The 144,179-nt window shown below is 41.5% G+C and overlaps 1 protein-coding gene across 2 annotated transcripts; it reads right to left on the minus strand.

The window, feature by feature from the left end:
- Window positions 1-20,976: 20,976 nt before the first annotated feature.
- Window positions 20,977-114,456, minus strand: PTCHD4 (patched domain containing 4; the record flags this gene model as incomplete). Of its 2 annotated transcripts, none has more annotated exons than XM_081997087.1 (3): window positions 20,977-22,610; window positions 84,774-85,254; window positions 114,031-114,456. In XM_081997087.1, 3 exons carry the CDS (start codon window positions 114,454-114,456, stop codon window positions 20,977-20,979), a joined length of 2,541 nt encoding a protein of 846 aa, XP_081853213.1. The 2 variants fall into 2 exon arrangements, with proteins under 2 accessions (XP_081853213.1, XP_081853212.1); XM_081997086.1 differs by having other exon boundaries at window positions 113,857-114,456.
- Window positions 114,457-144,179: the final 29,723 nt, after the last annotated feature.

A 144,179-nucleotide genomic window follows, 5' to 3' on the forward strand; every position in this document is an offset into this window, starting at 1 on the left:
AGAGATATTTGCACTACCAGCACATAAATAATTGTATTCTTCTATGAAGAAAAAAGTTTTCAAAAGCTACCAGAGCAAACCTGCCTTGTCCCAGAGAACCTTGTTTCAGTTAGGCAGAGCATTTATACTTACAACCATGCAAAAGTGTTCATGCAAATATAACACTATGGGCAATGTGCAAATCAGAGAGAGGTGCACATTGAGGAGCACATGAATATCTTTCAAAGAGGCAAAATCTCTCACAGGACAAAATAATTTGGTGTACTCACTCAGCACAACTCCTTACAGCTCCTTCAAGAAGCTGTTCATGCAGATTAAGAGTCTAACAATGTCCTCTTATTCTGTTGCTATCTACTCTCCTACTCTGTTGCTATCTTCCTTCACCTCCTCAATACACCCTTCACTGTGTTATCTGGCATTTCACGCTTTATCTCTGCTCTGGCTACATCAAGGCATTATGTTTCTAGGACTGCCAGACCATCATTTTTCACAGCTATTAAGATCACATAAAAAGAAAGAATTTTCTGATATGCTCTTATCCAAAGCCTTAGATCTGGCTCTTCACACACTCTAGAAATTTTGAATTCTTTTGTTCCTATTGATCTTAGAGAAATTAATGGTATCTGGACATCATAAACCAAGAGCAATACACGACATTGTAAGTTTTCTCTCTGCCATTCCTGAAAACTCTGTGGATATATTTATTGTGTCATCAGGTTTCTCAGATCCTTGTGGTCTGCATAGTCCCCTCATTTTTCAAAGGTTTTTGTTTATGATGCTAATTATGCCAGAGATGCCTGTAAAAATATATTCTTGATAGTGGCTCTTGGTGTAGAACTAGTTTTCCTCTTCTGTCTGCTTTAATTAAAAAGTAAGCTCCTATTTATTGAGTTTCAGGTCACAGTGAAAAATTTACTCTGTTTCTTGGTTTACTCAGCTAAAAGGTGCTCAGTGACTTGACATTCTTTGTTCTGCTCTTATTAATGTGGTTTTCAGCTTCTGACATCAGACATTCAGATCCAGTTGTCCCCAGACTTCAAAACAGAAGTCAGAAGCACAAATCATATGAGAGCACAGTGTTATACCTAATCCCAAACTCTGCAGTGCGTGAAACCAAATCTCTGTGTCCAAATTGTCTCCACTTGGGAATGACCTAAAAGACAGTATGGATGTAATTTGTTTCTCAGATAAACAACTCTGTAATTTTAAAGTGTAATCCAAAGATTATGGCTGCATGATGAGTGCTCTTAAGTCATCAGTGAGATCTCTGAAACAATTCCTGATGACATGAGACGTGTCAGGAGAGTGCAGGCCACCCACAGAACAGGGAGGAGGAGGGCAAGTGCTACCTGAATATTAAAAAGCCCTCGTTTGTAAGGGTTCTCTGCTTTAGCCCACACAGGAGGGGTTTTTCTAAAGAGGATTTAATTCCCTCTCAACTGTGTACGCCCCTTGCCTCCACTCCACTTGCATGCAATTTCCACAGATATGTGCTGTCCATTTCCCAAAGCATTTTCATTTTGAGCACTTAAACAGTGATGCAATCAGGATTAAACTTTTGCTTGGATTTATCTTCTAGAGTACGGACTTACTGTTTTTGAGTAGCTGATCATGCAAGTGGGTCAGTTTGGGTAGAGCTCTATATAATGTGACTGATTTCAATGAGTGTCTGCATCTAGGGAATGGGATTCAGCTTTTCCTTCCCATTAAGTGAAGGTAGAGTGTTGAGACATCAAAGGAATTCAAGCAAGGTTTTAAAAAAAAGCCTCTTTAAGTTGACTTTACCTGCATCAATAGAGGAACCTGTATCTTACATTATTAAAAATGTATGAATTTTTAAAAGATTAATGCATTTTTAACTGGCTTTGCTTCCTATTTCCTTCTGCAACACACTCTTCAAAAGCAGTGAAATTTATTTAGTCTACTTCATTTTTTTTTTAGATAATTTCACTTTTTTGGGGTTCTCCCATTAACACTAGCATGGCCACGATATTCAAGCACATTGAAGGATTTTTAAGTCCTTGAGTAGATAACCCTCACTGAGTACAAAAATGGTGAAAGTACAAGCTCTGAAAATTTGGCCTCTTGAAATTCTGGGGAGCTCCACTAATGAGGCAATCTCAAAGATGCTATACAGCCAGGCTTTTCAAAGCCTTTAGAATTATAAAAGTACACTTCTGCTAGACTTTTATAAGCTCCTGAGCAGTGAGCCTCAATGGGAGATAAGTCTTTAGGAATCTCTTAAAAAACTTGTCTCATTTCCTGACGTTTTTAGACATTGGCCACCTTGGGTCATTAGTGCGTCATGGAGGTCGCTTATATTTTTGGCAGTGTTTCAAGTGGGTTTCTGTTATATTGGAACTTATGTTTTGGTTCAGGCACATATATTTTTAGCAAGTCAACACATGAATCACATTCCAGGAACTAGCTGTCAAGGGACTGCTTGTTAGACTTGATGAGCAGGAGATCCCTTACACTTAGGCGGTCTTAAGAGAGCTATTCTACTGGGAATTCCTCAGAAGAATTAAAAATAGAAACTTGGCTAATTGAGAACATAAGTGAAAATTTATGCTAAGGAGATGAGCTATTTATAATAGGATGGCCAAAATGACATGGAAAAACCGTGCTGCTTAGAGGTTATTGCTGTAAAATGTCCCAATGAAATCTTAAACAAAGAAGAGCCACGTACGTTTGAATGCCAGGGGGGTGAATTAAATGCTTGAAAAATGAGAGAATAATAACATACAGAAGTACACAGAAATCATATGCTACCAAACTGTCAGTTGTTACCAATTATGTTCTCTTTAAACTCAGGTTTTCCATTATAAAGATGTCAGAAAAAAATTATGATGAAGTCATTCATATTCCATCCATGTACAAACTGATTTGGGGAAGAGTTTTAATGTTACAGTGCATCACAGACAGACATGGATACCTCTTCATTTAGAAAGTTGTCTGTCATCTCTGTGGCTGAATAGGGGTGGGAAATATGTGCCAGTGTAACTGTATTTTTATGATCACAGTTATAATCCTGATTTACAGCAATAACCAAATCATTGCTCATAGCAGGAAAAAGGATTTCAATGAAAGACTAATTATTTTGCCTGGCAGATGTAGCACAGTACCTCCCAGATGCAACTCTGAAATGAACTGTAAATATCAAACCCTGAATTTAGTTTCATTCAGAGCTCTCAGAGGTTAAGCCCTGCTCTCTGTTGGCCTGAAAGCCAAGGACAATGTTGCGGTTGAGCCTAGCCATTACTAGCCATGTCATGTACTCTAAGAGATGCTGCTGATGTTGCCTTTCTTACCCCCAGCCATATTTCATGACTGATCACATAGGATATGCCTTGGGGGAAAGGGAAAAAGACAACTGAGACAGTAAAATGAAGTATGCAACTTGCATACAGAGCCAGGGACTTGAAACAACCTATATATCTCCATCCATCACAAGCCTGTGACATTATCCAGAGGGCACTGGATCTATGTGGGAAAGGGTGACTTGGCTGGTTTGGGGTGTTTGAACCTCTGTGTAGGAAAGACAGATAGGAAGACTGTATAAGACACCAGGAAAGCAGATATATAAAAATAACCAAGATTACAGCCAGACTGGGAGCATGGTTCTGAAAAATGCCTATGGGAAACTTCTTGGTTTGGTTATTGGTTCGATTTGGGGGAAAAGAGGGGACTTTCTGTGAGCCAGAGAAGCTGCTTTCTCCTGCCTGGAGGCAGCACCTTTTGCATGTCTTGTAGGTGAAAGAGGAGGACACTGAAGAAATAGCTGAATTCTTTACTGATTTCTTCTGCCAACAGAAATGACTGCAACCTCCAAAATTTGGATAATTGCCAGGAAGGGGAAAAAAAAAGCTCTAAAAATAGATCTACTTCTCTCAATTTCTATTAATCTTTTTGTTGCCTGGTGTTGGACATTGCATATGTAGGAAGGGAGTGAGTCTTCCATTGCCTTCTGTAGTTGTGGATTTACTAATATTCTGAGGGCTGTGGACTCCTTCGGAGATGCTCTCTTTTAAGATGTACTCTGAGAAAATTATTAGGACTGCGAACTTCCAGCCGTTTGTTGAGAGATATTTGCAAGCATCTTTGAATGAAAATGCTGCATAACTCTCAAATCCTCTATTCTGAAAATGCTAGAGCCTGGAGAGGTTTTCTAGAATAGCAGTTCTGTATTGCCACAGGTGCACATTTTATTGTGTAGTCCTAAGAAAGCAGATGCTTAGCAGTATTTTTCAGAGATTTGTTCAAAAAACCTGTTTCTGCTGACCTCTGATGACCATTACTTTCAAACATTAATGTTTATTCCTTAAATATCATGAGTTTGAGCTGACACAAGAAAGCATTGGCTTCTCAAAATCTCATGGCCCTTTGGCACAGAAGGAGCTAAGGAAGTCAAGTAAAATTTGAGCTGGTCCACACACATAGTCAAGGGATTATATTTTTTGTCAACTACTTAGAAGAGACTGTGATCTGTACAGTACAACAGAACAGAGATGAATGAATGAATGAACCATATTTAGCTTATCTGTGGATAGAAGAAATACAAGCCTGATGTATATGATTAGTCATAAGTCATAAGCTTCAAATTTACAGTTGTAGTTACTCAATCATTATGTTTGACATTATATCCGCAGCAAGAAAACCCCTTAAATACAAATTTTCAAGTCTATCTGAAAATATAGTAAAACAGGATCCAGCATCACATGAACTGAAAAGAAAGCACTTTAACAATTCTGATTCACTCTGAGTTTTTTCCTTAAATTTATCACCTGTACCCAGAAACATTTAGTCTTCTAGCAAGAAGCCTAGAAGAAACGGCAGCACGGTTATGATATGACTTTTTCTTGGCATTGCTAGATTTTATTTTTAGCTTTATAGTTTTTTTTCCTCAACCAAGAACAAAGCAAATCCCATTTGCAACTGGTCTTTATTGCTGCTTTGGAAGGAGTTAAATACCCAGCTACTTACAGTTCAATAAACTCCTCAAATCCTGTGTGCACAAAATGAACAAAGCTCATAAGCACATGCTTCTCTCCCACAGACGCCAGTGAGATGTGAGCCTGTGCTTGAAAGATATGAGCAAAAGTGGGAATATTTATGCTTGTAAAGCTCTGTTGGGTTAAAGGTACCAGTGCTCGTTGTAGAGGACCTGTGTAAAGTTTCTAGTTTGGTTTTGAAAGTGGCATAGTTGTGTTGGTGTGATGTTGCTCATATGATAGCCTTATTTCTGAGCAGGAGTGGTGAGCTCCAGCACAGTGCAGTGCTGACACAACTTTGCATCTATGTTTGCAAAGCTGCCTTGTCTTCTCATTATTGCATCGTTACTCAGTGTAGAAAGACTCTCTGCAAGACTATAGGTTTACACAGATTTTTAATTCAGTAAATATATTCCCTTGCACACTAAGTGTGAGTCTAAGTAAACTATGCTTACATTAGTCAGTGATGTTTTTTCTACTTTATGCCCCGATTTGGCTATTTCCATCTTTGTCAAACTTGGATTGAAGGGGAAGTGATTGCAGCTAAATTCAAAAGCAGCAAACCTATCGGCCATGCAGCAAAGAGGATATTTCAGGACCTTGGTGTCAAGTTTTGAGAACTATTAAGAGTTACTCCAGGGAAGTGTCAGTGCTGGAAAGCCCCTGAGAGCAACTGCAAGAGCTTTCACAGAGCACAGGGAAAAGCTGCTGTAAACTGTGATACAGTGCGGATTGCAAGAAGCAGCGACTGTGTTGTGAGACCGAGATCCTCTACTTGCTCCTTCAGAGGAAGAAGCAAGAAGACGACCAAGAAGAAGACTTTCCACACTGCATCAGTGATTAAGCTCTTAAAATGCCATGGATTCGGAGATGGAGGAGTGATGATATGATGAATACATTGCCTTGACTCCTTCCTTCCAGCCCGTCAGTACGCTGGCATCCAGTTCTTCCAAATCACACAAAGCAAGAGCATCTATAGGATGAAAGTAAAGGGCTTGTGCCCTGGATCTTGAACTCAGTATTTTTGTGTTCCTCTGTCAGCAATCAACTGGGTTTCCAATCTCTTCAGTTAAAGAATAGAAGAGATTGCAATGGTTCTGAATAAAAATGTAGTAGATGCCCAGTATCAGCACAAACTTACACAGTGGATGACATCCAGAATAGACATGATGTCCTTGTCTATCATAGCTCAAGAAGCATTATGGGATTCCAATTTAATATGATAAAATGTCATTACAAACATGAAATTCTAAAGCCATCGCTCGATGATTATAATTAGCCCATGGCAAACTTCTCTGAATACTAAAGCAACTGTAAAAGGTGAAAATTCTCTTAACTAGCAAAGATTCAGAAAACATGTGAGACTGACTCATGGCTTGGAAGGCTCCAATTAACCTGGCCCAGACTGAGATGATTAAAAGGGCAACTCCAATTGTGTAACGGGTGTAAAAACTGCTACTGTGATATTGGGTCTCATATTTTTCCATCCCTGGTCCTGTTCTTCAGTGCTGCCTTCAGGTGCATCATCTGTTAAGACAAAATCGTTTCCTGAACTGACTGCTGAGAAACAGACCTAAATCCAACAAGCCCTGATGATGCTCTGCAAACCTTTTTGGATATTAACTCTTTCAGTGAGTAAGATGTATACAGCAATTTTTCTGCCTGGATGTTATACAGTCCTGTTCAAGCTCTTGTTCAATACAATTGCAGGGAAGACTAGAACAAAAGGATTGGTAAAATCAGCACCCCAGAATAACAAAAAGCAAGAAACCACTTCTTTCCTTATGGTGGCATCCTGTCGACACAACACCTCATACTGGTCTTTGATCATTCTGTTGTAGTTGAAAAGCTGCTGAGCCTGGACTGATCTTACAGCTAACAAATTCAGTGGATGCTTCTCATTGACTTCAGCAAGGGAAGACCATGCCATCTCCTTCAGATTCAGACCACAGTAGTACTGATCTGCCCTGTCCTGCCAATCACTGTCCAAAACTAGACTGCTGCAATGTGTGTGGGAGCAACAGTTTAATTTAGTTTTAACAGCAATAGCATAGTTACTACTGATTATTTGGGGCAACAGGTATTTCTGCACAAGCCAATCACTCAGGCACTTACTCAGCTTCTCACAAATGTTTTGTCTGCATCCCATACTCTAAAACTCAGATATATCTGTATGACCTGCAGTCATATCTCTGTGATGCATCTTAGGAAAAAGAACTTAGTAGTTGTATTCCTTTAAAGGAGACATGGAGAAATAGCCATCAGCATAACTGCAGCATTCCCAAGTAAAATGTAAATTACAGCTAGAAATCCAAAAGTGATCATGAATGAGATGGGCAGAGTAAAATATGCTAAAACCTTTTTACAGTCTCTAATGCTTCTACATGCACCCACAATCAGCCAGGATATAGATCAATTTACTGCAGATGATGGGTTCTTATTGCAGCACCACCAATAATGTTTCTGAAACATTTCATTTGCTGTAAGAAACTATGTCAAACCTTTGAGTTGCAGGAGCATATACATGTTTTGCTTGCATGATGCCATGAGCTCACAGAAACTTCAAATGCTAACAGTCACTGCATCATTCTCTGTGTGCTGCCGTGAAGATATCACCTGTCTTTCACACTATACTCTAATTTTTGAGGTGTGTGGGAGAGAACCAACAACTCAGAACAGATCTGAGGTCCATCAATCAACACACCACCAAAATCCATACGGACCCAAGGTTGTGAGTACAAGGGAGTTATTTTTGGGAATAACAACAATGAAAATGGCCAATTTTTTTGGCAGGACTAAAATTAAAATGTCAATCTGCATTAAAAAAAGGACTTAATTGAAAATCTCATTAATTGTTGATAGTTTAACTTTAGTAGGCCCAAACTTACATATTTATGTGTTTTCATATTCAAATCCATGTTACCTTTTATTTCTTACAATAAATTGATCTGCATTTACTTTTAGTTTTTCAAAAATTAGAAATAAAAATAACTAGAATTATATTATTATTATTATTTTTAGACAAGAACTGGCTAAAGTTCTGGAATGAGAACTGCAGTTTTCAGTACGCATTGAGCAAAGACTAGAAATAAGCTGCTACAAAAGGCTAGAATACAGATTGGAACAACAGTCTTTATCACTGGAGGGCAGCATAAGTACCAATATAAGCTAAAATAGCAAATCCCAGTATCCTCAACTAAGTGACTTTATCTACCAGAGCAGTGATTGATTGCTGCTGCTTTATAGTGGCCAGCTACAAACAAGAGATCCTGCAGACGCCAGGTTAAACCTGCCAGTGAAAGACAAAAAGACAGTTTTCTTGTCATCAATTTTTCATGATCATGAAAATTTCCCAGACCAGATCTGGGTTGGAAGGGAGAGAAACTTTCCATGGCCAGAGAGCTTCTGGAAGTGAAATTTGTTTGCACAATTCATATTGAGCTTTTCTTTATTTTTAATAGCAAATATAGTTGCAGAAGCCCGCATCATGTTATGGCTACTAACAAACTTGACTGCAGTCCCAAGCTAGGCATACACTACTCTTGTTTCCTGGAGCTCAGCAGAGTTTAAGAACTTGGTGGATGAAATGAGATTCTAATTGTTTTCAAACTTTTCTACGTCCTTGGCAATGAAGAGAAAAGCAGAATTTCATGCCACAGTTCTGGGCTACCTTTTCTTAATCATAGCAATTTATGAGGTTTCTGGACTAAGCATTCCTTAGAAAACAATAAAAAAAGGAACGTTAATTCTGTGGGGTACCTCTGTTACTTTGGGTCAAATATGCATCCTCATGACAGTGAAACTCGCAAAGAATCAACACAAGTAGAAATGGCAGCATCTAGCTCAGGCCAAGAAAAATGGTGTTGGCTTCTGGTATCATGCAAAACCAGAGCCTCTGAGGCAACAGTAGCTCTCTGCTTCATTCATCTTGGCTGGTGTGAACATCTAGTCCCAAGTAAGACTGTATAAGTATCTATGACATAAGCAAGGAAAATTCTTTTATGTTTCCCCTTCAAATAAATCTGACAGAAGAATAATAATGAACGTCAGCTGACATTCTTGCCTGTATGTGCAGGAATCATTCTGATAAGCTAATTAGCTTGATTTCCAGAAGAGCCTGTGCAATGGATTGACAAGAGGGCATTTGACATGGGACCAGCAGAGATATGTTGCTACACCTGAGTGTCTATTGTGTAGGTTGCAGTATTTGGTAGTTCTGAATTTCTAGGCAGAAACTTGGTAAATTGCTGGAGTATGATTAGTGATTTGTAACATGACAAATCTGATGACAAATAATATTTCAACTGAAGTAATTTAATGAGTTCTTGCAATTCAGCTGAACATCCTCAGTGTTATTCTACTAGTATGTGTTTTTTGCAGTCAATATTACCCATGTTTGGCAGTGGAGATATTTTTCAGCTCAAAGACACAATAGAATTACCACTTCACTACATGAGATGACAACTAGCCACATTTCTTTCACCAAGGAGAGTTTCCCCAGCAACAACTAGCAGAGGTGGTTTTCCAGCAGTGTCCTTTTTTCAGTGCCTTCTGGGGACACTAGCTGGAAAACTTACCTGGGGAAATGGTGATTGATTTAGAAATGGAAAATAAGCGTATCTGTGGAAAATAGCCTGACAAAGATGGACAGGCTTACATCCTGGGTCAGGTGCCTTCTCCAATATGACCAACAAGGTCGTGTCCTCTGACGTTGCACCATCCCTTTCTTTTTATTTGAAAGGAAATCAGGTCCATGGGTAAGGACAGAGTCTTAGGCCAGTAGGTTCCCTCTAGACAGGGTACCGAGGACCAGGGCTTCAGAATACAGCCAGACACTTCAAGGCAAAACCCAAAGGTCACCATTTGCACTTGGTGGGAGAGGGATTTCTGCATGTGAAAAACATGATTTAATGCGTCCTTCTAAGCTTACTGCTGACTCAAGAGTCGGAGAGGTGTTCATGCTGGTACTTTCATTACCAAGAGCAAGAGAAGTGATAGTGCTGAGGCAGGGACAGATCTCATACCCATGGGGCAGCGCTGAGCACCATGTCAGCAGTTTCCCTCAGGCTTCCCAGAGATGATCAGAGAAAACCTGAGAAAACCATGCCCCATGCCTTCGCACCAGAAGGGCTTGAACTCCCAACTCTATCACTGCAGGAAGAGGAGCTGAGAGCTACCAGTGTTGCGGAGGAGAGGGGTGAAGCCTGAATATGAAAGTGAGGGAGAACTTGGTGAGAAAGGAGCTGCTGGCATGAGTGGTTGGTGTAGAAATGAAATGGATTATGTCCTACAGACACCATTATGTAGTCATCTCTGTCTGGGAAGTTTTGGTTGTGTTTAGCATAGCTTCAGGGCAGCTGCAAATCATCTATTTGCTGACAGTCTGTGAGGAACCATATGCCAGCTCTGGGTTGCCAATTCCCTGACTCTGACCCACTCTTCCCAAGCCCTGAAATGCCCTGCACCTCTTGCGAGGAAGGACATGCCAGTTCCTGGTGCTGCCCAAAGTCTTAGCTCCACATTTGCTCTTAAAAAAAAGCCTGTTCATTTCTTCTAAAACTGAATGTAAGGGTACAGGCACCTGACAAAATGGTCCGGTAATATGCGTTAATACTGAATATCTTTCTATTAAAGAAAGGGAAAATTCTAACATTTAACAGTAATATATTTTATTGAAGGTTTCAGTCTTTCAAAGACATAAGTATTTGGTATAGAATTTCAAGCTCAGTAAAAGGCTGTTATACAAATATGTTCATGGTATAATCTTGAAAAATATTAACAGTTTTCAGCAACAAGGGAGCTTTTCGAGGGAAGAAAATCAATATTGACTTATGGTGTTTATTCATAGCATAGTAAAGTTGCCTACACCTGAGAAATTCCAGTAATTAAACACCTAAAGCTAATTTCATACAAAAAAATATTAAGCAAATTCTGCAACTTAAAGGGAGATAGAAAAGCTGATTATTACAGGCTAAAAAAAAGAACAAGTATTACATTAAAATAGGGTGCAAATGGACATAAATAAGTTGGAAAAAATGACCTTCATCTTCCCTACAGTACTTGCTTAACTCAGTCCTTTTTGTAGTGACTCTCAGCTGCTCACAACTGCGTTGTTTGTAATGCTCCAGTCACCAGCTGCCATCCCAGAGCCCTAGTGACCCATCTTAACCCCCCAACAAATGAAGTGAACAGTCAAACTGCTTATTGCCCATCACCTGAAAACTCTTTCTCAACATTTTCATTGCAGTTGGAATGAATTTTCAGAATTTTCAATGCCTCAGAGGGATTAGTCTGACCCCTCTTCAGACATGTGCTCTCAAGTATATGAACTAGTTACCCATGGCTATCCACCAGCTGGCAGCTGCTCTCAGAGGTGTGCAAGGAGCCTCATCGTAAAGCTAGATGAATTGCAGTACCTATTTCTCTCCTTTGACTATAGCCTAGGAGGAGAGGTGTTTGATAGCCGATTTTCACATGTCCCTTTCCATCTGGTCAGATGCTTCCGTAAAATATTGGCTACAGACATCACAGGGAAGGACTTGTCTGAAAAAGTCAAGACACTGAAAAAGACACTGTCATTAGACTCTTAAATGTTTATAGTGCCTGTGTTTCTATTGAGCTTATGTTTTAGGGCAAAGTTTTTTAAAAAGCATTGTTCTTGCAAGACACAGCGATCGCTTACATTGAACCTTTTTAAGGATGCTGAGGAAATGTCTGATTTAAGACCCTCTGTCTTCTTTTCAGATTAGAATATCTTCTTATCCCAATCCTCAGACTGGCAAGAATTTATGGCCATATCTTTATATACATCCTGATGGCTCCACTGAAGCCAATGGGATTATTCATGGTTACGGCTTGGCAGTTGCATTTGTTTTTGCAGGAGTGGGGACTTGATTTCTTTTCCTGGTGTAGATAAACGTTCCTCACCCATGCAGCCCAAAGACATATATAGCATGATTCTTGACTTCTGCCCCATCCATGTCACCATTCACATTTAATTTAATTAAAAACCAACAGATGATGCCATGGCAAGTTTTACACTAGGCACAAAGCCAGCTTTTGTTGTTGTTTTTCTTTTTTTTTATTGGCAAAGCTGAATTTAATTTCATCAAGCAATCCCTCTCTTATCTATATTAGAGGAATATCCAGTACTTCTCCAGAGTATCACTTGAAAGAAAAAATGAATTACATCAAATGAGAAGTTTCATTTTTTCTTTTAGAAATGAGCTTTAACATCATAAAATACTGTATTCTCATTTTGAGTCAAATATCTTGTTATTTTTCCAGGAAAAGTGTTCAGTGAGGCTTTGTTCTTGCCTAAGTGTTGTATGACTGTAACAAATCACTAAAATGTCCCTGAGATGTCTCATGTCAGGGAAACTGAAACCCTGAAAAATATATATGCTTGGCACCGTCTTTCTACATATTGTGAAATTGTTACTATACTTTTAGGATTTAGTATATTATGGGAAAAAGGCCTTTTCTTCTAAGGCTTCTTTTTCTGCAAAGCTCATATTTAACTTCAAGCATCCTTATTTAGCTCAGTACTTAAAAACATGCTGAATTTTAAAGATGTCCCAGTTCATGAGACTTAAGAATTTGATTAAACTAAATCATTTACTTGAGTGCTTTGCCAGAGTAAGATCTTCAGAAGTAAAATACCAGTACGAATATAGGCTGCATTGGTGTCTAAAGGTATAACTTTGCCAGTAAACCAAGCAATGTCGGGCGTTGCTCTGTGGCACCGAAGGAGGCTGGCATGGTCTGTCAATGTCCATACTGTGAAACATTCCTGTATTCTGAAAAATGGCTAACTGTAAACAAGCTCTCTGGTGGGAATGGTCCCTGGGCCATGCCAGCACCCAGCCTGTGCCCAGGGATTGTTGGGGAGAGAGCTGGTTTTCTGGACCAAAGCTGTGCTAGGGACTTCCCCAGATATGTAACAATTTTGAAGATTAAATTCCAGTACCTGCATCGTTACAAAACCTGGAATCACCTCTAAAAGTAACTGCCTTGGTCTTAAGAGGTTGCACCCTAAGTTCTGTGCTTCAACCGGCTTTATCATGCCTGGGACTCAGAGGAGGTTTCATGGTGCCGTTCAGCAGCAGTTCGTTTTTATGCATGTGGCTCTCTGAGGTAGAAAGAAGAGAACAAATTCTTGTTCAGGGCTAGAAACTGTCACTGTTTAGGCTTTCACAGGTAGATGGGCCTGATGGGCCCTCTCTGAAGTTCTCACACAGGTACGAAAACTGCAGCTAGGCTGGCTCCTTGGTTAATCTACTTTTCTACCTCATCCTCTTTCCTCATGGAAAATTGATCGGCTGCAGAACTGAATTTGGCAACTACCTCTTCTTTTTCTGTAGAGGCAAAATCACACATCCCACAAATCCTACACATTTAGTATTTGGGTCTACACATTGGGAGTGAAGACCTATGTCTGAGTAGGTACATATTAACACTTCTGCTACAAAATCTCCCTTGACATGGAGTTGAAACCAATGGGGTTTCCTCCAAGAGAAAGTCTGCTATGGCAGACAGGATGTTTTTGTAGGTCAGGGATTATCTTCGGTGTGATAAGTGTGAAAAAAGTTCAGTCTGTATTGATGAAAGAAAATTACATCAGAGAAGTATCATGACAGAATTGCAAGAGAAATAGGAAAACAAATGTTTTGGACCAAGATTTCTCTATTCATAGAGACTTTTACTCTCATGTCTATTCAAATTTCCATGTAAAAAATTTCTATCCATGACTAAATCTAAAATATTTCATATCCAACTCTCAAGTGGCTTACTGAAAGAAAAGTGATGCTTTTTGTCTTATACAGAAGAGCTCAGTGTAACAGCTGGGAAACTGAGCAGCAGTCTTACAGCAGAGGACTGCCACGCTGCCTTACCTTGGGATATATCCCTTCTTCAGCAAAAGCTGTGCTAATCTGTTCATGATTTTAATACATAAGCAGGGTAGACTCTGATGTGTCCTCAAGCATACAGCTGATACTGCCGAAAAAGTGGTGTTGCAAGCAATGGGGGAGACCATTATCAATCTGTGTTAGAAATACTGCCTGCAGTACCCAGCAGGCTGATGCAGAAGGGTTGAAGTTAAGCAGGACACTGCTGAGGTACCAATAATTTTTCTTTAGTTAAGGCTGTATCAGCATTTCCACTAGAATACTTGTTTCCAGAGGCTTTTACAATTCAGCCTGGAAAATGTGTGCAGAACAGAAACTTGGCACAAAATGTTCCAAGCAGGTGCAATATTTTCTTATTGAAGGCATGAAGAAATTTTTGTTGCTGAGACAGAAAAGCAGAGGAAAACTAGACATTTCTATGATAAAAGCATGCTGAAGAAATGTCTACAGTAAAAAAAACCAGAAAGAGTAGAAGTTTATGAGATAAAAAGTGCAGAAAAATAGAAATTTGGGTTTAATTATTTTCTGAGCTTTCTTACAGATGCTTTTCTGTCTGAAGAAAGTTTTTTGCTATTTGGATGCTGTTATAAATTAGCTAGTTCTGTATCAGAGTCTGCTCTTTGCATCCAAGATACATCCAAGCATCTTCCATTTATTTCATGGGGTTATGCTCTAAGAGTTTTCAAAAATAAATAGGAAAATTTTGAAGACATTGAGAGCACACACAGAAGATTAAAGTACAAAATAAGTTGAGCTGCGAAGGAAAAATAGCCTCAGGGAGCAGGAAAGAGAAATTTTACTTTCTCTAATGAGGAAGCGGGAAGAAAATGAGAGTAGTGTTGTGGGCACATTGGTACATCAGAGAGGAAACAAAGAAAGCAAGGAAGGATTAAGTTCAGAACTGCTTTACATTTACTTGTTTCCAGCAGTAATTTACTTTGATTGCCTGCCTGGTCAAGAAGGCCAGATCCTTGTGTTTGGCCTGAAAACCCACAACCCACCTCAAACTTGTGGTTAAGCAATGACGTTTCGCACCACTATGGGTAGGGTGAGCATCCAAGTTTCACATGGGTTCCTTTGCTTTTAAGCCATGAAGGAGGTAGAAACAGCTGGGGAAAAGAAGGCCTTGAGGATTGAAAGGAAAAGCTTCCAGAAAAATTTCTTCTACCTGACTGGCATGTCAGAAGAAGCAGTTGCACCTCTCCAGTGCTGGGCAGGTGAGGTGATGTGTGGGGTTCTGTAGTGAGAAATGGGTATCTCCCAGAAAAAAGGCCCTAAAGTCTTCTTAGTCAGAGGTGTACATCTTGTGAGCTGCTGTGATCACAAATTAAATTACTCGTGAGGAAATTATGAACGCTGGTGCTCGGCACCAGGTAGGTACCTCTGTGTATCTCCAGGAGATTGCGGTGCTGCTGCTCGTAAGAAGGCAGAGAGCAAAACAACGGGGGCATACAACCCTTGTGCTTGCAGCATGGTGTGCACCTTCCAGCTCTCATCCACAGCTTCATCAGGTAAGGAAGCAGCTCTGAATCTCCTCCCCACGAGTGTGTGAAGCCCAAGATGGGATCGCTTCCTTGCTGTATGTGGAAAATGGGTCATGGAGAGGCTCATGCTGAGGTGGGAGAATCTGCACTCACTTGGTCTGTCACATTGTTTTATGCAAGACTATGGTGAAAAGAAGCATTTTAGGTGATGGATGAGCTTCTTTCCATATTCAGTTTCCTTTCCTGTTCAAATGCTTTCTTGCTTGTGTAAGATGGTGTGGAAGAAGAATCAAAGTTTTGTCTGTCTATAATTAATAAATGAAACAACATGTTTTACTTGGTTTTCACTTCATCTTTATCTTCTGAGATAGCCTTAACATAATTTTTTTACTTAAAGCCTTGTGGGAGGATATGCTGCCTCTTTGTGAAGTGTCCCTTTTCCCCAACACTACAACATGACTCTTGCTCACTAACTGCTTAACTTTGCTTCCTTTCAGTGTTTCCTAGGACATTAGATGAGAACTTGAGGTACTCAAAAACCTAGTGTTGCAATGAAAAAGAACTTATTAAAGTTTATAATTACAGAAAAATTAATCAAAGAGACTTAGCACAGTACTTTATATAAAGACAATAAGCCAAGCTCTTGTCATAATGAAATATGGAATAACTCCATTAAAATAAATCTTAATTATGCTAGAGTCACTATTCAGTGTGACTTAATTAAGAGTAGAACAGTGAAAGCCTTCTGGGAAAAAAACTCCACTCATTACACAACTACTTTCCTTCATATTTTTTCCTTCACCCCTGGTTCTTTTCCTTCCCACTGGAGAAAATTTCAAAACTAGAGTTGTTCAACTGAACACGAATAGATATTAACATGTGGCAAGTTACATCCTAAATACGAATTGTTTGAAGTAAAAGGCTGAGGAAAATAATGCTGAATATAATGTCTTTAAATTATAAATGCAAGGTGCCATGCATCCATACCTATCTTGGCCATAAAAAGTATGTTGTTTTGTTAGGCAATGAATTTATGAAACATCAACTACTGGACTACTGAGGCGAAGACTTAACTCTAATAAAAAAGACAGAGGAATAGATTAATTAAGGTTAAAATAGCCCACATGGGAAAGTGTAAAGAAAAAATTGTAGAAAAAAAATATACCTTCATTTCAGCCTCCTGAATGCAGCATGCAACAATGGCTGTAGAGTATAGACAGATATATTGTTCAACAAGCATATCAACAATGTAAGAGGTTCTTTTATCATGATTTCACTTCTTACCAATAGAAAGCATGCAAAGCTAGATGTATCATGGCAATAATCTGCTGACTTCAACAGAGTTATCTCAACAATGAATTCAAACCGATATACTTTAAGGGAATGAAACCAAACTAAGTAGGAAATGCACACAGGGTTCTTGGCAGCTTATGTAAACCATATATAAAACCAGACATTAAAGGAATATGCTCAGTATCCCAGGGGACTTATAGTAAATAGAAAGAAATGTATAATGAAGATCCAATACACAGCATGTATCAGAGTGTCAAATTGCTTTGCATGGGCTATGTCCTTTCTTCACAGGTAGCTATTTACATAGCTCCAGTTGAGCTGAACTGGTGCTGCAGAAAGGGATAGAATTTATTGAAAAGGACTGAAAGCAAAATAAACAAAAATGAGGAGAAGTAAGAAGGAATTAAAGAATATGTACTCCCCATCCCCAAATGATTCCAGTGTGAACTGAATTATAGAAGAAAATAATGAGTATTTTTAGTTTGTGATGAAAGTTTTCTTTGTTCCACAGAGACTGATGTATCTGCAGGAGTAACAGCTGCAACAGCCTTTCTTGGTGGATCTGGAAAATGGTTGATAAATAAAGTAATAAAATGACATCCATGAAAGATCTGGTTTGCTTTTTGCTCCACTGCTGCATTGGTGTAGAAATAAAAAACTTCTAGTCCCAGAGTGCAATCTATATATCTTGTGTCTGATATATACAAGTGCTCTTGCACATGAATGATATTGAGTGAGAAGCTGGTTTGACATCTCGTCAAACTCTAGCTCATTTGTGTGAGTCCACCTTCATTATTGACATCTTCTGATTTCTTAGCTCACCATTCTCTGCTAAGGGAATTCCAGTGGCAATTTTTAAGCAATCTGTTCTGTGTAAAAGCCTCATAAGCCAAACATAAAATTTGAGCTGAGTTACTCCTGGGATTTATCTCTAAAATAAAAGCTCAGGAGGCAAGTTTCCAGGGTTTTTTTCTTTTCTTTCACTTGATATTTGGTCATTTTAAGTCCGGTTAATCTCATCAGCTCTGGGTGAGTCTGCGTTGTTGATGTCTGTGTCTGAACTAATCATGCTGAGCTTTCTTTATCACCAATGGATAGAAATATGCATTTTTTAAGATGTGATTCATTTACTCCTAATGCACAACTGTAAAGTAGGTCAGAAGTGTCTGTCCCTCTCCTATGGCCATAGAAGAAGCTCAGATATAAACTGTCAACATCCAAAGTTAGATGAGCTGAATCCTGGCTTTGATGGCTTTGGAAAACTCTACTTTCTTCAATACAATGCATGACAGAGATCCCTGGGATACATCTCGGCAATAGATCAGCAACTTCCCCCGTGACACCTCAGAATTGATACCCAAGGGTCACAGTTGTGCTGAAACAATCCAGGTTTTGTATGGGCAGAGGAGGAAATGTAAGAAGAAGTATGGAAAGCTTGACATTCTGTCCTGGTTTCAGACAGGATAGAGCTGGTTTTCTTCACAGAAGCTAGCATGAGGATACTTTTTGGATTTGGGATGAGAAAATGTTGATGACGTGTTGATGTTTTGAGTTGTTGCTGAGCAGTCAAGGACAATCCAGCTTCTCGTGCTGGCCTGCTAGCAAGAAGGCTGGGGGTGCACGGGGAGCTGGGAGGGGACACAGCCAGGACAGCTGACCCAGGCTGGCCAAAGAGATATTCCATACCATATGACGTCATTCCCAGTACATAAACTGGAGTTGGCCGGGGGGCAGGAATCACTGCTTGAGGATGGGCTATTGATCACTAGGTGGTGAGCAATCACTGTATTGAGCATCACTAGTTCTTGTACATTCCTTTGTCGGTATTATTATTGTTGTTATCATTGTTGTTTCCTTCTCTCTTGCTGTCCCATTAAACTCTTTATCTCAAACCACGAGTTTTTTTCCCAATTCTCTCCCCCGTCCCACTGGGGGAGGGGGGAGTGAGTGAGCAGCTGTGTGGTGCTTAGTTGGTGGCTGGGGCTAAACCATGACACATTCATAACTAACTGTTCAAAAAAGGATGGATATTGCACAAAGTCTTTAAGATGCAAGTCAAAGTCAGTAAATACTTCCAAACTAGAGATGCATCTGAGCCATAACTCAACATTAAAACATCCCCTGCTCCTAAACCTTACTAAACTGATTTAGATCTCAGTTTTGCAGCTGGCCCTTGAATATCTTGGGTCAAACCAGTAACCTTGATCTAACTACACCTGAAGTTTAGATCTGGATTCAAATTTTGGAACCTCTGCCTATCTAGCAAGTTTATCTTTCTCTAAAACCTGTTGCATGCAGAAGGTTCCTTGAACAATCAGGAGCTTTGACCACTCCTAAAACACAGAGGTCATTCCTTGGAAAGAGAAGCAGCTAATGAACATTAGAACTGGCATTCAGATGGCTTTTTGTGCTGCAGGTGAATATTCTCTGGCTCTCCCTAACCACAAAACAGTAGGAAGAGGTGAGACATGTCACATAAAAAGAATCAACTTCTTGCAGAGAGCTTTTTAGTAAAACATATGTACACCAGCTCACCAGCAAATATTGCAGGTTTGAGACTGAGTTAACCAGCCACAGATAGACATGTATACACATTTCGGAAGGCAAACAGCTTCCAGACGTCTTTTAAAGGTACCCACAAGTAATACAAAGTAGACATGAACACTCCATATAGTGATATCTTTACATCATGTCCTCATGGATACTATATATTCAGGAAGACATTGGTCGTGTAGGTGATGATATACCATATTCCAGAGAAGAAAGCAAGCCCTTTTAAAATACTGAAAGGGGAATTGGACAGGGCAAGCTCCAGTGCAGAACTGGGACAAGAGCAAAGTGAAACGGCTAGATCTGTTTTCATCCCTTCTCTTGGGCTACTAAGCTGTATAGTTTACAAAGCAGAGTCATTCATAGCTCTTTACAGTGCAATTTCTAGTGTCGCATAGTAACCGTGGATTTACTGCACTCTCCTGTGAAATTTCAACTGCCATAACAAAGTTTTATGTTGCAAACAATCAACACTCAAATATTTAGGAATAATAATAATAATAATAATAAAGACATTTCACCCTCCCCTTCCCACAGGGGACCAATCTGTCTTTTTACAATGAGGGGTTGATTCAACCCCATGCAAACCTTAACAAGGTCTTTTTTATGTGTGTGGCAAGTATTTGACTGACATTTTGCTTGAAGAAGGGGAAAATCCCACTTCCTGCAGCATATTGCAGGGACCAGCAAACATATCCTTTTGTCTGTTGGAGCAAATATATAATGATAATACTGTGTGGGTGCTCCAGAGCTGACTCAGCTGTTACACGATCACATTATGCCTGTGATATGCAATCCATCATTACGTTTAAAGCGCCTCTTCATTAATATTCAGTATTTAATGTCAACAGTGAGAAATTAAAATTCAAAAGTGTTACACTGCAGGAACTGCAAATATTGCTGCAGTGGTAATGGCCTGGGTTAGTTTCATGAGATCCATTCGTTCAAGGGGAATTTCACAATTCAGGAATACCAAAATGTGTGTATGGTATTAACTACCAGCTGTGACCTCTTAGGATAAAGGTCATGTGTCATATTTAAAGAAACGAAAAGTTAAATTTCCAAATGGCTATGATCATTTCTTCCCCTGTTTAAGCAGTGCCTCTATCCCTTATCAGTATAGCTTTGCCATCCATATTCACAATAACGCTCTAATTGTGGTGTTACAGATATACATGGTGTACTAGAATTGGGAAGTACTTTGGCTTAGATTGTTTTAAACATCTGCTTCCCAAGTGCATAAGTTTCATCTTAACCAACTTGCTCAAGGAAATAAGAAAGAAGTACCACAACATTTTTTAATCTCGCTTGGTCTTGTTCCCTTTTCTCATTTGAAATGTTGGGGGTTTTTCTTTTCCATGGACAATTTTATCAAACAAATCGGCCTTTTTACCTACTGTTTTCTTAATGACAATTTTTTTTTTTAATTTTTGCTTCAGTCCAAAATATGACAGATCAAGCAATTCCCATTAGAGCTACTGTTTGAGATCCAGGAACACCTAATGGCCAACAGACTCTTCCCTGGTGGAGAATGAAGATTCAAAGGAAACATTTGAGATTATTTTTACTTTCATTATTTTTGTTAAAAAAAGTTTGCACCTTGATGTGTCATGAATACCCCTTCTTGATCTTCCTTTGCCTTGTCAGACCTGGCCAGCACAAGCAGCTGAGATCTTTGCTCTATTTTCCCTGCATCTCTGTGCAACGCTTTTTTAAAAAGATAATATACTATTACTTTTTCTAAGCCTTTCAGACTGCTGTAACATGATCAGGATTCTCCTGAATCTCTATGCATTCGATCTCTTCTCGTTCCTTCCTTTTGGCCCGTTTCTTTTTCTTGTGATGCTTTTTGGAAGGTGGGAAAAAGGTTAGAAAGACGGGCAAAATAACAAAACAGTGCAGAAGTGTGCAACTGCCAGCAAGCAGCAAGCATTTGAACAGTGTGAAGGTCAAGTTTGAAGGCACAAAGAGAAGGGGGACCAACCCAATAAGAAAAGAAGAAACGTTCTGCAAAATGGCTGTCCCATGCTCTTGGAGGGAGTTCTTTATACACTGAGTTCGAGTGTGCTCAGTAGCTAGTACAAATGTATAAAGCAGGGGTGCACAGTGATCTATGGCAAAATTCAAAGTGTAGATAAGGCACAGTATAGAAATGCAGTCCATGTCTACATTCCATAAGGTCATCAAGCCAAGGACACCCAGCTCTATTGAGGTGACACTGAGAATTAACCAGAAATTTCCCAGAGGGTGGATAACCAGGAAAAAGGTCAGTATTAACACCAGCAGGATGCCAAAACCAGAAATCAAGACAGGCATAGTTACTGATAAACCATAGTGGTCCATGAAAACAAAAGTAGGATTGAACACAATGAACTTGATGCTCTGTATAAGAGAGAGTGGCCTCAGCTTCTCCAACAATTCTACTGCCTCCCTTTGTGTGTTTTCACTAGTCCTGGCCACCAGGTACAAACGAGAAGCAATTATGTTGTTCTCATCTCCAGCTTTGGAGAAAATGATGTCGTTTTTGAAGTGCTGGAATTCTGGCTTTTTTAAAAAGGAGCTCTGGAGGATACTGATAAAGTCACTTTTGTTGGTTGCACTGATGTTACCCACTCGAAGGAACTGGTAATACTGTTCTATCCAGGACACTGTATTGAACCCCTGGCTTAGTGTTTTTATGTCTTCTTGCACAGTGCCATTCCAGTACTCCAGAGGTTCGTAAATGTAGAAACCTATCACTGGGCTGTAGTTGCTGAAATACTTTTGCTGTATGAGGGCATAGGAGACGCTTGGAGACTCACTGGCAAGAAGGTTGATAATGTTGGCTCCATCACTAATCTGTAAGCACCCCATAAAGGAGAAAGAAGCATAGATGAGATACAGTATCACCACAAATGGCTTGACATAGATGTTGGTAATCCACTCATTGTAATGCTCTCGGAGGAAATGCTGGATAAAGTGATGCTGGTATGGGTTGGTCTCATGATGAGAAGTATGCTGATGGCCATCATTCATCATGGTCTGGAACCACACAGGTTTCCGGTCCAGGTATTCTGCTGAAGGAATTTTACAGCAGAAGATGCTGTGATAACGGTTCTGCTCCAGCTGGCCAGCAAAGACCAGGCAGGAGCCAAAGAAGGAGAAGATATAGAAGTAGTTCAACAGGATGGAGACACACATGTTCTGGCAAAAGACTTTTACAGCTTCAATGTTGGTGAAAGGGCTTGCACCCATGCCAAAGGCTATAAAATACAAGGAGCTTGTCATTGTGTAGGAGACCATGACATCTGAGTAGGCATCTGCTACTCTGTCCTTGAATGGCAGATTCTCTCTGGTTCGACGCCATCCTGAAAGAAGTTCAAATACTCCTTTGGTTCCATGACCTGAAATGAGAAAACAAAGTATATACATGTCCATATATAAAGGGGGTCCCATCATTCTCCAGGTTTTCCATCCTCCAGCAGGCAAAAAATGTTGTCAGTTAAACTTCATTATGATCTTGTCACCAGTTAAGTAAATGGAAACTTGTGAAGTGTCTGTCTAAAGCTAGATACCAGAATTAATATGCAGGTGCTTAAATTAACAGCCTGATATTCTGAGACTTCCCATGCTCAGATATTAAATTATGAAATACCCTTTAAAAGACACTAACTGATTTTAATGGACATTGAATTAGTTCCCAAATGGACTGCCTATATAGGACAAAGGAGAAGATTGAGTTTAGTACAAGTTGGTTTTTTTTCTGGAAATTCCTTGCAGCATCCTACTACATCTTTCAAGGTTTAAGGGATTCAGTTTGAAACACTTACAAATGCAAATAGCACCATTTTCTTTCAGAGAGTATAAATTAAAGCTATTATCTGAGAAATGAGCAGGTGTGACCAAGAAAGGGACACCTTGGTTCTTCATGATGGACAAAGGAAAAAATATACTGCCATTAAGTAAAAATAACCAGAATAATTTGCATGATGATTCTCTACCGAGTGAAACTGGAACTTCTCAGTGATAGTACACAAGTTTCCGCACTATATGCAAGTTGACATACAATCCATCTTCATGATGGATTTAACCAGGACAGTACTGGTTAAATCATTGGTCCACTTGAATTGTCCAGAAAACATGGGGGTTTTTCATGATTATGTCTCCTTCTGTCTCACTCTCTCTCCCCCCACTATCCAGAGCTCCTCATGGGGAGAAGGAATTCCTTTAGCTCACATAAGAGGACACTCAGAAAAGAGCCAGATGTAATTAGTGCTCCATGACAGGTTTTTACTTTGTACATCCTGAGAAGTATTTTAGGGGTATGATTTTTTAATAAATTAAAGATTAATACAGACTTATTTTCATTTTACTCATCACAGTCACAGTCCAGGAAGTTTACAGCTGTTAAACGTTGGGACAGAACCATAAAGTTGAAGATAAGCTTACTGGAAAAGGTTTAACTAGTAAAAGTGATTCATTATATATACATATTCATATAATTTATATGTTGAATATATACACACACACAAACACATACACACATATTCTTTTATTTCCCATTAGAGAATTTCAATTTGGAGGAAAATATAAAATCTGACATTAACTAACCCAAAAAAGGTCTGGCTTTCAAATAAAAATTTTGGTCAAAAATTAAAAACTTATAATTGGCTTTGGATGAGAAAGTTGAAAGTTCTCTGCACTTTGGATCAAGCCCTAAAACAATTCTGGACAACGTAAGGAAACACACTACTGAGTAAAGAAAGAAGTAGAAACAGATTGCAGATGCTCCTGTCTCAGTGTGCCTTCACTCTCTGCAGTAGAATTGCATGCAACAGAGCATGCACGATGGTAATTTTCTAGTAACAAACCCAGAAATATGACAACAGGAGCTTTGCAAATAGTGAAGGATGTAATAGTGAACAAAAAGTCTGTTGACTTTGTCTTTTGATTTAAATTGTTTGGATTCATACAGCTGCTTATGTTGCCCAAAGCAGACTCCTGGCAGCCATTCTAGACAGGGAAAATTGCAACATAAACTGTCAAGTTCTCTGAATGTTACCTGTTTTACTGAAAATCAGTGTCCCCAGTGAAAGATAAACATACAGTATTACAGAAGACTTGCAGTTAGCAAAACACCTGTGTGGAAACACTGCTCTTTCTATGAATCAGCATCTTGGTTCAGGAGGGACCTTGAATTCCCTGGTAAATTTAGGGTGAGTCTGTTCAAATTCCCAAGGCACAGTTGTCTTACACACTGTCACTTTTGGACTGTCAAGCAGAAAGTATTGGTTCCTTGGGCTGAGTAAAGCTGCAGAATCCAATGACTTGGCTGACATATTACACTTAAAGCAAGTATCTAAGTACCCAGCAGAGTGTGGACCAGGCTGGCTGGTCACCATTTCCAGTGCCCGTGTTCCGGCATGGTTTAATTTAATGGTATAGGAGCTGTGTTTCATTCTCTTTTGGGGACAGTAGAGCACAACGATCTTCCTCAGATGTCTGTGCTCACCCGCTCCCCATCTAGTAAATGATTTTGGATGGTTCTTTTCCAGATGTTTCTGACAAAGGTCCATTTAATGTATGATTTTACCACTTAAAGTTTTTTATATCCCATAAAGCCGGAACACCTCTCTTTCTGAACCAGCTCCTGACCTCATTCTTGCCCCTTCTCTTCCAGGATTAGGCAACCCTCTTCTTTGTCTCGTTCTTTTAGTTTTCTTCTCCTATGAGGAAGGCTGAGGAGATGAGTAGTAACACAGGATTTCTGCTCCCATTGCGGGTGTCATTCCTCCCATCTCCCCATACCATCAAGACTTTTCCACTCCAGGCAGAGTGATCACTCTGAGCAGAGATGCTGTTTACCTCAGTTTCCTCTCTGCCCCCCATTCTCCCAGTTACTCTGCTATGGTCTAAGACAAAGGGAGTCCTTGACCTACAGACCTTATGTTGGGAACACTCATTTAGGGTCTAGCTGGGACTTTGAGAACATCTTTCCTCTCTAACTTCACTCTTCTGTTTTTAACAACACGACTGTAGCCACATTGGGTTGAACCAAGGATTGCTCTACCTCTATTTAGTTGACCTGACAAAGTGCAGGGACAGATTTTCAAGAAAAGGATGTTGGAAACAGGACACACATAAAGTAATTCTTTTCCATTTCAGCCACTGAGATTTTTGCATTCAGACAAAAGGCCTGCCAAAACCGGACGCCGCATTTGCAACATCATGTTTGGAAACATTAAGGGACTCTTTATTAATTTGTCTAATCCATTTCTAAATGCACTCATACTTTTGGCCACCACAGCCTCCTGCTACCAGGAGCTTTATGACTTCATTACTTGCTGTATGAAGGAAGGACTTGCTTTTGCTTGTCTCAAGCCCTCAGCCAGCATAATTTTATCGCTGAACTAAGCAAAATGTAAACCTGTTGGGCCACGAGCAGTGTCTTTAATAAAACCTGTTCTATGCATGTGTCCTTTGTTCCTGAGATCTCCTATCTGAGTAGTCCTAGCATCCCTCACCCTTCTGACACCTCTCCTCCACCACGTGTCCAGAGCTAGGTATGTGCTCTCTTATCGGCTGGCTAAGACACATATGTTAATTTGCCACCTGTATGTTAGCAAAAAATATAAAATAGCTGAGTTCTGCCTTCCACTCCTTGAGAGGAAGTACTAATCTGGATGTATTCCTCTTTCTGGGCATCAATTTTCACAAAGCTTCTAGGATTGCAGTAGTCTCCGAGATCTCTATCCCTCACCTAGATGTGACTGAAATGGGCCCGTTATTTGCAGGCTGTTGTTATACGTGCAGCTCTATGGAGGGAATAACTCTGGGAGGCTCTTGTTCGGAATCACAGCTAAAAATGATTGGCAAAATCAAATAAAAAATAAAAGATTTTGAAAATGTTAAAACAGATAGTGTGGATCATTGTCATGTTTTTAAATTGGAAATTTATTAAAAGAAGTCCTTTCGCAGAAACTGTCTCAGTTATGATAGGTTGGCACTTTCCAAAGAAGCCTTAGGTGAAGTAATGCTCTACCAGCTCCATTAACAATTTATAGTAATAAAGTAATAATGACTTTCCTCTGCTTATTCCAAAATCCCACTTATCTGCCCACCTGAAAGGATATGTTCACAGCTGCATCTTTATCATGTTTTTATTGTTATTAATTTATAAATTTTAGTGTATCACATTCTCAATGATAAGTACATGGGTGCGTTTAATCTTAGGGTAGGTAATTTATGACCGATAGAAAGGGGTTTTATTGTGAAACATATACATACACAAAGACTACCCAAGAGTATACAGGAATATGTATGTAATAACTTGTGTTAATATTCAAAATTAAAATACTATAATTAAACCCTAGACTTTTTTTTTTTCCTAACAGAACCACTAGTATCTTAAGGAAATGAAATACTGATAATTGTAACATCCTTAAGGATGAAAACTGGCACTAATTTTCTTGTATTTACTATTAGGTAAATGTAAAATTTCCACTTACCCCCCTTTTGCAGATAACTTCAGCTCTATCACACAATACAGAAATTGGGGATACAGTGCACTAATTCCCTTGCTGCCACAAGAAGAAATCTTTCCCTGACTGATTTTCCCACATCACTACTCTGATACCAACTTTTTCAGTCAGTCTCTCTTGTTCTCTCCCGATAAAGCAGGTCTATTCCCCTTTCCCACAAAGGACACAAATCCATTTTTTCTGAATGGACAGAACCCAATGTATTCCTGACATTTCTGATGATTCAGACACCACAGTCACTCCGTAAAATTCTGTTCCTTCAGCTTCATTGCTAATGTCACCGACAACCACTGACAGTGGAGTTAAGTTCACTGAGCAGTTCTAGGAAGGTTCACAGGGTCTTTGGCTCTGGGTCAAAACTGCCAAGTTTCTCTAGTACTAACATGACATGAATGAAGTACAGCAATTTTTTATTTACCAGGCAGGCAATGGCCTATGACTGCTTAAGCAGAAAGGAGACAACAGAAATTTTTATTCCACTACTTTTGAGGTTAGGAGAGCAAATAAGGGAGTCTGCGGAGAAGGCAGAAATACATAATGCTTTTTCTGCCTCAATTTTCGAAACAAAGTGTTAATTATGAGCAGATACTTAAAATAACTTTGAAGAGGATAGGGATAAAAATGTGAAGAGTGAAATAACAGATTAAAGACCAGTTGATTCAGTTAAATTTATTCAAGCTGGAAGAACCTGGAGAAATGAATCAGTTAAAAGATGAGCCAAAGCAATCTCTGAACTATTAGCAGTCATCCTATAGAATGAGTGTAGATGGGATGGTCCAAGAAGAATGGAGAGGTAGTATCTGTCTTCAAAAAGGAGAAAGAAGATGACCTGCAGAACTTAGTGTACATCAGCTTAGTTCCTATCTCAAAAGATAATAGAATAAACAATTGCAAACTAATTTACTATCACCGAGAGGATGGGAAAGTGACCAGAAAAGGCTAATACAGATTTATCAAAAATAAATAATCTCACATCAGCCTGATTTCTTGCTTTGAAAAAGAACTGACTTAATGGAAAGGGGGAGAAGGAGACAGGATATTTCATTAAGGCTTTTAATGTCTTTCCACTGGACTTAATAAGATTTTTAATACTATTATACTTAGTATTCTGACAAGAAAATTAAGGGAATACTGACTAGAGAAAAACATGGGAAATATGTTTTCAGTTGGTTGAAACTGCACGTATAAAATTGTTTTGAATGATCCATCAATTTTCACAGGAATTTCATCAAAGGGTCCATCCTGGTTCTTTTTGATATTTTCAGTTAATATTATGGACACATGGAATTTGTGTGTGAGGCTAAACTGGGGAGAAGTTCAAACCTGCAGAGCAAGACTAAACTTGGAGAAATGGTCAGAAATCATTAACATGAAATTTAATGAAGACAAATGCAAGATGCTTTGTGTTAGGAAATCAGGTGAAAGAAATGCATAATAAGAAATAGAAGGTGAAGGGGAAGTGGGACAGGAGATTATTTAGAGGATATGGTGAACTTTAAAGGGAATAAATAAAAAATACTCTGTTATAAAATGTAAAGAGCTGAATTAACAGTAATATACAATTTTTTAGGCAATAATTTTGCTTACTTTAGTATGATGGAGGCATGAACCAGGCACTGTTTTGAAATGGGGGATGATATTTTCATAGAATGGTTTCTGTTGGAATGGACCTTTAAAGATTATCTAGTTCCAGCCCCCTGTCGTGGGCAGGGACATTTAAAAAAAAAAAAAAGTTGGAAAAATTAGGGTGAATGTCTTGGGGAATAAAAGCAGCAAATAATAGCCTGTTTGTGAAGTATGAAAAGCACAAAGAAAAGCTGAATGAGTTGGCATTTTCCCCCTGTAGACCAGAATGCCATGGGGACTCAGTAACATTCAACATGAAAAAAGTTACTATGAAGAGGACAGCAATCACTTCTTTCTCATTTCTACTGGGAGGAGAGGGAATAATTGGTTTCAGTTGCAGAAAAAAACCATTTAGTTTACATATCAGAAAAAAACCCCTTTCTTCCTGTAAGGTTCATTAAACACTGGAAGATACTATCTGAGGAGGTCATAAAGTCTTCTTCATTACAAGTCTCAAGGTTAGATTAATAAATATTAATGGAGGTGCTAGGTACATCCTGTCTCAGTGCTGTGTGGTGGATTCTATGCAGATTCCTGAGGTCTCTTAACTTTTGTATCATCATACCTAACTTTGACTTAAGATGTTTAAGATTACCTAAGCAGGAAAACCAGCCTGCCTTCTGTGTTGTCTTATCTATGCATGACTATTCAGCATTTGTCTGTTGCTTCTGCCACAACCTGTCAACTTCTTGGGATAAGAATTTGATCTGCATTTATCACTCAACATAATATCCACTGAGCCCCCAGGCTGAAGTCACTAAGCACTGCTGGAAGGAGCGGTTGGGTACTGCCAGCTTTTGTAAATTTTCTAGGAAGACCAGCGTCACTCTGTACTTTTTTAGGTCAAGATATAAAGAAGAGTGTTCAGTGCTGTAGGTGAAAGCAGTCAGTGTGGTGATATCCTTGTTGTCTATGCCACATTTCAAATCAAAACTGCAGTGGATACTGTAATGGGGTTTTTAATCACAGGAAAAAAAATCACAGGGCTTTTAATCATAGGAAAAATAAAAGCCTTAGAAGTGCCATAGAACAGCTTTATTCAACATTTCTGCACTAAGAAACCCCAGTATTATATTCAGTTTTCATTAACAGCCATACCTGTAATCTTGCCATGTATACACAGGATGCAAGGACAACTTTCCTTTAAATCATAGTGGTGGGCAGTAAGTATATTTTTACATTAAAATTCTTTGCTATGAGTCTGTTGGAAATAACCTTTCTATTATTTTCTCTAGAAAAACAACCTATAACTTCTTGAGGAGGGAATCACATTTTTTTTCCCTAGGAACAGATGAACAGGGAGCATGGAGATTTCTTCCTTCCTTAGCACTCAAGAGGCCAATTCATCTCCTGGAAAAACTTAACTGGGCTTGTTTGATCTAATTGATGCCCCATGATAGCAGGGGCCATGACCATTAACAGCATATTGACATGACCTATTCTCTGCCTAATTAAATGTTTTAAGAAAATACAGTTTATTTGGGTGAAATTTAACAGCCTGTGGTATTCAGAAGGTGAGGCTATGATCTAATATTTTCTTCTGGCCTTAAAATTTATGAAACTATGAACTTATCCGAGCCTATAGATTTGAAAATACACCCCATTTTAGATATTTAAGCTCACAACAACTTTTTTACAGAGGAGGAACTTTCCACCTCAACACAGTGCAATGTAGAACATTTGCGTTCTGCTTAATCAGTAATATTAGTATCCCCACTTACATTTAGAAAACTGAAGCACAGAGATTAAGCAAATTGATCACAATCACCAAGGAGTGTCCACATTTCAGAAGGGAAGAAGCAATAGTAAGAATGATTAAACTACTTTATGAAGAGTCAGTAAAACTTTTGGGTCCCTGGTGCAGAAGGCAAAGAAGATTTGGAGCTTGGTGATACCTTAGGTATCATTAGGACATATGAGGAAATGTGTACCTTAAGATAGATCCTCTTCCATAAAGGTAAATCTCAGGACAAGGAATCCGGGCAAGAAGTGAAGCTTGACCACAAGGCTGAACAAACAACTTCCCAGATTGATTAAGGATAAGGAGAAGATAGAGTATATATTTTTTTAACTAATCTAAAATATAGTTGGGAAAAAAATGGTTTTCATTTTATATCTCTCTATGTACCTCTAAAATGATTGCAATTGGACTGTTCGCACAGTTGGATTACTGACCATATCTTCTTTATTTAGTTTTCCCTTAGCTGTTACGCTGTTTTGGTGGTAACTAGGGTAACTAAGTGGGTCTGATGGGAAGGTGAGGTACTAAGTCACTCTCACAGTGGTTAGTGGTTTACTCTTTCTCCAGAATCTCAGTACAAGTGAAGTAGGACCTCATCCTACAAGTAAGATGCCTGAGATGGTTCAGACTTTCTTTATCTCATTTGATACACGGCGTTTTGTGATAACAAAAAGCATCTAAACAGAGAAATTAATAATATCTAGGTACATTTCCCTTGTGATGCCATGGTATACACATTTTTTACTCTAACCGGATTTATGCAGACATGCTGACAGAGGAATTTACATCCTGCTGTGCCTTCCCGTCTTGAAAAGTAGGCAGGGTAGACTTGTTCTGTTAAGCAACAGACCCCATCATAATAAATCGGTTAATTTACAGACCTGGGTTCTACAGCAGAAGTGTTTAGCCAAGTGCAATGAAACCTTAGCCAGCTAACTGTGCGTCTCTACCGACAAGGACCTCTGGGAAATCTTCAGTGCTACACAAGGGATTTTGGTACTGCTAGATTTTAGCACTGTTGATAAACACAGCAAATGCACTTAAAGCTATCACAAATATCATCAATTAAGTCAGTTATGCCTATTAGATATTTTGATTACCTTAAAAATATTTCTGCCAGCCTATGGCCACTTTGCAGGCCTGAACACATTAGTGGCTTCCAGCTCCCAAGTTTTGGTGTATCCACATTACAATGTGAACCTCATTAAAAAAATGACAGTGCATCATGGGGCACTTGTATTAAACACACAGACTGTAAGTGATGCCTTCATGTGTGCTCCAAGTAATTGCATTTATTTCTGCTCACATGAGAAGTTCTAAAAGCCTTTTAAATAATTCTGGGAATTGCTGATGAGACCAAAACATAAGAGAGTCTCCTCGTGGGCATTTCAGTGGATCCTGGCAGGTAATAAACCCGTGAATGTTTGAGGCTGAAAAGTAATGAGGAGAGAGACAAACGTTTGATTCTGTCTGGTGTTTGCTGTATAATGGCATTTCAGAAGAGCTCAGTATCAGCCTAACACTGCTCCCATCAAATATTGAGAACTTCTCAACCACAGCCATAGCTGAGGTAGATGATTTCCTTGCAGTGACCACAGCAGGAGATACTGGCTGCTTTAGCCTAAGGTTACCCGTTTGCATGACTCTCCCAATGAAAATGCCTCTCTCTTTTTGCCTGTTAAAAAAGGAGCTGAGACAGCTAGCTTAGCCTAGGAGCCTGACTTTGAGACTGCTAAAATTATGTGAGATTAATCATATCTTCTGTCTCCATCCTGCTTCCTTAAATCCTTCCATTGCAGAAACATATGCCTATAGAAGACGAAAACAAGTAATGATGTACTAGTCATAGCGGAGTCCCTCTGCTAATTTCCAAGATTCTAAGGAAGATCTATAAATGATGTTAACATCAATCTTTTGGAAACACCATTGAAAAGCGATGGTTCACTTGTTCTTTTCATCCCTTTTCTTTTATGTGCTTCCTTCAGCTAATCAGCTCTATAGTCCTTGACAGCCCTCTCATTCTACCATGTTTCATCTACTTCAAAACAAATGTTGTTCCTGACCACATAAAGAAGCCCAGACACGAGCAAGCAACTACAGGAACTGGGCTAAATTGCATGGCGATCATTTACTTACCTGTCACATCCCTTCGGCACATCCTCAATCTTTCAGCACTTTCTGCTTCTTATCCTGCAGACTCTCCAGGGCAAACACTGTTGTCCCTGTTTGCCCAGAGACCGGCTTAATGAGACCTTGATCTTGATTTAAATTAAGAATAGTTAATGCTAACATGAGTTTGGCATGTCTGATTTTGAATCTTAACCAGTTTTGGGTCTTTGAAAGGGCCTTTCCAGAGTTTCACCATGAACATCCCTGGGTAGAAGCCCGGGATTGAGTGCTGGAGATGAGCCAAAGACCTGCTAGTCCAGATACAAGTATGCTTCTAACTGAACTGTAGTGACACTACTTTGTATTCAAAGTTTGCTACAGTTCAATTTCAGGTCAAGTTTTACAATTTTTCTTGTTAGAAGGAACTGAAATATTAAATAGCACCCTGCGCTGCTACAGAGCTGAACATGGAGGACGTTTCAACAGATGTGATTAGTCACCAGACTGCACACCTCATTATGTGAGATTTACGTTTGAGCTAACATATACTGCGTGCAAATTGTACATAAAGTTGGAATCCTGCTTAGTTTTCTGCTGTGCTTAGCAATGAATTAAAATGCTTTTCGCTGTTTTTCATCTAAGCCTTTTAATGAACGTTGTAAACAAGGACTGCACATATGGAAATTGCTATTCATTGATAGGGGTTTAGGTGACATATAGAAGACAAGGGAATGAATTTAGATCAAGCTATTAATGAATTTATTATATATTCATTTATGCTAAAAGCATAGGATGGATTTGTGACACTGATCAGGACACGTTATGGTTTATCACCTGGATTTGATAAACCAGTAACATCCGAAAGACAATCAGATCAATAAGGTACTAATGAGTTTCAAGAAAAGAAAATGTTTTGATCAGGTGTGGATTCTGGCATCCAGAAGAAATACTCTAAACATGAATCATTATAGAAACAATGATTTTGGTTATTTGCTACTTCCTAGCTTAGGTATTCTCTGGATTCTTCAAAGAAAAACAACAAAACTATTAAATAGTTGGAGAAGCAAATAAAAGGTGTGAAAGAATCCATGTCTGAAAAATGCCTGGTGCATTTGTAAGTCTGAGCAAATGAAGAGAGCGCACGAGTGTTTGAAGAGAGTGGGCCAAGATTCTGGAGTTATTCATGAGGGAAGTGTACTATATTTTCAGTGGTGGTACTCAGTTATGAAAGGGGAAAACTTTTATTTTTCAGTGACAAGATGCATTTGTCTGCACAGTCTGAAGTTTCTGAGCTGCAGGATACCAGAATGTAACAGGCAACAAGCAGGAAAAAGTTCACCCTTCACTACCCAGTGAAATTACTCATCTGAACAATCAGCTGGCCCCTTGCTTGAGCCGCTGGAAGCTCTCCTGGACAAAGCTTTGCGGGGTTTTATCGCCCTTTGAAATGGATATAGTCTGTCTGATCAGACGTATTTCTCATACATCTCCAAAATCTAATGGGGCACCATCTTTTCATGCTGCCTGAAGATCTGGTCTTGTGGTTAGCTTCATTTGTGGGGTCTGCAATACTCTAAAAAGTGCAAGCACTAGATCTTGGCTGTAGCAGCTCATTTTCTAGTGCTATCCCAGCGTCAGGTTCTAGCTGAGAAAAGCAGGGCTACCTTTTATCTCAATAGTTAACGCAGGTCAAATCTCTTCCTTCTTCTATCTTCCAGATAGAAATTCCTAATAATTTCTATCTGGAAGTTACTCCAGCCGGTGACGCTGCGGTGCAGAGCATAGCGCGCCTGCTCTTCACTCGCCCATCCAACTTATCTTGATGTAAAAACACACCTTTTCTGCAATGAAGAGATAGCTCCAGACCGATGGGAATGAACCCATCTGCTGGCAGGGTGAGCACGGGTAGTGCAGATTTTGCTGACATTTGTTTACTTCAGAGAAGGGGTGGGCAGGCAGAGCGGGAGGCGATGTTAGCCTTCCGCTCCGGTTTGCTGGGAGCGCAGGAAATACAGAAATGATGCAGCAATTTGAAAAATAGGAATTAAATCTCCCTTTCCCTTGCCACAAAGCCAGGTTTTGCATTGCGCAAGAACGTGGAGGAAGACTGCTCCGCTGCCCCGGCCGAGCCCGAGACGGCGCTGGGGCGGGAGGCTCTCGGCGCACCGCGGCGCCGGGCCGCTCGCGCCCCACGGCGGCACTGCAGCTCCGGCTCAGGTTGTCCCACGGGTGGCACTGCTCGGGGGGGAGCACCCTCCTGTTCGGCTGCCAGGCACAGGCAGCTGCCAAGCGGCTGTTGCAGCGATGCGGCTGCTGCCCTGCCTTGCGGTACACAAGCTCCACTGCTCCTACAGTAACGCTCGGGGGGAGCAACAGCCCTCTCCCATAATCCCAAGTCGTCCCTATAAATTTACTTTGGGGATCGCAGGTTGCATATATACCGTTTATCAAAGAGCAGCGCAAGGGAAGGCTGTAGATGCAGCAATTCATTCAGCCGAGCTGTCAAATGGTTATAATGGTCCTCAGCACGCCTCTGCAAACGCCTGTCCTTGCACCTAAGAGTTTCCTTTCATTAGACAAAGAATGAAAGCAAAATGAAGCAAAGAGAGAAGAAATGACTTATCCAAATGACTGGAAGAAAACCTTACTCCTTACATTTCATTATGCAGCTCTATTGAAAAATTTCAACTGCAACGTATTGATGCTATACCTGCTGCTCCATGACTCTCAGCCAGACTCGTATCAAAATTGTTCAAAAACCTGTAACCATTCAGGTGGCTAAGAAGACTTGTATACATTTGTGGAGGAAAACTGCATGTAAAAGGTCGTTAAAGTTGGAGACAACACATTTGGATGTGGAAACCAGTGAGCCAAGAAGCAGCTGGAGACTGGGGGAGTGTTTTGGGAAAGTATGACTTTACACCTGACCTGTTGAAATCCTTATTTTTAAAATTCTTGCCATTGATACTGTCAGAGACAGGATGATGAGCTAGGTAAACCTTTTAGCCTGAGTCAGTCTGAATGCTTTTACATCCCTATGTATTCATGGGGCTGACTGCATTAAATTCCATATGCATGTGAAGAATGAATGAAAACTGTGCACCTCTTCTGGCCTTTAATTCTGGCATTTAAGCTTTTGACTTTACTGATTTTAGTCTTACAGTAATACCATTTAGAAACCTGTCTTTGAATTGATACAAATACTTGCCTCATTCACTACATGGTCTCAGGTCCTATTTACCCTCACCATTTGTACACAGCACTGATTACAAATTGATTATTTTGCCATGGGTTTATTTGGCAGTTTATGCCTCAATTCCCACATGCACTACGTACATTAATGAATATCACGACCTCTGTGAAACCGTTATGGGTATTACACCAATTTTATGGCAGGGAAATTAAGGCAAAAAAAATCGAGTTTCAAAATATCACCAGGATCCATCAGTGAGCACTTGGCATTGATCAGGCCTTGCTGATCAAGAATGCAACACAGGACTTTTATTGCGATGTCTATGCTTAAAGCCTGATATCAATCAATATATGCGTATGTTATACTTCGGGGGATTCATACCTTGGGTGTTAGACGAAGACACAGAAGTAGTAAACCATGCAAGCTAATAGGCATCTGCTAAAACGTGTTGCTTTCCCAGTTTTGAAGACAGCATGTCTGCTGCTTTTTCCACAAGCCCTAGACTCCTTCCCGTGTTGCTTTTCAGCCTTTTCAAGAGGCAGGGCTGCCACCAGCAAAGGCTCCTTCCCTGCATGGCTCTTATTCACCCCCGAATCACTGGCCAGAGGACCCCATGAAGAGCTGGAATTAGACCAACAAGCTCTTTCCCAGTTTTGTGGTGCATGACCTCATCTTCAAGCTGCTTCTCATAAAACCTGGTGAAATAGTTGTAAATAAAGCACAAGATGAGCTTTTCATGGCAAAGCTCCCACAGACTTCTGATATACCCAGTGCTGGCATTAACAATATGAGTGGGCTGGCTTGTGCAGGACTTAAAAAAAAGCCTTTCCCAGTTAGTAGCATTTAGCAGATCATTAATGTCTCTGAAACCTGACCTTTAGCAGTCTGTCCCAGGGGGGTGTAATTAAGCTTTCATTTACTTATCATGCTGGTTAAACTCACCATAACCTTAAAACAATGTACAAGAAACATTTATATGTTTTTTTTGGGGTGTGTCCTTTTTGCTAGGAATACCAGGAGACGGCTGTCTGCCCACCCTTTTCCCATTATTATTTTGAATATACATAATTTCATATGTGAATAATTTTGAACACGAAATTAGTCTGAATGTGTGTTTTCCTAATACATCAAGGAGGGCTGGAGAGGGGGTGCTTTCTGTGATGAATTTTCTGTTGTGCATAGGTCCCTACAGAGGTCATTGGAGATTCCTAATCTGCATCCATCCTAATGAATTAAATATTTCTAGGGTTAATTTTCTGTCATGGAGGCCAGCTGGTCCAATCTAAGCATCACTATGGTATTTTACTTCTTTAGCCTCCAAAATAGAATGGCCACATCCAAACCCTAATTTGCACCTGGGAATTATTTGGGAAAGTGCCATGGACAGGGCAAAATCATGCCAGGGAGCATGAAAATGATTTAATGCCATATAGACAGTCACAGCCCTGGCCCTGGTCTGTTTTCTAGTAAAGGCTTTAGCCAAAGGGTGATGCTTTTCTGCCGCTGCACATGCACAAGAATCACATTGGTGCTGAATTTCCTACTTCTGTTGAGGCACCTAATGTTCATGTTTATATCTATAAACATGGGTGGCAGAGCGCTTAATCTCTTCGTGGACATGGGAGAAAGCACAATATGCTAATTCAGTTTATTATGCTTTTATAGACATGGCTATACTGGTTGAAAGTACTTACAACTGTACTGGTGGGAGGGAGAGGGGCTGCCTTACTTTATAGGGTAACTGACACAATAGTATATCACTAGTGCCAGATTTAGGACCAAATTTGAGCCTGTCACTCCCACCTGACTTTACGGTGTGCATTCATTAATTTCTCTGACCATCAAACAGAGCAGAGTTTTTCATGGTAATAGGAGTTGGGGAGATGATCTCTGCCTCTCTTTTCACCTGACATGCTGATTCAGCTGTCTTTCCTCTCTACAAAGTCTAACAAACAGGAGATTAGCCCTTATAAGAAGCCCAGTGCTGTGCAAGAAAAAGGAGGAATGAGGAAATTGCTGGATCAAACTCCTTCAACCCCTCTGGTTTTAGTACTTTTGATACACTTTAAAATGTTGGTTGTCAGTCATGGCAATGGGCATAAGGCAAAGATAACCCGAACCCAGACTACAGACCACGTTTAATTGTTTGATAGTTGTAATGGAGAGATGTAAAACATCTGGAAAGAAGCAACCTGTTAGTCTGTTACCAAAAGCGGGTTTTGCTTGCTAAGATCAGCAGAAAGAAAATTATAATCTACACTAGAAGCAAGGCGCTGACCGTTCTCAATGAATCACTGATCTCACAGCATGCTTCTTATTACTTTTATGTCAGCAAAGCTTTGTGAGTAGCACTTCGCAATGTGCTCTCAGTACATTGAATTTACTCAGAAAGGCAAATAACAATGAATATAAAATGAACAAACTATATATATAAATCATTTCAATTTAAATATGGGGCAGAATGCAAAGTTATGTTCTGTTTTAAAAAAAGATTTTAAGGTTGTTTGCCTCCTACAGGAACCTATATATCAGTTTATTTTAGATGATTGCTTCTGAGAATGTTGCCCATTCATCCAAACTATGACGTTGCAAATTACTGTTTCCCTTCAGTTTTAAAGAACTAAAAGTGATTTTAGATATTGCCATGACTTATTATTATAAGACTGAGCCAGAAATTTGTACAGTTTCAGTCTATATCACTCAAGCTGATAAATTATTGTTATAATGGTGTTTTCATTCATAAGACTCCAACTGCACTGTATAAACTTTAAAAAAATGCTAAATACAAACAAGAACACTTGGGCAAAAGTTAAAAATGTAACAGTGAGGAGTATTAAAATCAATTTTCTTACAGCAACATTAGCTGGGGTCTGTAAGATGTACCACGTATCTGTCAAAGTGTATTTTTAAAGTCATGCAGTAAGTTACCAAAACAAATATTTACCCATTAAAATATTACTATCTAGTCTAAATTTTGGAAGATTCTTTTTTATATAATCTTATTCTTACATATATGGTGTTAATATTAAATGTATTTCTATTTTAAATGGGAAAGTGAAAGCTTCATGTAGCCAGAGTTCTGCTGCTCTAGCACCAGATTACTAGATTTTTTCTAGTGCTGTTTTCTCAGGGTTTGCAATGGCACCTGGGATTCCTCTAACAGCTCCAGTACCTGGTGTCCCAGGACTGTGCAAGAATCCTGACCCTCAGCTGAGCAAAACGAAGTTTTCTACACCTTTATTTTGCAAAGAGAGCCTCCAAATTCTGACACCAGACTACCGGGAGAGCAAAAACCAGCCACAAATACTACTTTTTTTTTTTTTCCTTCTCCACTTCCCCTTTGCCAGTCTCAGAAATTTAAAGCCAATTTCATGGTGAATTCTGCTACAAAACTTTCATTCTATTGAACCTTTTTCTGAGTAGTTCAACTGTAAGCACTTCTCTGGAATGCTTCTGGATAAATTCCAGTAAAACAGAATTATCTTCTTTCTAATTAGCAACTCTTTACTGTCTTAAAACTTATCTAGATGGCTCCTTCTTTTAATGTATCTTTTTTCTTCCCTGAATGTTGATTAAGTGGCAAACCAAACCTCAGCGGCAATGATTTCAGCTGGTAATGCCTCACAGAACCCATATAAAAAGTTTATTAGTTTTATAAGGTACTATTCTTGATGATGGGGATTTACCTCACTTTTCCTCTTTTTTCCCACAGTCTCAATTCTTGCTTTCAAGCTGGAGTTTTTACCTGATATCTGTTAGAAATCTAGTGTTTGTCTGACAGTGTCCCCCTTAACAGTGCTTGAGCCTGTTGACAAATGTCAGTCAAATTTAGCTCCAGGGAGAGGTCACAGGTTTCCATGAGTCTCATAAGAATCAGCAGCTGAGTAGAGGCTATAGGTTTCCTCAGTGCCTCCTTCCCGGGCAAGGCAGGAAAGGAGTTTTTGTCTTACTGACTCTGCCCCATCTGTCTGCCAGCTGGCCAGCATGCCCTGACAGTCCTACCTGCAAGTCTCTAAATCAACCACATTTGTCCTCGGCGTCTCGCCACGCTACAGAAGGAGAGGGCGAGGCCTATGGACTAAAGATGGGATTTGGAGCAAGACGTTTGGAAGATATTCTGTGGATAAATAATTGATAAAAGATCATATTCAACCTGTTGGAGTCAACACATTGCTCATTTTGCTGCTGTGGACACTCCTGTTGCTGCCAGTGTCATAGGAAAACATTGCTGGAGTTGGCCCTGCTCTCGAAGACCTGTGATCAGCTTCAGCCTCTGGCACTGTCACAGGCTGCAACGGTTGTAGGTCATATTCCTGACCGTGGGGTGTCAGGATTGGCTTGCTTTCCTCTCCCAGGTTCCTCATTTCTCCTCCCTCTTTTTGGGGTGAGACAAGTCTCACCTGCCCTTTGAGGAGACATGGAGAGTGAATTGAATCATGACATTTCTCAAAAGATATATTTAGGAGAAACAAGAATGTGTCTGAAGCTGATCGTACAGACACAAACGTAAGGAATAAGGGAAAGAGCTGGGAGTGTTCTAGTATCAGGGCATAAGGGACCTGACAAGACTTTGGAAAACTGTGGGAAAAGGTAGGGAAGAGAAAGTTCTTGGGGAAGGTGGGAGATGGGTAATGTTAGGAGTATTGTGAGAAGGTGTGGACCCAGCAGCCTTTCTCCTGGCTAAACAACCCCAGTTCCTTCAGCCACTTCTCATCAGGCTTGTACTCTAGACCCTTCACCAGTTTCATTGCCGCCCTTTGTACACGCTCCAGCACCTCAATGTCTTTCTTGTAGTGAGGGGCCCAAAACTGAACACAGAATTCGAAGTGCGGCCTCAGCAGTGCCGAGTACAGGGGGACAAACGCTTCCTAGTCCTGCTGGTCACGTTATTTCTGATAGAAACCAGGATACTATTGGTCTTCTTGGCCTCCTGGGCACACTGCTGGCTCATATTCAGGTGGCTGTTGACCAACACCCCCAGGTCCTTTTCTGCCAAGCAGCTTTCCAGACACTCTTCCTCAAGCCTGTAGCGTTGCATGGGGTTGTTGTGACCCAAGTGCAGGACCTGACACTGAGCCTTGTTGAACCTCACACAGCTGGTCTTGGCCCATTGATCCAGCCTGTCCAGATCACACTGTAGAGTTTTCCTGCCCTCAAGAAGATCAACACACCTCCCCAGCTTAGTATTGTCTGCCAAATTACTTCAGGTGCACTCAGTGCAACCTGACCTGGAATGTTTCCAGGGATGAGGCATCTACCACCTCTCTGGGCAACCTGGGCCAGTGTTTCACCATCCTCACTGTGAAAAATTTCTTTTTTATATCTAGTCTAAACCTACCCTCTTTTGGTTTAAAACCATTACCCCTTTTCCTATCCCTACAGGCCTTGCTCAAAAGTCTGTCCCCATCATTCTTCTAAGCCCCCTTGAAGTACTGGAAGGCTGCAATAAGGTCTCCCGAGAGCCTTCTCTTCACGCTGAACAACCCCAACTCTCTCAGTCTTTATTTAGATGAGGGGTGCTCCATATCTCTGATTATTTTTGTGGCCTCCTCTGGACCCGCTCCAACAGGTCCATGCCTTTCCTGTGCTGACGGCTCCAGAGCTGGATGCAGTACTGATGGTAGGGTCTCACCAGGGTGGAGTGGAGGGACAAGATCACCTCTCTTGACCTACTGGTCACGTTTATTTGGATGCAGCCCAGGGGGTGGTTGGCCTTCTGGGCTGTGAGCGCACACTGTCCAGCTTCTCATCCACCAGGACACCCAAGTGCTTCTCCATGGGCCTGCTCTCCATCCCTTCATCCCCCAGCCTGTACTGATAGCAGGGGTTGCCCTGACCCATGTGCAGGACCCTGCACTTGGCCTTGTTGAACCTCATGAGGTTCACAGAGGCCCGTTCTTCGAACTTGTCCAGGTCCCTCTGGATGGCAACCCATCCCTCAGGAATGTCAACCGCACCACTCAGCTGTAGTCATCTGCAAACTTGCTGAGAGTGCACTTGATCCTGCTGTCTATGTCACTGATGAAGATATCAAACAGTATTGGTCCCAATACGGACCCCTGAGGGACAACACTTGTCACCAATCTCCATCTGGATATTGAGTCATTGACCACTACCCTCTGGATGCATCCATCCAACCAATTCCTCTTTGACTAAACAGTTCACCCATCAAATCCCTATCTCTCCAATTTAGCGAGAAAGGATGTTGTGGGGGACTGTGTCAAAGGCCTTACAGAAATCCATATAGACAACATTGGTAGCTCTTCCCTTGTCCACTGATGTGGTCACTCCATCACAGAAGGCCACTAGGTTGTTCAGGCAGGTCTTGTCCTTGATGAAGCCATACTGACTGTCCCGAATCACCTTCTTGTCTTCCATGTGCCTTAGCATAGCTTCTAGGAGGATCTGCTCCATGATCTTCCCAGGCACAGAGGTGAGGCTGACAGGTCAGTAGTTCCCAGGGTCCTCCTTGCTATCCTTTTTAAAAATGGGTGCAATGTTTCCCTTTTTCCAGTCACTGGGGACTTCACCTGACTGCCAGGACTTTTCAAATATCATGGGGAGCGGCTTGGCAACTACATCCACCAATTCCCTCAGGACTCTGGGATGCATCTTATCAGGTCCCATAGACTTGTGCATGTTCAGGTTCCTCAGGTGGTCTCAAACCTGACCTTCTCTTACAGTGGGAGGGACTTTGCTCCTCCAGTCACTGTCTCTCTTCCCTATCCCCTTGAGAGGTGTGGGAAGTGACATCGCCAGTGAAGACTGAGGCAAAGAAGTCATTGAGTATCTCAGCCTTCTCCTCATCTGTTGTTACCAGTTTGCCAGGCTTGCTCATCAAGGGGGGTACATTTTCTTTCACCTTCCTTTTCTGGCTGACATACCTGCAGCAGTCTTTCTTATTTTTTTTAGCATCCCTTGCCATGTTCTGCTCCAGCTGTGCCTTGGTCTTCCTGACCCCATCCCTACAAAACTGGGCAACGTCCCTATACTCATGCCAGGATACCTGTCCCTGCTGCCACTGCCTGTGCATTTCTTTCTTGCCCTTTAGTTTGCCCGGCAGGTTTCAACTCAGCCATGACAACCTCTTGCCTTCCTTTCCTGATTTTTTACACCTAGGGATCGAGAACTCTTGCACTCTATGGAAAGCATCTGCCAGCTCTGTTATGCTCCCTTCTCCCTGAGGGCAGTTTCCCAGGGGGTCTTACTAACTAGCTCCTTGAAGAGATGGAATTTTGCTTTCCTAAAATTCAGGGTCCTGACTTTGCTCTTCACCTGCCCCATATCCCTCAGGTCTGCGAACTCCACCAGTGTGTGATCACTGCAGCCCAGGCTGCCTCCAATCTTGACATCACCAGTTAGCTTAGCTGCATTTGTGACCAACAGGTCCAGTATGGCATCCCTTCTGGTAGGGCTGTCTATTTACCTTGCTTAAGAAGTTATCCTTAATGCATTCCAGGAGTCTCCTGGATTGCTTATGGCTCGCTGTATTACTTTTCCAGCAGATGTCAGGATGGTTGAAGTCACCCAGCAGGATGAGAGCCTGTGAGTGCGATGCCTCCTGTAGCTGGAGTGAGAAGGCTTCATCAATAGACTCCCCTTGATTGGGAGGTCTGTAGTAGACACCAGCCACAAGGTTCCCTTTATTGGCTCAGTCTCTGATTCTTACCCATAAGTTTTTGACATGCTTGTTGCTATTCCTCAGAGACAGCTCTTCATACTCTATCCATTTCTTGATGTAGAGGGCAATGCCTCTGCCCTTCCTTCCTTTCCCAACCTTTCTGAACAGCCTGTAGCCATTGATAGCCACGCTCTAGTCATTGGATTTGTCTCACTCTCACCAAGTTTCAGTAATGGCAACTAGGTCACAGCTTCCTAGCAGCACAGTGGCTTCCAACTCCTTCTGTTTGCTGCCCGTGCTGCATGCCTTGGTGTAGAGGCACTTCAGCTGGGCTGTCAGCCATGTCACCTTCTTGGAGGAACACACCTTAATTCCTTTGAGGTATTTAACTGGTGTTTCCCTGTTGGCTCCTATTACCTCAGGAGCCTCTGGCTTGTCTCCATAAGACTTCAGGTGTGCTGCAGTGTTACCCAGCACATATCAGAGCTGAGAGCCCTCACTGGCACCCCATCCCTCTAACCTTTGTGTGTCATCCCACAGCTGATCACGTGCAAGCCTGATATTATCCACCTCCCCCTTCAAGTCTAGGACAACCTAGCTTGTCTATCTGGAGATCTACAGGTATCTGTCTCCTTCCATTGATTTAGAGGGAGCTTGAGAAGACAGAACTTCAGATTGTGGACAACTCAGTTATGTCAGGTGGGATGAGTCCAAGTGTTTGTAAATAAAGATCAGGATTATCTCCTAGGAACTGGCTCCTTTGATGAGATAGGGATTTGTACTGAAGCCAAGGAGGTGGCTGGCAAAGCTGGATTTCCACACCATGAAGTGATCGGGCAGGTTGCCACATTTTGGCTATTATGTGTCGGGGTTGTTTCCATGAAGTATTCTGAGACCTTATAAAAGTATGTGCCGATGTGAACCGAAAGTTGTTGTGGACTTGAGTTATTACTGTTTGGAAGTCTGCCTTCTCCGTGCCAACAATAGCTAGAAGAGATGCCCTTGCATAATAAAGAGAGCAATATCTGATTAGCAGGGAATAAAAGCATGGCATCAGCAGTTCATATAAATATTATGATTGCAAACTGCCAAGAAGCCTGTCATTAATTAATTTTCTCACAAACGATTCTGCAGAAAACTCTTCTTTGCCTTTGGCACTAGCAAAACGATGATGGCAGATTTTATTACTTCTGGAACAGCAGAACGGGAGGTGGAGTGTCTAAGCAGACTTGCCAGCAGCCCAGATGAAGGCAGGGTGTGCCTGTATAATTCCTCTCTGTCTGATTCCTGGGCTTTCAGGTAAGAATGAAGTAGAACAGAAAACAAAACGCTCATTCTCATATTGTCCCTTTTATCTCTTTTTCTCTTTCTTTTAGCACAGGCAATTGAGAGACGTTTTTCAAATATTTTTCACAGATTTGTTTGTTCAGGTGTAACTTTCTTCTTGTCCAGTATCTACTCACTTGTAGAAGGGTGCTCAGTGTCCCCTGGCACTTGGTGACTCCCACTGCAGTGATTCATAGAATCAAAGAATCATTAAGTTCAGAAAAGATCTTTAAGATCATAAAGTACAACCATCAACCCAACACCACCAAGCCCACTAAACCATGTCCTGAAATGCCATGTCCACATGTTTTTTGAACACTTCCAGGGGTGGTGACTCCACCACCTCCCTGGGCAGCCTGTTCCAGTGCTTGGCCACTCTCTCAGTAAAGAAATTTTTCCTAATATCCAATCTAAACCTCCCCTGGTGCAACTTGAGGCCATTTCCTCTCGTCCTATCACTAGTTACTTGGGAGAAGAGACCAACACTCACCTCACCACAACCCCCTTTCAGGTAGTTGTAGAGAGCGACGAGGTCTCCCCTCAGCCTCCTCTTCTCCAGACTAAACAATCCCAGCTCCCTCAGCCGCTCTTCTTAAGACTTGTTCTCCAAGTTTTTAATGTTATGATTGCCTAAAATCTCTATGTTTTCTCACCTACAGTTATCAGTCTGAAAATTAGATTTTCAGCTAATTTTAAGCTGTTGATTCTTGCAGCTTGTCAGGAAACACGATCCCAAGTCTTGCTGTGAATGCGTACACTTCTTCTGTGATGTCTATTTTTGTCTGCAAATGCAAAATCTTAATACTGGTCAGTTAGCGCTGAGCTTGGCTTAAACAGAAGACAAGATTCTGATGGAAATAATAGGATTTTGTTCAGAGCAAGTAACAATTTTAAGTTCTTAGGTTACAAGAGTGAATCACACAAACTGTAAAATGTGGGCATAGAAGTTACTGAAGGCAACGGTCCTGCTTTGTCCATTGTTTTGTGTTTGCTAGCTGGGGAACTTGTTCACACAGTAATTTATCCCATAAATACTATCCCTTGAAGAAGGACCTTGGATACATGTTCTAACCTGCATAGGCACAGTTTAACCTGAATATCTACTTGAAGATGCAGCTAATCAAAACGAGGTTATAGTTTTTATTGTGATTATACTTAGCAATTTTTATCACTGCTCTTGAATTATCGCATCATGTCTCTATAATCCTTCTCATCCACCTCTTATTTTCTACTAATGAAGATGAATTACTTTATCCTTGTCGGTAAATATTCACCATCCACAAGAGTGTTTTAGGCTTATTTAAGAGTAGATTTGGAACAATGAGGAATCTTGGTGGGAAAATTTTTCATCTCCTTATTCTTTCAGGTAACTGACTGAATTGTTGCCATTATATTTTACTCTGGTAGCTGTCTTGTACCATAAAGGTTGGTTTTGGCTTGCTGTAAATGTATAGAGTACAGATGTAACTAACTAATGTGGGGGTTTTTTTGTAGAAACACATAGTTCTTTCCTCCCCTGTTCTTAGGAGTGGGCTTTAAAGGTGCCTTTTAGATGAAATGTGAGATGTGACAAAGTGAGAGAACCAAGAATGACTGTCTTGTTTGGGGATTATGTCACCCACTTGGGCCTGAATCCAGTGACATTTCAATTCAATCACTGATTCAACAAATATTTTCAGGGCAGAATAATGGTGCCTAGTCAGGCACTGCCTCACCCCCAGCGCTCCTATTGCATGGTGATATGCAAACTGTGCAGGACTGTGAACTAAGTGGGCACAGATGCTCTGAGGCAGACAGGAGAATTAACCCTGGATCTGTATCTAAACAGGTGTAGCTGCTCTTTCCATTGATCAACTGACAGGAAGGGGATGCTTTTCATCATTTCTTAATACAGGTTTTTTTCCTTTGCTTTGCTTTTTTTCCCAAGTGTCTAAAAAAGTCCTCTGATTGTTGCTGAATTGAACATTTTATGTCAAAGTAATATTTTTTTTTTAGTATTTTGGCAAGAGAAAGATGGAGAGTTAGAGCCAAGTTTTTCAGACTAAGACTCCCCACCTTGAACCTGAATTTTTCAAATCCATGAAGTTGTTCTATAGAAAATCCTTAGGTGCTTAGTTGTAATTTGATAGACTTTTCAAAGCAGCTTTGAAAAGAACTTGAAAGAAATATTTAGAGGACTGTAGGAAGAACCCAGACATTTCTCTGTCAGAGAACAGCCTCAGTAATAACAAAACCCAATAACTTTCACATGCATTTTAGATTCCTTAATACATGCAGTCCTAATCTAACATTTTACATGCTCAGCTTGTTCATGTTCAATTTTCCAGTCCATAATTAAGTAAAATGGGAAACAACTAGTCCAATGTTCCCTCAGTTCCCACTCCCAGCTCTTTCCTCTGCAAGGTTGTATATGGAATGCCCCGATATTTCTTGTTTACTCTTCAAAGACACCAAAACAAAGATAGGCACCTGAGCTTCCTCTTTAGACAAAATAATTATTAATTGGGTCTTAAAATTGTGGGATGGATTGTCCTCTGGGAACACCTGCATCACATCACTGACTATTGAGGGAGTCTAGAAATCTAATTTTCAGACTGTTAACTGTAGGTGAGACAATGTAGAGATTTTAGGCCCTCATAACATTACAAAGGCAATTAAAAACGTATGTAGACTTCTAAACTGGCTGATAGACTTCTAAATTATTTCTCCATCTACCTCAAAGGCATTTTTAAAAAATCCTGCTATGTATGCATGTGTAGACATATTAACATTTGTCAGTTTTCCTTTAAATACTTTCAAAATGTGATTTATGCTCAACTTCATCAATGTCACCCTACCAATTTGCCAGAGAACTATTTTAAACTGAAAAAGCTGAGAAAGTACTGACGATCTATATTCAGAGAAAGATGAGTACACCAAGCTTATTTAGTATTTATACATCTTTACTTTACTGAAATCTTTACTGAATTACTTATCATTCAGTGAAAGTTTCATGTAATGAAATATTATGATTAGGACTCCATACCAAAAAGTCCACTATGATATTACTGGGGAAAAAAGAAGTTGTCAAACACTGTAGACATTTGCCTTATAACATCTTTAGCAGAAAAGCATTAAAAGTGAAGCCTTGGGCTTTCAAAAATACTAGTCAATCATTTTCATATAAGATCCTAAGGACTTTGGGTCTTCATAAGTCATTTTACTGAAAGCTTCTTTTTCATCTAAAAGGGCTTTTGAATCTAGTGGTTTTTTTCTGTAAGTGAAGAGCCTGACCCATATCTTTTTTACATCAGTGTAGTCTAATGATTTACTGCATTCTGAGTACCAGTGTAGAATATTGGGGAAATCAGGCTGATGGCATCAATGCATCAGTGCAGAGTGTGATTATCTGAGAAATATTGACCATGATAGACACAAATGTAGAACTGTGATTCATAAGGACGGGGCTCTGAGCAACCTTATCTAGTTGAAGATGTCCCTACTCATTGCAGGGGGGCTGGACTAGATGACCATTAAAGCTCCCTTCCAACCCAAATTATTCTATGATTCTATGAAGAAGGGGGAATCCCTCAAGAACATGAGTAATTTCTCATGGTGGCAATACTTCCACCACAAATTCTGGGACATATGCCACATATCATTCTTGCCAAGGTATGACAATTACTGCAGAGTGTCAGTTAACAATATGACATTTTCCTAGGAAATATACCACACATTACATAGAGGCATTTGCCACATGCAAGACATAAAAAGCACACAAAGAGAGACTAATAATCTGGCATCCATTATTTATGGGAAAATGAAAATAAATACAGGAAACACTGAGATAAATTGTTTTATATGCCTTTACATCAAACTTTATGCTTCTACTCCATCAGGGAAGGATATTAAAGTGGTTGGATGTGACCTGTTCTTGACATGTTAGCTGTTTCTTATCACCTTATTATCCCGCCAGTCTTTACAAAGTGATTGTCCAACAATCTTCTTCTCTATCTTTGTGACTTTCACAGTTAGGTCACCTGGTCTATAAGTTTCTGGATTATTCTGGGTTTTGTTGCTATTTAACGATAAGTATTATGTTTGCCCTACTCCCATCCTCTGGGGCCTGCCCTGGCCTCCATAAGTTCTAAGGGAAAAATTGCTAAAGTTTACAGGATAGTTTCTTGAACCTTTACAAAATAAATTTCATGAGGCTCTGCTGGCTTGGATACTTTTATCTTACCTGACAATATACTTACTGTTACCCAAAATCACTAGGGAATTGATTCAGATGTCTAAACATAGGTGTCCAGGACTTGAGTATTCAAGATAACCAAATGTGTCTGACAGGATTCACACTCTTAGAAACTTGAACTGAGTCCTGAAAGTGGAATTTATTTGTTGATTTAGACACGCAGTGAAAGGGGAAGGTTTCAGATCCAGATTGAGGTATGTAAACTTCAGTATCTGCCGTGTAGGTATGCACCTGGGAGATAAGTATTAATGGTCTCATCATAGTCCATGGAAGCCCTTTCAAAATTCAGTGAAATCTATAAAAGTATTCCTAGCACTTCCTGAAATGGACAAATACATCTGATCAACTGAAAAGCTCTCTTGATTATACTTGCTTACTAGTGATAAAATCCAGTTGTGCAAAGACGTCCACTGACATTTCAGATACCTTTGAGCATCTGACACACAGACAAACGTAGGGCAGAATGACACAGGACCTCTTCATAACCTTTTGATTTGGAAGCTGGAGACCAGATAGAATGTGTCCCAGGGCTTCTTAAATAGCGCAAGATACCTGCATTTAAGCAGCTGAATCCCACCTTTGACCTCCGTTGATACCAGAAATGGAACGAAGAAAGTTTTGTCTTGATTCAGGTGCCCCTGGACAGGTATCTCATGCCATTAAAGTTGTCCTAGGGTAGACAGCCTCGTGGGTTTCTAGCTGTTATTCAAGAAAAGAATGAGTTTCCCATAGTTATCTCAGGTAGTCCCTTAGCATGATTCAAACAACAGTAGACATCATTGCAACTTCTGTTGCACAAGATACATAAACATCTACTATTCCTAAGTAATACTATTTTCTCCTTTTTTTAAAATTTTCAAATATTGTTTTTACTGTAATAATATTCCTCCATAGAGAAATCTTATCTTTTGCAACAATCCTACTGTACCACTTAAAATTATGGTGATGCTAGGGAAAGACTGGTGGTAACCATCCTTTTGTTCCCCAAGAGCCAAATCTGGCTTTTAATTACCTTGTCACTCTCTTTGAAAGTCTATATTTTGAAAATAGTCTAGGTGTTTTGCTAGTGTTAAGGTTAGTGGTATTCTTATTCCACCTATTCCCACCCATACAAGTGTGAATATTTCAGGACGTACCCATTGTTAAACTGAACCACTCGCTACTCTTCTACCAATGTACAATATCGTGGAACTTCAGATTTATCATCTACTTGACTTAAAGGACAAGCTGTAAGCTTATCTCTGTGTTGTGATTGCTTCATGTCATTATATTAAGTGATCAGAAATAAACCATGTAGTCATTTTCTCTTCTTTGGGACTTCTCTGATTTCAGCTATTTGCCGATGATGACTTTAATGCCCGTTTCCCATTGATCATATCTCCTATATTCATACATACTTCTCCTCTATTCATATATACTTATGTTACACAGCAAATATTCCCCTGTATCAGCACCAACTGTCATTCATTATCACTATATTATCACTTTCTTTCATAGCTTCCAAATATCTTTTTATAGTTTATTGAAAATGGAGACAAGACAACTTGGAGTGGATCAAACATGCATTGAGGTATTTTTTTGCCACTGTCTCTATTGAAGTGTGCTACAGGTTACTGAAACCCCAATTCTTAAAGCTGTGCTATAAAGTAATTTTCATTGGGTACCTCTATACCAGTACTTACGCAATGCCCTGGAATGGGCACTGCAAATCTCTTTGCCATATTTCTGATTGTCGGAGAGGTCCCTGGCACGGGTTTGGTCTGGGTCAAGTAGCATTCTCACAAATAGTTCCCAGGTGCAGTTTAGGATGTATTATAGACCAGGAACCATTTCCAATAGGAAATTTGGATACATCCACTCTCTTTTGAAGGCTAGAATAATTGAAACACATGGATGTTGTCAGATAATGCCAGCTGGCCTCCAAGATAAAAAATAAGCAGTGACACAGTCTTGGTAACTGGTATGGATACAGCCATTGCTTACAGTGGTTATCAGATGCATAAATACTGAAGAGAAAGGGAATCCAAGCCACAAATTATTTTTTTTCTTTTCTTCCTTCTACTTAGAATCAAATAAATTTTGTTTTCTTCCTTGGACTTTCATGCCTTTACAAAACATCTGGAGTGGGGTTCTTCTGAACACATGTAACTCTGAGCTAGCTGTTTAAACGCTCTTTTTAGTCCATGAAAGAAGAATGACAATTCATTTGAGTCTAGGAGGGCTTCTAAATCAGAACAGATGAATTATGACCCAACAGTGCATATTTCATCCCACTGATTACAAAGGGAACCTACAATAACTTGCTCAGGGAACCAGCTCAGACAGATACACTGTGCATGGCTAAAGTTATAACAAATGAAGCCTACCCTTTATTTCTTCTGGCCTCTGTGAGTTTCAGGATTTAAATTTTGCCTTCTAATTTGGTTTTCACAAAGCTTTTAATACTCATCAAGAGTTAGTTGTCATCATAATACTGAAACCAGGAGATTTAAACTAAATAAAACAAGCTCAAGATCAATCTGTTGTCTTTCTGGTGTTCTGTGATAATAAATGTTTTGTTCTGTGTAATTCTTTTCTAGTCTTCATTAAAAAAAAAAAAGTCCTTCATCTAGTTATCTTATTTCCTTCCTGTTTGTCTGGTTTACACTTTGCATAGGAGTGATGATTGATAAACATCTTACTCGTTCTCCTTCAGGATTTTCCATTTAACTTTTTACTGTCTTAATGATTTTACGTTTCAGAGTCTGCCTAACAATTCTAAGGCCTTTCCAAATTATCCTTTCCTGTAGATGAAGACCAAAGAGCTACAACATACTAATAAACTTCTGCTTGGAGTAGTAAATTCAATCATGTATTAATAAACACTCACTCTCAATTCACTCCTTGCCTTTAAGCTCGTGAATATTTCTCCCCTATTAGTCAACAGAGACTCCCAAACTCAATTCAATTGCTTGTTCATACTGTCAGAATAAATAATTAACACAGTTCAGTAATTCTATGCTAACTTTTTTCTCCCTGTACCTGATTGGTAGAGGTGTCTTATGAATAAAAAACCCTCTGATCTTTCCTAAATCTTCAAAGGTGCACAGGAACTTAACCCTCACCTTAACAGTGGCATAAGATATCCAAATACTTTTGAGGTTCTGGGTTTTTGTCATATTCAATTATCTTTCCTGGACCGAGTGACATTTTCTCTCTGACTTGAAGGCCTAGAGAAGATGTTTCTCTTACTCATGTGTTTTGCTTGCTTGTTGCCAGATGGGCAAACAGTAAACAGCTTTGCAAGCTTAGACATAGTCCCTTGGCAGAATTTAAAAACAAAGTGAACTCTTCTGCAAAGAGGCTGCAGTTTTCTGCAATGGATAAAGTTGTCAGTTATCCTTTTAAATACAGGGGGGAAGATGCAAATCTCATCTAATTTTGCTTCTCTTGGTTCATTTTCCCATTTTCTCATTTTCTTCTCCTCCCTTGCTGGCCATCATTCTCCTCCAGTGTGAAGAAATAGTCTTTGTGATTGCTCCCATACAGATATTATGGTCTGGCAATGAAATTCTATATAACTCCTGCATGGGGTGCCAGACAATCTCACAGCCCCTCTCCAGTTCTTCAACATCAGGTACTCTTCTAGAGCAGAAGCCCCATATAAATTTCTCTCCCTGTTAAGTGAAACTTTCCAACTTATATATCATGTATTCCAATATTTATCAGATTGGCATTAAGAGTCCTGGAATGTTTTCAGTCCCAGACCTGGAACCAGACTGAAGTGTTTCGACAGGTGACTTGTTAGGATTGTTTGGCCATCAAGAAGCATTCACTGAAATAAAAACCTTCCTCCTGGAAGATCCCACTTGGAGTATTAGGTTCCTTATCAGGCCTACCATGACAGACACTGGAGAGGGATTTATGTAATCTCAATGTGTCAATTTAATACTTAGGAAGAGGAAAATATGTAAGATGAATATATGACAATGTGAAATATGTTCATCTGATTCGTGTGATGAAGTGTAATCTTCTGTACTTTTATGGATTTCTCCTGCACCATAAAAAGGGGTATTTTACAGGAGAAAGTTAAACTACTTTGCTGATATATCAGCTCGAACCAGTTTGACCACTGACCGCATAGTATTGTGTAAAGAGAAACTTGTAAAGTGCATGCATAAAGTGTGGGGTCATCCTGGGGGCACGCCGAGGAAGATTCGAGAAGACTCTAGAAGGAGAAGAGGGCATGCGCCGAAGAAGACATGCCTATTCATGAATATGTATTAACAGACAGGATATAAACCAGGAACAGGAACTGAACCGCGTGCGTCTTGGTGGAGCGGAGACTCCCGGCGCACCCAGCGCTGTTTGCTTGCCTCTATTCGTTTAATAAATTGTAAATTTGAATTGGAATCCTGTTTGGGACTAAATCATTTATCACAACAATGACTAGAGAAAGTACCAAGAGCTGAAGTAGATAAAGTAATAAGAAGTTAATATTGGCAGCAGTAGTTGTCAAGTAGGAAATACAGGTAAGTGTGGTTGGGTTTTTTAATCTTATCATGCTCTGTTTTATGCCATATTAAACAGCTGTGGAGGCAAGAACTATATCTTTTGTTTCCAGAACACTGGAATGATCCAAAGGCTCACTGGTTTATGGGGACTATCTGAACATGTTTGGAAGTTACTCTCAACAGCACTAGCAGGTACCAAGTTTTGTAAGTGATGTTTCTCTAGCCAATCCACTCACAAGCAATGTTTCTCACTGCTACCTGCTTTTCTCTACCATTGCAGCTCAGAGAAAATTAATACATTAGGCCTATCTTTTTTCTCAAAAGCTAAGGAAGAATTTCTTCCTTCACTTTTTTCTCTCTGGATCTTGCCTTTCAGCTTGCGTAATTAACTTTCTTACTGCAATACGTTCCTAGGAAAAATAGAATAAGGATAAGCTGTCAGTGCAAGAATAAGTTCTTAGTGCAATATGACAATCTCCCAAGGTGACATTTTAAAAAAATGTGTTGTACACCTTATAATAAAACCAGCATCTATCTTAACTAAGATGTCTGGAAGTCAAGTTTTTCCATCAATGTTCAACAAACATTTTCTGTGAGGTCAGCAAACATTGGCAGAGTCTTGCACACATCAAGAAGAACAAAAAGAGTAAAAATAAGTGGAAAAGTTTAATTCAGAAAACTTTGCTTGATTTGTAACTGTGGAAAAGAAGAGATCAAAGAATGTTTTTTCCTTCTCCGAAGGAACATAATTTTTCACATCTTCTTCAAGCATTTACTTTGATCTAAACCTGTAGTTCAGCCTGGAGACAAATTTAAAGCATTTCATAGTCATCGTGTGCTTTAACATGAGTTCAAATCACAAAAGGTCACAAATTTACTGGAGAGGTTGGAGTTTGAGAGAAGGAAAGGTGACAAAGGATGTCCTACCAATACCGTTGTACAACCCGCTGTATGTGCTATGTCACATGAGGCAGGCAAAGCTTTGCAGCCTCTCTTGTGCTTTTTCTTTTTCCCACTATATTGGATTGAATTACTAACATTTTTTTTTTTTTTAAAAGAGAGGATAAGGAAACCCCAGAGCATTCTCTTTCACATACAATGCCAGCAAAACATATTGCAAGCTTTAATAAAAATGGGTTTGTAAAACACCCTTTTTGGATTTAAACATAATTTTATTTCACTGTGTGTTTCTCCTGCAAAACAAATCTAGTTGTACTGGGCAAGAAGGTCTAAATTGGAAACTAAAGCAGGATACCACTCATATAAACTCATTTTTCTTTCTGATGAGGTTACATTCTTGCACAGTAAAGCGTCCTAAATTCAGAAATAACTCAAATTACCATGAGATACCATTTTTAACATTGGACCATTAACTTCGAAAAGCCATTTGGCAGTAAATATATTTTACTAAAATATTGTCGAGACACCCCTGTCAGGATTAGAAATGCCTTAGTGTAGGTTCTTTATAGCTTGAAGGCTATAATATATGTCATTTGAAGAGATTGAAATGCAGGGGAAGGAAGAAGTTATCTTCTATGACATTAATCTAAACAAAAATCTAATTGCAAAAATAGCCAAGAATATTCAGCTGCAGTGTTGTGGTAGTGGCACCAGTGATGCTATCAGTTCCGAAATTGAGGGCACAGAGAACATGAAGAGCCTGAAACATGAAGAAGTATCAGCCCACTTTCTTTTCTAATGCAAGATATCTATACAGACGTAGGTGAACACAGTAGGTATGTTAGCTACACACCCCCAGGAAATCTCATTCAGAATAAGACTGCACAGTATTTCAAGAAGCTGTGCTTACAAAGAACAGAATACCACAACCAGTAAGAAAAAATGAGTTATTTTCTATCAGAAAGCTCATCTTTTGGTTAAGTTTTTCAAGGGATGTCTTAATTTTTTTACTGTTTCCAGTTTTATGTAGCTGGAACTTTTAATGAATTGCAGATAATTAGAAAACCCCAGATGTCTAGCAGTCAAAATGTATTGCTTTTTGCCCCAAAACAACTGTTTGCTGAAAAGCAGAGTCGAAGGTTTTCTTCTGTTTTTTGTCAAACAAGCATTACCCCAGGGGGAAAGCATGTGTTTTTGTGTAGAAATTCTTTAGCTGCGAATGCTTTTAAGAAATTATTTTCTGATCAGCTATGCTTTAGAAAGCAAAAGTGAGGAACCATAAATGCAAATCCCCAAAACTTTCTTACATAAATGCCATAATGAAGCATGAATTTATGTCACCCTTTCTCAGCTACCGCCTTGCGGTCTCAGAGAATCTAGAAGTGTCTGGAAATGGAGATACCTCTTCTGTAGTAATGGATGAGTCCATAGTGAAGACAACATTATAGACACCAAGGGTGGTTGGGAATCAACTTCCCTATCTTCAGCCAAGGAGAAAGGAATGAAGTTCAATGATCATGTCTGCTCTCTGGTCATTGGAGAGACAAAGGAGACCCTCTAGGTACCTAAGACAAGTATCTCTACTGAGAAATATTAAGAAGTGATTTGATGATAATAAATATGTCTTATTTATTTTAAAATAATATCCAAACTTAATCATGCTAGACAATACACAGGATATAAAAAGATTTTTTCTCTCAAGTTCCCCACCCTTTTCCTTGTAATGACTGCTCTTCTTAAAGAGATTAGTCTCTCAAAAGAGTCCTTATGAAGACTGATGTGTGGGTGAGATCTGAAATTTTTAGGTATCACAAATCTTTCAGTTCAGAGTCTGAGAAAAAATAAATAGACATATTATGTATTTCAAGTTTTGTAAATGTTTGCTGTGAAACAGAAGTGAATATCTCAATACTTGTCAAGGTATTCCAACAGAGCTTTGCAATTTCATGTACATTTTTTGCATATAGCACATATTGCCCAATTTTCCTCACCAACTTTCATTGGGCTGTCAAGACCTAATGACTGAGAGTTTAAAACATAATGGTGAAGTAATTGAAGCTCTCTGGGGAAAAAAACCCCCCACAATTAAAATTGTTTTTGAGTAGAAAAAGAAGTAAAAACAGAGCACTAAGCACAGAGCCACAAGCTATGTCTTCATAATAAACAGTAAGGTTGTTTTAAACATCACTGCCAGTTTAAATTTCCCATTCTAGTGCTTGTGAAGTGTTACATTACCTAAATATACAGCACATCATAAAATGTGAACGTCACTCTAGGCTCTAGGCTGTGATTCAGATAAGCACCCCATTTGGGAAAATACTTAAACCTGTACTTAAGTGATTGGATTTAAACACATGTTTAAAGCTGAGCATGAACAGAGATGGAGTTATGTCTGTGCTTAAATACTTTTCTGAATTGTCATCTTAATTATATTGTCTTAAACCCAAGTATATCCGCTAAAATTTCTTAAATTACTTTGGATTCACTCTTGTATAAAAGAGCATCATTTTATTCAAAGTAGATTCCGAGTCATCTAAGAAGTTACACCAAGGATGAGGCTGTCCTGATGGAAATTAAGGAAGGCGTGATTTTTTTGTGTCTCAACCCTTAGGAAATATAAATACACTGTCACTTTTAGTAATTCTCTACAGAATTCTTCAAGCATGCCTGTGGTGGAAATCGGTGGTAAAACATTCATGAGAAACATCCTAGAGAGACCAAAATGATTTTTAAAGCACATTTAAAATGGTTGGGGCTTGTTTTGTTTTTAAAGACCCCTGAGAATAAAAACATTCAGTATATAAGTTGGCTACTGGAAAAAATTCTTTTTTTTTTTTAAATATATTGGATTTACTTGCTTATGAAATGTTTGTTATGTTCCTTGTTCCTCCTTTGAGCCCATAGGCATTTTTCAACCTTGTTAAAATGTGCCATCTGCTAGAGACATCCATTACAGAATTACAACACAAATTTATGTGCCTGCTTTATTCTTAGGAGAAACACCAACACCTTGAAATTTAAAGAAAGTAGCATGCTTTTACAGAGTGGCTTGCTTAAAGTTTCTTTCCTCAATTTTCAAAATATACAAGTAAAACAAGTTCTTACTAGCACTAAATAGAGAGAAAATTATTTCCCTTGTGATCCAGCTAAATTTATGTGATTACTTCCATCCCACTTTCCAGTCCAGAAAAAATGAACTTTTTGCCTGACCCCTCAAAGTATCCAGTATGGCATAGATGAGGAAAAAAAAAGCAGATACAGATATTCTCGACTGCATAAAAAATTGTACCTTTACTAATATCATTATTTGATTATATGATAATCAAAGGCTTGAGCTATTTTGCACTAAGGAAGACATTTTGCAGAAGCATGGCTCTTGCAGGACTACAGATGCGTCAAGATATATTTTATTTCATTGCATTTATACATTCTTCCATGAGAGATAAATAACACCAGATCCAGCACAGGGTGTTAGAGGGCATAAGCCTACAGAGCTAACTGGAAATATTCATATTGATGTCAGTCAAATAGCTAATCCATAGGTTTTTTTCCTTTCAACAAAAACTGGCAACGAAGAAATACATTAAAGTGATAAATCATGGAGTATTCCCTGGTGGTGGTGAATGATGCTGGATGCAATCATCACAGAAGTCTACTGTAAAGCTTAGATGAGATTTTGCTCTCATATTTTAGCCTCCTAGGCTCTGGCTTCATTGCTCACAGTTGTACACATGATTCAGTTATTAAGAAATAAAGCAAATAAAATTTTGGAAGACTGAAGAATGAGAGATCGTCTGCTGTTTACCAGGAGCGGTGAGGGCTCTGTCTCTTTGTAACGGAGATCGTATCTTTTCAACTTGTTTTCTCTTGTCCTGAGCTGTCTCAAAAATGCCATCGGTGAAAATCCACAGAATTATTTTCATGGACAGAAGTCATCACAATGAAAATTGTTATGAAAATAACAATCTAATAACAAGAAGTAAGACAACATCCAGATACTTGTGTGAGCAGTGATGGATTAACCAGTGACGGCTAATGCTGAAAAAGACCAGGTCAAGCTGGTATTTTTTGTATTGCATGGTTTCAAAGAAAGGTTCATCCAGTTTGTGTCGGCAATAGACTAAGGGATAGGGAGGATGCAACATATGTATAACTTCTACACGGAATATGGCATTCAGTTTTTGATGCTACTCCTTGGCTTCATACCACCTAATTTTAGGCGATTAAGAGGTACCTACAGTAGTAGTTAGGAGCACCGGGCTTCCTTGTAATCAGCGGGAAGTGATGGGTTACTGAGATCAGAAACACCTGCTACTCTCTGCCTATTGCCTGTTTTCCTTCTGTCTGTTCTTGGGGAACAAGAAGTTTGCGCCCTGCATTTCCAGAAGTTTTCGCTCACTTTGGGGTACCGTCTTGAAAAACCTACACCTATGTTTTTTATAAGGGCCATGAAGCTAGGGCTCACACCAAATTCAGTGGCGTTAAGGTAAGTAACAAAACAAGTAGGATTAGAGTATTTTGTCCTTCATTCTTTTCTTGCTTTATGCAGTTGGTTCCAGAAATGCAAGAATTTCTATTGTCAGTCCTGGGAGGGAGGTCACATCAGAAAATCACAATGGTCGTTTTGTCTTCAAACTGCAATTAAGTGTCAAGTGAACTCCAGTCATGTAGCCTGGAGAACCTTGAGAATGTTTTTGGAAACCGTTAGGGATGATTAGTTGTAAAATATTGTAACCAATTAGAAACTTAGTGATAAGAATTGTATAAAAACTGAACCGTGAGTGAACTATCCCTATTAACATCTAATTAACATATAATTGAACCTACCCCTGGGTGGGGAAAGCCCCCTACTCACAAAGGGGGGTTTCCTCACTGAGCATACACAGTAAAAAAGAAGGAGGCTGTGGCTTTATTTGGAGGCAAGGCTTGCGAGAACCAATGGGAACAAGGGTAACTGAGACAACTTTTTAAAATACTGATAACCGTTGCTCGAAGTGTATAAATATTTTCCATGTCTTAACTGAGGTGTCCTAATTTCATCTAGCATCCAGACTTGCGCAACTCTCTAATAAATCAGTATCTCGTCTCAGTGTGTGAGACTGGCCATCGCACACCGGGAACGAACTCGCATTTGCGACAACAGTGTCTTTTGTTACTCTGTCCTACAAAGAATTTTACCTGAAACATGCCTGTGTCAGCTGCTTTTCCTCATGGAGGAAGGATCTCTTAACATAGACCAATGCAATGTGGCAATAAACCCTTCATAAAAACCCAACCCTCAGAAAACCTGAAATAATCCTCCCCCACCTCTTGTGAGTGGAGCACACACCATGACTGTATCAGGAGACCTTCAACCCTGATCTGTCAAGGCTGTAGAATTCACTTGTTTTAATCATCCCAGAGAGCATGTTCCTGCTTTGTCAGACCCCATATTCAGCTGCAGAAAAAATTGCAAGGATCTCACAAGTGAAAGAAGACACTTTAATTCTATCCTTAGAAATACAAACATATATTTATATACTTACTTCTATTTTAAGATCATTTTCCCATCTCATTGGATAGAGTAATTAAATGCCAGCCTGATTAGGGAATTTAAAATTTTGACTAGTTGCACTAAGTGCACTAAGTGCACTAAGTTTATGGAAATTAGAGAGGAATAACATTATTTTTCTCTCAAGCAGATCTTAAGCTCAGGGATGCCTGGACTATTATTCCCAGACGTGAATTTTACAGTAATTTTAAGATGCCAGAGAAAAATGTTCTTCTGAAAAAATAAGAAACAGAGAAGAGAGGTGAGGATTTAAGGCATGAACTTCTGTTCTTTTTTGTTCTCACATATCTCTTTCCTAAAACTAATTTCTTAAGTTACCAGCTGCTTCTTCATTACATCCTGGAACTGACAGTTTTTCTACTGTCTCTTTTTTCTGTGTAATTTTCCAGCATTTTGGTTAGAAAATGAAGACCACCAATACTTAGTGGTGATGTCACCCTTATTCAAATACGGACACAGTGCTGGTATATATGCTTGTGTCTGCGAGCCTGTGCTGTGTGAAGCAATGAGCTCCATTGGTGCATCACTTGGGGTTGAAAATAATGCTCAGGGAAAAATGCTTGGGTAAAACAGCAAAGCTCAGTTCATTGCAAGCTTCATTGGACTGAGACTCATTTGTGTTAGCTCTGCCACACGCTTGTGTCCAACTCTATGATGGAAATTTTAGCCTAATCAAATTGGAAATTTTTATGTAATTCCTGAAGAGGATCAGAATTTGAAGAAGAGTATGGAAACATTGCCCTGGAATTTTGTGTCCCAGTGTGCCCTGGAATTTTGTGTCCCAGTGTTGTATTATGTTTTCTATTTTATGAAGATAGTCGTTAGGATAATACTGAAATCCATTGGGTTACATTTTCTTTTTTGTCATGATCTAGCTCTACTTCATTATCTTTCTGGCAAGTAAGCAATTCAGATCAAAATCTCAAAAGTGCCCACAGGCAAGCTCAGGGAAGCATTTAGAAAGCAGAGAAAGTTGGTGATTACCCTTAAAATTGAGTTGAGACTTTTATCATCTTGTTTTCTTTTTGTGTTATCAGATAGCCTTTGTCCTCCCTTGCACAATGCTAGGGAAGCTGAGGCTGCCAAGACATTTTTCAATGAAGCCACGTACTTTTTAAAGCCTGTGTTTGGATGTCTTTTTATCTCTTACGAATTATGTACCATCAGGTTTCCGTGGCATGTCATGAGAGGATTACCTCACGAGCATAAGAGCTCCACAGATCTCACATTATTCTCAGAGAATTCACAGATGAACAATGGCCTGGTTCACTCCAGGTTATTTAGCCCACAGTCTGTCAGAGTTAAAACTCAGAAGAGAAGAACAAGTAAAAATATTGAGGGAGGTTCTCTCCATCCAAACAGGAAAGTGTGGTCAGATGTTTATGATATGGATGTTATCACAAACAGCCTAACTTTTGAATAGTTAAGATGCGCAAGAGGAGTTTTTATGTAGGCATCTCTCTACTGGATCCAGAGATAGCCACCATCTTTCTGCCCTGGATAATAATGAGATACTCTTTGAGCACCAATATCATATTAGTTGTTAAAATTTATCTTAGACACACAGGTAAATCATCTGAATAAAATTCCAAATATATTAAAAAATGGTGGGTTAAAATCAAGCACAATTGCACTGATAGATTAAAAGCTCAAGTGGTTTTATTTATCTTATTCCCAATGATGGCTTTAAAAACAGAAAACAGAAACTTCACCAATTTTGTTTTATAGCAGAAAATGTTTCCTCAGTAGTCTTCATGACTCAGCACTCAAACTACCGTATTTCAATATATGACCCAGTGTAATTAGGACAATATTTTTTTTTAGATGGTTGTTACTTTTATGCTGTAGCTGATTCTCCAGAACTAGTAATTTATCTCCAGTGATGAGAGCCTGCCCTCTTTTCAGTATTAAATGCATCATACATCATAGCTGTTACTTGAAGCAGCAGAGATTGGAAGACTATGGACTGTTCTTTGGAGAGCTCTTTCCTGCCAAATCCCCTCATTTCTGCAATGGCAGATGTTTGCATTTTAAGACCTAGTTTGTTTCATGAGGTTTTGTATTTAAAAGCACTTCTTCTCTGCTTGCATAGAGCATGCAAGAGTTTTTCAGAAAACCCTAAGGATGAATTGAATCTCTCCTAACTTTAGCTATGCAAAGTTTTCTGTATAATCTAAATTTGTTGTCCTTGGCTCCCTCTCTTGTCAAGACAGAGAGGAGAACATCAAAGAGGGGATTCAAACCTATTTCCAACTCCCATCTCAGGATGGGAGGAAGCACTCTCTGGAGGTACTCCTCTGTCTGGTCACCACAAGCTCAGCCTGGACAACTGACTGGGTTAGACTGGATGCCTTGGTTTTAAATAGCTAATGTTAGGGAAGATGCATTCTTGTACAATTCATCTTTACATGGTAAATCAGACCCTCTGCTGCACAGGGCTTGGGAAGTACTCAGGGAAAATTGCATAAGTCTTTTTTTTCACTTGAGGCAGTATCTCTTGACAGATACATGGGGTACAGAAATATCAAGCACACACTGACGGGAGGATAGGCAGGTTGAAAAAAGGCATCCTGACACAAGGGGACAAAGAAGTGGCAGACGTAGAGCGGGAAGAAACACCATGGAGCACAGAAGCTGTGATGTAAAAAGGAGGCAAAAGCAGCAATAGACCTACCACTTTCTGCCTTGATACTACTGACACAGCTCAGGTTAGCAGTTTTCAAAGTTATATCCTGCCTCAGAGCAATGGTGCAGTGAAGCACGCAGAGAAGAAGGTAAGAGATAGCAAGCTGCAAGCTACAATACCCTCCTCACTGCCTCCACTGAGGGCCATGGAATGATAATGGGGACCTCAGGCAGGTTACTGATTTACAGCTCCGGTACAGTAACAGGACCTGGACATGAGCCAGCAATGTGTGCTCACAGCCCAGGTCAACTGTATCTTAGGCTGCATCCAAAGCAGCATAACCAGCAGGTCAAGGGAGGTGATTCTTCCCCTCTGCTCCGGTATGGTGAGACCCTCCCTGCAGTGTCTAGCTCTGGAGCCTTCACCACAGGAAAGACATGGCCCTGTGGGAGTGGGTCCAGAGGAGGGCCACGAAAATGATCAGAGGGATGAAACGCCTCTCCTATGGAGAAAGGTTGTTCAGCCTGGAGAAGAGAAGGCTCCGGGGAGACCTTCTTGCAGATTTTCAGGGCTTAAAGGGGGTTTCTAAGAAAGATGGGGACAGATATTTTAGCAGGACCTGTAGCGACAGGACAAGGGATGATGGTTTTAAACTAAGAGGGCAGATTTCAACCAGGTATAAGGAAGGAATGTTTCAGAATGAGGGTGGTGAAACCCTGGCCCAGGTTGCCCAGAGAGGTGACAGATGCCCCATCCCTGGAAATGTTCCACATCAGGTGGGACGGGGCTCTGAGCAACCTGATGTAGTTGAAGATGTCTCTGCTCACCGGAGAGGGGTTGGACTAGATGACCTTTGAAGGTCCCTTCCAACCTATTCTATGATTCTATGATTCTATGACCTTTGCAGTGGAGGAGAAAAGGTCTTGCCTTCCCCAAGTCACAAGCTTGTTTGATCTGTAACTTGATTTACAAGTTATCATTCCAACAGGAGAAAAACATCCAATGATTTGATCTGCAGAGTCAGCTCAGCCAACTTCATTACCTTATTAAAAATGGATTGATGCAAAACCTCTCCCCAGTGCTCATCCCAGCATCTATGTGGATGGAAAATATAATGCAAATTAGGTAATTAACTAGGTTTTGCTTCATTAATAGATAAATCAGAGTAATAAGAGTCTTCCTAAATACTAGCTATGCATTTCTCCAAAAATAGGACATCTAATGCAATTATTTTTATTAGATCTTTTGTATGTGATCACAGAGCACAAAAAGGAATTAGAGTTCCTTGTTTATTGTTATTAAAGAATCCCCCTAGCCTCTTTATTTCATTTGGCTCAAAATAGAGAGCAATGTTGCTATTGTAATTCATTACTTATCAGACTCACATTTTAATTCATAAGTCAAAGAGTTCTACTTTCAGCTTGTTCCTAGTTATGCTGGAGTTAAGAATATGTTGGAAGGACAGAAAGCTAAAGCTGAAATTATATTAAAATACTCAGAAGAACAAAGATACTGAGTATACTGTATACTAATCTGTATTTTTGAATATTCTATTTAAAACAAATAAGTATGAGTGAACTGCAGCTTTTGAGCATAAACCCTTCTGTGGAGCTGATATGCCAGCTGAATGAAGACCTAGTAATATTTTTTAAGATATCTGGCTTAAGTTTCCTACCAGATCTGCCACTACAGTGGCACGTCAAAAGTTATACATTCATGGTTGTACACTTCATTATATAAAACTGCTTGTAGAGGGTAATAGCATTTCAATTATCTGTAATTTTGAAGTTGTTTCTGTATAATTATATTTTAGACTAAAATGTTTTTGTTACTACTTCTGTGCCACAAACTGTGCTTATTAAGTATACAAGAAATAGAGGAAAGAATCAATAACTCCATCACATAGATGAACTGTCAGTTATGTGAAAAATGGGCATGAAAAGTATCTCAAAGTTAACTGCAATGTAGCTATGTCATCGTCTCATCATAACTACAGTATAATTATAGTAGCTGTTCCTGAGAATGTGTCACTTATGCCTTTTCTTCTGTCAGAGGAGAAATTTATTTTTATAGAAAGATATTAAAAATATTTTAACTAAGACAAAGAAGAAATAAAACTTCATCAGAACAGAAAAAAGGTTCAGGATGTGTGGTTGTTTCTTTTGGGGTGATTTTTTTCTTTCTTTTTTTTTTTTTTTCTCTCCTGAGCCTTATCTTGAATCTCTACTCCCATCCAAGGATGCCCTTTCATCCAAATTATTTCTCCCCACATTTTCTCCATAGTAGATAGGTGTTCCATTTCTGTGCAAGAAGGTGTTATTGGTGGAAAAGCATGCTTACTTGTTCTGTTCCAGGCTCAGTTCTCAGATAAAAAAGCTGGTCAGTAATTTTCCAAGTTTTAACCTTCTTACCTACTTAATAAAACATATCTGAAGGAGAAAATCTGGCTTTAATCCATATTTAAGTGGCAACTTTGGGGTTTTTTCTTTCCTAAATACATTGTAATGCTGGAGGATGAAACAGGATAAAGCCTTATTGACAGTCTTGAAATGATGGCTGCTGTTCACCCGTCCCAGATGGGGTGACAGCCACTAAGACAAAAACTGAGAGTCTCTTCATAAAATAACTACACAACACAGTAACAGCTGTGCAAAACTGCCTGCTGGTGTTTTCAGGGGAGGAAGTGTCTTCTCTGGTGTGAAAGAACATGACAGCTGAACTGAGTGTTAAGGAAGAATACACCAAATCAATAGAACTTTGATAACCATAGTTGGTTACATAGTACACCCATACTTTGGTAACCATGAAAGTATGTACCTGAGCCTCATGCTGCTTGTGACTTTGGATGCGCTTCTGAGATGCAAAGAAAAGTTCGCATACAAAGGCTCAGGACTTATATCTCACCTTTAGCATATTTCCTTCCTATAAATGCTTTTCCTATAAAGTTATATCTTTATAGATGATCTGGATGAGGGAATTGAGTGCTCCCTCAGTAAGTTTGCAGATGACACCAAGCTGAGTGGGAGTGTTGATCTGCTGGAGGGTAGGAGGGCTCTGCAGAGGGATCTGGACAGGCTGGATCGATGGGCAGAGGCCAACTGTATGAGGTTTAATAAGGCCAAGTGCCGGGTCCTGCACTTTGGCCACAACAACCCCATGCAATGCTACAGGCTTGGGGAGGAGTGGCTGGAGAGCAGCCCGGCGGAAAGGGACCTGGGGGTGCTGGTTGACAGCCGGCTGAACATGAGCCAGCAGTGTGCCCAGGTGGCCAAGAAGGCCAACAGCGTCCTGGCCTGTATCAGGAATAGTGTGGCCAGCAGGAGTAGGGAAGTGATTGTGCCCCTGGACTCGGCACTGGTGAGGCCGCACCTTGAATCCTGTGTTCAGTTTTGGGCCCCTCACTACAAGAAGGATGTTGAGGTGCTGGAGCGTGTCCAGAGAAGGGCAACGAAGCTGGTGAGGGGTCTGGAGCACAAGTCTTATGAGGAGCGGCTGAGGGAACTGGGGTTGTTTAGTCTGGAGAAGAGGAGGCTGAGGGGAGACCTTATCGCTCTCTACAACTACCTAAAAGGGGGTTGTGGCGATGAGGGTGTTGGTCTCTTCTCCCAAGTAACTAGTGATAGAACAAGAGGAAATGGCCTCAAGTTGCACCAGGGGAGGTTTAGATTGGATATTAGGAAAAATTTCTTCACTGAGAGGGTGGTCAGGCATTGGAACAGGCTGCCCAGGGAGGTGGTGGAGTCGCCATCCCTGGAAGTGTTCAAAAAACATGTGGATGTGGCGCTTCAGGACATGGTTTAGGGGACATGGTGGTTCTGGATTAATGGTTGGACTTGATGATCTTAAAGGTCCTTTCCAACCTAGTGATTCTGTGATTCTGTGATTCTGTGATATTTAGATGTTAAATGCCATATGCAAAATTTCTGGTAAGATTCTTATATGATTTTCCTACTCACATACGTGACAGTATATATTCTTTCAGTGCAAGTCTCTTCAGTACATTGCTGAACTTAACCCAGCCAAGGTTAATTATGCTGTGACTTCAGCTAGGTACTTGAACAGAAGGATGCTGATATCAGCTAGGGATTATTAAAATTATTTGCCATTGCTGTTGTTGTTTCTCCAGTGAAGCTGGCACCTGTAGTAATTCTGCTGGCACCATGGCTGATAGTCTTGTTCATTTATTTTTTCATTGAGCAAAAGAGTTTTCCTCTTTCCTACTTTATCAGCCAATGTCTAGCATGTCTTGGGTATTTCCAGCAAGACTCTGACCTTCCCAATATCATTATGTCTCTCCTAAGAGGATATGGTTATTCTTACTTTCTTGTAGCTCTTGGGTGGGCATGTCTGGGTGCAGACCAGTAGATGAGCAAGATGCTTCCCTTCTTTATCCACTTTAACCTTAAATACTAATCTACACTTGAATGGATGTACCAGAACATAGCATTAGAGAAGCTGTCTCAGTCCTCTTGATAGAGTTTTGGTGGTGGCTCATGGCCAAAACATGAAGCAAACAGCTATATTCCAATGGTGCAGTGCACCTCCACCTCCACAGCAATACCCTCCTCAGCCAAGTGACTTGTGGCCTAATTCCAATCGAGTTCAGTTGTATCTATCACAAATAAATGCTTTCTACTGAGAGAAAATATTTCAAATGCAAGTATCAAATTAGAAAGTAGTTTGAGTGGCTTGTTCTTCTCTCTCTTCGTATGGTGATGGCCATTTCTGGACACCTTCTGAAGCAGACATCTGGTCTCCTTCATGGTTATTCCCACCCCTGTTTTATAGCAGTTGGGTGGCATGGTCCAAAATCTGACCATGCAAGGAAGACATGAGGGCCACGTTAAATTTCTAAAGCCAGGTCTCCTCTGTGACATTGGTCAAATCTTTCTGTTTTCCCTCCTGTCAGTCTCCGGAGTGAGTTTGTGTTGCAGGGTCCTCGGGTCTTGGAAAGGGTCTCACACAACAGGGTCATGATTTGATCACAGAAATAATAAAAGCAGAAGCCAACAGCACATCTGTTGAAAACTATTCCAGACAAATTAATTTCTGAGGCAATTCCATTGACTTTGATAGACTCATCCTGTGAATTCAGCCATGACAATGAGAAGCCAGGGAGAAAAGGGCATGATTTCTGCCATTTCCACACTAATTTATTGAGAAGAATTTTGGGAAGGGGGAAGATTGTTGGAGGGTGAAGTAGAGAAGTCCCTTCTCTGACACACCAGATACATATTTTGTCTCTCTACAAAGCCAACAATATTTTTTTTTTCTAACAGAAAAATAGAAACACATCTTAGTCAAACATTTCAGAAGTATCTGGTACAAGGAGGTCTCCTACTTTGCTATGCTCCTGTTTCTCTGCTCATACCAGGACCAAACCAGCAAGTCCTTCCTGACACATGCATCACAGGGTTTTTCAGACCTTACTCCAGTCAGTGGAGGTCCTTACTGTGGGCACTTGACTGCCTGTGATCAGATAAGACGAGTGTCTGAGAGACAGGTAAAACCTAAGAATTGAAGGAGCATGAACAGATCCCACTTAGGCAATTAGCAACACGGTTAATGCAGCCCATGGCAGTTTTTCACCCATCAAAATCCAAAAAGTAAAGTGCACATGGACAGTGTAGCCTAGCTCATTTTACCAACGCATTATCTGAAGAGCAATGAGATAATTTCAAAAGATGTAGGAAAAGGTGCCAGGATGCTGAGAGCTAAGTACCTTCTAGTCAGTCAAGTCCTTCAGTGCTCCTCACCACGGTCCCCCTCCCAGCCCTGGCAAGAAGCGGTGTTTTCCCAGATCCTGGGAGCTGGTGTGGGGAAACTCTACAAACCAGCACCTGAGTGAGCAGGCAGCACATATTGCAGGGTTGCTAGGACGGAGCTGGAAGCAAATTCCCCTCCTAGCCTTACTTGCCGGTTGAATCCTCTGCTGCTCCATACAGATAAGCTGGGCCTTAGCTGTCACTTGGAAGATTATTGTGTTTGACCACGAAAAGTACAGAGCTAGCAAATACCAAGAGGCAACAAGGAGACTATGGATTATGGTTCGACAATGTCACCTCATCTGGGGATTATCAGCACATGCAGCATGCAGCTGGCACAGAGGGATTTACGAGGATGCTGCCTCTAAAAAGACATAGTGCGGAAACATTGTTATCCCGAATTCTTTAGGAACCAAAGAAGAGATTTGCAAAGTGGTTAGAGGAGGCTCAGGGTCACATGCCATACACTTGATGCAAATAGGAATCAAATGCTCTAACTGGAAACAGAGAAAAAAGAAAGACCACAGTTTGATGTTTAGGTGCCAAGAGAATATAATGTTGTGGGAAAAAAGGATGAAGGAAGAATGTTTGATGAACTACATGGACCACAGGAAGCCTGGAGTATAGAAGGCAAAAACAGAGTGGAAGAAAAGTGTATGATTAGATGAATCTGTGGAAGCAGGGGAATGGAATGGTATGGCAATATCTCTAGGAGATGGTCAGCAGCAAGTAAAACTGCCATAATAGAGATAAAAAGGAAAAAGCAATGTAACTGCTTATTTCCATTTCCCTTAAAAATTGCTCCTTTCTGCTAGTAATTCTAAACATAGATTGCATAAAGCAGCTGTTTCTGATTTCCAGAAAATACTAGGTTACCAAATGACTTGGATATTGCCTTAATCTGTTATACTGGAAATTCGGTATCCAGCAGTGACCTGAGGAATGTAAGCTATCAAAAGAAAGCCATAAAGGGATAGCTGTGATGAGATAAAACTTTAAGTAGACTGTTTCTGCCCTGTGTTACAATCTGAGACATTGATGCTGTTGTGAAATCCAGATTGTGATTATCACAGAACCAGCAAGTGTGTTAAGAAGCAAGTGCTACAACAGATCAAGAAGAGCTTGAATTTCAGCCCTTACTGAGACTTCTTCCTTCACTGCATTTCATAAAGCCAAAATGCTCAGCCTTCTCATCTACCCTACCAGTATGAAGGGAATGATGGTTGCAACCAGCTTTGCTGAATTGCTGGCAGTTTGTATTGGAAAGACATAAAAAAGGATGTCAAAGGACTGAAGATGTGAAGAACTAATCACGATGCTGATCTTAAGAGATATAGTACCGCAATTGCTAACCACTGAAACTAACTGTCATGTCTAGGCAAAAGGAAAGGTGAGTATTAAAGAGGAATACCATTAACAAGGTACCAGATTAGGGAACTAGGTGAAATTAATCTCTGTGCTGAGAGGCAACAAATGGTGTAATAGATATATGAGGATTTTACTGACTCTCTGTTGGGAGTCCACACTAGCCACAAGGTAGAAACACTGAATGGTTTTATGGAAGAACAATGTTGTTAAGACTAATATATAGCTGGAAGTAATATGAAAACCGAAACTAAGAGATGCGGTATGTCTTGGATAGAGAAAATCCTTGTGATGCAAGTTCTCACACAGTCCTACTGTTATACAAGTTCAAGCAAAATGTGATCAAAACCAGTGAGCCATATGAACAATAACAGCTTTCCGGTATTTTTCACATGCATTGCATTTATGTGAGTAAAAAGACGTGTAGGCCTGGAAGAGTTTGCCAGATGAGTCACAGCTGCTTTGAAGAGCCTAAAAACGAGAAATGTTCTAGAAGAAATGAAGCAAAACAGTTTAGAAACCTCTGTGCATATCAGATGGGTCAGTGGATCTTGGGCACTTATGAAAATGTACTGAGAAGAAAGTTTTTGGAAGTCATTTTGTATTTTTGATACGTTGCTTGTAACATGATAGTCTTGCAAAATACCATTAAACAACAGAGTGTTTTTTATTATTGAAGTCTTGCAAAATGAAAGGTATGTAATATAGAGATAGGAACATAAGATTATTCTGTAGGAATATCTGTAGGAGTCTGGTGAGTAAAGACAATTATCTGAAGTTCCCTAAAGGTGGGCATAAAATAGGAATAGCAGGATAAAGCTAAGAAGACAAAAATTTAGGATGAGCAAAACCAAAGCTGATTTGTCACACAGATGGAAGACAAAATTTCTGTTCTTCCATAACAGAAACTTCATAAGTTTTAAGACTAAAGAAAAGTATTATGATTACATGCCAAAACATTGTAACCTATCATGTCCGCATCAAAATCACAGTCTTTGAGGTATAGCCTGTACACTAAAATGAAATCTTGGTCTGAAAGTTTCTAGTCACACAGAGTCCATCAAGCCCGGAAAAGTCACAGTGGTGAGTTATTTTCCATGTAAAAGAATTGCACTTTATTCTGGTATGAAGAGTTTTAACTGCAGCTTCCAGCCACTGGATCTTGTTATGTATCTTCCTAGTTATGATATCTTCCTAGGTAGAAGAAGACATTTCTCACAATGAGGGTGGTGAAACCTTGCCCCAGGTTGCCCAGAGAGGTGGTAGATGCCTGTCCTGATTTCAGTTGGGCTAGAGTTAATTTTCTTCACAGAAGCTAGTGTGAGGTTGTGTTTTGGATTTGGGATGAGAAAATGTTGGTAACATGCTGATGTTTTGAGTTGTTGCTGAGCAGTCAAGGACAGTCCAGCTTCTCGTGCTGGGCTGCCAGCGAGCAGGTGGGGGTGCACGGGGAGCTGGAGGGGACACGGCCAGGACAGCTGACCCAGGCTGGCCAAAGGGGTATTCCAGACCATACAGTGTCATGCCCAGTATATAAAGCTGGGGGAGGAAGAAGGAAAGGAAGAGGGGATGTTCGCAGTGATGGTGTTTGTCTTGCCAAGTAACCGTCACGCGTGATGCAGCCCTGCTTCCCTGGAGATGGCTGAACCCCTGCCTGCCCATGGGGAGTGGGGAATGGATTCCTTGTTTTGCTTTGCTTGTGTGCGCGGCTTTTGCTTTACCTGTTAAACTGTCTTTATCTCAAACCATGAATTTCCTCACTTTTACTCTTCCAATTCTCTCCCCATCCCACCGTGGGGGAGCGAGTGAGTGGCTGCGTGGGGCTGAGTTGCCGGCTGGGGTTAAGCCACAGCAATGCCCCATCCCTGGAGACGTTCCAGGTCAGGTTGGACGGGGCTCTGAGCAACCTGATCTACTTGAAGATGTCCCTGCTCATTGCAGGGGGGTTGGACTAGATGACATTTCAAGGTCCCTTCCAACCCAAATTATTCTGTGATTCTATGTCATCTCCACCTGCCCTATACTGCCTGCTTTTGAAAACATGAACATAGTACTCCTCCCAATGAAGGGCTCCAGTTTTGCAGTCTGTTTTTGAAACATATTCTAAGAAAGGCTCAACAGTGCCATAGAGCTACTGCATACATGATAGACATCTACATTCTACCAGGTGAATCCCACTCAAAATGCCAATTAGTGTCTCCCTAAAGTCGTTCACCTAACTGATGTCACCTTTCTGTTCTTTCTTTAACACATTTTCAATTTCATCCTCTCATGTTAACAACAGCAGCACACTAGGAGTTCATATTCGATGCATTATCTCCTGTGATCTCATTGTTTTTGCTTTCAGGGATGCAATTCTTCATCTTGCAAATGTGAGTATGTTCTTTGTTTCTAGGCGCATAATCTAGCACTTAACTGTGATGAAGCACATGTTGACAAAACGAGCCTGCCTCATGATGTGCTTGGGCTCCATTTTCATTATTTTTATCTGCCAAAACTTGCATTATCTGAGAATTTTACTACTATTGATTTCTTTTTCACTCCAGAACATGGGGAAAGGTGTTGAATAGCATAGAAGAAATTCTTTTTGGCCTGATTATTTATGTCTTCCCCGAAGGAAGAGCGTGCATTTAAAAATTAATATTTCATTATTACATTTAATATAAGCTACAGTGATTTAATGTAGTCCAAATACAGGCATGTATCAAAATGTTGTGCAGGAATAAATCAAATTACTGTTATCTGAATGTACTACACCAGCATGGTTTCTTTTCTTGTGCAAACTTGGAGATTAATTTTTAAAAAACCACATTTAACTAATAAGACCTATTTTCCATGATATCATGGAAACAATTGTTGCACCATTTGAAAAGCCATTTTATGGGATAATATTTATTGGGTTTTTTTTCCAGATAAATATTTGGTCTAGGTGTTAAAACATCTGTTGCCATCATATTTAACATTAAAGTTTGAGAAGATAAATTTGTTGGAAGTTTTTTACTTAAATCTTTTATCTACTAAAATGTGTTCTTTTCTTTCCTGTATGTTTACAATTTAAAAAACAAAAGGAACTCCTGAAATTTTTCCTTTCTTCATTCCCTCACATCTTGATTTTTTTCCTTCTTCATTTTATTTCTCTTTTCCCAAAGGAAAAGTAAAGGAGAAATGAGGTTCTAGAGTGGAAAATAAAGAACTTGAAAATTATGAAAACTAGAAACAGTTATCACTTCTTTTTCCAGGTAATAAATTTTCCTACACTTGGATCAATGAAATAATTTTTGACAATTTCTTTTCAAAGGATTTTATGAAAAATAACTGCCTAACTTTGCTAACTTTCAGTGAAACTTGAATTAAAAGCTTGAAGGACCTTGAATGTGTTCAGAGGGAGGCAACAAAGCTGGTGAAAGGGTTGGAAGGCATGTTCTGTGAGGAGTGGCTAATGACTTTGGGTTTATCTAATTTGGAGGAAAGGAGGCTAAGGGGTGACCTCATTGCTCTCTAAGGCTTCCTGTGGAGGGGAAGTGGAGAGGGAGGTGCTGATCCCTTCTCCCTGCAATCCAGTGATAGGACACGTGGGAATGGTTCAAAGCTGTGCCAGGGGAGGTTCAGGATTGACATTAGGAAGCATTTCTTTACCGAGAGGGTGGTCAAATACTGGAACAGGCTTCCTAGAGAGGTGGTCGATGTCCCATGCCTCAGGTGTCTGAAGAGGCATTTGGACAATGCTCTTAATAACATGCTTTAACTTTTTGGTCAGCCCTGATGTGGTCAGGCAGTTGGACTAGATGATCAGTGCATCAGTGACCCAGTTACACAGACTGTTAAGGGAAAAGTCATGGAAGAACCTTATCTGCAGATAAAAAAAAATCTCTATTTTTCCATTATTTTTCCTTACTAATGTCAGGTCAAACAATCCCCTCTAAGAGTTAAAAACCTCGTAATGTGTTCCAGTAAAAGACGTTAAATGGGACATTTGTGACACTGACTAATGAAACTAAAAATATTCCTATCTTTTAAAAATACACATTGAATAAACTCCAAGGAAAATTTATCAATAACCAAAACAAAAAAATCCAAAAGGAATGTATTGTTTGATGTGTGTTTTGCAATACAGTGTCAGGTCCTAGGGAAGTGGCATGCAAACGTGACAGGGTTGGGTAAAAGAGGTCACAAAAGACAAGCAAAGGTCTCATGCAGCACTGACAATATTCATGCAATTTAAAAGCTGACAAAATATGTTTTCCAGCTTGTGAACAAAACTCCTGAGTAGATGAGGTTTAATGATTCCATTGCTGTGAAAGCTGAATCATGACTCTTTACCGCATACACCGTTTTTACTTTTTCTTTTATACTATATGTAAGGAAAATGAATTGACTTTTTTGCCTTGTTTTGCCCAATGTTCTATGGTTTTGTATCCATTTAGGTTTGTTTGTCTGTCCTTGACCACCAGTTACTTTCATACCTTCTGACCAACTAAAAAAATTGCAGCAGAGCAAAAGAGATTTCAATCATACTAGATTTCTACACTTTTTTTTTTAAATAGTCCGTAAAGAGATTCTATTACTTTCCTCTCAGGGAAAGAATAAGTATATTAGAGGTCAAAATCCATGTAAGAGAGATCTTTTGAGACTTGCTTCATTAGCTGCATTGTTCAGAGCTTGGCTTCAAATAACCTAAGAAAGAGGTAGAACATCTGTATCTATGATTAGTAAAGCCTTCTCTCTCTCAATATCCTACCAAGGTTATTCATTTAAAAGCAGGCTAACGGCATGATGAAGTTCTTACTGTTTCTTGGCTCTGATGAGAGAGACATTGAAAGCCCATGTAAGGGATTACAAAAGGCACTGAGCTGTACTTTTGCAGAGAGCCAAGGACTAGGTTAGTCCAGCAGCTCTCCTAAAAGTGGTGCCTTGAAGTCGACTGGCAGTGTGGTGGGAGGGATATTTGCACTGTTTTTTTCCATAATATATTCAGCTCTTGTATAGCCCCGACATTGCACTTGTTGGTAATGCTTTTGGTAGTGTAGCTATCGTCCCTCCTGCGGGGTCTTCTCTTTCAGCTGCTCCCATGAGAAGATTGTGCATTAGAAGGCTTTTGGTTTTGCTCTTTGCACAGTCTCTTTTGCTGTGGTATCTACTCTAAGCACAAACAGGCATTTTGTTCCCAGGGCTCCCAGTCTAGTTTCAGAAGGTTTAAATTGCCTTAACTGAAAACTTCGTGCTAAACTCTTTTGAGTTACCGTGGAAGGACAAAAGGTTTCGCTGCTCTGCACTCAGTATGCAGAACACCTCTCCAACTTCAGCTTCTGCAACACTGCGTCCTCCCTAGAGGGTTATAATTTCTCAACAATAATAGTAAAAATATCAACTAGAAACTTAAAGAAACGCAGGAAATTTCACCTGCTGGGGTCTCACTGCATGTGCAGTAATCTGCTGTTTGGTCCTCTTTGTAAAGCAATACCTGTGCTCCCTCTAGTAGATTATACCTGTGGTTTCTGAATTTATGTAAAGTTTGCAAAATGATATAGTGCTAATTGGTTTCATGGCTATACTAGCAAAATACTTTTCTTTCTATGCAGGATAGCAACAGCAATGGAGTTCATAACACCAGGAAATGCTACAGTATTTAAAATTTCGGTGGCAAATTTGCATTTGAATATGGGTTGGGATGTATAGGTTGGGCAGGTCTAAGTGTCATATCAGGCTGTAAAGAAGTGCTTTTCTTCCTTGGACTTTAACAATATAAAGTATGAGCAAAAAATTCCCTACTGCTGAAATACCACAGATTACTGCAGGAAAATGCAATAACATGCCAAGACACAGCTACATTGTGGCCTTTTGATATTTAAAGGGGGCTTATAAGAAAAATGGGGACAAAATTTTAGCAGGGCCTGTTGCGATTGGACAAGGGGTGATGGTTTTAAACTAAAAGAGCGCAGATTTAGACTAGATCTAAGGAAGAAATATTTCACCATGAGGGTGGTGAAACACTGGCTCAGGTCGCCCAGAGAGGTGGTAGATGCCCCATCCCTGGGAACATCCCAGGTCAGGCTGGACGGGGCTCTGAGCAACCTGCTCTAGTTGAAGATGTCCCTGCTCATGGCAGGGGGGTTGTACTAGATGGCCTTTGGAGGTCCCTTCCACTCGAACTATTCTATTCTATTCTACATGTTCTCAGGGAACACAGAATGATTTTAGAGACTGCTGAGCCACGTAATGTGACCATTGCATTCACCAGTGAAATATAGCCATGCCTGGGTAAAACCCAGCATCTGCTTGACAGAGCACCACCTGCACAGAGCTTGGAGCCAAGCAGTGCTCACCAGTACAGTATCTAACCTGCAGAGCAGGGGGAATTTGAAGAAGATAGAAATGCAATTATCCACACTGAAATTCAGCCAAGACACTGAGGACAGTATACCCACTCTTGCAGAACAAACATTAAGAGCATCCTTAGCGATCCAAAGCTGCAAAGGGCTGAGGTTTTCACCTCATTCAGTTTGTGGTACCACTTGCAGCCCTGTGCCTATGTCTATTGCTGCTGCAGCTCTCACTACCACTTTGAACATCCAAAATAGCATTCTCATCTTGCAGTCAGGCAAGTGTGGTTAAAAAAAAGACTAGATAGAAGGAAGAAATTTAGACTAGATAGAAGGAAGAAATTTTTCACTGTGAGGGTGATGAAACCCTGGCCCAGGTTGCCCAGAGAGGTGGTAGATGCCCCATCCCTGGCAACATTCCAGGTCAGGTTGGACGGGGCTCTGAGCAACCTGATCTGGTTCAAGATGTCCCTGCTCGTTGCTGGGGCTTGGACTAGATGGCCTTGAAGGGTCCCTTCCAACCCAAAGATTGTATGATTCTACAGTCATAAGGAAGTAACTGAACTGAAAATAATTTTTTGCAAGATCTCATTCTTTGCCTAGACTCTTCATATTTGTTGATCACTGGATTTTCTTCCTATAATAACTGCTTTGTTGTGTAATTAATTTTACTGGAGAATTCATTCATGCAGTTATTGCTTTGCATTATTCAATAATTAATTCCCTTTAAGCAGTTTCATTTTTTTGTACGTTCCCCATATTATTCCTGAATTGTTTTCATTTTGTTAAGGTAATTTCAACAATCTTTTTCCCAGCCCTTCTCTCTGTCCTGCTCATTGCAGGGGGTTGGATTTAGCTGACCTTTAAAAGTCCCTTCCAGCCCAAACTCTTATGATTCTATGAAACATGACCTGCTTCACCACATCCCGCAGGACTAACACATGGAAAGTCACAATTGTAATACCTGAGTATACCTTTGCCGGAAGGCTAGTAGCATGGAGTTATGCCAATGACATGGAAGATACTTGCTGAATAACATAGGCTGCTGCTGTCACTTGTTACCACTCATGGAGCAGGGAGCCTGGAGCCAGTGTGGCTTCAGCGTGCTCTATCTTACTGCAGGCAGTTATCTCACCAGAGAGAAGTCACTTCCTGGGAAAGTAATGGAGTGAAAAAAAGGATCGGAAATGGGAGGATAAAACTGAATTATTAAAACCTCAACTGGCTAGTGGTTGCACAAAGGATGATATATAAATGAACAATATTAAGTAAGGTCTTTTTAGATGGTTTTGTATTTGCAATAGACTATTTAAGCTTTTAATTCTATGCAAAGTTTTTGACATTGCAGATGAATATAGCAGATAAATATTGATTTAGAACATTTGGCAAACGGTCTATTGAGTTCTGTTTCCTTTTCCTAACTCTTCAGGGGAAAATTACCAAACTGAAAGAGGGCAGCTATGGGAAAAGTTCTTCACAAGGAAATTTCTTTGTGCCCATTTTTGAACTGGGCTTTTGAACATGGTCATTAATTTTTATACTTCTTCCTTACTGTTTTAGTGTTGCAATGTTATTCAGGATAATGAAAAAGTTTTAGCTAGCTGCGTAAAAATCCAGACCTTTCTGAATCAGCCTGAATTCTGAGCCACAACCATATCTCACAACAGTGAGTTCCAGGGGTTATTTGCACATAAAATAGATTCCAGGAGAAGGTAAATGCATTTGCTGCCTTTCATTTTTGCTTAAAAAACAGAGGCACAAGTTCGATATCCCTGCAGAGGAGCAAGGTACGTAAGGAGAGCAGACAGTGTGCTTGACAGAGCGTAGGATCATTTACTCTATGCTTCCTCAGGCAGCAGAAGCCACCTCTCATGCGCAGCAGAAAAGAATGGACAATGCAAGATTGCATTTTCCCACCATACACCAAAGAACACATGACACATCCTCAGTCTATCCCACATCTGATCTTTCCTGCGGATCCACAGTACTCCAGCAGTGACCAGGAGCCACCATCAATCTTCTCATATGGATGGAGGTCATAGGAAAATGTGAACTACAGTGAAATATCTGCAAAAAAAAAGATCTGGTAGGAAATTATATCCAAGCTGAAGTATGCACAGCCCTACATATAAAATAACCTAAAAGTATTTGCAAATATATAGCTACTGTGAAAAATTATACTCCACGGTCAGGCCAGACAGACTCTGAAGTTATAGGCATAAACTGTAGCAGTGAAAATATTAAGAAATACCTTACAAATGTATGGCTGTTTAAGCACTGGAACAAGCTGTCGAGGCAGGTTATGGAATTGCTAGCAATGGTGCTACTCAAGGCAGGATTTTACATTGCCCTATTAGGGATGATATACATGGAGCTAAATCATTTCTGCCATGATGCAGTTCCTTTCCAGCCCAAATGAGCCAAATGTAAATGTGATGTGCATTGATACATACTAAGTACAAGGAACAAAACTCCTGCTAAATGAGATCAACAAGCAGAAAAGGTGCATCCAATAAAGAATCTTAAATAACCCAGTCGTAGGAATGAGCATTGCCAGGAAAGGGTAGAAAAATGAAAGCAAGAGGTGTTCAGACAAATGCGTGAGGCATCTGAAAAGGAAACATCCTTTACTATCTGAACAGAATTTGTGTATTGATTAAGAGTACTAAATGTACATTTTTAAGCGCAAAAGCAAACCATTCCTTTTAGCCTCTGACTTTTTAGCTCAAAACATACTCTCTTATCAAACCACTTTTATCAAAGGACTGCAGAAATGTTTACAACAAATTGGAAGCAGCTCAAATAACAGCTACCAGTCTGTTAGCTGCAGATGGAGACCTGAAGAAGCTGTTTTAATAACAATAATAAAAAAAAGATAACTGCATTTGGAGATTTCACTTTGGACAAATGGGTTAATTGAGTTCCTACTAGAGTCAGGAGGAAAATTTTAGCTGGCTGTTCTCAAGCAACAAACCCAGCCAATGTCTTTTGTATTTGCTCTGTCATTATGGAGGATCTGGTAGTGGTCCGTGCGTGGGCGACAGTCCACAGATGAATGCTTCACCCTGAGCTGAGCCTCAGAATCACTGCCCAGCAGACCTCCTGGGGTGGAGCAATTGCCTTAAGGGATGGTGACATTTGAGTTGATAAGAGATCTTGCCCTAAGTCTCTACAGGAAAAGAAGAGCTAGAATTCAATTTATAAGGGTTTCAAGTCAGTTTATGCTTATATGTTGTATGTGCATACCTGTATATGTACCTCAGAGCTTATGTGTATAACCTTAGGTGTTAAAGTCTAAACAGTCAGCCTAGCTGTTTCAGAAACAGATAGGACCTTCCAGAGATTAACAGAGCTCATACCAAATATTTACTAAGTGATGGTCCAAATGACTTTGGAGTTGCCTATTTCTATTGACAGCGAAGGAAGTTAAGATTGTGTCACTGCAGTTAAGGGAGGAATATTTGGGGCACCTGAAACTAGGTGCTACGAACTCTGTTGTTAGGACTGAAGCTGGCTGTGCTTCTTCTTGCATCCCTTCCTGCTAGGTGTGAGAAGGCTCAAAGGAGATATGCTCATCTCTTCTGTGTTTGAGAAGGACTGCCCCAGTCGTGTTGCCTCTCCTTAACCACGACAGTTCCAAGACATAGCTGCAGGGCCAGACTGCATGCTGCAAGTGTAGTAGACTACCTCAGGCAGGCTTTCATCTTCTGCTCAAAATCCAGTGGTCTGGAGAGGTTATCCTTTCCTATAGAAATGAAAAAAACCCAACCTTCTGCAACTGGGATTAGACTTGCTAGGGAGTATACCAGGTTATGGGGAAATCAACCTTACAAATATGGATAATGTCTAAACCCATTCATACAGACTATCTATTTTATGTGCCCACCCAAATAGGTGATTTTAAACATTTTTATATCTATCTTTTTTTTTTCCTGCTACCCCATGTTTTTTTTGTTATTCCCATTTCCTATGGTAGAAGTCAAAAATGGAAATTTTCTATTTAAGGACAAGGTAATTCCAAATCCTTAATGATCAGCTGAGTGAGTGGGGACATGAACTGCCACAACATCTAAAATTACAGATTCACTGTATTTCTAAGGCATGGAGTGGCGGGGGTTTGTGTCAGTAGGTGTCTTTGTTCTAAACCATTGTTCTCTTGCTCCTCATGCAGATAGCAGATCATCATGTAACATGAAATTCATATGGGATTTGCTTTACTGCTGTATCAAAAGGACAAACCAAAATCTCAAATTTACTTAAAGTTGTTCACCAGCCATTATTTTAACAGCTGCCACCTGAAAGAGGTTAGATGACTTCTCTCTGAAATGCTAATAACTGCCTGGTATCTTGTCTCCCTTTGCCTTGCTTCCTCCTCCCATTTGAGTAACTCAGGGGAAAAAATAGCTGGGAATTTTAATAGAAAATTCTGCACTGTAAGTACAGTCTCTGCCATCCATCTTGCATTCTTATATCAGGCATGGGGTTATTGCTGGAAACAGGTAGCCTATCGCTTCCTGAAGTTTTGGTATCTCTTCACTACACTACTACTAACAGTATTGTTATTGGTAGTAGTAATAATAATATTGCAATATGTTGTAGGGCTTCCATTGAGCTTAGTGTTCTCTACAAACTCAACAAGAAATAGCCATTCCCATGAAGAACTTACGCTCTTCATAGTCTGGGCTTGCAAAAGCAGGAAATATTTCTTACATCCACTGTGAATCCAGTCTTCTAAGACATACATACACTTTATAATACAAAAAGCATAATTGCACTCTAATTGCACTGTAGTTACATATTTAACCTAGGATTTCCACTAATGTATATAATGAGGTACTCCATGGACTGGCCAAAAATAATTACAGTGTAAAATGACATAATTAATATACCTGCATTTAAAAATATACAGTCAGATCTTCAGCTGAGTTAAATCATTTTCTCTCTGATGATATCAGTCTGGTTCCTGTGTATTAAAAAGCAAATCAGGGGAGCAATAATGTCTCAATTATGTAGTTAACCTTCTGGTTATATTAATTAGTGATGATTAGGCATGGAGAACCATAATTATGTCACGTACATAACATCCCTTCTAAATTGCATCATGAATCCAAACACAAAAGGCAGATGTGAACATCTAACTGGGTCCATTTCTGATGTCTAGAACAAAGCTGAAACTCAATTATTTGACCCTCTATCTCCTGTCTGAAACACATCAAGTGGTGACAGCTCTGCTGGTTCCAAACTTACAGAAGAAACTGTAGTTTGTATTTGACCCAGAAGAGAAATGCAAGTTAGAACTGTCCCATATTCTGATTTCACATGGTTACTAAAATTCAATTTAAAAAAAAAAAAAAGAAGAGGCAAACAAAACATCCAGATCCAGTTCTGTTCCTAGAACAGGAAGCCCTGAAACTAAAGAAACACCTTTTCTCTAACTCACCACATTCAGCCATTTGTCTGGGGTGTGAACAACTGAAAATCAGCACCTCTTGCTCCTGTTTGCAGGAGATCCTGGCAATCAGAGCGTTATTTGCACAAGTTCTTTCTGAAGAGTGGCTCCTCATTGACTCCAAAAACACATTGGTAAACACTGTACTGGGGAAACGAGTTTTCCTGAGGCAGCTGCCTGCGAAGATTGTGGTATTGGGAAGAGGGAGTCAGAGCAAGCAGGATTTTCCACCACTGTCCTCATGCCTAGCTAAAGGCTGAAATTTCTCACCTTCAAACATAAAGAAGAGAAAAGCCAGTCTGAGCCAGCTGAGCTTTTCCGCCAATATATAAGAGATATGCTTTACCCCTGCAGACCATTCCCTCACAGCAGGACTATAGTAAACAATTAATGTGTAGGTCATTCAGTCCAAATATAGAGAAATATTAAACATTTCACTTTTATATAGGCTTCTATCACCTACTGAAACCCACAGGAGCTCTGCGCGGGAATGGGAATTACGAACTTAAACATTTGTACAAGTCCAGGGTTATTCCTGTCATTCAGCTGGCAGCATCCTGCCATCTCTGCAGGAAAAAGGACAAGTGCAGAAGAACATCACAGAATTTCCATTAAAATTAATCTTTTGAAAAGGGAATGTCAGAAGAAGCTGTATATTTTTGACCAAACAAATATACATTTAAATGGACATTTTGCAAATATCAGGTTGAAACGTTCCAAAGTTAGGAGCTGCCATAATTAAGGTTGCCTGTGTATTCTGCATAGCATTTCACTTGCAGGCACTTTTGTGGCTGTTATTGCCTGCTTTTATTTTTTAAATTTAAATAACTTGACTTTGAAAGGCTGACTTGTAAATCTGGCTTTTGTAATTCTGGGAAACTCCACTTTGCACACTTTCTCATTTATAATTACAGAATTATTATGTGATGTATTGTTTGCTTTTTACTCTGCTAACAGCAAGGGACACTGTTAGAACATGGGCCACGGTTAGGTATTGCCCCACAGAATTGGCAGCTTTGGTATCTTCAGTGGATCTACTCTAAGCTGCCAGGTCACTCGATAGAAAAACCTACCCTGTGAAGACCCCAGGTCTGTGAGGTTCTGGGCATATCACAGACAGAGCAAGGTGTCATTAGCTGTCACTGTCATTTAAGGGACTAAAGGCACAAGGCACTCTGCAGGATGTAACCCAGTGTGACTTTGGTAAGACATGCTTCCTGTCTTTTAGTTCACCAAACCATAAAACTGTTGCCTAGTATTTACCAGCAGCGGTTCCCAGGCATTGCAAGCTGTTCTCTAATGGTATTTACAATTCAGTCAGAGATTTCTGAATGAAATTTCTGTAGAATGGTTACTTAAATATTTTCTTTTTCAACCTCAAGTTCATTCAATATAATGTTACAGAAGTGATTCTTGCAGAAATTTCACTTCAAGAAGGGTGGGTTTTTTTCTTTTCTTTTGCTCTTGACAGCGGCTGTGACAAGAATGACAATGCAAAACACAACAGAAAGTTATAAACAATATTTTTCCTCAGACAGCAAACAAACTCCCAGATTACCACAATCCTATATGGGAAACTAAGCCACTCTGCTTTCAGAAATTCCCACCCTTGCCTCATCCTGGGACTCAGGGTGTATAAATTGACTGCAATGCTACTGCCATTTCAGCTGATGCTCCTGGCCTGAATGGATGCTGATGCTTTTGAGGTCAGCCCGAAGATGAGCTTCACCTACAGGCCCTGTTTGGGGCTCCTTGGGAGTGACAAAGTTGGGACCCGTCAAGCAAAGGTGGGTCACCCTTCTCTACATCTGTCTAGAAATGGACATCAGCAAAGGAATAAACAACTGAGGGCAGGCGCTTTTCATCACTTCAGTGTTTTCTTGCCTTTACTTCAACTTGCTGCACGAGCAAGGCAGTGCCATTTGGCCCCACTCTTTGATATGCACCTCCTGACACCCAACAAAATAGTTGCTGTAATCTGACAAGAAGCATGAGCCCCCCCTTTCCCGTTGCCATCCTTTTCTCCATCCTGCCATGCAGATCTCTTTTTCCTAAGCCCACACCCCTCGCTCAGGTTGGGATCCATCCCTGTCACAACCTGGCACATTCTCTGCTCCTCCTGTTGGCTTGCTCCCCTTCTCGGCACTTTCTTGCCAGCAAACCCCCTTATGTTGCAGAGCTGTGCACAGCAGCTGAAGAGCTGGCACAGGTCAGACCATGCCAGGGGCCATTGTCCCAATTTAACAGTGCAGATGATTGAATTAGAGGCTTTGGCATGGCTTGTTTACCCATATTAATGAGGCTGAACCAGTCATGCAATTCCTCAGGGTCTTTTGCCTCCCTCTTCCCTTTCCCTTCTGGAATCCTGACCATCAACTCTTATCCCACTCCTTCCCACGTCGGCCAGCTGCTACGAAGATGCTGGGTGCAGGACTGGTGAGACCATGGCTTGGTCCCCTTGGTTAGTGACACGGATGCATTATCAGTGGACAGACAAAATAGGAGGAGGGGGTTGGGGGATGCGTACACCTACGGAACTTTTCTTGAGGTGAAGAGCAATAAATGTAGGTTTTTGGGGGGGTTCAGATTTTTAGGAAAAATGTGAGTCCCTTCTTCAAACCTTGACTCTAGCTTGTGGCTTTGCATATCTAGTTATCTTTCAGTGTAGCAGAGGACTGGGATTGAATACTACAAGCATGAATGGAATTTAAGAAATTAACTGTAAAGATGCGGAGCTCTGTCCACAGGTAAGATTCCCTGACATCAAAAAGCCAGCATGAAGCTTTTTGGATCTGGGCTGCCACTGCTGAGATTTTGCATAGAGAATCATTGCTGGGCTTCAGACTCATGGTACGGTGAAACTCTGACAAACTTGGATGTGATTGCACCAAACAATGCTGCCTCAGCAAGCCGTTTTGGGCATGTTTCCCCCTTCCTTTCCAAAGTACCTTCCCAGTGAACTCATTAACAACACAGATGCATTGTTCCAAGTGCTTGGAACAGAACTGAGAACAGAAGGAACAAAAACAATTTTTCTGCTAAAAGAGCTGGGGTTTATGTTTGTTCTTCGTCTGCACCTTCCCCTGCCCAGGTGTGACACAAAGGGAATCTCCGCAGCTGATCTGGGACTTCACAAACCGGGGGATTATGCACCACAGATACTGACAGGCCCCTTTGCTTACAGCCTGGCAAACACCACAGCAGTAGTCTCCTCTCTGAGATAAAGTCCATCAATCTTATTCTTACACCAACCTATACCCCTCTGCCCCTCAGACAGAGCTGGAAGAGAAGTCCTCCTTGGGAAGAATGCTAAAATCTTTTCTTCCTCGGTGCCCTCCTTACTCTTTCGGCTGGCCCTCCCATCAAAGTCAGGTCAACACATATCCATTTTCTGTGCTGAGCTGACTAGCTTTCAATAACAATTTCTCCTTCATTTTGTAACAGAGATCAATAAAACTGCCCCTCTCTCATATTGGCCAAGATTCCAGCAACGTCATTTGCTCTTTATTGTTGCTACTGCTTTGTTTTGTTTCCTTTTTTCTTTTTTTTTTTTTTTTTTTTTTTGGCAAGGCACAGATCAATTTAACAAGATGAAAATGACTTAGACTTTCACTCAAGGTAAAATCTGCACTTTATAACCCAGGATGCAATTTACAATCCTGTCATTAAGCTCTGTTAATCCTATTATTATGAAGATAAATAATTACCCATAGCGAAGAAAGGGATTCCCAACAGAGTAGAATTATATTTTCCATCAGTAATGAAAAATATCCCTGCCGCAGTGACACTGGAAATACAGATAGTGAGTACTCCCAAGAGTCCCAGGAAAGGTTTGCTACGCAGGCAGTCCTTCATGGAGCTCGAGAGGGTAGCAGTCAGGAGGATCAGCATCAGGCTCACCAAAATCTTGCCCCTGGCCAAGAGACTGGTCTGGTGGAAGTCCTTCCAGAGGCTAAAGGACGCTAGTGAGTAGAGCTGCAGATCTTGGTGATCCAGCTGCATCTTGTGCATCAGTTTACAGAATTCACTCTCCCACTTCTCCCCAATGAGGTCCTGGGTGACAGAGCCATACGTTTGGAGGTAGTAAGTGATTTGGATGGCTCTGGCTGATTTGACTCTCTGGTCCTTGCTGTTTGGCACTTCCATGACCCCTCCGAGCTGGTGGCCAATAAAACTGCTCCTTCCATCCTGGGAGGGAAAGTAAAAAAGATGAGCATGTGGTTATCCTGTGTAAGATGTGATACAGTGATACTTTTGACTCTGCCTTCCTTTCACAGACATGCCAAGAGCTCGACTCAGAGGCCACTGCAGTCAGCAGCAGTCATGTCATTCACTTCCGTGGGCTTCCTTATTCCCTGCCACAGCTCTGTTCCTTACTCGTTATAGACTCATTTGCAATTCTGTGCTGCAGTTCAGGGACTGCCCAGATACTCGTCGTGGTCCCAGATGTTCAGGGACTGAAAAATGTAGCATGCAAGCTCCTCACCCCGCAGGAGAGGATTGCTTTCCCAAGTTTTAACTGTGACAGGTAACAACAAATCTCCAGTTACTGAAGTATGAAAAGTTTGAGATGAAGATCAATTTCTGGAAGATTTGTGATTTTCTGACACTTTGTAAATGCTTTTAAAAAGTTGGAAATTTACAGAAAATGAGGCTTGGTTCCTCAGCACACAGATCTAAATGTAGTTGGATCCAGTTTAATAGCTACTCTGGCTATAGAATGATATAAATAAATCAGACTTTTTGAATTGTTTATTTGATGTTTCATGGATTTCTATCAGTGGCACAGAGATAAGAATCTACCTTACACCTTGATTTAGCTAGGATTTGTTTTTTTATATTTCAAGAATATAAACCTTACTCTGGTCTCACTTATTTCAGAATATGCTGGGAGAGAAAACTCCATGACAATCAGTAAAGGACACATCCGGTGCACTCAGGATCAGCTACCAGACTACTGGTAGCTGGTAGACCAGACTACTTTTCTGAACAGTTATCTGGTCCCATTTAGATTTTTATTCTTTGTTGTAAGAATGTTTTTGTACGAAAGGGCCTTGCTTTTCAGCTACTGGTTATTCTAGTTCTCTAGAATAAGTGTGATGTGTCCCTTTCAAGACAGCGGAAGCTTGCATAGATTTAGATCAAAAGCAGCTGCAAACTGAGGAAGAAGACTCATTAGATTGGATAAAAATGTCCTAGCACAAATAATCTTTTTGATCAAAAACTCTAAGCCCAGGGATTAAATGTCTGTTGCACATCAAAAAACAACACTTTGCTTTTTTGTGTGTAAATGGGATTAAAAGTTTTCAGATTTCTTTCCTCCTGTATTTAATAAAAGCATACGATTATCAAGCCAGTTAATATATAAAACACCTTGCAGCAACGAGTTCATATGAGATAATACTCTTTGCCTAGACGTGCTGTGGAAATGAGCTGACTGACAGCTTGAATTTGGGAGATGCTCTGTCCTACACACACCCATGGAAGCAGTCGTCTGCAAAAGGCCAGAAGCATTTGAGGGAGACACTTTTAACATCTATTACATCCAACGTTAACCATTTCTAGAAACACCTGTGCTGTACATAGGTCATTATCTGAAATTGCCTGACCTGCTCGCCGTAATGATTCCCATCCTAAGGAAAAATCAATGAAGCAAGGTACCAGGCTTTATGAAATATAGGTGTCTTCCAGGCTGTCTGCTCATAGAGCAAATAAATATCAGACATTAAGAGTGCTGAAAACGTTTTATATACTCACCTTGCCTTGTCTCTGGTATGTAAAGGAGGTAATCCTCCCACTGAGCAATTTCTGTCTATGCCTGATTTCATGGCAGCAGCTCACACTCTTTTCAGTATTTGCCTGCCACAGCCCAGGGAACGTGACAAAGTGCTTTTCAGAAGTTCATTTTTTCCCTATTCCCAGTTGTTATTTCCCATTGAAATAATGGCTTCTGGCGATGTATCCTGGCATGAGCTGACATGAAAGGTGATTTGCAGTCTAATGCCAGCTTCCCAAATCACCTGAAGCCTCATTGCAAATGTCATATAAGCAGAGACAGCTAGCACAGAGGGGCGGCTGGTGCTGTTTGGACTCCAAAAAAATCCTCATCTCTGGCATTTCTTGTTAGAATCTTGTTTTGATTCATTATTTCTATTTTTTTCTACGGAGAGGTCACACCTAACGCTCACACACTCACAAAAAGTACATTTCCAAGCCAGTAATTAAGGCTTAGGCAATGCAGTCCTTGCTCACATCACATGCAACTTTGCAGTTAAAAATCCCCTTTGGCACTGCTCTGAAATTTTAAGGAGAAACGTCATATTTCCTCAGCATATACGCAGTGTTGACATTCAAACGTTTTCAGCCGCTGCAGGATACTTTAGCAGCACAGCTCCAAACTCAGACAATGGACTGTAATTCAGATTTCATTGATTCACTATGCAGCACACACGGCAAGGTTATGGGAAACTTTGCAATGACCATCTGCCTTCCTCTGCGAAAGGTGCACCGAACGACGGCAACATTTCAAAAAAGGCAACAGAGCCGGCACAAATAAATCATGTTCTGCCGTATCTCCCATGAAAGAGAAGATAACGGTTATTAGTTACACTGATGTACAATAGGGCACCCAGCTCATATGTCAGCAAAATAAAGAGCGAGCTTTCAGATGGAATCTAGGAAATCACAGATGCTGAATTACTCTGGGGTCATTTTGTCCGTCCCTTTCCTTCCAAAGCAGATTGCTTCTTATCTACGCAAGGGGTTTGCCTTTGCTGCTCTTATAGCATGCAAACACGAACCTGCCACCACGGCATGTGGGAAAATAGGGCTCTTTTCTAATACAGCTCATATGTTGTCTTTGCCAAATGCTCTAAGAGAGATAAGGTCCTGTTGTGCTGCTCAGGGCTGTCACAGCAATGGTTACAATCTCAGCAAGGAAGAGAGAAGAAAGGTGGAGAAAAATATTACTTTTCATCCCATTTTACAGATGGAGACCGAAGTGTGGGAAAATGAAGACCCAGTGCTGCCAACATGATTTTCAGCATCTCCCAGAGGTCTCCAAGCCAGGGACCTAACTACCTCTATTCACCATCCCAAGGTCTCTCTTGTCCTCCAGGACCACCCTGGTGAAAGAAGGAGACATGAATGGCTAAGGTCCTGGGATAAGCCTAAGGTCTGGGAAAAAAATGAGGCCACAGTGACTTGTATAAATGAGGCCTGAAGACCAGGCAGGTTTTGAACAAGACCCCTCATTCTGCCTAGTTCCTAAATGAAAAAAAGCACTTTCTGCTGTTAAGTAGCCTGTCCTTTCTGGTATAAGCCTACATGATGTTATTTTTTATTTCATAACAATAATTTCATGTTTCAGACTACAGATCCCTTACACATTTTACCTATATAAGTTGTTACTCTCTGATCTTATGCATAGAAATGCAAACTTAAAAAATTGAGTAAAAAGAATACTTATTGGTTGTACAACATTTTACACCCATGTATCTCCAGAGGATCTACAATGGATCTACGACACAAGATGATAAGTGTCTTTAGCAAGGTCAGTAGAATGGCTGGAGCCTGAATTTCAGATTCCCAGGCTGTGTCTATGTCTTTCTCTTTTTTTTTTTTTTTTAATGGCTAATGAAAACTTAACAGTGTCTGTTCTCCCAAAGGACAAAAAGGGCCATCATCCATTCTGACAGCAACTAATTCTCTCCAGATCTGAGCATCTTTAAAAATGGTATGAAATATAGGTCACTTGCTGGGGCATGTGACATTTGATCTTAAACAGGGGCCAAGGAAAAATCTTTGCTCCAATAGATAGCACTAAACTCTTTTTTGTGTGCTCCCTTCTCTTTTTCCAGATGCCTCAAAGCCATTTGGTAGGTTTAGACTCTGAAAGGGGGGAGGACGAGAACTAAGGACTCTCAGAGGAGTGAGAGATGACAGACATCAACAGCATCATCCCCTTTTTCCCTTAGGGTGATGGATTTTGCCTCCTGTGTTTACGCAGACCTGGCCTTGCACGTGGGTGAAGATCCAAAATCCTTGTCTGTTCATCGGTAAAAATTACCAACGATGAATGGATGGATGCAGAATAAACTCCTACCATATTTCAGGCTAGAAACTTGCCTGTAAAGGATGCTTGGACCCTTAATATCCTAAAAAGATGTGTAAATGGCATGGGGATCACAGAATCTTAGATTCTTTGGGTTAAAAGGGATCTTTTAAGTTCATCTAATACAACCCCCCCAACAATGAGCAGGGACATCTTCAACTAGAGCAGGTTGCTCAGCACGTTTGTCTTCCTCCAGAGCTGAGTGCAGGACCTCTCAGGTTAAACAAAACCAGCTGCTCCTCCTGAGCTAAATATCTTTTGCTGGTGCTAAGGTAGGCATAGATGCTCTCTGCATCTGGCACAGAGGGATACTAGCAATACTCCCTTACCGCTAAATTACCTGGGACCGTTTCTGTTTCCTTAACAGTTTCAGTGGGGCTGCTGCATCCCCGGGGTTCCGTCTGGTCAGTGCCCGCTGCCACACCAGCCCCGGGCAGATCGCCTTCCCCTCCCAGCCTTCAGCGGCACCAGCCTCCTCTGACTTCCTTCTCGCGGGGAAAATGGAGGGTTTAAGGTACTTTTGAGATGGCATGGCTCCTGCCTTCCCAACGCCCTGCTCAGTGGAGGCTAGGTATGCTGAGAGGATTAAAAGGTGATTTTAGATCCCTGGCAAGGAGAGGAGCCCTTGTATGCTACTGCCAGTTCACTTTCGTTCGCAGAATCTTTGCCAGCAAATTTATCTCTTTTTTTTTTTTTTCCTTTAACTGACACCTCTTATCAACTGGAGTGATGGATAATTATCAAGCGACACTCTAGAAATGTTAGGATAAAACATGCAATTCTGGTTAAACTCTATTTTATCTTAAAAGCTTAAAAAATGTTCAGGAGAGGACAACCAGGAATGTCTGTTGAAACATATTATGTGATAAACACCCTAATGAGATCAATGCTGTTGTTACTCCCTGTGATAAGGACATTCCTACTCTACCAAACGTAGGTCATAGAAAGTATTACACTAAAATCCACAGAGGATAGGATGAAGTACATTGCGTTAGTGCACCTAAAGTTTTCAAGGTAAAACAGAATAAAAATCTTCTTTCTTCAAAACCTTATCATAGAATCATAGATTCATAGAGTCAGAGAATCATAGAGCAGTTTGGGTTGGAAGGGACCTTGCATTGGGTCTGCACGGCCATGTTTTGGTAGCGATGGGGGCTGCAGGGGCGGCTTCTGCGAGCAGCTGCCAGAAGCTTCCCCCGTGTCCCACAGAGCCAGTGCCAGCGGCTCCAAGAGGGACCCGCCGCTGGCCAAGGCCGAGCCCATGGGCGACGGTGGCAGCGCCGCTGGGAGAGCAGAGCTGAGAAGGGGAAAAACCTGCGCAACAGCAACTGCAGCCGGAGAGAGGAGTGAGAACATGGGGGAGAACAGCCCTGCAGCCCCCGGCCCAGAGCAGGAGGGGCAGGAGGGCTCCAGGCGCCGGAGCAGAGGTTCCCCGGCAGTCCCCGGGGAAGCCCCCGGGGAGGCGGCTGTGCCCCTGCGGCCATGGAGCTCCACGGGGGAGCAGATCTGCACCCGCACCCGGGGAGGACCCCACGCCGGAGCAGGGGGATGCCCGAAGGAGGCCGTGACCCCGTGGGCAGCCCGCGCTGGGGCCGGCTCCTGGCAGATGCCCGAAGGAGGCCTGTGGCCCCGTGGGCAGAGAGAGGAGCCCCGGCTGGAGCAGGTTTGCTGGCAGGACCTGGGACCCCACAGGGGCCAGGCTGGAGCAGCCTGTTCCTGAAGGACGGCACCTGTGGGAGGACCCAGGCTGGAGCAGTTGGTGAAGAACTGCAGCCCATGTTGGAGAAGTCCATGGGGGACTGTCTCCTGTGGGAGGGACCCCAGGCTGGAGCAGGGCAGAGTGTGAGGAGTCCTCCCCCTGAGGAGGAAGGAGCGGCAGAGACCAGGTGTGATGAACTGACCACAACCCCCGTTCCCCGTCCCCCTGTGCTGCTCGGGGGGAGGAGGGAGAGAAATCGGGAGTGAAGCTGAGCCCGGGAAGAGGGGAGGGGTGGGGGGAAGGTGTTTTAAGATCTGGTTTTATTTCTCATTATCCTGCTCTGATTTGGATTGGCAATAAATTAAATTTTCCCAAGTTGAGTCTGTTTTGCCCATGACAGTAACTGCTGAGTGATCTCTCCCTGCTCTTATCTTGATCCACGAGCTTCTCATTATATTTTCTCTCCCCTGCCCAGCTGAGGAGAGGGAGTGATTGAGCGCCTTTAGTGGGCATCTGGCGTCTAGCCAAAGTCAAACTACTACAGACCTTTCAAGGCCATCCAGTCCAACCCCCCTGCCATGAGCAGGGACATCTTCAACTAGAGCAGGTTGCTCAGAGCCCCGTCCAGCCTGACCTGGGATGCTTCCAGGGTTGGGGCATCTACCACCTCTCTGGGCAACCTGGGCCAGGGTTTCACCACCCTCAGCATGAAACATTCCTTCCTTATACCTAGTCTGAATCTGCTCTCTTTTAGTTTAAAGCCATTACCCCTTGTCCTATTGCTACAGGCCCTGCTAAAACGTCTGTCCCCATCTTTCTTACAAGCCCCCTTGAAGTCCTAGCAGGTTGCACTAAGGTCTCCCCGGAGCCTTCTCTGCTCCAGGCTGAACCCCCCCAGCTCTCCCAGCCTGTCCTCCCAGCAGAGCTGTTCCAGCCCTCGGGGCATTGCTGTGGCCTCCTCTGGCCCCGCTCCAGTAGGTCCATGTCTCTCCTCTGCCGAGGGCTCCAGAGCTGGACGCAGCCCTGCAGGGGGGTCTCCCCAGAGCGGGGCAGAGGGGCAGAATCCCCTCCCTCAACCTGCTGGCCACATTATTTAAGGTTTAACATAGTTGGTTGTTCCTACCTCTCTCTATCTCACTGTTAAACTTTGAAGGGAGTTTTTTTCTCCTCAACCAGACTGATTTCTGTCCCTCTCCCTAGTATAGTTATCCATGGAGACCTTACACCAGTCAATCCCTATTACACAGCCACTAATTACCAACAATTCCTGAACCACCCCTTTCAAATGATTTGCACATAACGTTGATTTATATCAGCCCAGGAGTTTTCCTGCCCCCAGATCTGTGTAGGTGCTCTTGCACAGCCACCCGATGGCTTGCTGTGCTTGTCCCTGTGCAGCTATGATCTGTATGGCTCAGCGATGCAGAGAGAGTCCAGGGCAAGACAGCCCTGAGGGCCACGTGTTTGAGGTAAAATTGCACCTCAGCTGACTGGGAACAAGGACACAGCAATGGCTGTGTGGTCTGTTCACTCAGCAAAAATAAAATGCATGAAAGTGGCCATGAGAAACTAACCAGGAAATAATCCTCTAGGTATCTGCTGCAATAAAAAGCAATTCAGTTATTTCCATCTATCCAGCAATGATGAGGTTCAGCTCACCAGCTAGCCAAGCAAATTTGTTTTATAGACACTGGGAAGAGTCAGGCACATCCAAAGGACGATCCACCCCATTTGAAGGTGCAGGTAAAAACCAGACTTGCCCTCCGCAGCTGTCTGTCTCTATCCATTTACAGCAGAGGCACAAGATTACTTAAGACTTGATTCTAACTTTTATCAGGTGAAAAGATTAGGGAAGATTAACACCCTCAGTGGCAGATGCAACACAAAACTAGCTGACCTGTCTTGTCACCCCTGGCTCATATTGGCCCCTTCACAGGCATGTCCTGCACGTGAGACATCAAACATAGAGACCTTGAGCCTGTCCCAGCGAAATCAGACATCACCAGAGTGATTTTTAAGTGATGGAGATGTGTACGCAAAACATCCAAAAGGCAAGTAGAACCACCTGGCACCTCTTTCTGAGGAGTTTGGGCTCGTGCTCCTTTCTGTACTGCTTTGGGTTTCTAGCTTTTGGTCAGGTAATTTGAAAAGAGACAAGAACAGGAGAAAAGTATTTCAAGAGAATTATATAGTAGAGGTTAATAAAAAAGAATAAGAGAAATGTTCCTAACACAGATCTATTCCTTCTAAATAAATCAAATTATGGAGGAATTCATAAGGTTGCAATAGCAATAAAATAGTTTGTGATTGCTTCTGTGTGGAGAAGCTTCTGGTGCTGGACACGCTGTATTTCTGAGTGGTTCTCCCCACTTCGCTCCTTCAGTATCACCCCATCAGGTTTGCAGCTGTCAAGAGAGAGGAAGGCCAGAGGGAAAGCAGCAAAAGCTGTCCCTCCAGCTTCACTTCCTCTGCACAACCCTCAGGAATGAAAATACTAGATAAGCCCTCTCCCTTCCAGACCAGCTCACTCCACACCAAACCTTCCCTCCTAGACTGTATTTCACCTTTACATTCTTTTCAAGCCTCCTGTGTTCTTTGTCCTATCTTCAAGCTCTTCATCGCCCAACTGACTCCTTCACTCTCAAGGTCAGATTCCCATTTTGTCCATCTCAGACCCCATCCCAGTTCCCAGTTCATGGGAAAAGAGGGGTGGATTTACTGCCCGGTTCACTCCCAGCACAGCTTTGTCCCCAGTTTCCTAAACTGCACCCATGCACCCAAGGACACAGTGGTGTCCTTGAAGCTTCTGAGTAATACCCATGTTGGCTGTGATCACACACCTCCCTTATGTGAGGAAGGGTATTGCTGAAAGATGAGGCGTTACAGACAGCACAAAGAGGACCGCAAGCACCGGGAGGTAATTCCGGGACACAACTGGCCTATCTGCCTTTGTCTTCTTCCCGCCTCCATCAGGAGCAGGATCACAGGCACAGCAGCAAAATAGCTTTGGCACTGACAGTTCAGGCAGGTGAAGTGGTGGCTGCACCCCAGCACCATGAAGTGGACCCGGGGATGAAGGGTGCAGCTTGCTGTGGGAGCCCGGCAGCCTGGGGACTGGTGGGGTGGTTTGGTCAGGAGGAGAGGAAGGTGGTGACTCAGCACAACTTGCTGCCGGTGATGGAAGTTCACCTTCCACAGGAGACTGGTGTCAGCGGGGCCTCTCAAGCCGTAGGTAAGCCTGGGTGTGTCAGTCTACCAGGTCAGGTCTTAAAATATTGCTGCACCCTTGTTTCCAGCAGGCACAGAGCCACAGCTCCCTCCCCACCCTATACTGTCCTGTGAATTGGTGCTCTACCCGGCCCAGGGTCAAAGACCCTCGAGGCAGCCACCTTGGGCTCAGCCTTCTACTTCTCACAGCCTGTCCCTGCCAGTGGATCTTCCCTGGTATCACAGAGCAAAATGTCTGGCTGCATCTGGCCCCTGAATCCCCCAGGATGAAGGATGACGTTAAAAGTGACCACCGCAGAGCAGCACAGTTTCCCTGCCCGTCCCTGAACGGGTTCCTGTCTGAGGGGTGTCTGTGGACAAACTAAGCAAGGGGGAAGTGTGCTTTGTGGGGGGATTTGTGGAGCAAGAAAGGGGACAATGCTGCAAGAGGTGGAGTTTGTTGTGATTGCAAAATAAAAGTGGGGTTATGGAGGTGGGAAAAGGAAGGAGGCAAGAGGGAGAAAATAGAGGGTGAGGGGTAACGAAGCAGCAGTTCTGACTGCACCTTGAACCACCCAGGAAGAGGGCAGGAGAAGGCAGGCGAGAGCAAAGTTGCTTTGACATCCTCCTGCAAAAAGCAGAGCAGAGTCTCTCATGACCTGTGCCGCCAGTGGCAGCGGAGGAGCCCAGCCCTGCGCGGGAGCCGCTGCACCACAGTCCCTGCTTCAGCGCTCGCCGCCGTCCCATCTCCCTCCAGCACCCCTCCTTCCCACCTCCCTGCAGGTCCCCAGGACACACGGTAGCATCAAGCAGAGCGGCAGTAACTCAGGGCTGGGTTTAGCTACCCTATACAGACCCTTACTTTTCAATGCCCCAATTCCCAATTCCCAAGAATAGGAAATTTCAAGCATTTCCACCCCAAAAGACACACTTTGGGCTGGGTAGCACATGTGTTATTTCATCCTGCTGGCATCTATCTGCTCCCAAGCATCTGGTCTGCAGGCTCTGCACGGCTGAACTGCGCTGCCCTAGACCTGTGTGTAGGGACCAGTAGAGCATGGGAGGATTCAGACCCCATCCCCAGCTCTGGGGTCTCACAGTGGCCTGTAACGAGTTGATGCTCAAAGAGTGAGTGGGGGAAGAGGGAGTGTGTGGCATGAATATCTCCAGCTCTATTTCTCGTCTGGAAACAGGCAGGGACTTGGTTTACAGGTCAGTGGCTTTCTCTCACCATGCACAGGACCATGCCCTGATTACTGGAGATTTTTGAACAGGACCATATCCCCCCACCTGCACAGTTTGCAGGCCAGCTCCAGATCATGGTGGGATGATTCAGCTAACCAGGAGCTTGAGCTGAGGTGTGGGAATTTCCTCAAAAACTGTTTTTCTACCCCAGAACCTCCACGCTTCACATCACCAAGCAGGAGAGTGTTCATAGTTTTCATATATTCAAATCTTGCTTTATGACAGACTTTTGCAAGTAGGTGCCACATGGCCAAATGGAAATCCAAGATCCTGCGTTGCATGGTGCAGTTGTGGCCCTTCACCTGTGCAAACTGGGGCAACACAGAATCACAGAATCATAGAATCTTTGGGTTGAAAGGGACCTTTAAAATTCATCTAGTCCAGCCCCCCTGCCATGAGCAGGGACATCTTCAACTACATCAGGTTGCTCAGAGCCCTGTCCAACCTGACCTGGAAAGTCTCCAGGGATGGAGCATCTACCACCTCTCTGGGCAACCTGGGCCAGGGTTTCACCACCCTCATTGTGAAAAATTTCTTCCTTAGATCTAGTCTAAATCTGCCCTCTTTTAGTTTAAAACCATTACCCCTTGTCCTATCACAACATGCCCTGCTAAAACGTCTGTCCCCATCTTTCTTACAAGCCCCCTTGAAGCCCTGCCGGGCTGCGATAAGGTCTCCCCCAGAGCCTTCTCTTCTTCAGGCTGAACAACCCCAACTCTCTCAGCCCGTCCTCAGAGAAGGGGTGCTCCATCCCTCTGATAGAACATCTAGGCCTCTAGCAGGTGCTAAGCCATGAAGAATACCTAGGTCCAATTAAAAAACCTGAGTGTCTCTCCCTAGCACAGTTTGTGTTCGTCCCAAAGGAATTTGTTTGTACCAAGGAGAAACATAGGAATGAATCACTAAGGAGAAAGCAGTGCCTCAACAGACATGCACAAAACACCAATATTTAGATATATACAGTTAAACACTCACACTTAACGCATGCAGGTATGTGTGTGAAGAACACTTTTACCTTTTCGTATTTGGTGAACTCTAGGAGTTTATAGCCTGAATATTTCATACTAATGAATACTCCATAATAATTCTGATTTCATCCACAGCTTAAAATCAATGTTAAAAATGTTCACAAGAAAGGAAGAAAATTACAAAGAGCATAGAAAGACAAGAAATGTTTTTTCAGTGCAGATCAATGGTCTATCTAGCCCAATTTTCGGTCTCTGTGTATTTCTAAAGAAGACACCAAGACAGTGTCTTCCATAACATGGCTGGAGTCTCGTCATTATTTTGGATTTTCCAGCTCTCCTACAAACAAAAAAGTGAAATGAGTTGCTGGGAAGGGGGAAAAATAATACAGCTGTTCAATTTTTAACAAAGAAATTCTCACAAATGCAGGAATTTGAATGAAATCGGCAACAAAAAGTAAGCAAGATTAATTAATTAAAGGTATTTTGTCCCCCAGTGAAATCCAAGAGAGTTTTGTTATCTGAAGAGAGTCATTGCTTTCTCCAGATGGGACTAAACAGGACAATACTCCACCAGCATGTTTTCTGTCTCTTGGAAGGTCTAATCTTAAAACTTTCTTGAAGTCCATGGAGTTATAGGCTAAACAAAAACTTAATTTACTTAAAGTAAAAAAAAAAAAAAAAAAAGACAGCAGGAAAAATGAAAACACGAAAACACTAAAAATCAAGAAAGCATCCTTTCTTGTTGTATTTCCATATCTACAAAAGCAAAAAGGCACAAAACTGTTTGCAGAACTTCACGACACACTTCATATGCTCAGGCTGAAGGGTTTTGGGGGGACAGGAATGAGATCCAATAATTGTCCCTAAAAGGAGATCCTAAAAAGGGGTCACACATTTTCACTGACAGGTTTGAAGGCCTTCTTGCTTTGCGTGCATCCCACTGAGTACTTCTTCCAATTGTTTTCCCTGCACCACTTGAAGTCCAATACACACAACAGATAGGAAGAAAACCTGCCAGGAAGCAAAAGGAATTGGATTTGCCTGATTTTATTACTCCATCTAAAGGAAATGTTAAAAAATAAAGAGCAGAGAATAAGAAGTGAAGAGTAAAGCAGATCCATGGGAATAATTTAAGCTCTTACAATCTGAAGTTTCAATAATGACATAGAAAATGGTGTTTTTTTCTTTTAAAATTATGTTTTATGTTGGCAAACATCTCTTTAATTTTCTCTTGTCTCTGCTCTTCCTGGTTTCTCTGGGGACCAGCAGCCAAAGTACTGAAACTCTGCGATAATGTTTTATCAAAGACAAGAAGAAAAATAACTGAGAATCAGAAAGAGCCAAGCATGATGTGGCAAGATTTTAGGGCTAGCGTGGTCTTGAGTTTAACTTCCAGCTAAGCAGTTCGCAGGCTTAACTAAGCCCAGCCTTCGAATGCAAGGTGCTGCTGTGCTCTTACCCAAGTCCTGTCAGGAGCTTCCACTCTTGCAGTGCTCAATAAGGTATAACAAGTCACTATGCAAAGCAGGTACAGTTAATGGTGCTTAACACTTCCAGTTGAAAATTCTTCCTTTTTTAGGAGACAATTAATCAGTTTCCCCCCCTTTTCTTTTTTAAATTTCAAACTTGGCATTGTGAAACAATTTCTCTACCCTGAGCACCCTCCCCTCCAGCACACACTGTTTTTTAATGAGTTTGGCCATTTGTTAGCTGGAGAGAGCCAAAAAAATGTCTAGTTTCAGATGTTTTTCCTCTTTTTTTTCATAACGTTGGACCAGAATCTGGAAAGAGAGTGTGGGAATGAGGCATTTAAGTAGGCCTGTATTTTAGATATTAAAATGTAACTGAAGCTTGGGTTCTGAATCTGCATATGAGATAGATGACTCCCACCCAAGGTACTTTTGAATTCAGTATGTTCAAAGAGATTTTTCACTCCCACATATGAACATCAGCAGGTATTTTTTATATTTGTAAAACCTCTCTCAAGATCACCTTGTAATGTGTGTCCTTCATGATAAAATCTTTTGTTCTTAGTAGCCCATGGAGATGAAGGTGGTGTCCTGTGTGATTCTCTAACATGTTTTCTTTAATTTTTTTTACAATCTGAAAATAGTAAGGGTCATGGCATCATCTTCACTTCGGGTTTCTCATTGCCTCCCATCACTGCTCCAAATTCTTCCATTAGAAGTTTGCTGATATTACAAGCTTTATTTTTTCTGCCATACTCTGTGGAGACGGCACAAAGCACATTTGCAGTGATAAACAGGTGTTAAACAACAACGTGTGACAACCTGAAAGTTTTGCATCAGCCCAAAAAGCTTCATCTAGAGATCGCAGGAGTTGCTAACAACTACTGCTTTATTAAGCTCCACGTGCTGGGAGCAATTCATCTTGATGCAGCTTTCGTGCTGCCGAGGCCTGGGAGGACCCACACAAGGTACAACAGATGTTAAGGTCTCGGTTCAGACCATAATCACTGGTCACCAGTGGGGTTCTGGCATGGTCCAGGACCCCGCTGTGCAAGGTGCTGTGCAAACACACAGCTGGAGAAGCTGCCCATGCTCCAAAGATCTTCCTATCTGATGCTGGAGTGTCCTTAGTCGCTGTGTTTCACAGTATGAACTGGTGATGCTGCCAAGGGAAGGGTCCCTTCCCTCTCCTGCCTGAGCCTGCACCTCCTCCCTGCCAAGCTTGGGAGCAGCAGTTCATGTGGCATGTGGTGAACTGGACTGGAGAACTAATCCAGGTTTATGCAAACTCAATGAGAAGGAAAAAAAAAAAGAAAAAAGGAAAGAAAGATTTAATCCCCTCCTTGCTGCCAGCTGGCTGAGGGTTTCTTTAATTCCTGTGCTCAAGCCCCATAGTCCAGTGGTGGTGTCAGCTATGTAGCACCTGAACAGCTTCATCCTCAAGGTGGCTGTATTTCACGGCTGAGTATTTGTCCTTTCATGTGAGTCACTATTAACTTCAAGCAGAGTTTCTGATTTGGATGTGTCTCTTCAGCCAGAACAGGACTCGAAACACGAAAAGTCAGAATGTAGACTCTGAGGCCCCGTGTCAGGCTGCCTAACCAAACCTGACAGGTTAGAAATGTCAGGACTACCAGGCTACCTGCAGGAGCAGAAGAGAAAAATGGGGCACCTCTGGAGGGCAATTTTGATCTTGTATGTGCTGAATCTCTTTGTTAGGGTTTTTAGTCCTCCTAAAGCCTACAATGTCCCAAACCCTAATTTAAGTACCTTCATTATGTGCTTAAAGTTAGGTTGTATGTGTTGCTAGATTTGTATGTTAATGTAGTGCTACTGTTAAGAATGAGTTCAAGATACCAAGTAAGATGGTAGTATATTCATTGATAATAATAACAACTACCTTTTCAACTTATCTGAGATGATCCCTGCAAGGTATCAAAACTTTTACCCCAAATAGGCATTTTAAAGTTACTTTAATGTAATACAGGTTTTTACAAAAAGGCTTTTCAAAGTGCTCTGGAGTGTAAAGTGATTTTGCAATATATATTAATATTAATCTATTTGGAAAGGGTTTAGTTCTGGCAGAACAGGAAGGACCAGACTTTTAATTTTAAAACAAAAGTGCTGTGGATGGTGGGACCTTGTGGTATCCAGCCACCTTTGGATTTCAAGCAAATAAATATTTAGGGAAAAATTCTGATAAAGTAAGCCAAAGAGTAATCAGATGGTGAAACAATTCCAGATGATAGAACCTCAGCATTTGTCTTCTGTGTACTCTGCAAAATCTCAGTCTCCCTGCTGCAATAAACTGCCAATATCTGGCAATCTATTTTGCAGGAGGATGGCATTTAATTCCAGTTCAGCCAGTGGAAGCTAATTCCGTCTTCAGATTAATGTATTTTAGTTCTTTTGCAACTGTCTAATAATAATTTCCAAAAAGAGTCTTTCAAAACCTTGTCAAAGATTTGGTGTGAGACAAAGCTGCAATGGACTTGAGAAGAAGCCTTGATTTTCCCCATGAAATTATTCTGGGAAGTTTTTTCTCATGTAAATGGAGATTATTCCCTAGGTCATTCATAAATGCTTCACCTGGCAGAAGTTTTTGCTACAAAGATGTCCAAATTTAGCATATTCCCATGCTTATGAAATTTCATGGAACTTGTGTGTGTGTGTGTGGTTTGAAACGAATGTATGGTGGGATTCAGCTGACCTAGTTTTAACCAGCTGAAAGGTAAATGCATAATCTGAACATTCTTTCTGTGCTCCATGATGCCTCTGAAAGGTGAATTCATCTCTGCCTGATGTGGTTGTTTACAAAAAGTGAAATGCATCGTTTCTGGAGGCTCACCCTTCTCTCCTCTGATTGCACATTGGTCCCAGTTTAGATTAGATGCTAAACAGGAAAAGGCTCAAATTAGAAGAAATATATCCCATCTTTGGTCTTTAGGATGAGTTTTCCCATCGTGACCATCTGTATGATCATCCACAAACTGGTACATCATGGACCCTCAGTGGCAGGGCAGGGTCACAGCCTGACTCTACAGACAAGACCAGGAGGTCCCTACATTGCCCTTTGGGGACCAGAATGTAACCAAAACTCTTCAGAAAATTGTTTTATTTCCTGTTGGGTTTCTATCTGCTCCGGTTCTGTCTGTATAAATTCTCTGACTCAGCTCCTGCTGACATGTCTTCCTTGTTTAATATTATCTGTGAATTTAATTCCTGTGCAATTTAATTCCACTTCCCAATAATTAATAGAGATGTTATATGAAACCAGACCTAACACAAATTCTCCAGATACCCTGCAAGATACCTTCCATAAACTTGTTACATTATAATTTACCATGATTCTTCATTTACAATCTTTCAGCCAGTTTCCAGCCCACATGACTGATTTCCCATCAAGCCAATCTGAATTAATTTTTCTATTAGGATTTTCTCATAACCCTGCACCGGCCAGCCAATGGGCTAGACTGACCTTATAAACCTTTTATGTCTTTGACCTCTTGATGCTACACGGAAAGGACATGAGATTGCTCATAAAACTCCAACAGCTCTGACTGAACAGTTGGAGACTGAATTTCTCCAGCAGCACCACAGCACTCCTTTATGATGGGAAAATCAATGCAAGGGAGAGGAGGATCTGAATCGCAGCAGATTATGAATTCCGGAATATGTGAGCCTGCACCAAAATCACCACTCCACACCCCAAACTGTTCCTTCACAAAACAGCATTTCTGTCCACTGTATCCTCATTGAAGTGGCTGTAGGAAACATCCAGTTCAAACTGGTCCTATGGTTTCAAGATGCACTTGAGTCTCTTTGAGTTTCATTCTGGCTGTTCTCTATCCTGGTTACCTTTTATTTAACTGCTCTAAAGGAAGCGAAAAAATATCCTATACTGCCTTATTTTTCCTTGTCATTTTTGCTACTCCAAAGAGTAATTGGGTTTTCCGTCAGAAAAGTATCAGAATCATTCCTAAAGGAGCTTTGTTCAGATCTCCTAAGTAGTGACAAAAACCTGCTTTTAACTTTCCTTTTGTGGCAAATATTCTGATGATAAGACCACTGAACACATGCAATTGCAGTACTTGGCATTTATATAACACTTTTTTTCCCTTCAGGGATGTTCTCCTCTTTCTCCCACCTCCAAAATCTTACACTAGAGGCATGAAGATAGTAAAAATTATAAGGAGACAAGCTTTACTCTTTTAGGAGAAAAAAACCCAACCTTTTCTTTAAAAGTAAATTCTTCTCAAAAATGAAAGATCGTTTATGAGAGCAGGGGAGCTCTTAAGCTTGTCAAGCTTGTGAAATACTTATTTGGGTATATACCTAAAGCCTAATACTTGTGCTAATTTTGAAGTCTAGGGAAAGAAGGGGTTGGAGAGACATTTGTAAATATTCAGAAATGTTCGTGTTTCTTTGCTCGTGTCCCAATTTTCTGTGCAATTTAGAATGGTAAATCTGTCGTGCATTAACTGGGTGATCAATGTTTTTTATGTGCAGATGGAAAATCAATTATGGACAGGAAAATTAATGTTAGTTAACAAAGGAATACCACTGGTAGAGCATTGACTACCACACCTTCCAGCTACTCCTGAAGAGAAGTGGGTTTGTCATCAGGGTCCAAAAGTCTATGTGGTGCAACCTCTATTGGAGGATTTTTTGTACTTATCTGTGAATAAAACCTCACTCAGTAGGACAGGAGTGAAGAACATGAGCAAAATGTGAATTTTAAGGATGGACGTGAATGATTTCATACTATGTCTGCTCAGCACTGAATTTGTTAATGTATTTAATTAATGAATCAAAATCTACTCTTAGAAACCACTCTGGAAAATGGTTAGGAAAAGGGTGATTTATATTGAAGTCACAGGCCCAGCCAAACAAGAGATTGCATTACATAATGAAGTACTGCTAACAGCATCTTTCTTGTTAACGAGCTTTTACAAACAACCTGCTCCAGAAACTGGAAGAGAGGGTCACTTGGCCCATTAATATAGTGCCTTGGTCTCCAGTGAAAAATGGCATTAACAAGAGCTAGAGCACCCTGCTGGGGCATAGCTTTGTGTCCACGAGGACGGGGCTGTGTCCTCAACCACGCAGGGATCCTGCCAGGCAGAGCGAGAGGCGTGACTTAATTTCTCTGTGATTTTCAGACCAGTGATCTCTCTTTCCCCAAAGTTGGAACATGGGAAAACATTTCCTTTTAAAATAACTTTTTTTTTCTCCTTTATTTTCTAATCTATAGTATAATGTGAGAGCAAAATATTTTTGAAAGAATACTTTGAAAGAACCATTTCAACACAAAAAAATAGAAGCATTTTGTTAGGGGCATGTCAAAATGACACTATGGGAACCCGCCCTTCTCTTCCTCCAAGATAAAATTATGGGCAAGGTAAACGTTGTTTCACAGATGCTTTTGATTTCAAGAGTACTGTAACTTCTACAGAAAAAGATGAATCTGAAATTTTATGGGCCTACCCTATATGCAGCACAGGTAATGTGTGATTTAGCACATGTAAATGCATGATGTAGCACAGAAGCAGCAAAACACTCCATGGCCACTTCTGAATCGTATCACCCTTTATGAAGCTGTTGACACACATGCAAAAATACACCATGTATGTGGTGAGAATAACACCTCCCCATCAGACTGACAACACTTGGGTAGCACTGGTGGAAACAATTATGCAAGGTGTAAAAAAAGCAAGACCCTGTCTTACACAAGGGCAACTTTTCTGTCTTGCTTAGGTACCTAACTTGGGCAGAAGTTTTAGGTGCCCGCTGACCTGGTCCTACAGGTGATGTTTATGTTCCCTATATATTGCGAGAGGATACAGGTTATGTGTTTGAGCTTCCCTGTGGAGGTATTCAATGGCACCTCCCAGGTCTCCCACTGATGGCACAAGGATATTAATTGTGGCGGACTGGCCCATTAGGAGCTTGACCTTTAATCCCAAATTGTGTACCCTAGGTAGGTGGGCTGCATTATACTTAAAGTCTCTGCAATGTGGCATTGCCTTCAAAGGTATGGGACAGGTAGGTAGGACTGCTCTTTGCCATCTCAGATGCCCTCAGAGCAAGCAAGCAGGCTTTAAGGCTTGTGCAACTGGTATTTTTAAAGAAGGATTATTCTGGGAGATGCTGAAGCATTTGCTATCCTATGTGTTAAGGAAACATGAATGCAGAGCCAGGGAGAAAAGCTGATCTGGCCGACCCACGGCTGTGGGAGGGCTGTCCGACATCTCACAGAGCCATGACAGGCATGCAGAACTGTCATCGTGCAGGAATTACCCACCCATGTGTGAGCGGGGTTAAAGAGAAGAAAAAGCGGCAGGATGGTCCCTTTGCTGTACCAGAGCTGTCCACTAACTAATTATTCCCGGTTTGCCCTTGAGCTGGATCCACAGTAATTCTTTTTAGCTGAAAATCCTCCCACTGCCACTAGATCACACTTACTAGTGTCATCAAAGATCTCCAAGCGCTTCACCCAAAGCTCCTGCTCCCAAATGGCCTAACCAGTGTAAACGTGAAGCTCATTCACACCCAGCGAAGCCGGGGCTATGGCAATGACATGTGCCACTGCATGTGATCATCTCTGCAATGTCAGGAGCTCTGTCAGTGCTCTCTCCCTTTGCAAGACCCTTCGCAAGCCCCTCTACCAAGAACTGAGTTCACTGTCTATTCTCTGCTTGAGCATCTTGAGCCTTGGTAGGTAGGAGAACAGAGTACAGGACTAATACAGTGAGCAACAGAGGTGTAAAAGACTTTACAGTTTGCCCTTTCTGCCTCATGTTGTCTTCTCCTCTCTTCCATCACATGCAGCACCTGCTTTCCTACGTTGTTGAAGAATTTTTTTCATCTGTATTTAAAGTTGTTTTTCAGATCAAGTGCCAGCCACGCACAGCATGTCTCACTGTTTGCACTAGGAGTGTGCAATGGAGGTGAGGTCTGCATAAATTAAAGGTTTTCTGTAGAAATCCAAGATCATTATTTTAATAACTCAATTCACTCCTCTCGGAAAACCAGTCAGCAGGTTTCTTCACCATGACTTCTGTAATAGTGACTGTGCACAGCTCTGCATAGGGCTCTTTTATCTCTGAATGGCTGAGAAAGTTTAATACAGGTTTTGTTCTTAGATTTATTGTTTTTAAAATGTCTAACACAACATTATCTACATAATTGTTTACCGACTAAGAAAGATATGTATGTAATATGCAAACCCACATATACATAAAGGACACTAAATAACTTAAGGACTTTTTAAAACATATTTATTAATCTAATTTTCTCCTTACAAAGTTCCTCCCAATTCTACCACAGAACATATATTTAATCAGTTAATGTTGGTTTAAGGATCTCTTCTTCTCTCCTCTCCTTTCCTCTCCTCTTCTCTCAGTTAAAGCATCTTTCTCTGTCTGGGAAGATGACACATCTGCTTTACTAAGGCTCATCAATTGTATTCTCTTGCCTTGCTAACATGGTGGTATCTGAAATGTTTTAATTCCTGTTACAGGTAGCAGGAATACTCATCTGTTGTAAATTCAGAGGGACAAGTTCAGAGCCCTCCAACAGCTCACACAGCTAGTACAGTAAGGGGCTCAAAAGGCATTCTGGAAAGGCATACGGATGGCTGAGATTAGAAGATGTTATGTGAGCGTAGAAACACTGCCAAGAGTTAACTGATTATTTAGTAAAGGAAATAATTTTTTTTTTCTGTCCACAGAGGAGTAGCTATTGTAGGAAGATGGCAAAGTGCTACTGGACTTTCTACCTTTGGCAAGTGGTTGACATCCTTCCCAGATACACAGTGATGAGCAGTTATTACTAACTGAACGGCCTTGCAATTGCATCTTCCTTTTCTCTTTACCCAAACAACCTTCCAATTGCTTCTTTATTATTATTCACATCACGGCAAGGTCTCCAGAAGGCCTGGCACTGCATAAAAGGCCATGTCTCCCAGCAAGTGCTGACAAAACTGAAGAGTGGAATAGCTGGGAGGGAAAGGCATGGAGCAGCTAATCAAGGTCATCTGAGAGGTCAATGGAGAATATTTTCTTTGCAGTCTTTGATATGGCCACTGCTCTCAGCTGCTTGATAGGAAGGAATGAGTCCCACACCCAGTGAACCTGCTGTCTACAGCCCTGGTGGGGTGAAGGTGGAATTTACCCCAGAGACTGATAAAGAAAGTTCATAACTGAAGAACCACATTGCAAAAAGAGCACCTGAAAACCCAGTCTTGCTTTGATAGGTTTCTACTCTCTTTCAGCTGTTTGTTTGTGCTGGGACAGCCTGTCCTGGTACAGGTTGACCTGGTTTCATGTCTCTGGTGCAGTCAGGACTCAGGGTTTGGCCTTCCTTTTAGGCAAGAGGGTTGTCTTAACACTTGGTCTAGCAGAGCTAGGAAAGAGACTGTCTTAATGTACTAAGCAAAGGAAGAAGTGGAGAATTTTCCTAAAAATGCAGGAAACGCTTTATTTCTTGCCCACACAGAGCAGGCAGGCTGTCTGATCAAGTCCACAAGAGCTGATAGCTGCAGGGACATCTCCTCAAAAGGACACCGCTAACCCACTGCAGATATCAGCTCTGCCAGCCCCTCCAGGCGAGGCGGGCGAGGAGCTCTTCCTAGTCCTGCCAGACAATAGAGAAACACAGTTCGAAGAACAAGACAGGTTTTTTTCTTTTTTTCTCCCAAAACACAGAATCACTAAGGTTGGAAAGGACCTTCAAGATCATCAAGTCCAACCATCAATCCAGCGCCACCGTGTCCCCTAAACCATGTCCTGAAGCGCCACATCCACACGTTTTTTGAACACTTCCAGAGATGGCGACTCCACCACCTCCCTGGGCAGCCTGTTGCAATGCCTTGACCATCCTCTCTGTACAGAAATTTTTCCTAATATCCAATCTAAACCTCCCCTGGCGCAACTTGAGGCCATTTCCTCTCGTCCTATTACTAATTACTTGGGAGAAGAGACCAACACCGTCGTCGCCACAACCCCCTTTCAGGTAGTTGTAGAGAGCGATAAGGTCTCCCCTCAGCCTCCTCTTCTCCAGACTAAACAACCCCAGTTCCCTCAGCTGCTCCTCAGAAGACTTGTGCTCCAGACCCCTCACCAGCTTCGTTGCCCTTCTCTGGACACGCTCCAGCACCTCAGCGTCCTTCTTGTAGTGAAGGGCTCAAAACTGAACACAGGATTCAAGGCGTGACCTCACCAGTGCTGAGTCCAGGGGCACAATCACTTCCCTACTTCTGCTGGACACAGTATTCCTGATACAGGCCAGGACGCTGTTGGCCTTCTTGGCCACCTGGGCACACTGCCGGCTCATATTCAGCCGGCTGTCAACCAGCACCCCCAGGTCCCTTTCTGCTGGGCTGCTCTCCAGCCACTCCTCCCCAAGCCTGTAGCATTGCATGGGGTTATTGTAACCAAAGTGCAGGACCCTGCACTTGGCCTTATTAAACCTCATACAGTTGACCTCAGCCCGTCGATCCAACCTGTCCAGATCCCTCTGCAGAGCCCTCCTACCCTCCAGCAGATCAACACTCCCACCCAACTTGGTGTCGTCTGCAAACTTACTGAGGGAACACTCGATCCCCTCATCCAGATCATCAATAAAGATATTGAACAAGACCGGCCCCAGAACTGAGCCCTGGGGAACGCCTCTTGTGACCGGCCGCCAGCCGGATTTAACGCCTTTCACCACAACTCTCTGGGCTTGGCCATCCAGCCAGTTCTTTACCCAGCGAAGAGTAAACCTGTCTAAGCCACGAGCCACCAGTTTCTCCAGAAGAATGCTGTGGGAGATGCTATCAAAGGCTTTACTAAAGTCCAGGTAGACAACATCCACAGTCTTTCCCTCATCCACTAGGCGGGTCACCTGGTCATAGACAGAGATCAGGTTGGTCAAGCAGGACCTGCCTTTCATGAACCCATGCTGGGTGGGCCTGATCCCTTGGTTGTCCTGCACATGCCCTGTGAGCACTCTCAAGACCAACCGCTCCATGATCTTCCCTGGTACGGATGTCAGGCTGACAGGCCTGTAGTTCCCAGGATCCTCCTTCCGGCCTTTCTTGTAGATGGGTGTCACACTGGCAAGCCTCCAGTCTTCTGGGACCTCCGCTGTTAACCAGGACTGCTGATAAATGATGGAGAGTGGCTTGGCAAGCTCCTCTGCCAGCTCTCTCCGTACTCTTGGGTGGATCCCATCAGGCCCCATAGACTTGTGGGTGTCCAGGTGGCTTAACAGGTCCTTAACTGCTTCCTCCTGGGTTATGGGTGTGTTATTGTGCTCTCCATCCCCATCTTCCAGCTCAGGGGGGTTGAATACCCTGCGGATACCTGGACTGGCTATTAAAGACTGAGGCGAAGAAGGCATTAAGTACCTCAACCTTGTCCTCGTCCTTGGAGACAATGTTCCCCACCATATCCAGTAAGGGATGGAGATTCTCCTTGCCTCTCTTTTTGTTGTTAATATATTTGTAGAAACATTTTTTAATTATCCTCTACATTTGTGGCCAGACTGAGCTCTAGCTGAGCTTTTGCCTTTCTAATTTTGTCCCTGCTTGACCTAACGAGATCCCTGTACTCTTCGTGAGTTGCCTGTCCCTTCTTCCACAGGTGATAAACTCTCCTCTTTTCCCTGAGTCCCAGCAAAATCTCCCTGTTCAGCCAGGCCGGTCGCCTTCCCCGCCAGCTCTTCTTACGGCACATGGGGACCGCCTGCTCCTGCGCCTTTAAGATTTCCTTCTTGAAGACTGTCCAGCCTTCCTGGACCCCTTTGTCCTTCAGGACTGTCTCTCAAGGGACTCTCTCAACCAGTGACCTGAAGAGGCCAAAGTCTGCCCTCCGGAAGTCCATGGTAGCAGTTTTGCTCAATTCTATCATGTCGTGGTCGCTAAGCCCAAGACGGCCTCCGACCACCACATCTCTCACCAGTCCTTCTCTGTTTGTAAACAGCAGGTCCAGCAAGGCACCTCCTTCTCAGCCAGAAGCAGCTACTTGCCTTCAAACATTACCAGCTTGCTTTCATGCTACTGAGCAGCTACTCCAATGTCAGCCTGCCCAATCCTGTCTTGATCCAAGAGGCTGAGATGAAAACTGTCTGCATCCTCCACCCTTCCTCTTCTGATCCTCTCCCTGCTCATGTTTCATTATTTTGCTTTGACTTAGCAACTTTTGCCAGCCACAGAGCATTTCACAGCACCCTGAGCCACAGGCTTGTACTGGGACAGGTGGTATCACAAATGGGTACAGAGCCATATTGCCTCTGACGAAGCATCTGGCCCTTGGCCTCAGAGTAATCGTATACTTGAAGCAACTTTACTGAAGGAATAAACAGTTTGTGGGTATTATTGATATGCAGATGCCTACTCTGATATAGGTGGTCTCTGCTTTTATATCCTCTCTGTCCCATGGAGGTGCCTCAAGGTCATATAAGGCGGAATTAATCTTAGAGCAGTGGGAAAGACTCTACAAATGTAAATGGAGAAAGGCTTATTTAAAAGTACAGCTGTTAGTGTGAGAAAAATTGAGAATCTGTCCCGTAGCAAGTCTGCAGTTACAGGTTTCAAGATGCTAAGTGAATGCAAGTAACTTTTCTATTTAAGCAATAAAGGATTCAATATCCAGCTGATGTGCTTATCACAAATGTGGTAATAGAGATGTCTGTTTTATTGGCTTCTCTTTAGCCTAGTGTTCATAAATGATTGATAATTAATTAATTGAAGGCAGTATTACAGAAACCAATCTGCTTATGAAGGTTCCTTTTAACCAGCCATTGTCATATTCATTCTGATCTCAGAGAGATAAGTTGTTATGTTTTCTCAAACAAACTAGTAAATAACCATGAAAACAAACAGTAAGGGTGAAATACCTGAAAAAATGCTTTCATGACTTTTTTCCCTCCAGGTAAGGACTGTGTTCAGAAGTCATTCTCATTCTCTGTAGATTTTTTTTTTCTTTTTTTCTGATAAGGAGAGCAAATTTGCTGGGGTTATTGGCAAATCAGAGTCATAAACCAATCTCCTTCCTCACATCTGATAGTACACAATAAGTAATCCCCATGTAACCAATAATTCTGTCCATACTGTTATCCCCAGAATGGAGTAGCTATATCAACCAGGAATGGACTCTTTCCCATGCTAACTCCCGAGCCATGCCCAGGCACTGTCCTGGAAGCCTTAGCTGACAAAAGTGATGCCAGGATTTGTTAAAACTTGTGACTTAACAGTTTGACATCTGAGGCTAAGTGCTCAGTGTAGATTTGCCCAGTTTATGTGGTTAGGGCACAATCCAGACCCAAGCACAGGAAGATTGTTTTTTTTGTCCTGGGCTGGGGCAAGCATGAGCAATCTTGCTCCAGGACGTGTCTCAAAAGTCTTCATCAAGATTTCATACATCCAGCTTTGTTTTCTTGCTCCTCCACAGTCTATCTGCATGACCTTGGGCAAGTCACTCTTCTGGCTGGGCTGCAGACTGCAGCGTGGCGTAGCAGTAACTGTGAACGGGCTAGAGAGAGTCCCCAAAGTGATGGGAGTGGGCATTTTCATACAGCCTGGTTCACCTGGCCTTTCAGAGGAGTAAACTAGCTTACAATGACCCCTGTGTTGCCAGAGTGCATTCTAAACCCATCTCACGCATTTGAAACCATACTGCAGTCTGCACTCTGGATGTAAGTGCCATCTCTGCTCCTCCTCTGGCGAGTGGAGACCAAGACTTCCTGACTTACAGAGGGGCAGTGAAGACAGATGTATTCAAGGCTCTAAGATCTTCCAACACTACAGCAAGTAACGATTGAACAATCTTTACCTTTTACAGCCAGATTTTCTTAGGAAAAACCAAGCAGTCTCATTAGATTTTGTAGCCCAATAACAGCTGTTTCAAAACCAGTGCTGTTTGCTGAAACCAGCTGGTATGGCTCCCACAAAGTTCCCGTGAAAGACCCAGAAAGAGCTTACCCACAGCCAGCCTTCAGTCAGCCTCACCTGGGAGAATCAAACCAATTTGGACTCCAGCAGGAGGCAAAAAGACGGGCAGAGTGAGAGCTGCTCACAAGGCTTGAGGGAAAGAAAAAATGACAAGATGTTTTTGGACCTCCCAGATTGAGCAAGAGAGCAGTTGGAAGAGCTCAACATTGTCATTGTGGTTCCTAAACCCACACAAGTTGACACCTGACCCATGTCACCTGCAGACTAAACACATCTGGGACACCTTCTCAGTTTGTGAACCCACCATATTGTTCTTAGAATAATTTTATTCAATCTGAGGCCATTATTAAAAGAACAAGACAGGGCAAAATCTACCAGTATTAAGCAAGTAACATGTCCTTTGAGAAAGTGAGGCAACCTAGAAGATCCTGGTGGGTCCTTATGGTGCAGGAAAGTTTATCTGAGAAAGCTCCCAAGGACACAGACTGGGGAGTGTGATGAACACTGATCCACACTGCGTGAAGGCAGCCAAATTTGACCCTCCTGTTTGCATTCCTGTGAGGTCTAGCCACAACTGCTCCTTCAAGTCAGGACTCAAATAAAAAGAAATAATAACCTCATAGCTACAGCCACAGGGGTTGTTCCCTTTGCTGGACATCCAGAGACTGATCTACCCTAGTGGGTGCAGCATCCGAGGTATTTCTGGTTAAACACGTCTAGAAACAAGCAACACAAGCACCCCAAAACAAGCAACGCAAGCCTGGGTTTCTACAGTCTTTGCTCAGAGGTGCAGAGAGAGGGAGGTCAGTAAATAGCCTGGGAGCCTAGTTTTAATCAATATTTTGGCCATGGCCTGAAGGAGAGCAAGAGATGTTTGCCCAGAACTTCCTAACCCTGTAGCTTGGAAGATGGGACAACAGAGATGACAGAGAGGGGACTCACCTAGTGAATTAATCTATACAAAGTAGTAATTTATTCCCAGCAGCTGGAGCCAAAGAGACCAGAGGAGGTGAGTCTCTGAGGACATGCCATAGGTGAAGGCCAGTCCGGACTCAGGTCTGACCACGGGGTCCCACAATGGAATCCTTACTGTACCATAAAAAGAAAAACTGTGACAATGTGTATTTCTGTTTCTCAGTAACACCAGGGACTGTCCCTACCCACATAAATGGATCATTCACTTTTCTTTAAAATGCAGTCGCAGATTTTGGCAGCTTTACCTCCTTTTACTTAGAAGTGGGTAGAAAGCTGCCTGCTCTGTCCACCTTTAAAGCTAGGTACTTAAGGGCATTTATTCCTTCATCCAGAAGGTGATACACAACAACTACTTGGGGGATTGGAGGTGTTGGGCTGGTATTCGGCAGCGCTCAGAGTCAGACATCAATGCTTTGGGAAGCATTGGGAAGCATCAATTCACACCTTTCTCTGTGTGAATTATCTACCAATCACTTTTATTCCAATAAATCACTAATCCAGACCATATTATTATTAACTTTGCTTTTATCTTTAAAAATGGAGGAGCTGTAGGAACTCTCCTAGTAAAAAAACACATTGCAAATGACCCTATCCTAGTTTTGCCAAGCTCAGTCAGCGTTTCTCTACACAAGAAAATTAATCTGGATTGAGAGAGTGGAATGACTATTTCTGTATTAAAGCTGGTTTATAATTACGTCAGTCCAGATTATCAGTGTTCTCCACCAAACTAGCTTAATCTTGACTTTAAAAATAAGCATAATGGAAAGAAAGCACCTTAATTCTGCAATAGCAGGATTGTCTTCACAGTGAACTAAAAGACAAAACTTGTTTGGGGATATCTAGTACAGATAAATTGTGTTTCTGAGCACTCCTTGCACTCAAGACTTTCCAGCAGCAGCAAGGACACCTTTTCATTTCCACACACTCAACTCAAACAGCCACAACTCTGCACAAAGCAATTACTGTGACACCTAGAGCAGCGGGACCAAATCCCAGCTGTCCCACCTGGCCCTTTTAATGACACAAAAAGACCAACAAAATCCATCTATGTCTCTGCTTCAGTTTTTGGGGCAGGGACTGGCTTTACTTTTTTTTCCTTGTAAATGAAGAGTAAGAAACAAATGAAAACTTCGGGATCTGGCCAGTACTTGCAAGAGCACCACCTTCCTCATCCCTGAGGATCTCTTTTTAAAAACGAGGACAGTTAACCCCAATGAGCCTCTCTGGTTTACAAGAGGGACCATATCTTCTTCCCTATGACCTGAGCCACGAGTAACTAGTGCGCTAGGGAATTTGTTACACTCTGTTAAATAAAACCTGCCTCTGGCGCAATGCCTGGGGGAGCATGCAGATAAACTGTAATTTGCAGAAACTTCTTCCAGAAGCCACCTGCAAACTTTGCATCTTATTCGCTCATAGTAGGTTAGTCCTGGTGAACGGGGTTGCTCCAGATGAGAGGGCAAGCAGATGGGTGCTTGTGTGCCAGGAAAATATTCCAGAGAGCATTTCTGCCAAATTGTTTATTCTTTTAATTGGAACGACTGAAACTTCTTTCACCTTTTACCTTGTTTTGCCTTTGCTGGAAGCCTCTAGCTAATGGGATCCATCCCAAAACTCCAGCCCATCCATCAGCGGCAGAGTTAATTATTTTCACGCTGAGAGAAAAAAATTCCACCTCCCTTCCCCTTCTTTGCATGCAGGTAAAGAAAAAGAAGGCAGGACACCTGAATCGCTCCTGGCCCAAACCTCCTGCTGCTCCTACGGCACTCGCAGAGGCAGGGAGGAATACGAGCTCACTGTGCAGTTGAGGAAAGCCTTTTCTGGCCATATTAAAGATAAATTATCCAGTGGGGCTGGAAACGGTGATAGAGAAACCCCGGCTCTCAACCCCCCCGCCGACCTCCTGTCCCTTAACCTCTCAAGGCGTCGCAAGGTCTCCCGGTCCCGAGGCTGTTCTCCGCTCCCTGCTTCTCCTGCTTCCTTAGCGTAGAGCCCCCCCCCGCACTCCTCGTACAGAACAATAGCAAGGCACCCGTTTCAGCTGCTTCCCGAGGAAAGCCCAGATCACACCCATTTAGATAGAGAGAGATAGAGATGATTATATTTCTCTTTGCTGTTTAGGACAAGAAATGAAGTGCTGCCTCTTTAATTGGCAAAAGCATGCAGTAAGAGCATACCTTTAATTTAGTGTTGGGATAGCTCACTTGCACCCTGGCTGTTGTCTTATTGGAGAGGGCAGCCTGCCTCAGATCCTCTAGCACTGAAATAATATCATCCAGCACGCATTTCTTATCCTGATTTCTCAACACACACAGATGGGAAAAAGTATAATTATAGCCTTTGTAGTTCACCTTCATTTCCAGCACGGCTCGGTGGATCTGCAGGATCACATCAGCCTGATGCAAAATATTGCCTCCGGGTTTGGAGAGGAGGATCACCCTGCCATACCTCCCCGGGGTGTGCAAGTCCGAATACAGCTGGCTTTTGGATTGATCGAGGGAGAAAAGGCTGCTGGCTAAGCTCCTCTCGATCTTGGCCAGGCTGTGGCTGGGGGCTACCAGGCTCTCCAGGTCAGTGTCAGGCTGGAAGCGGTTGAGCAGGCTGAAGCCGAAGATGATGGTCAGGACCGCGGGCACAGTGAGGAAAAACACCGGATGCCTGCTCACGAATAAACCCAGCTTGTAGAAAAACGACTGGAGCCCTCTGTGTATCACCTGCCGCAGCATCCTCCACCAGATCCAGCCTGCAGAAGCTCCTGGCCGTCTTAGAAAGCACATGTGACATGTGTAGCTCCTTACCCCTTCCTGTCAGTTCCCCTTTCTCTCTCCCTCTCTCTCTACTACTCCTTTAAAAGACTGCAGCAAGTTGCAGCAAGACAGCCAAATATTGATCAATGGGGGGTGTGTGTGCGCGCCTCTGTGTGTGTGTGTGTGTCGGGGGTGGAAGGGACTGGGCAGAGAAGGGAGGGGGGGGGGTCTTTGCTTTTTTTCCCTCTTTCTCCTTTTTCTTTTTTCCCCTCTCTCCTCCCCCACCCCTCCACCCCCCAGAGTAGCATCGCTCCCCCCCCTCCCCCGGTGCCCCCCTTTCGCCGACGACGCTCAGGCGTTGCACCGGCATCGGGGCCGGCTCTGCAGTGCCCGCTCCGCGCCCGCCGCCCGCTCCGCGCAGCCCCGCGGCGGGCACCGCTTCTCCGCCCCCCCTTCCCCTTCTTCCCCTTCCCCTTCCAACCCTCTCTGCAAAGCACCGCTGCTCGCTTTACTCCCTCCACCCCCTGCACGCACGGGGAATTTGCCGGGGCGGGAGGATGATGCTGCATTTTAACGTCCCCCGACCCCATCGTCCCCCTCCCTCACCGCCCCGCCCGCCCGGCCGCAAGCCGCGCGGCCGCCCCGGGCCCCCCGCTCCCCGTCGGCTGCCAAAGGAGGGAGAGCTTTGCCCGGAGACTTTGCGAAGCGCTTTCCCACAGCATCCGCCGCGCTCCGCTCTCCGTCCCCCCCCGGTCCCGCAGCTGCTGCATCCTCCCCCGCCGCACCCAGCCCTGCCCCAGATCCTTGGGGGACGGGGACACGCACCCCTCCAGGCAAAGCTCCCAGCCCAAATTGCCACCTCACCCCTTTCCACCCGTTTGTAGCCCGAGGTCGCCCAAGCGGAGCTGCCCCGTGCTTCTACGAGGGGGAGAGTGGCTCGGGGAAGGGTTTGGGGCAAGGGGAGTCGGGGCGGTGAGCTGTTCCCTTCTGCTGCCCGGCAGCCCGACACCTCTGCCCCTCGGCCAGCAGCTCTCTGGGCAGTGACCCAAGAGAGGTCGGACGGGGCTCCTGACACCCTCCAGCTGAAAAAGAGGTTTTCCAAGCAAAGACACCAGCAGACCATTACATAAGAGGAGAAAAATTCTGCAGCTCCCCGGGACCAAAGGAGAGCAGCAGAGAAATGCATGCATTTGCAGCAGGAGAGCTGCCCACCAACTCTACAGGCAGCAAGATCTGCTCCTCCAGGAGCTTCAGCCACCACTGCTTGGGACAGCAGATCCAGCCCTAGCAGACCTGACAGCCTCTTGCAGGCAAGCTAGGAGAAAAGGCAGGCTTGCTTTGCAGGAGCTTTGTACTTAACTCATGTCTAAGTCACAGAAATATAATTAAAAAACAAAACCCGAAAAACATATTTTTTTCTCCTCCGTGCCTCCCCCTCCACCAAATTCCTGCTATATTTCAGCTAGTTTTGTCAAGCAGAAATTGATTTATTTTGGGACGGGACCAAGGACATCGTGCAAAGCCTGAGAGAGCAAGGTTCTTCCGTAGTAAACCCTTACTGAAACAGAAGGAGGGAGAGTAGAAACTGAGGAGCTCAAGACTGTCAGTCAGCAGACTCTGTTCAGTCCAGGACTAGACAAGCAGCAGGCTATGATTAGCTTGAAGTAATTATCAGTGTTTTGAAGAAAACCAGCTTATTCAGCAATCCTTTTCATGCTGACCCCCCGCCCCCCTGTATTTTTGTGTGTATGAACAGGACACACACAGAGGGAGCGCATCATTGAGGGCTTTAGGGGGCTTGTATTAGGTCGCAGAGAAATGATTCAGATTGAGAGCCTGAGGTCCTGCAGAGGTGAGGAAACGTGAACTTCTTCCAGATGATACAGCAGAGTGGCTGTGAGCATTGGATTGGAAAGCTACCTGACTGCAATCAGTGGCTAAGATTCACAACTGCCTCAGTAAAACTGGTTTAATTTTTAGGTATTTGACTGGGTGCTGCATGGCATTACAGAATCACAGAATCACAGAATCACAGAATCACTAAGGTTGGAAAAGACCTTTAAGATCATCAAGTCCAACCAACCCAACACCACCGTGCCCACTAAACCATATCCTGAAGTGCCACATCTACACATTTTTTGAACACTTCTAGTGATGGTGACTCCATCACCTCCCTGGGCAGCCTGTTTCAATGCTTGACCACTCTCAGTAAAGAAATTTTTCCTGATATCTGGACGCGCTTGCAAATGTGGGCTGGAGTTCTTATAGGCAACAAGAAGGAAAAGTCAAAGGTGGGAAATTCTGTTGAAAAGACCCTATCAGCCTCCTATTTGTTCAGCTTAAAGCAATGCCCGTGATGGAAATCTGCCTCAACAACCCCAGGAAATGCTAAGCTCCATTGGTACAAATTACAGCTCTTTGTCTATTTTATGATGCACTTATGCCGATGGTTGAGCGCTCCCAGTGAATAAAGTCTAAATGCAAAGGCTTTATTGAGCCTTTGTACTTACACACATAAGCGAGACCTTGACTGGGAAGTCAGAACATGAGTCCTCATTTCTACACATGGAGGCTTATAATAGCCTTTGACAGAGTATTGCCACCATATCTAAGCTTTGGGTGCTACTGGCAAGAGATACCTTAGCACTGCGGGCTTCAGCACAGGCTGCAGAACGTCTGCCCAGAGCCTTTGGGTCCTCGGTACTCATTGCCTCTGTGGCTCATATGGTGTTGGTACCTGGTCTGATAGGAAGAAAGCTGCAATCACTTCTCTTTGTTGCTGTGGCCTTGCCCAGTAAGCCCTCCACAGGAGGTCGGCCAGATGTTCCTGTTGACCACAGAAAGAGCTCAGGAACACAGCACAAGTAGTTTGGACCACCCTAGGAGGAGCAGATCCCTCTAGTGCCTAAATCATATGTGGCAAAGAATGTTTTTTGCAGCTTCTCCTGGTCTTGGACAACTTCTGTCTGTCAGGACGCTGCAGTGAGGCATTCAGACATGGCGTTGCTGAAGCACAGACCATGCAAAGAGAGGGCAAAGAAATGTGTGTAATGAAAGGTGTGACCAAGCACACACTGGTTCCTTCCAGAGCAGGAAAATAAAGCAATATTGCCAAAGGGCACTGGCAGCTGGTCTTTCCTGTCCATTGGGGTACAGAATAACAAAGTGTGATCTGGCATTAGTGACTCCACAGTAACGTGGATGATAAAGTGACCAGTGCATTAATGTTGGTCATCTCAAATGGCAAAATCCATGGAGGAGCTAAAAAGTCAGTTTGAAGTATGTCTCAGAAACAAGCAATGCATCAGCGCCTTTTCTGAGAACAGTGTTGGAATATGCTGATATTTATATCCTCCCTGGCGTCATCCAATGAATCCTCTTTAAAGGGGAATAACTGATACGTCAGGGATGTTAGCTGGGGGAACCGAATGATGGTTCACAGGGTCTGAAGCCCGGAGAAATAACAAACCACAGAGAGGTTCGAAACACTCAGAAGATTTGAAACAAGATTCAGTTTGGAAAAAATGCAACTATATCCGGGGAAAATAATTGGAGTTCCCTACTCCCATAAAGGAGACAACTTTGGGAACAAACAATCCTGCACAACCCGCCCCCACAGGATTATAGCAGCGGACAAGGTAGACATGGTTTTGGAAAAACATTACATAGCAGAAAATCAAAGCAATACAAACTTACTTGCAGAGATATCCTAAAGCAGGGAGGGAATCACCCTTTTGTGCAACTCTGATGTGGCTGCAATGGGGAAGTGTGTTCGGCTTGGAGGGTTACGATGAAATCTGTCAATAGTTTAAATAAGAGTTATCAATGGTCTCAAGGGGTTGGCATAGGTGCACTGGTTAGGTACTGAAGAAGGTAGAGCTGGGTGCCTGAAAGCCAGATTGCCATACGTTGATTCACAAGCAAGTAAAGCTAAAAATGGTCCTATTGACATAGTGATTTTAAGTTGTGATGGTTTAATAGCTGAGTGGATATAGTAAAAATTAATGGTAAAAAAAGACATTAAATAGTGAAAAAACATAGGAATAATTTAGAATAACCTCAGAGGCTCTCTATATAAGAGTAAATAAAACAGACTTCATAGTGAATAGCAGTCCACGTTCATACACTTATATGATTTTCTACCTCAATCTGGGAAAGAAAAACTCTAGTGTGTTATAGAGTTTAGTTTTAGAAATGTGGATTTTAAGAAAAAAACCCTTCTTAGCAATTCTCAGTTAAATTCTCATCTTCCTTCAACTGCAGGGCCAGCACTACACAGGAGCCAGGCAGGGAGGGCAGGGGTGGAAAGAGGGAGACAGAGGGGGTCTGTGCATAGTACTGGGGCATGAGGGCACTGGAGAAAGGAGGTAAAAGCTGGGGTGACCCTTCAGGGGAAGAAAAACAAACTGTGGTCACTGTGGTGGAATTTGCTCTTTTGGTTTTGTATTATGTGGTGATTTTGAAAATAGTTGAGAAAACTCTGCCAGATACAGAACTGGAGGGTAACACTGAGGTTCTGCATGCCTTTTGGGGAGGATGTCAGGCCTTGTAGGACCAGAAACCTTCACCCATAGACTTTGGAGATTTTAAACAGAAACACCTGAGATTGATGAAAATCATGGACTGTCAGGCTGCTAGCAGAGGAAGGTTTAAAATATGTTGGGGTTTTTATTCTGATTAATTCTCCAAATCTTTCTAAATTTCAGTTTTTCACCAAAAATTGGATGCTTTCTTGGAAATTTCTTAGAAAGAAAGAAGCCGGTTTTGCTCCTCTTTAGGTTTTTTTTTGGTTACAAAAATACACTTGCCATTTTCTAAGCAACTATAGCTAATTCACACTGTTACCTGATAAAAACCTCCAGTGTTAGCAAGGAGCTGTGAGATCTGTGACAAGTAAGAACATCATAAAATGCATAATGTTAATATATTATATTTCTTGAGAAGACTGAAAAATTAAAATACTGAAAGAAGATAGCTTGCAAAGATAGCTAGGAGCAGCAGGCAGTTAAGTAATATGTTTTGTGTGGGTGGGGAGGTTTTGTTTTGTGAGAGAGAAAATATTGATTCAGCTGGAGAAAATGGAAATGACTGAGGAAGCTACCTCAGATGAGTGAAAAAAATCAAACAAATACGCTCCCAAATGTGTCTCTCCTTATCGCTTCTGCAAAAATTAAACCCCACCTTTTCAGCTCTTGTTACTGTGCTTCCTACTATCATAAAAGGCTAACAATGAATATTCATTTCTTCCATCACCATATGTCTTCATTTTCATGTCCCTGCCTGTTTGGAAAAGTACTTTGAAAACAAAGGTATCTGCTACAACCCATCTCTAGATGGAGATCCGTGGAACTGCAAATTATACCTGTTACCCATGTCCTCCTTACCGGCTTTATACGGAGACCGTATCTATCCTATGGGTTTTCAAGCTGACTGGTGAAGCTACTGCAATATATTTTTAATGCCACAGATCCAAAGGAAGCCGGAAAAGACACTCCTAAGCACAGGAATTCCCTTGGTCTGACAACATCTTGGGTATCTGCCTTGCATTATTTCACCTCCTCATTGAGAATGGAGGGTAGTGTTGTTATTTAGCCCAAATAACATGGGTGGTGCCACATGGCAGTGTTATCTTCTGTTTACAAAGGTGGGTTCAGAATGGAAAGGCAATACTAGAGATCTTGTAGAAGAGACCACCTTCATAAAATGTCCTTCTAAGAGGTTTCCTGCTTCTCCTTTATTGCAGGCTACCTCTGCTAATTTTGTCAGCCTTAGTCTGCCTTTTCAGAGATGGCCTGAGATGGCCTTTGCTGTGAGTCCTGTGAGGACAGGGCCGAATGCAGTAAGAGAAGCTGATACAGAAACTGATGGCAAGGAGCAAAGTGCAGTCAACTTCAGGACTTTATTTCTTTAGACTGCCATGAAATCAAGAGATACACAATAAATCTCACCCAGTGGTGGTGTTGGCTGTTTAATGACATGAAGGGCATGGCGGCTTCAACAAGAGTTAAAAAGGAGGATGAAAACTAAGGAATTTATTACCTAGGAAAAGAGTCTCAAGATAAAGTACCTCATTACTCCTAAAAGCTGTGGTTGTCTTAAGATATTTATAATAGGGGACCAGCAGAACATGTTTCATGACAAACCTACATGATCATGTGGCCATGCAAAATGTCTCAGTCTAGCTTCTTTCTTTCTGTCTTCTAAGGAATAATGCAGAATTTAAAAAAACAAAACAAGAAAACAAAACCAAACCCAACCCAAACCCAAAAACCTGGAAGAGGGACTACAGGAGTGTGAAACATTTGAATGCTGCCTGGAGGGAGTCTGGTCCTGTTCCTGCCTCTGCTACCTTGTTCCTATGGGATGTTCCTCAAATGGTTTAGAGCCAGTGGGGCTGTAAGTCTCCTGTCAACTTGGACTACCAGGTCTATCCTCTGAACGTTCCCAGCCACAGTTGTCATGGGTGTTGAACTGCGGATATGACTATCCTTAGTAAACTAAGCAGTGCCAGGGCCCATTTTCTAGCCCTGGGGCCAACTGGCACAGCCTGGCCACGTCTATAGCATTGAAGTATCTCAGCCTCTGGAATTAGGAATTAGCTGCATCCAAACCAACAGCTCAGAACTGTCCCTGGCTGGTGCTGGATCCAGACCCACACTCAGGATTGTGTTGGGAAAGTGCTGGTTGTTTTGGGCCAAAATAATTCCAGGCATCATTCTAAAAATTGAAGAATATAAATGATTGCATTCCAGTGCTTGGGAATATTCCGTGGCACTGTTCAATTTACTGACAGAGGTAATTATAGGATAGGATTTGCCTAATCAAATAGAGATGCCTACATCTGAGACAGTTGTCTGGGTCTGCCCCAGACAATGTATAGTCAATGGAGAGAAACACTTGGGTATAATTTCTCTCATCGTTTGAGATCTACTTATTACTAAGTGGATGTCTAATAATGGTCACATGAATTGCATCATAAAAGCTGTATTAGGTAACACTGACTATAAAACTAGCCCAGAAAGACTAGGACACTACATTATGAACAACGTGCACCAATATAGACAACCCAGAGTAATTATTCTCCAAATGTAGGTATTGTAGACAGTGCTAGAAGCAATCCTAGAACTAGAAACAATCCTAGAAGCTAGAAACAACCCCTGAACCATCTTTTCCTATATTTTATTAAACTTCTATCTTCCTACGCTTCCTCAGGTTTTATCTTCTGGCTGCTTTCACAAGATGTGACTAAGTCTGTGTATATCTGAATATACTGGGGCCTGATTCTGTTTGCAGGTCCCTTGGCAGCAGTCTGAGAGCAATGGTAACAATTTGCATTTATACACTTCCTTCCACCTGATAGCCTCAGAGTGCTTTACAAACACTGATTGATTATGTTTCACATTACTCCTGTGGGATGGCTATAAAATAGAAAAATAGAAGGATGGATTATGAATTAATGGAACTGAGAGATAGGCAAAGAGAAAGGAAAAGCATACTGTTAGAAATGGAAGGACCATTACTTCTCCATACAACCAGGAACTCAGTGATTTTGTCCCTATTTACATCAGCTGGAAATTCAATTTTCATGCCCCAAATTCCTGCCAAAGCATGAATTTAATTCAGGGTGTATCTTGGCCTTAATGAAAACTCTTAATACTTTAGACAGTATATACACTATATAGACTAAAGGTGATTCTTGTGTGAGCTATCAGGTTTTTGTTACACTGGACTAATTTAATGGACTTAATAGCAAGACAGGCTGCTTAGCCAATAGCTGTGAGTGAACAAGACAGATTCCCCAATCAGTAGAGACAATATAGATTTATATATGTCAAGTGGCTTTACAGGGAATGTGATCCAGTTTATCTGACTCAGTGTCAAGTTCCAAGAGCTGAAATTCCCTGTGTGGTCAGTAGGAATAGGCAGGGCGCTCTAGAAGCTTCCAAGGCCTCCTCTTGCCTGCCTAAATTTAATCACCTGAACGAGATAAAGTGGATATTCCTTTTGAGGGCTTCAAGTCATCTGTCATCACTACTTGCCTGGGGTCTTGGGTACTTACTGTAGGACTGCTCCAATAAGGAGCCAAAAATAGAGGTGTTGCTTAGAGAGTTGACTCAGGAAAACTTGATCTCTCTTAAGGAAAAGGCATATTAGAAAAATCACATACAAGCGCTGGGGTGGCAGTGAAAGGAAAAGACCGTGTCCTTCAACAAAGGCTCACCTCCCTGCCCTGGTTGCTATCTTGTTCTCTGCAGACGTTGCATCCCCTTTCCTGACACATCACTGCTGGTGTTGAGTGATTCCCGTGCTAAGCCCTGGGAGTCCTCGTCCCCGCTGCTCCTCATCGTTGGCTGCATAACCTTGTCTGGGATCAACTTGCTGAACGATGAGTATTTCTGTGCACCGTTGCGCCATTCTCTGCATTATTTAACATGCTGACAGCCTTTGTGTTATCTGCAAATATTACCAATGGTGATTGCGAACTGCTTTCCAGAAATATGGGATAGCAACAGACCTAGCAACAGTCTATGCAGAACCCTACAAAGAGCATCCTCTCTCCATCATGGTTTCCCACTGAAAAAAAATGGTTTTCCCACTGAAAAACCCTTTTGCAGGTTTGTGAATTAACCTGTTCTTAATCAGCTTAACGTGTGTCTTATCGATATTACGTGGAACTAATTTTTTAATCAAAATGTTATGCAGCAAAACATCAAAAACCATACAGAAATCTAAATAGATTACATCTTGTTGCTACCTTAATTAGCCAGCCTTAGAAAATCATCAAATATTTAAATTACATTTGTTGTATGAGACATTTTCTATAAAATTCTGGTGACTAGTATTAATTAATTATATTCCCTATTACTTCTTATTTATTATTTATTAATTCTGTATTAATTTTGCCTTTTTTTTCCTGTATCAGTTCTGTTATTGATGTCACACTGGCTTTCACAGGAGATCTCGTTCATCATTTGTTATCATTGACACACATCAACAGTTTTCCCACCCTTCGGAACATCCCCTGGATTCTGTTCTTTTGGAAAATGCTTTTCTAGAAACTCTTGGGGCATGAAAGTTGCCTCAGCCTGCAAATTTTCCTGTGCTTGATTCATAGCCTCTCTAGTTTTTTGTGATTGTGTTGAGTAGCTGTGTCAAAAGCAGGGTGTCATTTCAGACCACTATGGGAGATGAGGAATACAAAGGAAAGGAGAAAGATAGCAACTTCAGGAAAAACACTCCAGTCTCATATGAGTCTGGTAGTTTTAAAATATAAGAATAAACACACAGAGCTAAAATAGGGAGAAGACTGATAGGTAATTATGATCGGTCATGAACTGTACCTATCCATGAAAATTTAATGGTCACTTCAGTCCCAGCTCACCCCGCTGCACAAGTTCTCCCCCCACTCCTTCTTCTCCCTTCTGCACGTGCATTTAGCGGTTCACCAAAGACCCCAAGTTTTTAGGAGCTGTTGTTTACGAGGACAGAGTCCTTCCTCTCAGCCCACATCCTCTGTTTGCAACAGTCTGGTGCTATTCCTGGCCAGGAAAAGGGAAATCTCTGATGGTTTAGGTCATCCCATGAGGGAATGGACACTGCTGTCATATTCATTAACATTTTCTTAGACAGGGTCCTTCAGCAAGATGGGTATTTTAAGAAATTGCTTTTCTCCCTTACTTGTTAGAGGCCTTAAGAAGGTTTAAATATTTGATAGCATTTTTGCTTCCATTTTCAGAAGAAATGTAACTAAATCAGGTGGCTGAAAAAGTGAATGCCAGAAACAAAGGAATAAAAATCAAGCAGACCCAAACCAGAAGAGGTTGTAGAGAACACTTGGATGAATCTAAATTGGGTTCTCCATTAATTTATGGAAAAATATTTTGGTGTTATTGTCAAGTGTCTGTGAACTCCTGGAAATCTGATGAGGTTCCATAAGACAGGAAACAGAAAATAAAGAGGACATTTTAAAAAGGAAGAGGAGGAATATAAGGTCAAAGGATACTGACCAGCTAACTCACAGGGAGAAATGAGAAGTAATGTGGTTTTCTTAAGAAAAAAAGTGTCAATTCCTTCTACAGCAGGCTTCAGGATAAGTGAAAAGCAGTAGTTGAGTACTTGATTTTAGGATGTCTACTGACATTTTTTCATATTATTTTCTCGCAACCAAACTGGAGAGAGACGGTCCTGATTCAACTAAAGTAGGTGAAAAAATGGTTAGAAAATGAGTGCCTGAAAGTAATTATTATTGGTTCATTTTCCAAATGGTTGTACTGTGACAGATTTCTCAAGACTCTTTCTTTGGTCAGGTATTACCAAATATTTTGAGTTATGCTGATGATCAAACAGAGAGTATGAGCATTACACTAGCAAATGTGATCAAACTAGGTGAGAGTTGAAAACATTGGAGAATGAAATAGAAAACAGAACAGGGTGAAAGAAAAGCATGTAATTCAATTAAATGCATGTTTGTACACCCAGAAAATAATCATCTTAAGACAAGATATGGAATGTTTGGATTAATAGGTATTTTTTAATAAAATGTTTTTTTTTACTGCATCACAATCTGGATAGGTTTCAACAAAATCAGGCAGTTTCCAAAACAGCCAAACATCATATGGAATGTGTCTCTATGACACAGAATCATAGAATCATGGAATAGTTTGGGTTGGAAGGGACCTCCAAAGGTCATCTAGCCCAACCCCCCTGCAGGGACATCTTCAACTACATCAGGTTGCCCAGAGCTCTGTCCAAGCTGACCGGGAATGTTTCCAGGGATGGGGCATCTACCACCTGTCTGGGCAACCTGGGCCAGGGCTTCACCACCCTCACTGTGAAACATTCCTTCCTTGTACCTAGTTGAAATCTGCCCTCTTTTAGTTTAAAACCACCACCCCTTGTCCTACCACTACAGGCCCTGCTAAAAAGTCTGCCTCCGTGTTTCTTACAGGCCCCCTTTAAGCACTGGCAGGCTGCAATAAGGTCTCCCCAGAGCCTTCTCTTCTCCAGGCTGAACAAACCCAACTCTCTCAGCCTGTTCTCATAGGAGAGGTGTTCCATCCCTTGGGTGATTTTTGTGGCTCTCCTCTGCCCTTTTTTCCCTCCTATTTCTTTCTTGCCGTTTAGTATGCCCAGCAGGTTTGACTCAGCCAGGCTCGTCTCTTGCCTTCCTTTCCTGATTTTTTACACCTGGAGATGGAGAGCTCTTGTGCTCTATAGAAAGCATCCTTAAAGATCTGCCAGCTCTGTTCTGCTGCCTTGTCCCTGACAGCAGTTTCCCCGGGGGTCCTATTGACTAGCTCCTTGAAGAGCTGGAATTTTGCTTTCCTAAAATTCAGGGTCTTGGCTTTACTCTTCACCTGCCCCATATCCCTCAGGACTGCAAACTCCACCAGTGTGTGATCACTGCAGCTCAGGCTGCCTCCAGTCTTGACGTTGCCAATTAGCTCACTTGAGGGACTTGGCCTTCTCATCCGTTGTTATCAGTTTACCAGTCTTGCTCATCAGAGGGGGTACACTTTCTTTGACCATACTTTTCTGAGTGACATACCTGTAGAAGCCTTTCTTCTTATACTTTGCCTCCTTTATAATCCCATATAATCCTTCTGCTTACACTTTAAGGCCTGTTATGGTTTAGCCCTGTGTTGTTGCAAGTTTTAAAGAGATGAACCAGAAATATACTTGATTTGGCCAGTGTAAAGTGCGGTCCAGGCTTGAGGTTTTAATTATGAGGATACAACTCAAGGACCAGACGCCATTTTAAAGATTCTATCTCGGTGCTGTTTCATGATAGCCAGTCTACTCTGAGCTTTAATTTCTACTATTGGCAAAAAAATGTCACATCTGTTTCATTTGTTGAAGGATGGTTTCCATTGCTTATACATTACAAAACATAAAGAGACAAGATAATCAAGTGTTTATGCAATGTGACTGCCACTCTTCTCCCGCTCCAAAAGGGACATAAATCATCACTGCCTCCATACTTTCTTCAAGTTGTAGAAATCTCTGTCATTGTAATAATGTCCTCTTTCTCTCTCCCTTGCAAATTCACATCTGTGTGGTAAGAAGTTTCAGGAATTGGTGCCCACTTCTGTCGCACCAGTTATCCAAGAAACAGCCACATATGCATCAGATTGACTTCACTACAAGGAGTTTCCACTGCAATGCATGAGATATTGTATCTCAACAAACCATGAATTGATGCTTCAGTCAATATTTTTCCTCTGATGTTCTTTGCTGAATTTAATTATTGGGTTTGACTTCAAGATTCTGTCATCATCAGCATGAAAAAGATCGCCTGAGTAACTTACTGCAGCAGAAAACTCATCATTTGATATCAATGGCTTTTAATTAAATTGCAATAAAAGATAAACAAAACTTTTCAAAAGCAAAATTATCTGTGTCTAAATATTTCTGGTTCTATCTCCTGTAAAGTTAAGTTGCCCAGCTGAAATGTCCATCACTATGAAACCCATTAGGTACCTCTTTTACCTTTGCCGGGCTGATTCCAGTGACATACTGTCCCATGGTGAGGGAGTATGAAGTAGAATTTCAGTAAACTAATTGCACAGGACTCCGCTATAAGCTGACCTGATTGCCTTCTCTTTGCTGTGAATGGCTCCATCTTGCCAAAAGGAGAAAATTAGGTTGTCTTTTAGGAACACTATGCCAAGATCATGAAGTGCTTTGCATATTAGGACCAAGTTATTGAATATGATGAGATCTGAGGATAGAATAGGGTATCACACTCCTTCCCCTTCCTGAATTTATGAGATTCCTCACTAATCCTAAACCTTCTTCCCTCTGCAAACTTCTCAGTTCTTCATGCTTTACCTATTTACTTCCCTCTTGAGACAGTAGTGCTCCCTTTAAGAAAAATATTCCTTGCAGTATGCATATGCAAAGATAAAGAACAAAGGGGACATGGTAGTCTTTTTCAAATATATGGAAAATAGATATAAAAGAAAGAAGAATTAATGTGTTTTGCATGACCTTGGTAACTAGAATCACATGTAATATACTTCAACAAGCAAGTTGTTGGATATTGCACCAAAATCTTCTAACACAGAAAACAGATAAACATATGCACTGAATGCCCACAGAAGTGGCCCAATCTCCATGAAAGGTTTTATGAGTCTAGTATGAGTTTTCTAGTAGTCTCCATCTTGAAGTTCCTCCCAATAGAGGAGTATGGGTGCAAAGCTCATCAGCTGTGGAGCAGATCATATTTCTTCAATCTCACCCTCCTCAGGAATAAATAAAAATCTGGATGGTAATTTTTTTTCCTAAAACAAGATGAGGAAGAAAAAAAAATTATAATATATACATTCTTATGTTCATCTTAAGTGGCGTGGGACACACTTTTGCAAATACTGGATATTCTCCGTCTATATGCATTTACATAAAATACACAGAATAACCCAGAATAACCACATTTAGGTTCTTCACTTTTTCATTTCTGTTTTGCTGAAAAAGTGTGAATGACAAATTCCTTATTTTCTAAAGATGTAATTAACTTCCCCTTCCCCATATAATAAAGTGCCAAATAGCTTTCACATGGATCCAGGAATTTAATTAAAGTACAGAAACCAAGGTTTTTAGAAATAATTTTTCTTAGTTAAACAAAATTATCTTAAATGTCCTGGATGCAAAAACAGGGCTGGAGACGTGTTTTGCATCTAGGATAAAGTTAAACTATGATCTGTACAAATAAATTCAACAGATTGCTTCAGAACTCCGCAAGATTTTACCGTGGCATTACAGTAGCAGATCTCATCCTTCCAGAAAGGAATAAAGAATTTTCCCACTTCTTTGATTCCCACTTGATCACTTTACTTTGAACATGCTAACACCTAAAATAGTTGACTATATCATAGGTATAAACAGAAAGTACTTTGCACTGAGACAGAGCTCAGTGACATTGGCCTTAAATTAGCTCTTTAACAAATTCCATTTCCTGCTACTTGCTCAGTGCTTTTCACAGGTTAAATGGTTTCACATTTTCATAACTTTGGTAAGAACTCTGAACTGCTTGAAATTGTTTTAATTTAAATGATTTATGTAAATGGCAGTAACTATATATCTCAGTTCTAGCTTATTCTAAGTAGATTAACAGAGGTGTCGGAATTTAAAATTAAATATTAAGGACACTTGCTATTGAAATAAAAAACATAATTGAAGATCCCATCATTTAATCTGATATAATTGATTTTTAGCATTTTATGATCTATCCATTTTTCCTGTGATTTTAGTTTACACAGTGTATTTTGTATTGCAATATTGAAATAATATGCAATAAGGAGTCATGAAATTCATTTATGGGACAGGTTATAACTCATCTAACATTAGCTGTTCAAAAGTTATGTGCCTAGTCTCATCTAGATAGGTAGGTCCCTTAATAATCATCAAAAGACCATTATCACCAGGAGATTCATCTTAGACTTATCTTAGAACTTTTTGGTAGATAGGGATAAAATAGCCTTTGGGCAGGACTGTCTGTTTCCAGGCACTATTGATGGCTCCTTGATGCTTAGTTCAGACCAGATACCTAACCTTCAGATGGCTGAAGTCTGGTAAGATGAATGTACTCTTAGAGACTATGAGGGTCACTTGCATTGTCAGCTACCATCATTCATCCAGGTGGTCTACCAAAAACATCAGTCCTTGCAATGGGGCTGAAAAACCGGGTCAGGAAGAGCATGGGAGCTTCTCTCTGGGCAGAAATGATGGAATGTTTCAGTAAGTCTGTCCCACTTCTGTCTTGATGTTAACATGTCCCTGTGGACAGATGCAATTATAAAGTATAGCAAACACAAGTACTGCATCTATCTACCATAAGAAAATCCTAAAAAGCCTCATCACGGCAGCTTGGCACTTCCCCTTGGTGCCCAGATCAATCTTCCCCTGGAAGTGCATTTTTTCACATGTTGGATATTCAGGCGTTCCTAGGCAGCACATGAGCTGAAGTCCAGGCTGCTGTCCAAGGGATATTAGGGCTCATCTCCAGATGAGCACTCCTCTGTGGAGGGTTTTTAGCCTGAGTGCTTTTTTTTCAGTCATAAAGAAAGAAGGAGTGTAAAAAATGTTAATGCAATGCCATTTCCCCAAGAGAAGGTGGAGCAGCCTCAGGAAAACCAGTGAAGAAGGAGAAAGGGACTGGCAGGAAGACTGAAGGTTGCTATCATGCCCTTGGCATTCCCTGCATAGGAAATCTGCCAAGAGTTTCCTTTGTCAGGCTGTTTTTTCTGGAGGCCCTTTGACGTCACTTTGTTGGTGAATGGAAAGCTGCTCAGGAAATACATAATGTTTGTGAGACCAAATGTCGCCACAGCATTCTTGTCGCATGATGGTCTTTCCTTCTCATTGTATTTTCCGTTGGAAACACCCTTTTCACCCCATTTCTGATAATCCTACTTGCTTCCCTTTAGATCCATTCTCCAGACCCATGCCAGCATGGCCTGTCCATGATATCTCACCCACTACAGCAGTTCTGAATTTTCTTTGTTACATGTAGCAGCAAATAAAAAACACAAACAGCTCCTTTTCCCTTCCCTTTACTATTCAGCAACATACAAGATTTCTTTTGGGGCTGAGGTTATTCTTACTACTCCATTTCATAAAAAAACTTACTTATTGTTAAATGATCTTGAAGGTCCTTTTCAACCTTAGTGATTCTGTGATTCTGTGATAATTAGTAATAGTAATAGTAGTAGTAATTAATAGTAATAGTAATAGTAACAACAACAAATGATGAGTGAATGATGCAAAATGCTCATCTGAGGAAACATATGTCAAGATAAGAGATGATATTGGATTTACTCAACCCACATCTACTAGCAGTGTGGACATAAATTAAGATACCTGTTAACCCCTTCTAGAAACTTGTGGCCATAGAACTTACACAAATATATATCTGTTTGCCCACAACTCTCATCTACCCCCTCTAAAGACCCATTTAATGCTCATCTCTGCCAAGCTAATAGACACCAGTAGTATAACGCAGGGACAAATGCTTTCTCCTTGTTTCCTCCATGTGTACCCCCCTTCACTGAAGTGAAGATGGTTTAACAGCACCAAGAACTTTATGGTTGGCAGGTAAACACCTCCAGGAAGATATGAAGGGATTTCTCTTCACCTGAAGCTCGTGTGTCAGTGATCCATAGCAATGCAGCTCCTCAATAAAGACATACGTTGACATGAGCTAATGCCTTGCTGGAGCCATTGGGCTGAACGGGCTTGTGACTGGCTGTGGGATATCTCATTCCTTGCTGTTCTTTATTCATTTAGTGTAATGGAAATAAAGAAATCGAAACAGGAGGGTCTGACAGGATAATAGGCTTGTGATGCTCTGAAAATAAACATCTACCTCCATCTTGACATTTATTATCTATAAACTGCTTGGCTTCTTTTGGCAGTTTTATTGCCTCAGGAGGCCATTATCCTGTCACAGCGCTGTTTTGCACTGACATTATCTCTTAAGAAAATTTTGGTATTGAATTTACAGTTCTGTGGATATTTCTAGCCTTACACTGCTGAAAGCTCAAAGCACGGTAGGGCAGGTCTTTGAATACACAGGTGATGGGACCGCACCAAGGTTCATGGGATGGACCAGCTCAGGTACCTGGCAAAGAAGAATGGATACTGGTGGGAAAATTCGTAGCAATTGGTTAGACAGGAGACCTATTTCCTCCCTTGCGCTGGAGCACGGCTTGCTACATGCATGAAGAGCATGGGACAAGCTGCCACCACAGAATCACAGCCTCTCAGTGGATGCTAATAATTCTTTTACTGTGCCTGGAAACTAAGAGAATAACCTGGTAATACCATTCATCTTATGGGACATTTTAACCGTAAGCATTTACCCAATAATGAAATTTTAAAATAGAATGTAAACAAAACCCAGAGTTAATTTGCATCAATTTACTTCTGCATCAACATAAAAGATTCTAAGACTGGCCAGATACTGTTACTGATAAAACTAACCCAATGCAACATGAAAATGATGTTCATTCTCATATAGTGTTTTGTAGTGTTTCTAATGCCAAACAGAAAAAAAACTTTTCAATGCACTTATTAAATTGTGGATCCAGTAAAAGCTACTGGTTATAGTCTGCTAATACCTCAAGAAATATGTGCTTCCTGGAAGAAACTACAGAGACAGTTTCTCAATATCTCAAAGACGTATTGTTTTAGGGGAACTGATAACTCCTCTATCCAAAGACCAGTAAGAACCATCCCTCTTGTTAGACTAACTAATGATTTCTCACTTTGTTAATAAAAAGAAATCCGTGAAAAGCAGCAACCATAGACTTTTGCAGCCAGTTAATAAAATTCAGACTTAGTTCTCACAACAGAGAGCTGATCAAAGTCTTCCAATGCTCAAAGTTTGTAGCAATATTTTGAGCATCTAGTTCAATTTCATTTATGAAATGCACCGTAGCTCCTATACAGCAACTCCTACCTCCTTCATAATCTGACATCTAGCTTTGCAGGGCTGCTCCCTCTCTCGTTTGAACATTTTTATTCATGCTTTATCTGCAACCTAAGTTTCCTGCTTCTATTACCCCCATAGATGTCTGGAGCTGGAGCTGAATCCCAGCCTCTATGACAAGCTCAGAGAAGACGCCTGATTTTTAAAGAGCAAAGGATGAGTGAGGCTAATCCTGCTCTGTATAGCAAACCCTACCTGACTTGATATTTGGTCTCTTTTAGGCTAAGACTTTTCCTTTCAGTGCGCCGCTGAACATTATGCAATCCCTTATCATCTAATTGATTGTTCTTTGCTCAAATTAACAGATGATCTGCACTTACTTCCGTCAGCCAAAATCCTCCAAGATTAGAGAGTTTATACAAATACCTTTGCCTCATTGAAACGTCGGAGTTTTGCCAGGGATTTCAATGGAGTCAGGATTTCACTTCTAAAAATGTTGGTGGTTTTGAATATGCTGAGGCAATCTGATTTTCTTTTTCTTTTCTTGGTAAATATCTATCTGCAAAAGAGGATTCTGAAAACTTCACTCTTCCTTTCTTAACTCAGACCTGCCAAAAAAACTCTGGCTGCCATCCAACACTGAAACACATTCCCTTTTCTTGCTCCTTAACTTTCCAGTGACATTAAAGATTACGTGCATTAAAAAAAGTCTAATACATAATGCAAAACACAGCTGGTGGAGGAAGGTGTGGAAGAAAGCAATTTAGCTTTAGGCCACCAATCTCTGCTTCCTTCTAATTTTTTTTTTGGCATGACTGTCGCATTAACACTATCTCACAGATCAATACATGTCAAAAAACATAAGATGCAAAATTATGTGGGTATTTTAGCCAAAAAAGTAAACCATGATATGTTTTTATACCTTGGTCGTGAGCATAACTGTAACAAATCACACAAGTTTGCCTTGTAATGGCAAGTGAAGAGCAGGCAGATGTGGGAAAGAAAGAAAACTGAGGGAAGAGGATATCAATGCTTGATCTAAGTGTTGGAGAAAGGCAGAAAGAGTATGAAACGTGTTTTTTCTTTAATTTACATGTTCTAAAAATTAGCTTAATAAGCTACTATTAAAATGACAGGGAATTAAAACAAGAGGTAAATAGGTGTGGTGTTTTTTTTTTAAATAACAAAACAGCTATATGTTTTGATATTCTTGGAGGGCACAGCTTCTCTTCCTAGATTCAATGTGTTTAAATGGTAGGAAGAATAAAAAAATTAACCTGAAAGCCATCCAGAAATTCAAAGGAAGATAGATTTCTGCAGCTAATACCAAAGCTGGTCAACATTTTGGACTGGGAACAATTTTTCCTGGCTTTGGAATATATGGCTTTGTTTAACATATAATCAAATTGAGTCAATGTTAATACAGACTTTCACAGGAATCCATTTCAGTGAAGAAACTTTATTTAATCCTTTACTGAAAATTGCATTCTCTTGAAGAGCTTACATGGCTCCAAAATTGCTGAGGAAAATACAAGTTTCCTCCACAGGAGGAAATATCTTTATCCAAAGACAGTCATCATCCATCTAAGAAGAAAGGAACCTCTAGAGCCTAGAAACTTTGCAGCAACAACTGCAGAAGTCAATAGCTCTGATGGCAAGGATGGCTGAGCATATAAACTCTGCACACCTCTCAGATTAAAGCTGGTAAGAGTTTCTCAAGTGGAATAGTTTATAGTTTCAATCTCATTGAAAGGCCTCTCTGAAACACCAAGGAAAGCATAGTTTACACATATTTAATCTTCCTGATTAGGATGCTACCAGAACTGCATGCCAAGGTTTGGTTTTGATGATCAGAATTAATACCATCACTGGTTCACAGCATAGCGTATGTTCACGGGCGATATCTTCATCAGACATATAAGCTGAATCCATGGACCATGGATACAGGTCGTTGCAGGGGCAAGAAGCAAGAAATACTGGGGAACTGGAGATCTGTTGCAGGTATTCGCTGAACCTGGAGCATGAACCTTTAGCCAAGTGAGAACATTTTTCTTTTTCTCTGATGGAGAACATAGTCTTTGCAAGCATTTGTACATAGCATTTGTGGAGTCTGCAACCAAATAGCAAATGTGAGGTTCCATTCTGAGGGAAATTTACACATTTGGAAACTTTTCCTAAATGTTTTCATCCTAAACCAGGATGAAAAATTTAAACAAATTATCATGTAACTCATAACTTTTTCAATTTGGAATTGCCACTTCATTGAGAAATGTTAAACCTAAATTACATTGTCCTTTTTTAATTTTTTTAAATCAAACTTTCCTGAACTGTAAATTTTGTTTCTGTTTCCATGGCAAGGGACCATGTGCCACTAGACCTCTGCCTATGCTTATTTTTTTTACAATTTTATTTTGTTGTTATTAACAAAACCTTATACTAGCAGGGATGAGGGAAAGCTTGAATCCTGTGTGAGTGCATTTTACAGGCAAATTTCAGTCCTCGTATAGCCATCTTAATGTGTTCTCATGTTAAAATATTGAGGAATAATGGTAATATATGCATGTTAATGCATCCAAATAAAGATCATATTAAATCTTGTTTTAATGAGTGGATAAGCAAGGGCAGATTTTCTGAGCATCTTGAGTCCATCTAATGTGTGGATCCTGATGTGCTGTGCCTGCATAAGGAATTTTAACAGCGAAGGTTTGGTGCCTTCAATAAGGCCAAGTATCAGGTGTGTTGTTGCACTCTGTGAACGGCACAAAGTTGTCCTTCCAGAGACTTTCAAAGGATGAGGTTTGAATGACAGGTTGACATGTTTGCTCTCTCTCTGTTGCGGAGGTTCAATACTGATGGAGGACAATGTGCTGCAGTGCCTTCTGGAGTCAAACCTGAGCTCATTCAGTGTCCACACTTCAAGCTGACAAGAAATTACATAGTCATGATCAGTGAGACACCAGTTCCGATGCTCTATGGAGAAGAAGATATTGTAATTCAAAGTAAGTGTCATGCTACCATTATCAATAGCTTCTAATGATTGCAGGTTGTGGGTTGAATGAACCAATATGAGCCTGCTAAAGGTCATGAAATCAGCTACAAAACAAGCAGCTTAAAAGCAGATTAATTAGGTGTATCTCCGATCCAATGTATTTAAAGTAAAGTTCCTAGCAACTCCACCGATATTTGGATTAATCACTAAAGGCTGTATTACTTTTCTAAAGATGGTCACTGAGAATATCTCAGATGAGCAACTTAGAAGCTAATATTTGGAATATCATGGACTATTTAAGGTAGATGAGCCCTGACATATTAAGATGTGAGTTCTACTCAGATACAAAATTCTCCATAAGCCTGACAAATCCAGACATCATCTTTTAATTGTGTTCTGACTGCTTTCTCCTGAAGCACAGATCTCTTTGAGGCTGACGATTTGAACAGTGTCTTATGCTTCAGAAATGTGCCTGAAAACCAAACTTTGCATCAGAACTTAATCCAAAGGCAAATAAAGTCATTGGGAATGTTTGGATTGTGGCCTTTGGACTAAGCAAAGGAGTCAAGTAATGATGTTGCTCTAAGTTTTTAAGTTTTCTTTTATTCATCAACTTTAGACAAATGTTGGAGTAAACAAGCTTTGTGGCAGAAATTTTGCTTGGAAAAAAAACGAGCTTGAGGGAAATAGAAAATTGCAAAAGCATATTCACAAATCTGTAACCATGCAAATTCACTTAAGAAATTCTTCTAAGAGGTCATGCGGAGGATCCATCTCACTTAACTGTATCCAACTAAGGAGTATAAAAAGTCCACTTGGTATAACACTGGCATAACTCCTGTCCAAGACAAAAAAAGTATAGGGTCACATTCAGTTTTGCAAAGCCCAAGTTGTACCAAAAAAGCCATTTACTTATTAACAGTGATCAGTATAATGTATCACAAGAAAAAAAAAATATATTGCCCTACCATTGATTTGTTTGATCAAGCACTACAAATGTGGAAAACCCAACTAATGAACAATACAACAATGCATAAATTAAGAAACAGATATTGAGATTAAGCCTGTGTTTGAGAAACAACCAACCTGTGAAAAAAATGTGAGCTTTGTGAATATCAAAATTCAAAGCAAAGGCAGTATGAGGCATACGACTTGAGTGTTATGATCCAGAAAAAAAAAAGGATATTTGCTGAAGCTCCCAGGAGAAGTGAGCTTGCCAGATTTGCTCTATTTATTATGAGGGCCTTCACAGTAAGGAGGCAGAAAGGACCTACTTCAACCAACAGCCCTCTGAAAACCCACTAAATGGTCTCATCCTATGTTTCCCCCCACTGGACATCTTGAAATCTCCTCCCAGGAGCCTTCACTCACTCCAGGCCTTTGGAACATCATAAAGTCTCCTAAGGTCCTCCCAGTCCTTAACCTCAGAACTCACAAACACCTACACTCACAAACACTTCCCGTCCTCCCTGCTGTCCCTGGGACCACCCTACTACTGCCAAGAAGCCCAGAGCCAACCAGCTATTAGCTTGAATCATCATCAAAAAAGCCTTGTAACTGCCTCATCTATCCATTTTTTTAATGTCTTGAAACGGGCTTCATTGGGCCACGATGTAAGGAATGAAAATACCCTTTGCCATCAAAAGTGAGGGCTGGAGGGTGCTGCAGGGCTGAGGACTGGATAACAGAAAACGAGTGAGGAGAGAAGGACAGGAGAAAGACTGGGAAAAAGATTGTTGCAATTACCTTAACAAAATGAAAACAATTCAGGAATAATATGGGGAACGTACAAAAAAATGAAACTACTTAAAGGGAATTAATTATTGAATAGTGCAAAGCAATAACTGCATGAATGAATTCTCCAGTAAAATTAATTACACAACAAAGCAGTTATTATAGGAAGAAAATCCAGTGATCAACAAATATGAAGAGTCTAGGCAAAGAATGGGATCTTGCAAAAAATTATGTTCAGTTCAGTCACTTCCTTATGACTATAGAATCATACGATCTTTGGGTTGGAAGGGACCCTTCAAGGCCATCTAGTCCAACCCCCTGCAGTAAGCAGGGACATCTTCAACTAGATCAGGTTGCTCAGAGCCCCGTCCAGTGTGACCTGGAATGTTTCCAGGGATGGGGCCTCTACCACCTCTCTGGGCAACCTGGGCCAGGGTTTCATGACCCTCATGGTGAAAAATTTCTTCCTTCTACTTAGTCTCAATTTATCCTTTTTTAGTGTAAAAAACCATTACCCCTTGTCCTGTCGCAACAGGCCCTGCTAAAAAGTCTGTCCTCATCCTTCTTGTAAGCCCACTTTAAGTACTGGCAGGCTGCCATAATGTCTCCCAGGAGTCTTCTCTTCTCCAGGTTGAACAACCCCAACTCTCTCAGCCTGTCGTCACAGCAGAGATGTTCCATCCCTCTGATCATTTTTGTGGTCTCCTCTGGTTCCACTCCAACAGGTCCATGTCTTTCCTGTGCTGAGGGCTCCAGAGTTGGACACAGCACTGCAGGGAGGTCTCATCACAGTGGAGTAGAGGGGCAGAATCTCTTCCCTTGCCCTTCTGGCCATGCTGCTTTGGATGCAGCCCAGGATGTGGTTGGCCTTCTGGGCTGCGGCGCACATTGCCCGCTTATGTCCAACTTTTCATCCACCGGTACCCCCAACCCATGTGCAGGACCCTGCACTTGGCCTTGTTGAACCTCATGAGGTTCACACAGGCCCATTCCTCTAGCTTGCCCATATCCCTCTGAATGGCATCCCGTCCCCCAGGAATGTCAACCGCACCACTCAGCTTGTGTCAGCTGCAAACTTACTGAGGGTACACTGGATCCCACTGTCTATGTCATCGATGAAGATATTAAACAGTACTGATCCAAATACGTCCCCCTGAGGGACAGCACTCATCACTGATCTCCATCTGGACATTGAGCCATTGACCACTACCCTCTGGATGTGACTGTTTAACCAATTCCTCATCCACCAAGTAGTCCACCCATCAAATCCATCTCTCTCCAATAGCTCTTCCCTTGTCCACTGATGTGGTCACTCCATCATAGAAGGACACTAGGTTGGTCGGGCAGGACTTGCCCTTGGTGAAGTCATGCTATCTCGAATCATGTCCCTGTCCTCCATGTGCCTGAGCTTCTAGGAAGATCTGCTCCATGATCTTCCCAGGCACAGAGGTGAGGCTGACAGGTCAGTAGTTCCCAGGGTCCTCCTTGCTATCCTTTTTAAAAATGGGTGCAATGTTTCCCTTTTTCCAGTCACTGGGGACTTCACCTGACCGCCAGGACTTTTCAAATATCATGGAGAGTGGCTTGGCAACTACATCAGCCAGTTCTCTCAGGACTCTGGGATGCATCTTGTCAGGTCCCATAAACTTGTGCATGTTCATGTTCCTCAGGTGGTCTCAAACCTGTCTTCTCTTACAGTGGGAGGGACTTTGCTCCTCCAGTCCCCGTCTTGCAGTCCATCCCCTTGAGAGGTGTGGGAAGAGAGACTTCCAGTGAAGACTGAGGCAAAGAAATTATTGAGTACCTCAGCCTTCTCCTCATCTGTTGTTACTGGTCTGCCGGCCTTGCTCATCAAGTGAGGTGCGTTTTCTTTGACCTTGCTTTTCTGGCTGACATACCTGATGAAGCCCTTACTATTCTTTGCATGCCTTGCCAAATTCAGCTCCAGCCATGCATTGGCTCTCATGAACTCATCCCTACACAACCGAACAGCGTCCCTATACTCATCCCAGGATACCTATCCCTGCTTCCACTGCCTGTGTATCCTGGTTCCAGCCAGGGTAGCATTGTTTTTCTTCACAGACGCTAATGTAAGGCTGTGATTTGGATTTGGAATGAGAAAATGTTGATGACGTGCTGATGTTCTGGGCTGTTGCTGAGCAGTCAAGGACTGTCCAGCTTCTTGTGCTGGCTTGCCAGCGAGCAGGCTGGGGGTGCCCGGGGAGTTGGGAGGGGACACAACCAGGACAGCTGACCCAGTCTGGCCAAAGGGATATTCCACACCATATGACGTCATGTCCAGTGCATAAACTGGAGTTGGCCGGGGGGCGGGGATCGCTGCTCGGGGATGGGCTATCGATTACCATGTGGTGAGCAATTGCTGTATTGGGCATCACTTGTTCTTGTACATTCTTGTCGGTATTATTATTGTTGTTATCATTGTTGTTTCCTTCTCTCTTGCTGTCTATTAAACTCTTTTTATCTCAAACCAAGAGTTTTTTTCCCAATTCTCTCCGTCATCCCACTGGGGAATGGGGGAGTGAGTAAGCCGCTGCATGGTGCTTAGCTGCCAGCTGGGGCCAAACCACAACACTGTGCATTTCCTTCTTGCCCTTTAGTTTGCACAGCAGGTCTCCACTCAGCCATGCTGGTCTCATGCCTTCTTTTCCTGATTTCTTACACCTGGGGATCGAGAGCTCTTGCACTCTATGGAAAGCGCCCTTAAGCTATGTAAGCTATGTGCCCTACCTAAGCTATATTTTCAGTGTAGGTGGACTTGGCATAAAACTTTTCATTTTTTTCCTTTTAATTTTCTTCAGATCATTTTGTAAGACCAGGTGATGTGGGAACACAGTATTTTAGGAGGTGGGGATACTTCAGTTTGAAAACAAACATTCGGTTTGAAATAAATGTCAGTATTTGTAGTCAAAAACTGTTCTCCAAATAGTATGCAAATTTTCAAACGGCTCTGAAGCCTTTTTTCGAGGAGTTTAAAATTCACTGAATAATAATGACCCAATTCTTCTATGGTGCAAATGTATGATATTGAGAGAAGGCAATGAATTATTGGTAATGGGCAAAAGAATAGGAAAACAATGAAAAGCGAGTGTATGGCTGCATAGGATGGGTGGCAGCTACAGCCCAGAAACAAGTATTATGAAAGATGCAGCCTGAAAGTCTCTTCTGGTCACTGAAATACTTTGCCACATCACTCTTTATAAGCAGAAGAGGGGAAAAGCCCTATTCACTGCTAGTGTGGTCCAACATCCCCGCACCAAACGCCTCTCACAGTGCTCAGATTCAGCTGTTGAGTGCACCAAGGCTGCCTCTAGAGCCTGTTTATCCCTCCCATCCAGAAACCTCTCCTGTCGAACAGCCTACCCACCACATGGAAGTACCTACTGCCTTGAAAAGATGTGAACTTAATTCTGTTCTGCAGCATCTACGCAATCCCTAATGATATCAGTGGAGTAGAAATAGGGGTAATTGGAAACAGAATGCAACCAATTATCTTTGCAATTTCAATCCAGAATGTGAATAACAAAAAACACCCTCCACCTCTGAGTTTGTCTTCACTGCAGGGTACTCTTTCAAATTTTATTTGAGATTTATTTTACTGACTTAAGGGAACAAAAAATATGTAGTGGAAGAATGCATCTTCTACATGGACACTGGTTGAGAAACTGTAACTGCTTCCCTGAAAAAAGACCACTAGCCAGTGAAGAATATCATCAATATTTAATCTCTTGCCTTCCATCTGATACATAGCTCTAATTGGGAAGTAACATTCAATCTTTTGAATGTGACCTTGTATGTTGATTAGGTTACTCCCCCAGCATGAATCTCATCATTTATCCCAGTCATTTACAGAGAACACTCTGCATAATGTGGAACATCCAGGTGTTTAAGGGAATGCAGCTGCCTGAGGGGTCATTGGGAAAAATATAGACATTGCAGTACTGCTCCATGTACAAGCAGTAGTCAGAGAATCTCAAAGAAGATGTTTTCTTTGTTGTCTGGAGAGAAAATCATAACCAAAATGCAATCCCTATGGAAGAGAACTGCTGCACCAAGCAGTGCATGCCATATACTCTGTGAAAACTATATGTGCACACAGAACGGCTGCCCCTCCAGAAACAGAGCATTTGGCAAGTATGTAAGGAAACCAATAGAAAAGCTGGTGAAGACACTCTTTGCATTTAACTAGACACATAGAAAGACCTGATTTAGCACTTATCTATGCAAGAAAGAGTATAAGCTATGATTTTTAGTAAGCTCATAGCTTACATTCTTTCTTGCATAGATAAGATCAGATATATAATATAGCTATATTACAGCTATAATTATATATTACATTACATTACATCACATTACACATGCTGTATATATAATGTTACATATATAATATAGATATATTATAGCTGTAATTACATATATAAGCTAGGCGCTGTGGCACAGCTGGGCCTGACACCTTGATTGCTGGTGTTTACATGGATTTTTTTCACTTTACTGAGGAGGTGTTTTGGTAGGTTTTATATGCAGCACAGTGGCCATGATAAGCACCAGGGAGTGTTACTCCTGATTTAAACTCAGGGGTGTGATAAACTGTGTAATCAAACGTTGGCTCTGCACGTTGAGTGTGATCTCAGCTAAAATAACTCAGAACAGATCACTTGGCATGCAAGGAAAATTACAGAGCACCTGTCGATGGGTCAGTCCTTTTTGGCATCTCCGCTTCTCTCTGACAATTGTGACAAATCTAGATCCTGCCCCAGGCACATTTCTTTGTGTGAACTGAAGCCGGAAACCTAGTTGCTCAAAATCTAATAATTGTGACAATTTTGTTTGTGGATGAGAAGCAACACTCTGAAGTCCATTGATACAAGGAAAGCATCTGCTAAAACCTTACTGAGTCCAAGTCATAACAGTTCTTCTAGAGGAGACTGTAGTTATGTTTGATGGGGCAAGCTCTGAATGGGTGCAAACATCCTCCCAAAGGCTAGCTGAGAACAACCCATCATCAAATGTGTCACTGACTTGCAGCCAGAGTGTCTCCAGTTATAGACAGGCATAAGAAATTGCTCTCATGCATCATAACAAGCTGCTCAGAGAAGTGTTTTAAAACACTGCTCCTGTTTTATCAACTACCAGAGCTAATATTAAGAGTAGGTTGGGGTAAGGTAGAACATGGTCCAAGCTCCAATACAATACCACTCCCTTTTGTTTGAGAATATACAACTACGCTCCCAGGATTTGGCAACTCAGAATTTGATTAGCAAAAAGTCTTGAAAATTATTATGTATGATCCCTCCCCCCCGATTCTCACTTCAAATCAATGCCACTAGTAAGGCAATTTAAGCCTGAGCAATAAGGCTGAATGCAGATGTAGTGGTGTCATACAGGGGGTTGGGAATGCGAAAGCTCAGCGGAGGAACTTCTTCCCATTATAAGACTGGTATCCTACACCATGCAGTGAGGAAACAAGCCAAAGGAAATCTTATTGCTATGAATCTATCCTTATCTAACACTTCCTAACTCAAGCTATGTACTTTAATGTGGAGCTGCAGGCTGTTGGTTAGCTCTGCTTCAATTGCTGCTAAGATTTTCTATGTGGAGGGTATGTTTTATTCAGTCTGACTTTGGCCATCACACGATGGATGTCTGGTCTGAAACACGGTCAGCAGGGAGAGATGGGCATGTCCTGAAATGAAGTTTGCCAAAAGAAGTTTGATAAATCCATCCCCAGAGGTAAGCTGACTGCAGTAGAAATTGGGACAACCATCTTAGACTATCTGGCTAACTGTTGGACAGCAGAAGTTTAGTAAAATTAATTGTGTCCTGAAAGCATGTACTCTGGGATCTGGGTGACATGCCCCTTCTCTTATTCTAGTTACAAAGCACTAAGCAAGGAAACTGAAAATGAAAAAAACAAAAACCATGGATAGTTGGCTATATTTAGTAAGAACTTTTTCCTCTGAATTAAATTTTTCTTTCTTCCTGCAGGTTGGGTTTGGTTCAGGTATCGGTTCCTGTCATCTCTTGCTGGGTTCACCCCTGGTGGGTCGGTGTCACACACATCCTCAAATTCTGCACATGTAGATTAAAAAAAATCATGAGCTCCATTTCCTTGTTTTTTCCTTTTTTCTGGGCCAGGAATCATTTCCCCAAATTTTGTATGTCTGACTATTATGTAATTACTTTAGTCTGGTCAACTAGATGCAAACATTTTCAAGGCATGTGCAGAGATCATTTAATTCTCTGTGTCTTAAGAGGAACTGATTCACTGTCATATCCCTCTCTCCACTGTCTGTCTGTCAGTCAGTGTATGTTAACACAGTCTAGACATCTCAAATGGTATTCCAGTCTAAATTCACACCTAATTACAGGTGTCTACAAGGATGTTTACGTATGACCCAGGGACTCAACACAACTGCATGACCCAAGGACTCAACACAACTGCTCACACATCAGGATTTAATACCTTTAGAGATGCACCAAAGCATCTAAAACACCCACCTGCGTCTGGCAGATGTGACAGGGATCCTATGGGACGCTGCTGCCTTCCTGTACTTCCCTCCAGGAGGGGTTCAAAGGTCCTCACTCAGTTGTCCCTGCCTGAGTGGTTCTGGAGCAGGATCACAGCTACACAACCCTGAAGAGCAGTAAGGCTGCAGACATTTTCTACTAACAAAACTCTATTTTACTCACAACTGAATTGTAGCTAATACAGTTGGCCACTAGGTTGCAGCTGAAACTAAAATCACAAAAAAATTATCTTTTCTAGAGCAACCTGTGCAGATTTTAGTTGTTAGTAAGTTATGTCCTTTAAGCTATGCACTCGCAATTCAGCAAGTAATGATATATATTGCACTGTCAACCACCATTACTTTACTTATTCATTTATGTAAAATGCATGTAAACATGTCCAAGTAGCACAGCATTCTGTGCCAACCATTATTAGAAGGTATTAGATTCATTTTGTAGAGTAACCAAGCTGGAACAAAGTAAATGATTAGTTCAGTAAAGATGAGAGGTAAACACTGATCCCATTTAAAATGTGTACCTTGGAGTCTTACAGAGAAGGGTGATTCCAAATATTTTCAGATTTGCTTTTATTTGAAGGGCATTATCTTCAATAAAGATGGGGATGGTTCTCACAAGATTAGTCTGATATTTGGCTAGAATTGAACTATCTGTTTCAAAGCATTTTTTTAAAAGGTGTTAAATTTTAGAAATGGTTTGAGTAACTGGGTTTAAATGTAGTAGCTATCTTTTTTTTTTTTTTTAATCTTACTCTTGTCCCTACAGCTACTGTATAAATATAAAAGAAAAAGTGATTCCTTCTTCAAAACTCTTGAAGCAGGTAATTTCTAATAAGTGAGGAAAAAAAGGCAGTCATAATGAAACTAATGACGTTACAGGCAGTAGTTTGCACCATCCACCTAATCTGAATGTTATCAAGTTTTTATAGAAATCACAGAAAAGAAGAGAGTCAAGAAAAAATACAAAGAAGAAAGAAGATGTGACCTGCAAATCATTGGCATATGATGTTATTTGGCTATTTTAAGTGATAGGATGAGAGGAAATGGACTCGAGTTGTAT

Source organism: Phaethon aethereus (genome assembly GCF_964289735.1).
Source record: "Phaethon aethereus genome assembly, chromosome: 3".
Taxonomy (NCBI): domain Eukaryota; kingdom Metazoa; phylum Chordata; class Aves; order Phaethontiformes; family Phaethontidae; genus Phaethon; species Phaethon aethereus.